The following is a 144,179-nucleotide window of genomic DNA, read 5'->3' as shown; positions in this document are numbered from 1 at the left end:
TATCGGTATGGGTAACATTAAATAACATCCCTATTGAATTAGTTGACCTTAAGTTACTCATTCAAACTAGGGAATCCTTAGGAGGTCATAAAGGTTTTGAACCTCATCATAATGGATCCAACTCAGTAAATCTCTTGGTTAATCTCAAACCAAGCCTTTATCAACAAAATGGTATCAAAATTATTACCAATAGATCTATATATAGTGTCAATTACTCAATTTATAAAGGAAAAATCAAACATATCTTACTCCTTAAAGATAAGAAGAAGGTAGCAATTGATTCCTTAGGCTTTGAAGAAACAAAGTTGGAAACTAATACAGAGGAACGATATCCAGAAATAGTAGCTCAACCACAAAACTATTTCCACAAAAGGAAGGAGGCCAGTCAATTGCACAACACAACAAGAGTTTGAAGCTCTATTACTGCCACAAACAAGGATGCATTGGAAGAAGGGGAAATAATAGAGCTAGAAATCCTATAGAATGTTCTTGAGAGTATGAATAAGAGGCCCAAAATTACAGTAGAGGAAGATCTAAACCAAATCACGCAACTAAGATTTAAAGAAGGTATTGAATTAATTAATATCTTGGAGAAACAAGCCTTACTCTTGAAGGAAGGAAATGTGAAAATAAATGAAGAAATAATGGAAATTATGGATAAAATTTCTAGCATTAAAGTACTCAATGAGGAAATTACACTTAAGATCAATGATACTATTGATCAAATGGTATTAGCTCAACAAAAATTTCAAGAAAAGGAGGGGAAAGGAGATCTAAGGAAGATTATCAACCAGTAAATAGAAACCATCAGAAAAGGATACATAAGAAGAATAAGAAGGGTAAAAAAAAGAAGATAGAAAGAACCCACCAAGAAGAGGTATGCAATCAAAAACAATAGGCCAAGCTAACAAAGAAAATTACTAACAATTTGGAAATACCCCTCACTATAGAGGAGATAGAGAATGCTCGGTTACTTTTAGCAGTAGACCTAGTAAACAATGGGAAAAAGGCCTCTAATAGAGGCCAAATTAAGGAAGCACAATACAAAAACATCAATTTTGGAAATAAGAGACAAATTGGAACCAATAGACAAGACTAAAAAGCTAACAAAATTCTAGCAAATAGCATAGCAAAGAAAAGTGGAGGCAAGAGAACTAAATATAGTAAGGATCACTCAATAGGAAATTGAACAACTAGAGGAAAAGGTAAAGGATCATCTACAGGAAGATGAGATATCAAAGGAAGCAAAAGAAAAAATAGACTACTTAGAAAAATTGACAAAAGAAATCAATGATACATTCAACTAAGAAGCAGTTCAGGAAGGAGTGGATGAACATAGAGCTGAACTAGTCCAAAAATTATTGGAACTTGGAGGAAACAACTACACCTTTGAAGACCTAAGAAGAGATGTTGAATCTTTTGATCAGGAAACAAAGATGAGGTATAGAACAGTCAGATCAAGCCTTAATTACTCCAAATGTAACAAAGATACATAAAAAAAGAGGCAGAAAATCTCACAAGGAATTAAGAAGCAGAATTGCCACAGCAAAAGGGCAAACAAAGCTTACAAATTTTTATGATGCAATGAAGGGGAAGAACCTTCCCAAAAAGGTATGAAAATATTATCATGGGATGTTAGGGGCCTCAACACCCCTAGCAAGCAACAACTCTTAAAAAATTGTATTAATAAATATAAACCTGACATTTTATTAATTCAAGAAAAAAAGTAAAGTAACTTAGAATTAGAAAAGTTTAGGGAAAAAAATGGGATGTAGGAAGATCATAGGAGTACCTTTAGAAGGAGCGTCAGGCAGTCTAGCAATCATTTGGAATCCAAAAACTTACCAAGTCAAACCCTTAAGGAAGGAAAAAATTGGTTAAATGTGAAAGTACTTGATTTGAGTAATTCTTTAACCTTTAATTTGATTAATGTCTACCAACCAATAACCAACTCTGACAAAAAAGTAGTATGGGCAGACATCAATCTTCATACTCGGCAAGAAAAGATTTTCTCTTATATTGGGGGAGATTTCAATGCTATAACAACTCTAAAAGAGAAATTGGGAGGAGCATCTAAATTACCACAAGCAACAATTGACTAAAATAATTGTATCCAAATAGCTGAATTAAATGAGATCCCCTCCAAAGATAATTCCTTCACCTAGAATAATAGAAGATAGGGCATCTGCCAAGTTGCAGAAAAACTAGATGGTTTTTTTTACTTTTGGCCCCCTGCCAAGAGTAGTATCCTGGATTACTTCTAAAACTATTCCTTACTCTGGCTCTGACCACTTCCCTATTTGTCTAACAATAGAGATGGAAACCACCCCGAAGAGGAATCCATTTAGAGTCGAGCAAATGTGGTTCAAAGATAAAAACCTTTTGGACTTGCTAGAATAATGGTGGACCATAATTAAAGTGGAAGGCTCAAAGACATATAGAGTAGTATAGAAACTTAAACTTATTAAAATTAACTTAATAAAATGGAACAAACACCATTTTGGTAACATCTTCGACCTAAAAAGAGAAACTAAAGAAGCCTTAACAAATATCAATCAAACAGTAATGAACAAGGGTATGGATGAGAATTTATATACTCAAGAAAAAACCTAAGATTGAAGCTGGAAGACATTTTGGCAACAGAAGATATCTACTGGAGACAGAAATCCAGAAAGCATGGCTAAAAGAAGGGGACAAGAATACCAAATTCTTTCATAATTTTACCAAGGCCAAAAGATTGATCAATTGCATAACTAAAATTCACTCACAAGAGGGACAAATTCTAGAAGCAAAAGAGGAAATATCCAAGGAAGCCCTTGAATATTTTGAAACTATCCTAAATGAAGACTCATCTTGTTTAGATCAATCGAAGTTTCTAAAAACTATCCCTAAGATTATTAATGATAAGGAAAAAAAGATCCTACTTAACAAACTCTCAAAGGAAGAAATAATGAAGGTTTTTTTTAAATGAACCCGGATAAAGCCCCAGGGCTAGATGGCTTCCCAACTTTATTTTTTCAAAAATGTTGGCATTTCATGGGTGATGAAATTACAGAAGCCCTTGAGAGTATGAGAAACTCTAGGAGTATCCTAATAGAGATTAACCACACTTTCTTAGTGCTCATCCCTAAAACTAACCAATGTATAGGTTTTAAAGAGTTTAGACCTATAACCCTTTGTAATACTCTCTATAAACTCTTAGCCAAAACTTTGGCATCGTGGCTCCAACAGTTTCTTCCCCTTTTAATTAGTGAAGAACAATCTTGATTTTTCCAAGAAAGATCAATCTATGATGGTATTATTACTGCTCAAGAAACAATGCATTTATTGTAATTAAGTAATAATCTAGGGATGCTAATTAAACTAGATATTAGTAAGACCTACGTCAAAGTAAATTTGAGATTCTTGTGTAAATGCTTGTAAGCTTTTGGCTTTGCAAAAGCTTGGATTAATTTAATTTTTGAATGTATATCTACACCAAAATTCTTCATACTAATTAATGGTACTTAGGAAGGATTCTTTTCCCCCTCTAGAGGGATTAGGCAAGGATACCCTATCTACCCCTTCCTTTTTATTTTGCTCTTAGAAGTTTTGGACAAACACCTCAAACAACAAAAGATAGAATCATCCCTTAAAGGTCTCAAGATCTCCAATAACAGTAAACCTAAGACCCACCAACAATTTGTAGATGATACCTTACTCTATGGAGAAGCTAGTGTAAAGGAAGCTAATATACTTAATACCACACTTATAGACTATATGAAGGTATCTAGACAATAAATTAATAGAGGAATATCAAAAAAATTCTTCTTCAACACAGAGGAAGAAACTCAAAAGAGGATTAGCCTGACCCTTGACATTATCATTGGATCCCTACCTTGCAGGCATTTAGGATTCCAATCAAATGACTTCTCTAAACTAGGAAAACTCTAGGAACCACTATTAGGAAAAAATCAAGAAGAAAATCTAGTCATGGAAAGGAAAATGACTCTCTTTAGCAAGGAGAAAGACTATGCTTAAATCAATCTTAACTAGTATGCCTATCTACCAACTATCAATGCAAAAAACCCTAACCAATATAGAAAACTCACTGAATAAAATCCTTAAAGATTTTTTCTGGCAAGGAGCTGATAACAAAAAGAAATTCAACCTAATGGATTGGAATAAAATATCCCAAACTAATTAGGAGGAAGGCAATTTTGGTATTAGAAATATAAAGCTCCAAGCTCAAGCCCTAGGAGCAAAATTGATATGGAGAATGATTCATAATCCAAAACTATCTTGGGTTAGGACTCTTGTAGATAAATATCTGACCTCCATGGACCCCCTTAGCATCCTTAGAACCAAATCCCCTCCTCAAGGTTCAAATGGTCTAGAATTTCATGTTAAAATGCCAACATATTATATTCAACAAAGTAGCATGGCAAGTAGCAAATGGTAAGGAAGTTAGATTTTGGAAAAATTCTTGGGAATGATTCCCACCCCTATGTAAAATCTATAGGTTATCCAAGGCTATGAGTATTTCAATTCAATCATTAGGAACATTGTTAGTAGATTATTGGGAAGATGATGCATCTACAGCTAAAAGATGGAGATGGAAAAGCCTTAGAAATTTTGACAATCCCACAGAAGAACTATCTATCTTAGAATCAACCCTAGCCTCTTGATCCTTCACCCTCTCTTTGTCTAGGGACAAACTTGTATGGACTAGATCTCAAACTAGAGAACATAATTCTAAAGATAGTTATAGTTACTTATCCAGTCTTAAGTCACATACTTTGAAACTACTACCTACTAATTTTTGCTAGCACTCATTATGCCTACCAAAAGTAGGAACCTTCTCTTGGATGGCCATACAAATAGAATTATAACTACAAATAAATTCAAAAGAATGGGATATGAAGGCCCATCAAGATGCCCCTTGTGCAAGGAGGCAGAAGAAAACCAAAACCATATCCTTTTACATTGCAATTTCGCCCACACAATTTGGATTGGGTTTTATAAAAGGATGGGCATTTCCATGGTTTCACATGACCCAGTTTTAAAACACCTCTTAGCCTGGCCAAGATTCCACTACAACAATATTTTCAAAGGACTACGAATTATCTCACCATCAATCATCATATGGGAAATATGGAAGGAAATAAATAGACATATCTTTAAGAGTCAAGAAATGCCTACTAATCAAGTTATCCTTAAAGTAATAGCATCAATAATTGAAACCCTAAATAGAAAATTAAATTAGACTAATGATAAAATGACTTCTTGGGATGGTTCTATGAGAAATAGATGGATTGGACTTAGAATTCTTCCCTTCATTGGTAAAGGAGAAAGCTCAAGTCAATCCTTGAGGAAAAATTGTGTCTAGACCCCTCTGAAAGCCAGATGGGTCAAGCTCAATTTTGATGGAGCTTCAAAAGGCAACCTAGGCCCAACAGGGATTGGTTGTTGCATTAAAGACAATTTAAGAAAATTATTAGTAGAAATATCGATGCAAATTGAGCCAACCACAAACAATGTTGCAGAATTCAAAGCCTTGGTGGAAGGTCTTTGGCTACACATCCAATTCAATTTCAAAAAAATTTGCCATAGAAGGAGATTCTTCTATCAGCATCAACGCCTTAAGGAATAAAACTACCCCTAATTGGAAATTGACTAGTTTCCTTAATCATGCCCTTGACCTTAATAGGAAACTTAGAAATGTAACCTTCAACCACATTTATAAGGAATGAAATACCCTACATGATCAACTAGCTAACAAAGGTGTCAATGGTCTTGAAGTACTGCAAAGATTTTGCTAGAATCATAGAAATCTCCCTTGATCTGACTTGACAAGTTTTTCACATCCTTTCACTGCCATTGCCTTCTACTCTGTCCCAACACAAATACATTTTCAGATCTATTAGATTATTCCTCTTACAACCTCTTGAGTGAGTGATTCTCATGTGAGTTTGTAGTCTAATCAAGTAATTTGTTGACCAACAACACCCAAGAGTGATTAACCCACAGACCAAGGCCTTTTTTTTGCAAAAACTTCTCCAAGATTAGTAAGCGATAGATACCCTTATTAAACTATGTTGTAATTCAAGGCTGATGGCCTTTGATGAACCAATCAAGGTGGAGTGGGTAAGGTTGATGCTGAATAAAAACAATAAGGTTGTAATAAGAGTGGTCATGAGGGTTCTAGGTGATCAATACATCAATTGACCAAACTGATGGAGATCGAACTGTGACATAGTGATAATGTTTGCAGCCATAGCTCTCCATGTTTACAGTGATTTAGTTTTAAACTATTTATTAATAAATAAAATAATCAATATAAATTTTTTTATTAAATAAAAAACTAAAATTAAAATAAACAATAAGATATCAACATTTCTAGAATAATAAATAGAATAGTTTTTTATTAATAAAAATATTTGTGTTAATTGAAAAAATACATTTTCAATTTTAATTTTTACAATATAACAAAAAAATCTTATCAAATTTAGAATAATTAAATTGATTGATATAAATTATCTATTTTATTAAAAAATATTAAAATTGGAATAAATAATAATAAGATTACTAAATCTCAAAATTAATAAAGAAATAAATAAATAAATAAATTATTTATTGAGTATTTTAATGATGCCCAAAAAACAATGCATAAATCTTCTTATGTGTTGAACTTTTGTCTATAAATATAGGGTAAGACTATTTCAAAGAACCACAAATTTGAAGAGACTCACATACTGAAAGATATTTGATATATTCATATGAATGAGGTTTAAGTTGAATTTTAATTGTCTTTATTTTTTTAGTTGTCTATTTTGTACAATGTTAAGTGTTAATTATTCATTTAATATACTAACTACTATATTTCTTGACTTTTCTATAACAAGGGTTTCCTTTATTGTTTCAAAGTAAAGGAGATACATACACAAAGATGTCTTTTTCATTCAACCTTTAGAGAAAATATTTATTCTATCATCATGTTATTTCAATGACGCCCTCTATGTGTTATGGAATATTTACGTGTTTGTTATCCAATTCGCTCTAATTTCTCTTTGTTCATCTCTTATTTGTGTATTCCTTTTGATATTCTAATATTTCCAACTAAGTTCTTCAATATTTTTGTTGGTGTTAGAAAAGTATTTGACATTCCTTAATTGGTACTCTTAGACTAGAAATCCCTATTTTCAAGGTATAATGTACATTTGTTGCTTTACCCACTATCTTTTACCTTCATGTTATGGAAAACAATTAACTACCTCAGTCAATTGTAGACATTTCAAGCAATGACTCTGACAAGAATGTCCCAACACTAACTAAAAAATGTCAACATCTATGAATTAGAGGGGACATGACCAAAACAATATTATGATTTTGTCAAAAAACCTTTTAGCAACTTGTGCTACTATATATGTGACAATATCATTCAAGTTATTGAGAATGTAAATCATATACAAGATGTTAATATTATCACTATCAACACGACTAACATCAATAATCACTAAAGTTAATACAGTTGATTTCATTGATGAAAGCAACTACATCCTAAATGAGATTCATACTCTGTATAAAGCTTCCATGACTTAATATTTCAATGTATTCAACTATCTTTAAAGTGTTTTTCGGTTAGAATATAAGTTGTACTTTGGGCCATGTCATGCATCAAACATTTTTTTCCTCCGCAACAGGGTTCCAAGGTCCCTTCAAAATTTGTTGTCTACTTTTTAAAATAGCATTTTTTATATTATTATTGCAATGTGATTTATGATATATATTATTTTAGATATAAAATTTCAATTTAGGATTTATATCTTTTATACACCAAACTGTGATTGCTCTTTTCTCAAATTCGTTAATGTACAAAATAGGCTTACAATATGATAGAGTTGATTCATTACAATCTGGAAGGAGGAAACTTAGTTGTAGGGACTAACCTTGGAGGGACATGGAATTAGAAAGCGGGAATTTTGATAGGTTTTGCAAGGTCTAATGGATCCCTAGAAGAAAAAGACAAACTGTCAAGATCCTGCTCCACAAGATGTGGGGACAGGAATATTCTTTCTGTTCCCCTACTCGACTATCACGTGCTCAAAAGGGACCCATTGCAAGAAAGGAATTTTTTGGAGAATGTGGATAAGGATAAAAATGAGGACTAGATGAAGGAGAAGTTGGCAGGTGATCAACGAAAGTGGTATGCTTTGTTTGGGAGAAGACCTAGAGGAAAATCATCTTTTTGTCTAGTTACACCGAAATCCTACTGGGAGAAAGGTGAGTTTCAAATCTTTATTCTAGGTTTGATTGTTGATTTTTCTGTCTCGACTATGGATTTTACTCTAGTTGGAAAATTCCTAGGGGCTAGGCCTGATATTGATGCTTTGAGAAATATGATCAAAAGAAAATGGGTTGTTTGTGGTCAAATAGACATCTCACCTATGATGAATGGTTTCTTTTCCTTTGTTTTTACCTATAAGGAAGATTTAAACATGGTGTTGTGTGGTGGACCTTGGTGATTTGGTACTCTCATGATTAAAAAATGGGAGCCAAATATGGATCTATCTAATGCCTTCTTCCTTACCACTCTGGTTTGGGTAAGACTTCCTAGTTTACCCTTGGAGTTTTGGCATGAAGATATCTTCAAAGGAATAGCTGGATCTTTTGGTGAGCTTGTTGCTATTGATAATGTCATGGCTTCAAAATCAAAACTTCAGTGTGCTAGAATCTATGTGAAAGTTTCTCATTTGAAGAACCTTCCCCGGAAGGTGGAATTGAATTCAAAACTTGGTAAAAGGATGTAAAAAATAGGGCCATTGGGCGAAAAACTACCCTTTGAAAAGTTAAAATCAGCCTAAGTTGGCTAATGTGGAGAAAAAGAAAGAATCTAAGATCCAAAAAAGGGTATGGAAACCTAAAGCAATGCATGAGGAGGTGATTGAGGATAAAGATATCCTTGATAATCAAGATTCAAGTAAGTAGATGGAACTAGAAGAGATTTCTAGTGTGCAGGTTAAAGAGAATATTGTAGATCCAATGAATCGGTTCGTTATCTATCAAAAAAATAAGTTAGAATGGGAAGATTTACAAGATTTAGAAGAGACAGAGGAAGGAGAAATTCTTGAGGAAAGGAGTCGTACTCTGGCTTTAGAGAATAAACAGGTTGATGAACCTTAGTTTCAAGAGCCTCCCCTTTGTCAAGAGATTATTTCCTTTGAGAATGCCCTTGAATCCAAAGGAGTGGATGTGAGTTCAAATAAGAAGGAACCTAAATAGAAACAGACTCAAAGAAACAAAACAAAGAAGAAAGGTAACACTTTATCTAAAGGAGTGGAGACTCGAAGTAGTAAATTGGAAATGTGTTTTCCAAAACTGAAACCAAATGTTGATACTCCAGAGAAACTTGGAAGGAAAACATCTAAAAAAATAGAGAAAATGAAAGTTTACAAAATATTGTTGATGGGAAACAGGAAACTATTATGGATTTTACCCCTAAAAATTTATGATGAATATAATTACTTGGAATATTATGGGGTTGAATAGTATTCATAAATTAGATATTGTTCAAAATTTTGTTATAGAGCACAGACTGGATATTTTAGTGCTCCAAGAAACCAAAATGGATAAAGAGAAAGTTGAAAAGCTTAAATCTTTTAATAATTATTGTATTATGGCTAGTGGCTCAGAAGGAGCCTCAAGGGGAATAGTGATTATGTGGAAGCTATCATTGTTCTCAAGTACCTTGTTGAATGCTAATAAACATTTTATGGTGGTCAAGATAAAGAGTATTGCCCCAAATAATGAATGGTATATTGTTAATGTGTATGTACCTAACATCAAGAGTGCAAGAAAAAAGTTGTGGGCTACTCTTTCTAACATTAAGAGTAATGATCAATATGGTTGATGGATTTTTTTGGGGGATTTTAATGTTCCACTTTATGAGCATAAAAAGGTGGGGGGGAATGTTAGTCAGTTGGATGGTAGACTAGATTTTATGGATTTTATAAATAAGTAAGGTTTAATGAATGTTGATCTTCTTGGGATTGATTTCACTTGGAGTAACAAAAGGGTTGGTGATGAATGTATCCAAGCTTTCTTGGATAGAGTTCTTATATCTCTAGATTGGACTAAAGATTTTGTGTGTAATCTTAAGGTTATCTAGAAGATTGGTTCGAACCATTTTCTTTTTATTTTTATAGTTGAGACTATCCATAATAGAAAGAATTTTCCTTTTAGATTTGAGAAAATGTGGTTGCAGCATCCATAGTTTGAAGATCGGTTGGCTGAATGGTGGAACATAAATATTGAAGGAACAACACTATTTTGTGTGGCTTCAAAACTCATAAATGTTAAAAAGAAAGTTAAAGTTTGGAATAAAAGATGTTTTGGAAACATTTTTTTATAACAAATCTAAATTAAAGAGGATTTGCAAATGATCCAAGATAGAATTCAGTGGGAAGGGTACTCTATGGATTTAGTGATGGAAGAAAATGAGAAGATGGTGGAGTACCATGATATTGTTATTAAAGAAGAGATTTATTGGAGGCAAAGATCTAGATCTATTTGGCTAGAGGAATGTGACATGAATAAAAAAAAAAAATCATTTATCTACTTTAAAACATAGAGCCAAAACTCAAATTTCTAGTCTTAATAAAGGAAGTACAAAGTTAACTAAGGAAAAGGAAATTTTGAAGGAAATGATCTCCTTTTTATCTTCTTTGATATCCTCATATCCTAGAATTGATTTGACTCATCAAGCTGAGTTGTTGGATGTTATTCCTTCTTTGGTTACTAAAGATCAGAATAGAATATTGTGTGCTATTCCTAAGGAAGGGGAAATTTATAAAGTTGTTTGCTTGTTAGGAGGGGATAAGTCACCAGGGTCGGATGGTTTTCCTATGTTGTTTTTTTAAAAAGAATGGAATATGGTTGGGAAAGATGTGTGTGATGTTGTTAAAGAATTATTTGGGGCTAAAAGGATGTTGAAGGAAATTAGTCAACTTTCCTTTGCCTTATTCTAAAGATGCTTGGTGCAGATTCTCTGGATCAATTCAAACCAATTAGTCTCTGCAATTTATTTTATAATTTATTTTGAAAGTCCTAACTTTGAGGTTGTTGCTTCTTCTTTCTTCTCTTATTTTTTAGCAATAGAATGGTTTTATTCCTAGTAGACAAATCCTTAATTCTATTATCTCTATGCACGAGAATATCCATTCTTTATCTCTTTCTAATAATCAGGGCTTTATAATGAAAGTTGATATTGCTAAAGCCTATGATAGAGTAGAATGGTCCTTTCTTCATAAGATCTTTTGGTTTTAGTGTCAATGTGGTTAAGTTAATTATGTAGATAATCTCTACTACTACGGTTGTTGTTCTGGTTAATGGGTGTTCCTCTAATTTCTTTAAACCATCTAGGGAGTTGAGACAGGGAGATCCTTTATCTCCTATCATCTTCACTATTATGGCCGATTGCTTGGGTTGATATATTGGGAAATTGGTTTCTTTGGGGGATATCAAAGGTTTGCAGCCCTCTTCTCATCTTATTATCTGTTCCCAGGAACAATTTGTGGACAATACAATTTTCTTGGGAAAAGTTGAGGTCAGGGAAGCGAGGAACCTCAAAAAGACTCTTAAATTATATTCTTCTGCTTCAAGTCAATTGATTAACTAGAATAAGAGTTCATTATATTTTATCAATACCCTTGTTTTGAGATAGAATAAGATTGCTGGCAGAATAAGATTGTTAATATTCTTGGTTGCTCTATAGGGTCTTTTCCTTGTATTTATTTAGGACTCCCTCTAGGCCCAAATCCTTCGAATTCTTTTTGGGAAGATCTTATTAAGAAATTCAACAAGAAATTGGTAGATTGGAAAGGTAATTTATTGAGTCAAGGTAGAAAAATTACTCTTCTTAAGGCTTGTCTCCAAAGTATTCCTACGTATGCTTTGAGTCTCTTTAGGATTCTAGCTAAATATGTTGATACTATTGAAAAAATTGAAAGGAACTTCCTCTAGTCTAGTTCTGAGGATAAGAAGAGAATGGATTTAATTGCTTCGGATCAAATTTGTAAGCCTAGGCTAGATGGTAGTTTGGAGATCACGTCTATCAAGAGTATGAATAAAGCTCTTCTTGCTAAGTAGGGTTGGAGAGTTTATCATGACAATAAGGAGTGGAGTTCTATCTGGAAACATAAATACCTCTTTGATGCTCCTTCTTTGGCTGTTTTTCTTTCTTATTCTAATGTTTTATCTCCCTCTGCTATTTGGGGAGTTGTTTAGGGAGCTAAAAATATTTTAATCAAAGGTTGTATATGGAAAGTGGGTAATGGGTAGAACATTAGGTTTTGCAATGGTCTGTGGCTTCCGAATCATCCTCTGATTGAGGAATTTGAGGATAGAACTCTTGTTGATAGATGTAAACAAACTTTTGGTATTTTTGTGGAGAATTACTAGATTAATAATGAATGGGTTAATCTAGCTAAAAGTAATATGACTTTTTATAGTATCCAGTTAATCTTGAATGCTTTTAGCCTATATCCTCATATTGAAGATAAAATGGTTTGGGGATTTGAACCAAGAGATTGTTTTAAAGTCTCTTATATTTCTATAACTGAGGAAAATGGAATTAGACCTTTATGGACTAAAGGCTAGATTAAAGTTCTTATTCCTAAAATTAACATTTTTTCTAGGTCTTGCTTCAAAACAAAATTTTAACCTTGGACAATTTGCAAAAAAGAGGGATTTATGTGGTTAATAGATGTTGCCTATGTAAAAGGTATTCTGAAGATAGGAATCATCTTTTCTTAAATTGCAATTATAGTAAAAAAAGTGTGGATTTATATCCTTATCTATTGGAATTTATATTGGGTTTAGTAGAATAATATTGATCAATGCTTCCAGAGTTGGACATGTCCTTCTAAGGAGGTTAATATTGGTTTTCTGTGGAAAATTACTCTACCCAATCTCTGGTGGGGAATCTAGAAAGAAAGAAATAATAGAATTTTTAGAGACAAAGAAATTCCTAAGTGGGTTCTTGGTCATAGTATAATTAGAGCTATCAAGGAAAACTTCAATTCTCACAGAAAACTAAGTGATGATATCCAAATCAATAACCCTATGCAAACTAAAGGCTATTAAATCAAAATTGATGATCAGAGGCAGAATGTAAAATGGGAATATCCTCTTATGGGTTGAATTAAAGGTAACTTCAATGGTTTTGCTAAAGGAAATCTTGGCAAAGCTAGTTGTGGAGGGATTTTGAGGGACCGTACTAGTAGAATTATTGATGCTATTGTCATCCCTACTGGGATTTCTACTAGCCATAAAGCTAAAGCTACAACAACGTGGTATACTATGAGACTAGTAGTGGATTCTACTTATCAAAATATTTGGATGGAAGGAGATTCACTTAACATTATTAACATGCTTAATAACAAGAGTCTGGTTACTTGGACTATTGAGGGAAGTATAATGGAAATCAAAACCTTATTAATAAATTTGATAATGTTATATTCTCTCATATTTTTTGGGAGGGTAATTCAGTTGTTGATTAGGTTGCCAACCAAGCGTCTATAGGGAAAGCAAGTTGAGGTGGCAAGCTAACCTATGCAAGGATGTGGAGTTGACAATGATAGTTAATTATGACAGGGCACATCCTAGAGAAGGAAATATTTCCTAAGATTGGAAAATTTATGAAGAGAAGTGATGGGTTTATGGAGGATAGTTTGAGATCCCCTGGGAAGTACCTTTGCACTATTATGACTTGTGTTTGGCACATAAGTAAGGTTAATAGCTCCTTGATAATCTTTAACACTTTATTACTTTTTTTGGTTTTCGCTACTCTGGAAATTTACAAGGGAAAACAAGTTTTCGAGATGGGAAGGGAACCTAGAAAGCAAGAGCCGAGAAATTGCAGGGTTTGGAAGGCAAAGGCCTCTGTGTGGGCAATTTTGTAGAAAGGAAAAGTGACGACCTACATTGAGAGACTCCATGGGTATAAACCTCACATTATAGACACCTGCTTTAAAAACTAGTTTGAAGATAGGGTCACTTTGCATGGAGTCATGGTGAAATTGACTAAGAATTTGTTGCTAAAATTACGGGGCTTCCTATGGAAGGGATTAAATTTAGCAAGGAGACTAGTACCTCCAATGCAACTTTTAAGAAATTTCCAAAGATGAAAGATAAAGAGAAGAATTTGGAGAAAAATGGCAACTTTTATGAACTGAATCAAATAAAGGTTATCTGGAGGGATGTGTTCTCATGTATCCGCAAGTATTTTATTCTAGATGGTAGGGCTAAGAGAGTCCATAAATTTCTCTTTGTTTTCCTAAATCATTTTAGGCACAAAGATAGGATTTCATTTCCGTTTTTTCTTAAATACTATCTACTTCAAAGCCTTTATGCTCATAGGAAGATAGAGTATCATCTTGTGCTTCATAAAGGTTTAATATTACTTATTAAAAACTTTTATAAAAGTAAGGTTATAAAGCCCTCTCTAGTTCTGGACAAGAGGAAAGGGTTTGGTAATGATCTCCACTCTAAGAGAATAAAGATTGGAGAAGGGACTAGTGATAGCAAGAAGGTTTTCAAACAGGAGATGACTAAGAAAAATGTTGAGGAAATCACAGAATGATGAGATAATGGAAATGGGGGATCATAGTTCTAACTTGGACAGTTACTCTAGGAGAAAAGGGGTGTTGACTGGTAAAGATAATAGAGTGAACACCCTTCTCACATGAAGAGTAATGCCAGTGAGGAGAAAATGGAGGAGGAAATTGGTAAGGAAATTGATAAAGGCCCTACTAGTACGGACAACAACCAGAGTAAAGAAGAAAAGGATGGAGAAGTTGGATATCAATACTGATACCTTTATCAATATTGTAACTACCGTGATTGATTATGTGCCTAGGGTTGTGGTTGACAGGAGGGATGACTCTCAGGATGTTAAACTTTCCTTTCTTCACACTGCTAAGCTTAAAGTGGAGACTTCCCTTCAAGGTGATTCTTGGTTGTATAATGAAATAATGATTCTCAAGAAGAAAATGGGGGTTATGCAGAAAGAGTTGGACATTGAATGAACTAAGAGAGCTTAGATGGAAGTGCAAATTGGTAGCATACCTAAAAAGCTTAAAGAATATGAGTACAAGCTTCATTACTTAATTAAAGAAAGTGGTAAAAAATTGGAACAAGTCACTTCTAGTCTTTGTGCTGTGGTGACCAGTCTGGGTAAGAAGAGTAATGAGGAGATAATGTCCCCTGGTAATGTAGGGATGGGAAGTCCAGGAGGACCTAGTAAGAGAACTAGGTAGAGCATGCTAAAAAAGGTTGTTGAAGCTCTTGAGGCTCCTATTCCTACTCTGGCTGACATAATCCAGAGTACTACAGAAGCAGGTAAAGAGGTGGTGAACATTATCAAAGAGATGTTGTAGGTGTTGGTTGTGGATTAGGTGTATTGGTTGCTAGTTTGGGTAGTTTTTTTAATTTTTACTTTTTGCTTTCCAGCTTGCTTAAACTCTAGGTTCTAGGTCCTTGTAAAACCCAGTTGTTTTTTATGGTTTAAACTTTTGGTTTCAGGCCCTTGTAAAACTTGGTTTCGATGTTTAAAACTTTAGGTTTTAGGTCCTTGTCAGACCTAGTGGTACTTTAATGCTTATCTTTAGTTTTTTGTAAAGGTTTTCGGGTCCCTTCAAAACTTATTTTTACCTTAATCTAAAACAAATATCATAAATCAATAAACTAGTAGTCCTAAAGAAACAAGTTCACGAACACAAATAATTGAAAATGACAACACAATTCACAACATAACAATCTACAAGTCAAGTTCAACTTTATAAAGACAACAATTTTTTTAAGAAAAATTATTGAGGCACTATTAAAGTTAGAAACATGTAGCATATGTAATGAACACTACCCTGGTATGCAAATGCTTGTTCAACAAATAATACTACTACTTATAGAAGATGCATTTATGAAAAAGGAATACATTGATTATCCACAACTAAGAATATGAACTCATTTAAACAACCATTAGTGTTACAAAACCTTAGTCAAGTAGAAGAGATGCTCATTTCTCATGTCAATATGATATTACAAGTTACCCATACTTATGGAGATCAATACAAATATAGTAGTCACACAAATAGTTTCCTTCGAGATATCAAGACAATAACAAAAACTCTTCCAAGAAGAGTTGAAGATATTGATGTAGTAATAGTTCAAAGGATAAATATAGATGGAAAATATTATTATTGTTACATTTGTAGAAGTTTCTTTGAAAATGCACTAGCGTACAATATAATAAATGACCCCTACTATGAGGATGTCAAACTCAACATTGATGCTTTATTACCATTGCCTAACTCTAATACAAACATTGCATAAATGCTTCATATAGTTAAAAGTGATACCGAGCAACCTATGACAATAAATTGTGACATTGATAATAGGTAAGGTGAAGAGGATGCTGAAATATAGTACTCATGTCTTTTATGGAAAGAGTACCCAAAAAAAGATGTGAACTACAAATTATTAAAGAATCTCTACAAATAAAAAATGAGATTGACCTCATTATTGATTGGCCAACAAATATGCTCCACCCTCATTAATGAAGACACTACTAAGGGCACATTTGATATGGTATTTCTCACTCTCTTTCTAGATGGAACTACCATTGCAAGCTAGACTTGGGGAAGTACAACTTCATAAATATACATTGCACCTTATGTGCTTCTATGACAATAGATTTAGTCAACATCTACATTTCTGATACTTGATTCTTAATCTTATGATCCACCACCATAGGCCAATTTTGGAAGTAATCTTCCTCAAAAAAAAGTTAGACAAAAAAATACCAACAATTATTGAAGACCTGTGAACACACTTAAAAAATCTATCAGACACTCGATTAACAGAGGAACTAATGCACTTTGGGAGTGCATTATGAGGAACAAGATCACATTGGAATAAATGTCACTATTATTTGACAACTACAATCGACCAAATTGGTTTCCCAACATTGTTCTTCACTTCTAGTACAATAGACACAAAATGGCCTGAACTGCATAAGTTCTTTTAAAGAAACACTACACCAACAATGTTAAGTAACAACTAACATATTGATGAAAAGGGACCTGGTAAGAAGGATATCTTTCAGTAAAACTTTTTGCTGCGAAGCTTCTATTTCGGATGGAGCTTCAATAATGATTCTTGGATTATCCTTAACCTGTATTCCCCCAATACCAAGAAAGAAAGGAATTGCTTCTGGACTAAGCTCCTTGGCATCTTATCTAATTATAACTTGAATAAAGGGATTATAATGGGGGACTTCAACTTGCCTCTAACTGATGTAGACAAAAGGGGGGGTCAGGCCCCGGATCAGGATAGCAAACGCGACCTTGCTTCTTTCATTTAGAATCTTGCTTTCCTGGATTTGGACCTTCAAGGTGGCAGCTTCACTTGGTCTAATAGAAGAATTGGGGTGATAGTATCTAGGTTCATCTTGATAGAGCCCTCATTTCCCCCGACTGGCTCCTCTCCCATTCCTATAGATTATCCCTCCTCCCTAGGGTGGGCTCTGATCAATCCCCAATTTCCCTTTCTGCCTCCCCCCTTTCCAGCAACAAGGCCTTCCCTTTCCGCTTTGAGAAAATGTGGCTCTCACACCCTGCGCTGGAAGACAATATTTCCCATTGGTGGAGCATTGAGGTTGAAGGCACTGCTATGTACAGAGTTGCCCAGAAGCTGAAAAATGTGAAAAGAAACATCACATCATGGAATAGAACTGACTTTGGCCACATTTTACAGGAGAAAGATGAGGTTCCTGATCAACTCTCTTCTATTCAGGACGAAATCCAACATTCAGGATACAATGTACATAATAGCCATCAAGAAAAGGCCATCCTTTCGGATCTGCACAACATCATATCTAAGGAAGAGCTTTTCTGGAAACAGAGATCAAGAGTCAATTGGTTGAAGGAAGGAGATCGCAATACCAGATTTTTTCACCTGACCACCCTCAAGCACCGGGCTAATAATAGAATATCCAACATTGTAAAGGGCCAGGCTCAGATTACCAAAGAGGATGAAATTGAGAAGGAAGTTGTCTGCTACTTCTCATCTCTCCTCTCTGTTGATCCTTCCCTCTCTGCGTCTAAACAAGAGGAAATCCTTGTGACCATTCCCCCAATTCTTCAAGACTACCATAACTCCATGCTGAAAGCTATCCCCTCCTTGGAGGAAATCCATCAGGCCCTTTTCTCTCTCCCGGGGGATAAAGCTCCTGGCCTAGATGGCTTCCCTACTTTCTTCTTTCAAATCTTTTGGAATGTTGTGAAATTGGATGTGGTTAAAGTAGTTTAGGAGTTCTTTGGAGCCAGGAATTTGCTTAAAGAACTTAATGCTACCTTTCTGGTTCTCATCCCTAAAATCTCGGGTGCTGATTCTCTAGATAAATTCAGGCCCATTAGCCTCTGCAATTCCTTCTATAAGATCATTGCCAAGGTTCTCACTTCCAGGCTCCTAAGAGTTCTCCCTTTGATTATCTCTCCTTAGCAAACCAGCTTTGTTCCAGGCAGGTAGATCCTTCATTCAATTGTTTTGGTTCATGAGGTCATCCACTCTCTTGAGGCGAGAAAAAAGGAAGGATTCCTTCTTAAGCTGGACCTATCAAAAGCTTATGATAGGGTTGACTGGAAGTTTCTCTTTGTTTTTCTTCGCGCCTTTGGCCTCGATGATTAGGTTTGCAAACTCATATCTTAGCTTGTGTCTTCTCCCTCTTTTTCGGTTCTGGTCAATGGCCACCCCTCTCCTTTTTTCTCCCCCTCTAGGGGTCTAAGGCAAGGAGACCCCATCTCTCTAGTCCTATTTGTTATCATGGCAGAATGCCTTGGTAGACTCATTCAGAAGAAGATCAGGGACAGGTGTTTAGTGGGTTTGAGGCCTTCTTCGGGTCCTTCCTCTTTCACTCATCAACAATTTGTGGATGACACTATTTTGGGGGGAGAAGCTTCAATTTGGGAGGCCAGAACCTTCAAAATCATCCTTAATTCTGGCCAACCTATTAACTTAGACAAAAGCTCTATCTTTTTCCTCAACACTCCTCTGGAGAGGCAGAGGAAAATTGCTCGAATTTTGGGTTGTGGCATTGGGTCCCTATCGGCGACTTATCTTGGGCTTCCTCTAGGCTCCAAACCCCCGCAATCCTTTTGGACTAGCATTATTGACAACTTCAACAAGAAACTTGCTGACTGGAAAGGGGCCACCCTCAGTTAAGCAAGTAAATGCACCCTGGTTAACTCGATTCTCCAAAACCTTCCCACCTATGCCCTCAGTCTCTTTGGAATTTTGGCTAAGTTCGCGGACAAAATGGAGAGGATTCAGAGGGACTTTCTCTGGACTGGAACTAATGACCACAAGAGATATCACCTGGTAGCCTGGGACCAGGTTTGCTTGCCCAAAAGCTAGGGAGGTCTTGGAATCAGGAAAATTTCTCACCTCAATCAATCCCTCTTAGCTAAACTCCCTTGGCACATCTTCCAAGGCATAGGGGTCTGGAGGGACATCTTGGCTGAGAAATACCTGCGAGGCCTGTCTCTCTCCTCCATTTTCCAAGGGGCCGAGCTGCCGTTGGGTTCTTAGATTTGGAAAGGTATTCTGAAGGCCCTTCCCCTTACCAAATCCAGGGCCAAATGGAAAGCTGGAATGGGAGACAAAATCCTTTTCTGGCAGGACAGCTGGGTTTTTCAGGAACCTCTCATTAACCATCCTTCATTTGGCAGATGGGCTAATCAGGCAATAGGAAGATATGGCTTGCTGGTTAGGAACTACATAAATGGGAATGATTGGCACAATCTGGCAGAATTTTTGTAGGATCTCGAGCCTTTGGTGGCCTCTTTGAATTCTATTAACATCAACCAGATAGGCGACGCCTTAGTCTGGGGAGACTCTTCTGGATGCCATTATATTGTTGCTTCAGGCTATCTTTCCCTTGTGGGAACAGGGGAGAAACCTATTTGGGCCAAGGCTTGGACCCCTGGATTAATGCCCAAAATCAACATTTTCTTTTGGCTCCTCTTACAAGACAAGATCCTTACCTTGGATAATTTAGCCAAAAGAGGCCAAATTATTCCCAACAGATGTTGCCTCTGTAAAAATGACCTGGAAATGGTTAATCACATTTTCATTCACTGCCCCTTCTCCTCTAGAGTGTGGAGTCTTCTAACTTCCAATATGAACTCCTACTGGTGCCTCCTAGCTAGCATCCAGAATTTCTTCATTCAGTGGAGAAGCAACCTCAAAGGCCTGGAATCCCAAATTTTGAGTTCTTGGATTATCCCACACTTTTGCTGGGGAATCTGGAAGGAGCGCAACAACAGGATTTTCAGAGACAAAGAAGCTCCTGAGGGTATAATAGCAAAGAAAATTGATAGCCTCATGAAAGAGAACTATGCCACAACTAGAGATGGAAACATAAAGGACAGAGGGAAAATTAAGACCAGGAAAGAAGACAAGATCAAAAGAAGATAGCAGGCTTCTTGGTCCTTCCCCCCCCCCCCCCCCCCGAAAATTGGCATAAAGCCAATTTAGATGGAGCAGCTAAGGGGAACCCAGGCCCCGCTGGATGCGGTGGAATCATAAGAAACAGCTTGGGAGGGGGCATTGCTGCTATTTCCTCCCCTATTGGTCACCAAACCAACCATATGGCTGAAGCCAGTGCGGCCAGACTCACTGTTAAGCTGGCCCTGGACTCAAGAATCGAACAATTGTGGCTTGAAGGTGACTCCTTAAATATAATTAATTGTATTTTAGGAGTTACCAAACCATCATGGACCATTGAAAGCATAATTGAGGACCTAAAAATGGACTTGAGCAAATTTAAAAATTACCATGTTAGCCATGTCTATCGTGAAGCTAATGTGGTTGCTGATTGGTTCGCCAACTCAGTGGTTACTTTAAACTCGGTAATGACGTGGGGCAACAATACTCATTTTTCGACGACGGCTATTGAGCTCATCCAAAAGGACAAAATTCAAGGTACCAACTCAAAATATTTTTATGATGATGACACATGCTAAATCATGTTTTAAAAAGGGAATTAATAGGAGTTATGCGGAACCCCCACCGCTTCATAATAATGTGTACGGATTACACGAGTAGAAGAAAGCCAGAGTTAAACCCAAAAACATGCGCATTAATGCTCTCGTCCTTAGCGATTTGTCCATCTTTGAGCTCTGCAATTTTGTACAGGGTTTAGGGTTAGAACGGCATAATTTTGCTATGGTGGGAGAAAGGATTCGAAGAGAGCCATGGGGAGAAATGGAGAGCTGGAAAGAAAAAGGGAAGGTTTGGAAAAAACTCCAAAAGGGCAGCATAACCAGCTTCATGGAGAGGCTTCGTGGTTTCGACGTGGGGGTTACCAAGATTATGGTTGAAACCTAGCACAACGAAAAGGTCATAATAGATGGCGTCTCCCACCAAATCACAGAGGGTATCATTGCGAAAGTGACAGGCTTCTCCGAGGAAGGCATTAGCTTCTTCAGGGATAAGAAGATGTCTGCCAATGCTGTCAACGCTTTCGTCAAGAACGATAAGGAGAAAAGCAAACTAGTGAAGATTGACACCTTTTATGACATAGAGTCCATCAAGAAGTTCTGGGGGCTTGTTCTGAGGATCATCATAGAGTATGTCACTTTGGAGCCCAGGTTTGATCGAGTCAGAACCCATCATTTTGTTCTGCTTAATCATTTTAGACATAAAGTGAAAATCTCCTTTCCTTTCTATATTTTTACTTCTATGACTAAGAATATAGAGAGTTATAAAAAATGTCCTGTCAAGAATCCCACCCTTCATGAAGATCTTCTACTCCTCATTTTTGAATTTCTAAAAACCCAAACAAGAGTCAAGCCCATTGGGGCTTCGGGTGGCTCCTCGGAGGACACTGCTAACTCTGAATCAGGGGAAGTGCGCGTTGTGAAATCTGTCAAGTCTAAAACCCCAAAAGCCAAACCCTCTCCCTGCTTCCCTAGCAGGAAGAGCCCCAGGTGCCCTCCCCCTAACCCCCCTACCCCTCTTCCTAAGGAGTCTAGTGAGGAGTCGGAGGAAGCGAATTCGGTGGCAGAGAAGGAAAGTGAGTTGGAAGACGATAAGGAAAAAGATAATGACAAGGAGGTGACCCCCTTGGTAACCCAGGATAACCCCAAAAAAAGAAAATTGGACCAAACCTCTACCCATGATCATCTCAGCGATAACGTTGATTTGCCCCCCAGCCCCACTGCACCCACCTCCCCCTTGGAGATCCCCATTTCGCCCCTAGAAGAGATGATAGAAATTATGGTTGAAAAGGGAGGAGAGGCCATCAGGAAAAATAAGATAAGAGCTTGGCAAAATTTCAATATGGATAGTGTTAGTATGGGCATTGTTAGAGAACCTGCTAAAATCATGGTGTTGGGGGATCTCGATAGTAGCACCCACTATGATGAGCTCCTTGACCCGACTCTTTTGGTTCTCTCTAACAATGCTTGTGAAATAGGTTTCAACTTCCTTAACAATGCAAAGAACAACTTGATTGATAATTTTCGCTCCATCAAGTGGCTTTTTCAGGAAATTGAGACTCTGAAGGACAGGTCTAACTAGACCAACAACAGGAGGGAATTCAAGGATCATGAGGCCAGAGGAAGTAAAGACCAGGTGGGCAGCCAGGAAAAAGACAGAAGCAAGGACCCCAGTGACAATCAGGAGGATAGAATCACTCGGCTTGAGCAGAAGGTCCAAAGGCTGGACTTCGTCCACCAGGTTGTGACTAAACAGATTATGGATACCCTCCACACATTGAATGAAAACATTGTCAATCTGGGGGACTATCTGACCAATACCGATCTCCTGGGGAATGTGGAGCAGAGCACAGAGAACGAAACTAGCTGGGAGGATCCTCAGAAAGAGTCTGGATTCCAGGAAAGCCAAGGGGATCAGTTGCATTTCTCCCCTGCGAACCAGGAGGAGGAGGCCATCCAAAAGGAAAGCGACGCTGCAGAAATCCTGCAGGCAATGGAGAAGAAGGGACACTAGTCTGCCCACTAGGCTCGTTTTCTGGCCTTTGTTTCCCTGGCTTCAGGCCTTTTTTATTCTAGCCTTTTGGGGCTGTTTATGTTTTTTCTGACTTTTTATGCTTTAAAGTTGTTTAATGCTGTAAAACTTTGGGTTTCAGGATCCCTGTAAAACCTGTTTTCCAAATCAAAAACAACCAACATATTGATAATGTAATGAAAAACATACACCACAACACTCTACCTACATAAATATTTTGCAATATTCCATGAAGACATAATTGAGAAACACTTACATGTAATAAATTATTGGTATTGCTTTTAATGGAAACATCAAGGATTTGAACATATACATAGATTCACTTGGCTACCTAATGCACTGACATGGATGCACTCAATTGGGGAAATAGAGCCAAAGTTATCAAAGTAAAAGGATTTATTTGAAAAGTATGTTACTGCCTGGAAACCCTATTTAAAAATATCAAGAGAAAATATGATACATAGATCTCCTATAGATGACCCGTGCCTACTCAACACATTTAAAATATTTACAATAGACCCCAACGATGATTATGAGGAGTTAGTAAATCATATCCAAAGATACAGAAAATGCACATAATGAAGTTGCCTCTGCAAAAAAAGGAACCAAGTAGAATGTTTCTATAAAGCTCCAAGGAAAGAATGCATGGAAACTGCTAGAATGGGGTTGTCGTTGCACCAAAAGACTAATATATCAATACTTGACACAACCACTCAACTTATAGTACACAAGAGGTGATTAAGCCCTTATCATGACTCCTGAGGGGAGCACTGAACAAATTTCTAATAATTTCCCCCTTAGTGTTACCCAAGGGTCTGAGGATTCAAACCAGTGACCAAGTTCTAATACCAATTGTTAGAGTGGGGTTTTTTTTGCACCAAAATACCAATGTTTCAATGTTTGATACAACCACTTAACTTATAGTACACAAGAGGCGGTTAAGACCTTGTCGTGAATCTTGAGGGGAGCACTGAACAAATTTCCAACACGAATCCACCTTAACATGTGATGAATTAGGATGAAAAGCATACAAACCACCAAGAGATGATGATAGGCTCAATATCTATAATCATGAGATGCTCTTAATATGGAGAGCTAACATAGATTATAAACCAATAATATTGCACCATATTGTTCTTAATACATTGCCAAGTACACATCAAAAAAGGAAAGAGAATAGAGACCCCCATTAATATGTTGACAAGGATTTTCTCACATGAAACATTACAACACCCATTCCTTAAAGCATTCCAAAATTTCATGGTAGGGATTGTTTCAAAGAGAGATATAGGAGCAGGAGAAATGTGTCATATACTTCAAAACTTACCATTTGTGATATGCAATGAAAAAAAATTATCACTAGATGTAGGTAAAAAGGTTCTCCAACACCTAAAGAAAAATAATTATGGAAGTTATATACAATCAAACTTTACCCAATCCTGCATGCAATGACTCAATCAACTAAAAAGGGTAACACTAATTGACTCAACAAGATCTTACATATATCTTCCTTCTTACAAAGAATGCAAACAAAAGAAAATAAATGAACATGTGGTAGTACCAGTGTTTCCACAATTTTATACCACTCCAAAAGAAGACTCAAAACATTTTGAGACATTTTGTTGGATTGAGTTACTATTGTAAAAGCTTTTCTAAATAATTGATGAAAGAAAAGAATAAATTATAAAAAATTGGAAGAAAATGAAAGCACAAAAATACATTGCATAGCATGTTCATAGAATAGATGGAACTAAAGTTGATATAGATGATAATACCTCATCTGATAAAGAAATGAACAATCAAGATGGTGTACAAATGAATGAATGGGCACTACTATCTCAAATGAGACTTGCTAGTAGTTTCAACTTAAATGATCTTGCAATTCTAGGTCGACATGATTTTGACAAAAACAACAATTGGGAAAACCACAATGTCCCACTACCCTTGCGTGAAACTACACCTATCTTTGTAAGCACAAACACTACCTACAAACAACCATAGATGTGCAAATTCAGAACAACACTTTGTCTTTAGCAAAAGAAGTTGCACTTACTATCATTAGAAATCATTTTTTGGCTATCTCTTCCAATCGACCATTATATATGGTCATACAAGGAACAAGGGGAACAGGGACATCCTATCTCATCAGCTACATAAGATACATACTACAAAGACAAAGACAACAAGAAGTAAACCCACTCCTTGTTCTTTATCCAACAAGAATAGTTGAATTAATATACAAGCCTCAACAATACATGCAACCCTAAAGATTCCAATCAAAGACATGCAACCTCTCCAAGCACAATCATTAACATCTCTGCAAGAAGAGATAAAAAACATAAGATACATTCTCACCAATGAGATAAGCTTCATTGGGATAAGGATGGTTCTAAAAATTGCTAACAGGCTCCATGAAACAATACCCCAAAATCAACATATTTGCTTCAAGGGCATTAGTATCATACTTGTAGGTAACTTTGCACAACTACTACCTATGATGGAAAAACCTATCTATACATCTCATACAACTACAAAAAATGTATGGTACAAATTCAATATAGTTGTAACATTGCAAAAAAAAGTTACAGATAAGAGGGTGACAATCAAATGCAAGTACAATTTTGAGAAACCTTACAAAATATGTGTAGTGCAAAACCAAAACAACAAGATTGATAATTATTAATGATACACACCAATAGAACCTAACAAAAAATAAACAAGAAGGATTTGACCTATCCATACACTTATTCCCAACAAATGAACTTGTAACAATACACAACAGAAAAAGGTTGCAACAATTAAATGTACATATTACACTAAGCCTTACAGTAAACACTTAACGTAAATAAGTTAATACTAATAATGATGAGTAACTAACCCCAAAAAGTATTACTAAGAAAATTACAAGGTATAATTCTAATGACAACTATATGGATCCATGTTGGCCTTGTAAATGGGTCACTTAGAGAAGTCAAAGACATTGTCTACTACGCATGATCAAATCCACTAGAATTACCAACATATGTGACTGTAACATTTGATAACTATTATGGTCCACCATAGGATGGAAAATCTCCACACACCACCCCCCCCCCCAACAAAAAAAAAACCAATAACATGAAAAATTCCTCTATTAATGACATGGGTTGTCACTGTACACAAATCAGAAGGCTTGCCACTCAAGAAGGCAATGATTGATATTGGTAAAGTCAAATGCCAAGGCCTCACCTTTATTGTAGTATCTTAAGTGAAAAACATACAAGGGCTTCAAATATAACCACATTCTCTTTTGCTCGCTATTCCAAAATGAAAAAGAATAATACAATTACTAAAACAAATTATTTTGATAAGTTGACAGTTATCAAAATCATCACCTCAGAAGTTACCTATGGGCTATTCTCTTGCACCTCCTATGGCATAAGTGCTAGTCATATTCCAACCTTTATACCTTTATATTACTTGTAAGAAGATTTATTTTCTATAATTTAGCCGATGGGCTACTTGTGGGAACTTTGTTCTCGGAAATTGAATTTTTGACAAAAAAGTTGTTAGTTTGACCGAAAATTTGTAAATATTTCTTATTATTATTTACCGGCTAGTTTTTATCTCACTCTACTTTTAACTCTTGTTTTGATATTTATTAGTTGGTATCACCACTTTTAACTATTGTTTTTCTTTTTCTATTTATTTAAAAATAATTACTTGTGATCTCCACATTAGTTCATACTGTGATGTCTATTTATTTAATTTTAATTTTTTTTAATTGATTTAGATTTTAGTTTTAAAATTATTTTAAATTTTTTAATATTAGAGTTTAGTTTTTCCTTTAAATATATTTTTTAGTTTCTATAATTTATTTAGTGAATAGAATATTTGTTACAGACTTTTTTTTCTTTTTTTTTGTATTTCTCTTATTAAATTTTCATAATAGATTTTTTGATGAGGTTTTTTTAAACGATCTTTTTTTTCATGTTTGATAAATTGAATTTAAATAAATAATATTTATTAATCTATTTAAAAGATTTTAGTAAATATTATGTTATTTAAATTGAAAATTATTAATAATCTAATGTATTCACATAAGATTATATTTTAAATCTCCACTTTTAAATATTGTTTTTATTTTCCCATATATTTTAAAAAATAATTACTTACGATCTAGCTCATGTGAATTTATTTATTTAACTTTTGATTTTTAAAATTGATTTAGTTTTTTTGTATTAAGTATAAGGAGTTCAAAAATACAACAAAACCGCGAAGTATCAAAGCATCAGAGGACAAGCCTCACACCAAAAGAAAGGAGTTACATATAATTCGAGAGGAAGAGAGAGAGAAGGAGCATAAAATAGTAGTTAGTGAGAGAGAAGGAGCATAAAATAGCAGTTAGTGTAGCACATCTTCAACAGTGTCCACCCATGTTGTCCAACCCATAGAACCTTCCATCCAAACCAAGTTCTTTTGATCTTGAGTTTTCTTTGGCATGCAGATCATATCGTCGGTAAAGCTATGAGGGGTCCTCTTGATTTCCTTGTTGATGAGCTTGAGAGTTTGATTGAAAGTGTGGATATTGTCCAAATGCAGCCTCCAGAAGTACTCATTCTTCACCTCATTAGCAAAGAAAGTGGCATGACCATCTTTAAGTAGCCTTTTGAACTTAGACTTGTTAGTTTTCATGGTGAATTGAACCTGCGAAAAGATTTTTGAAAAGGTGAGACTTTGAAAAGACTCAGTAAGCAACCTAGGGATATTTTGAAACCTTTCTTTGTTTTTGCACTTCCAAATTTGCCACAAAATGTTGCTAAGAGAATGTCCCAAAACATGTTAACATCTTTCTTTGCATTACAAATAAAACTAGTAATAATTTCAAAAATATTGAAGTTAGAGGGGATAGATATACCAAACATTAAACAAACCTCTTTAGCAAAACTGCATTTAAAAAAATATGCCTTTCCGTTTCCAGGGTTTTGCAAATGCTGTAATAATTAATATTAGAGAGAGTGCTTCTAATAGGGAGCTGGTTGAGAATAAAACGATTAATTTTAGGATCAATAGAACTTTTCCAAAGATAATTAAAAAGCTTATTCCAGGTAGGAACATCCAGATCAATATTCCAAGTACTATTAATATGACTAATAATCTCTTCACTGTGATTGATAACAGTGTAAATATTCTTAGCTTTAAGTTTGGAGAAGATAATTCCACCAGGCCATTTACTTTTCAGATAGCTGTTAGAATCAATATGGCATAAAGTAGGGATATCCTTAATAGCCTTGGCTATCATACGATAAGTCTTCTTGTGAGAGTCAGGAAGATTAAATTTATTTTGATCCCATAGTTGGCCCAAAACTTAGCAGAGTAGCCTTGGGTAAGAGCAAGGGGTTTATTACCCAGCTTAAGGTTCCCCCAAATGGATCTTTCACCATGGAGGGTCTTATCATCAAAGAAATTCTTGTTTTTGATGAAATGTCTAACATGGTTCCAGGCTTTCCAAATGGACTTAAAAACAATAGAGTCTTGAATAATGATAGGAAAATCACCACAAATGAGATCAGTGAGAGGAAGATTCTTCCAAAATTTGGCACTTTTAGGATATCCTCTCTCAATATTATTACAAATCAGGCCTTTCTAGGGATCATCTCCCTCCAAACCATGAAAGATCCATTTAGAGGCCAGGGCAAGACCACTAAGTTTTAGGTCCTTACGCCTCAAGCCCCCAAGGAGCTTATCAAAATGGCACCAATTCCACTTGATAGAGTGAGTCTTGTTATTCCCTTTACCATTCAACCAGAGATAATTTCTGATGACTTTCTGTATTTCTAGCACTTGGTAATCATTAAACATCCAAGAAGAGGCATAGTATATATTGTAAGAAGAGAGAATTTTCTGACACACTTGGATTCTACTAGCAAGAGACAGAGATCTATTATGCCATTTGTTAAGTTTATTATGGATCTTATCCTTGATCCAGCTCCACATCTCTTTCAAAGAGGGCTCAATAGAGAAGGGGATACCGAGATATTTAACAACTTTAGAGGGGCCACCCCATTAGAAGCCAAACTTCTCAAACCAATCAGGGGGTTGATTTTTCCATCCAAGACAAATAGATTTAGAATGAGATAACTGAGCTCCTGATATTTTACAAAAAAAGTTCAGTTTATTGATCATGGCTTCAAAATTAGCTTCAGAGGCTTCATGATAAAGAGAAGTGTCATCAACAAACTGACAATTGATAATTTCCTTATTATCAAGAATGGCGATACCTTTAACCGCAGGGGAAAGAGTGTTGTCCCTAAGAATATAGAAGAGAGCTTCAGAGGCAATAACAAAAGGGTTGGGGCAAGCATGCAACCTTGTCTAATTGATCTTCCCAAGGGGAAAGGGGCTGAAAGAGATCCATTAATATCGACTTGAGCAAAAGCATCTTTGAGGAGCATTTTAACAATGTTACAAAAGAAAGAGGGGAACACAAAAGCATCAAGTATCATATTGATAAAGTTCCACTCAATTCTATCATAAGCCTTTTCAAAGTCCAGAAAAAACATAGACACATTTTGACTAGTATGCTTAGCCTAGTTAAGAGCCTCCCATCCAGTGATCAGATTCTCTAAGATATATCTACCTTTAACAATTTGGATAGGACAAATGACTTTAGGAAGGATGGTTTCCAGCCTACGAGACATAATCTTAGCGACGATTTTATAAGAGACATTTAATAGAGTTATGGGTCTCCAATTTTTAATAAGGGATTTATCACCCTCCTTGGGGATGAGTTTGATAGTTCCAGAGTTAATATCTTTACCCAAAGTCCTAGTATTAATGGCTTCATTGTAAATATTAAGTAAATCTTAACAAATCCATTTTCTATTGACTTTGTAGAACTCCACAGGCAAACCACCAAGGCCAGGGACTTTATCATTATTAAAGGAGTTAATGGACTTTTCAATTCTCCAAAGTTATAAGTTGTTCAAGGAAGGAGGCATCATTATCTGAGATTCTCTTCGGGATAAGATTCTTGCATTGGTCTCTAAGAGCCTTAGCATCCTGAGAATCCTCAGAAGTGAAAAGATCCTCATAAAACTTAACAAACTCTTTTTTAATGATTTCCATATCCATAATCAGCTGGTTGTTAATGAACAGCTTATCAATAGTTTCCTTAGCCTACTTTGGTTTAATAAGATTGAAGAAAAATTTACTACCTCTGTCCCCAGACTATAACCAATGAGCTCTTGATCAAATTTTAGCTCCCAGAGCTATATAATGTTGATGCTTCCTAAGAGCATTCTTAGCATGAGCAAGTTGATGACAAAGATGTGTTGGAAATAGAGATGGAGTAACTGAGAGGGGAGGGGTGAATCAGTTACCACAAAAATAAATCCACAGATCCTTGGATGTCTTAAAATAAAGTTGTTGTTGACACTCAGTAACCACACAAATAAATGTTGAAACTTGATAGATGTTCTATTAACTTATTAAGCATTTAAAGTGGTTAACATGCATGCATAAAGAAATAATCGTGAACACAAGAGACACCAGATTTAACGTGGAAACCCAATTTGGGAAAAACCACCAAGTAACTAGTTACCAATTTTCACTCTTCTAAAGTGAGCCCTGTTAGGAGCCAACCCTTTTAAAGGTTACAAAACACACTGTTAGGTGTGACCCTGTTAGAGGATTTAATCACCCTGTTAGAAGTGGCCTTGTCAGAGGTCTTTAAAACAATTCAACTGAATTGTCACCTTGTTAGAGGATTTACAAAATGGCTGTCAAACCAACTCTGTTAAGAGGTTTTGAATCACTATTACAATGATTAGAAAGCAACAATGAAGTGATCTGAAATATATGCAACTTATCTTTGCTGAATATAGATACCTGTTCTGCTTCGCTAGATCCTTATTGATCGAACACAACTTTGCAGCTTCATAAGGATATCTAATCTTTCCTCAACATTCGCTCATATATCCGCTCATTCATAAATTCGCACTCTTATGCATCCATACTCTTACATCTTATGAATTCACAACTTGACCTTTCATATATACCTTTTAGATTGTCAAGTCAGCTCAATTACAAGTTACAAAAATTGAAAAACATTAAATCAGTCAGCTCCACAAGACAATTAAACTTAATTCTTTAGAACAATAAAATTCTTTGCTGCCCGACCCAGCTCGGTGACCATTGCTCCAAAATGGTATCCCCAGTGTTAACCAAGTGAAGCTCAGTAAATATTGCAAACCTTGCAACTTTCTTCGGAGACCGAGTTAACTCGATAAACACTAACCTTCCTTCATTTACCGAGTGAGCTTAGTAAAAGCTAACCTTCCTTCGCTTACCAAGTGAGCTTGATAAAAGCTAACTTTCTCTTTGATGACCGAGTGAACTCGGTAGACATTGAACTCGGTAAACATTGACTTTCTCTTTGTTAACCTTGGGAGCTCGATTAACATTAACTTTCTGCTACAAGATCCTTTGATGCCCGAGTGAACTCGGTAAGAGCTAACTTACTGTGTAATGTACAGGAATGTTCGGTAGACACTGTAAATTGCTTTGCCGACCGTTTGAGCTCAACAGACTCTGTCTGATGGCTGATATGACATTTGTGTAACATCAAAGACAATACACAATTAACAATTGTATCCAACAATCTCCCTCTTTGGCATTGATGGCAACGCAACATGTCATAGCAGAAATGAAATTTGAAAACAAGTCTTTCTCTTATATGGAAACACAACATGTCATCATAACAATTCTCCCTCTAAGATAGAAAACTCTCCTTATAGTAATCTCCCTCTATGAAGGAATTACATAACAAATTCTTTATATTTTGAACAAATTTCAGAGAGATATGACAGTAAAACTCTCCCTCTTTGACAACACATGCCAAAGACAACTCAACTCAAATGAATTTTAGTGTACCTTTAGTACTGATTCATATGCAGTATTTTCTGGTTATGCTGCATCAACTGATAGATCTTCAATCTGGTATGAGTTGATGCATCACTAAAACTTTATTTTAGTGAACTTTAGATAGGGGAGTGACCCCTAACTTACCTCTTAGATACAGGAATGCATCCTTGGGTAATGGTTTAGTGAATATGTCAGCAATTTGTTCCTTTGTATGAACATATTCCAATCTGATCTTTTTATCTTGCACCAATTCTCTGACAAAATGATATTTTATTGCAATGTGCTTGATTTTGGAATGCATCATTGGATTCTTAGATATGTTGATTGCACTTGTATTATCACATAACATAACAACTGGTTCTTTGATTTCTATCTTCATGCCTTCCAACAACTGTTTAAACCAAACAATATTAGAACAGTTTACTGCTGCAGCAACATACTCTGCCTCTGCTGTAGATTGAGATGTACAATTCTGCTTTTTGCTTGTCCAAGAAACCAACCTCTTTCCAAGAAAGAATGCACCTCCACTTGTACTTTTTCTGTCATCAAGGTTTCCTGCCCAATCAGCACTAGTAAATACTTTCAAATCCAAATTTCCTCCAAACTTATACCATAAACCATACTCTTCAGATCCTTTCAAATATCTCATTATTCTTTTGATCACCATCATGTGATTTTCTCTTGGTTTTGCTAAAAATCTTACTACAATACCAACTGCAAGGGCAATATCTGGCCTAGTATGAACTACATACTGCAACTTTCCAATCATAGATCTATACACTGTTTGATCTACTTCTTTTGATTCATCTTCCTTGGTAAGTTTTAATCCGGTACACATAGGAGTCACGACTGGTTTACAATCTTCCATTCCAAAAAATTTCAATATCTCTTTGATGTATTTTGATTGAGTAATGTAGATACCATTTATATTCTATTGAATTTGAAGACCAACAAAAAATTTGATCTCACCAAACATAGACATTTCAAATTCCTTGTTCATTTGTTCTAAAAATTCTTTGCACAGATCATCATTCCCTATGAAAACAATATCATCTACAAATATTTTTGCCAAGATAATCTTATTATCTGGTCCTTCCTTAATATACAAGCTACTATTATCATTTGTTCTTTGAAAACCAATCTGAATAAGATAGTTATGCAATCTTTCATACCATGCTCTAGGGGCTTGTTTCTGACCGTACAATGCCTTGTGTAATTTGTAGACCATGTTCTTCTTATCTAGATCAACAAAACCTTCAGGTTGTTTAATGTAAACCTCTTCATCCAGTATACCATTGAGGAATGCTGACTTGACATCCATCTAATAAAATTTGAATCCTTTTTGAGCAGCATATGCTAGTAAGGTTCTGACTCCTTCCAATCTTGCAACAGGAGCAAAAGTTTCTCCATAGTCTATTTCTTCTTCTTGAGCATATCCTTTGCATACTAGTTTAGCTTTGTTTCTTGATACCTTACCATCTTCATCCAACTTATTTCTGAATAGCCACTTAGTTCCAATCACATTTTTGTCTTTAGGTCTTGTATGTTTTGGCTCGGTAGATATTTGCTCGGGTTCTTCAGACTTGATAGACACTTGCTCGGTTTGTTGTGGCTCGGTTTGAACTTCTTGTAACTTGGTTACAGATGACTCAGGAGTAGACGATTCCTGATTCTCTGATGTAACTGGTACTGTATCAGGTTCACTGAAGGCAAACCTTTTATAATCTTCTGGTTCCCTTTTGCTTTCTTCTTCAATCCTTTCTGCAAACTCATCAACTTTCACATGTGCACTTTCTATAACTTTGTGAGTAGACAAGTTCAAACACCTATATGCCTTACTTTTGCATGAGTATCCAAAGAATATACCTTCATCACCTTTCACATCAAATTTACCTTTTCTAGATTCTTTCAAAATGTAACATTTACTTCCAAATACTTTAAGGTAACTTACATTAGGTTTATAGCCATACAATAACTCATAGGGGGTTTTGAATGAGTCTTTCTTCAGTTGTACTCGGTTCAAGGTATAAATTGCAGTGCTGATAGCTTCCTTCCAGTATTTGATAACAATGCTCTTTTCAATCATTAAAGTTATTGCACAATCCATGATGGATCTGTTTCTTCTTTTAGCTATTCCATTTTGTTGGGGTGTTCCAGGGGCTGATACCTGTCTTTTGATTCCTCTTTCAATGCAAAAGTTATTAAAATCATGTGAAATGAATTCTCCACCTTTGTCTGACCTCAAGCATTTTAATCTTTTCCCTGTTTCCTTTTCTACTCTGGCCAAATACCATTTGAACTTTTCAAATGCTTCTGATTTGTTTCTTAGATACATGACTATCATCATTCTTGAGTAATCATCAACAAAAAGAATGAAGAACTTTTCTCTAGTATAGCTTTCAATTCCAATGGGTCCACATAAATCAGTATGCACAATTTCTAATATATCTTCAAACTGATAGTTTTTACTTTTAAAACTAGTCTTTCCCATCTTTCCTATCTGACAATTTTTGCATAGACCGACCTCAGATTTCTTTATGTTAGGAATGCCTCTTACTTTCTTGAATTTGCTTATCTTTACCAGATTATCAAAGTTTACATGACACAACCTTTTATGCCATAACCAAATTTCTTCAACTTGAGCAATGAAACATGAACATTCACCTAGTTCAAGATGGAACAAGTTACCTTTAGTTTGAATACCTGATCCAATCAGCTTTCCTTTGCCATCCAACAGTCTTGCTTTACCATGCATGAATTCTACTTTGAATCCATTATTGAGTAGTTGTGCCACACTTAACAAATTATGCTTTAGTCCTTTTACCCAATAGACATTATCACATATAAGTTCCTTGGTTAGAGAGATTCTTTCTCTCCCTTTTATACAACAAGGTTCATTGTTACCAAATCTTACACTACCACCATCGTAGTCTTCAAAGTATTCAAACTTAGTTTTGTCACCATTCATGTGATGAGAATAACCACTATCTATGATCCATGTATCATTTTTGCTCATATGAGAAATGAGTGCCATTTCCTCATCATTATCAGATTCATCTTTCATAGTAATGTAGACAATTTCATCTTCTTCTTCATCATTAGAATCATTAGAATCTTTAGCCATAAAACATGTTTTCTTACCTTTATCCTTGAATGATTTGAAATCTTTCTTGCCATTCCATTTGTGATCTTTCTCTTCATCTTTATTCTACTTGTTTGGACACCTAGCAGCAATATGACCAACTTCTTCACATGAAAAATAGATTAGGGGTACTTTACTTTTGTATTTTCCTCTACCTCTAGAATATTTCCTTGCTAGAAGGGCTTCAATTACTTCAAGATCACTGTCTGAACTTTGGTTTGATTCATCTTCACTTTTTGACTAAGATTTCTTTTTGTCTTTCTCCTTGAGTGAAAGTTTGGCTTCAAATGTTGATTCAATGTTCTTGGAAGCTGGAACATAGTTATCAAAGTTGTCCAGTTCAAATGTAGTCAATCTTCCAACTATAGCCTCTAGATTTATCTTGTGATTTGCTTCACGTCTTTTTTCTTGAATTGCAGAAACTCTGATTGCATAAATGGGAAGTAGAGTTCTGAGAACTTTACTTATAACTGTCTCTTCACTGATATCTCCTCCAGAAGCTTTGATTGCACTGACACATGCTTTAACTCTTACAACATATTTTGCAATCTTTTCATCCTCTCTCATCCTCATTTGATCAAATTGTCCTCTCAGACTTTCTGCTTTGGCTCTTCTAACATTATCATCTCCTCCATAGATCTCTTTCAGTTTTTCCCACATTTCAAAGGCAGATTTGCAGTCCTTAATATCATCGAATTCTTCATAACTCAGAGTAGATGCTATATCTATCATCATAATGTTGTGAGTCTTCTTTTTAGCAATATCATTGACAGATAGTGTACCAGCTGGTTCTGCATATTTTTCATCAAGGTATTTTAGTCCTGTATCTCCAATAGAAGCTAGATGAAGTCTCATCAACCCTTGCCATGCTGAGAAGTTATTCCTGTTAAGCCTTGGAATTTCCCTCTTGTAAGACATCCTGATCTTTGGCTTAGATCCTTGAAATCTTTCCTGCAAGCACCAAAAGCTCTGATACCAATTGTTGGAAATAGAGATGGAGTAACTGAGAGGGGAGGGGTGAATCAGTTACCACAAAAATAAATCCACAGATCCTTGGATGTCTTAAAATAAAGTTGTTGCTGACACTCAGTAACCACACAAATAAATGTTGAAACTTAATAGATGTTCTGTTAACTTATTAAGCATTTAAAGTGGTTAACATGCATGCATAAAGAAATAATCATAAACACACGAAACACCAGATTTAACGTGGAAATTCAATTTGGGAAAAACCACCAAGTAACTAGTTACCAACTTTCACTCTTCTGAAGTGAGCCCTATTAGGAGCCAACCCTGTTAAAGGTTACAAAACACACTGTTAGGTGTGACCCTGTTAGAGGATTTAATCACCCTATTAGAAGTGGCCTTGTCAGAGGTATTTAAAACAATTCAACTGAATTGTCACCTTGTTAGAGGATTTACAAAATGGTTGTCAAACCAACTCTATTAAGAGGTTTTGAATCATTGTTACAATAATTAGAAAGCAACAATGAAGTGATCTGAAATATATGCAACTTATCTTTGCTAAATACAAATCTCTGTTCTGCTTCACTAGATCCTTACTGATCGAACACAACTTTGCAGCTTCATAAGGGTATCTAATCCTTCCTCAACATTCGCTCATATATCCGCTCATTCATACATTCGCACTCTTATGCATCCATACTCTTACATCTTATGAATTCACAACTTGACCTTTCATATATACCTTTCAAATTATCAAGTCGGCTCAATTACAAGTTACAACAACTGAAAAACATTAAATCAGTCAGCTCCACAAGACAATTAAACTTAACTCTTTAGAACAATAAAATTCTTTGTTGCCCGACCCAGCTCGGTGACCATTGCTCCAGAATGGTATCCCCAGTGTTAACCAAGTGAAGCTCAGTAAATATTGCAAACCTTGCAACTTTCTTCCGAGATCGAGTTAACTCGGTAAACACTGACCTTCCTTCATTTACCAAGTGAGCTCGGTAAAAGCTAACCTTCCTTCACTTACCGAGCGAGCTCAATAAAAGCTACCTTTCTCTTTGATGACCGAGTGAACTCAGTAGACATTGAACTCGGTAAACATTGACTTTCTCTTTGTTAACCTTGGGAGCTCGGTTAACATTAACTTTCTGCTACAAGATCCTTTGATGCCCGAGTGAGCTCGGTAAGAGCTAACTTACTGTGTAATGTATAGGAATGTTTGGTAGACATTGTAAATTAATTTGCCGACCGTCTGAGCTCAGTAGACTCTGTCTGATGGCTGATATGACATTTGTGTAACATCAAAGACAATATACAATTAACAATTGTATCCAACAAGATGAGGGTCATCAGAATTGTTTTGGATAGCCGCTTCAACATTGTAAAGGTTATTGTTAAGCCAAGATTCCTTATATCTATAGTCCTTGGCCTTTTTTTGACCAATAGTCTTAAGTAAATTCTGCCAAGCAGAGATATTCAAGTTCCATTTGCTAATGTAAGATAAGGAGGGACAATGAGTCTTATAATAGAGATAACAGTAAGGATATCCAGAAGACTAGTATTAAGGATGAATTTGTGGTTGTTTTGATTGCTCAAGATAGGGGAACAACCTAAATTAACAAAGATAGAAATGGGGTGGTGATTTGAGAGAGTGGTAGGGGAGATAATCACCATGTTATTATGAATGTTCAGAATCATAAAGAAGAAATTGATATTGAGATAGAAGCGATCGAGCCTGGAATAGATTCTAGACTGACCTTTCTGAAAATTACACCAAGTATACCAGAGCCCAGGGTTACTATTTTTGTTCCCACTTAATGGGTCAAAAAGAGACTTAGTAGTTTTAAACTTATTCCAAGCAAGTTTTTCCTAATCTTTCTAGGAAAAGAGAAGACCTCCCACTTTATATTCTTGGTCTTCAATCATATTAAAATCACCTTCAAACGTCCAAGGGATATTTGGAAGTAAACTAAGCCAAGACCAAATCATAATCCTTTCAGCATAGTCATTGGCAACATAAATAGAACATATACCAAATTCAAAATCATTATAATTTAAAATCAACCAAATAGCTCTATTGCAAGGAGAGAAACCAAAACTCTTAATCCTAGGACCCCACTTGGGGCTAAGAAGGATAGCCACACCTCCCCATCCCTGAGGGTAATTAGTGTAAAATCTAATATCATCTTTCCAAATAAAATTAAAATTGGATTCCAAAATGAATCCAGTAGACTTAATCTCTTGCAACATGATCAGATCGATATTCTTCCTAGAGCTAAGAAAGCTTTTAACCACAAAATTTCTATCAGGACATTCAAGTCCTCTAATATTCCATGAAACACAATTCATTGAGACATAATTTTAGAGTTAGGCGCTTCAGGATCCACAATATCCTCCATAAGAGAGACATCGCTAGAGACTATGAGGGTTTGATTTTTATTGTTCTTATTTTTGTTTTTGGAACCAAGAGGTCTCCCTTTCCTTTTTGAAGTGAGAATATCCTCACTATCAGACAGGGAGTGAGAGGAACTATCCAACATCGAAGGCTGGTTATTAGCATTTGATGAGATCGTAGGTACGACTTCAAAAATAGAATCATCAGAGATTTCTTAGAAATTTTTAACAGGGGGCTTCGAATTTTTGAAGTGGAAGAGGTGGGGATAGAAGACTTATTAGAATCCTGAGCAATGACAATCGAATTAACAACTAGGGGAAGGGGAAAGTTTGGTACATTTGGGGCCAAAATATTTTTATTTGATCGATTTTTCTTCTTTTTGGTAACAACTTGGAAATCGTCAGCATCCACGATGCTTATAATGGAAGCATTACGAGGGGATTGTGTCTGTAGAGAGGAGGGAAAAGATTGCAAGGAGGCAAAAAGTGGAGGCGAAGGAATGGTTTTAGTAGAGGGGGAAGAATTCAACTGGGTAGAAGAAGGGGTAGGGTTTTTGGGAGTTTTATTTTTTATAATAAGACAATCTTTCTTGAGATGCCCTTCTTTCTTGCATAAAAAACACACATTTAGCCCTCCTAGGGTTTTGACAAGGCAAGAAAGGTTCTCATTATCAGTGGTGATTGTGAGTTCTTTTGGTAAATCATGGCCAAGTTTCAAAGCAAGAAGAACCCTAGCATCAAGATGAGGGATCAGCCGGGCAAAATTGTCCATGCGTAGGAATTTACCAAGGGGTTCAACAAGTTGAGGGATAAATTTCCACAAGAAGGGAGGAATGTGCTTAATAAGGACCCATTTGGGGGCCGAGAGAGCAACAATATCATCTAAATTAGCCTCAACATTCCATGCCAGCCCTCAGAAAGTTGTGTTCCCAACAATCCAATATTCTTTTTTAAGGACAACTAGCTGCAACTCATTATTGTTAAAGAAAACAAAAAACAAACCTTTCTGTATTTGCCTACAAAAGGAAATTTGGTAGCCAAGTTTCAAATTCCAATAATTATAAAACCAATCATCTAAGAATTTTCTTGCAAGAACCTTATCAATTTCAATTGCAGAGAAGAAAATGGCGGTGTTCCTTAACCTTTCCTTTTCTTTTATGATCTTAGCTAACATTTCAGAATTAGGAGTAACATGAAATGCAGAAGGATCCCCAGATTGCTTACCTTGGGCTGGGTTTTCATTGTGTGAGGGTGTGGTGAAGCGAGCACTAGAGACAATTATAGGAGCCAAATTTGCGACTACCTCCAAAAAGGATCTCGGCTTGCCACTAGCATTACCATTAGCTCTGGTAGCATTGCTACCAGTATTAAGCATGACATTGGGTTTGGACATGGGTGGATTAATGTTACATGGTACAGAGCCAGCCGAAAGATTAAATGGCATATTAAATTCAAGGTTAAGGGGAAAGGATAGATCGCACCTGGGGGAGTTCTTATCTGCCAAGCCATGAACGGTATTACCTTTAACTCTCTCCACCTTTCTATTGCCTTGGAAGTCAAAGTTGTTAGTGATGCCAACAACATCTGCCAGCGGATTGTGGTCAAACATGGAGAAATCAAGTGGATTTGCCAACCTTCATGCAAGATCCACTAAAAAAGATCACTAAAATTCATTGGAAAAGTTCGCTAAGAAACACAAAGTAAAGTGTTTCCTCTTTTTGGAAAATAAATTGATTTAGTTTTTAGTTTTTAAATTATTTTTTATATTAGTTTAGTTTTTGCTTTAAATAGTGTTTTTTAGTTTATATAATTTATTTAGTCAATAGAATATTTGTTAGAGACGTCGTTTTTTCATATTATTTTTTGGTATTTCTCTTATTAATTTTTCATAATAGAATTTTTGATGAAATTTTTTAAAATGATTTTTTATATATATTTGATAAATTGAATTTAAGTAAATAATATTTATTAATCTATTTAAAAGATTTTAGTAAATATTATGTTATTTAAATTGAAAATTACTAGTAATCTAATTTGTTCACATAAGATTGTATTTTTAAAAATAATTTTATTATCGAGATCCTATCCGCTTATCATTGCAAGCACAAAAGTGTGTCTAGTCTTACTTAATTTCTATAATCTCTTATTGTACTTGCATTCACTTGCACCAATAAGCTAATTAATTACCACCAATCATGATGCTTTATTTTTTTGTTTAAAAATAAGCATAATTTTTGTAAAGTTAAATTTCTATTTTTTTAAAATTTCAATAAAAAATACCATTTATTTGTAATCTCATCCTTTCAAAATAATTTGCTAATATTTACATCCTTTTTTAAAATTAAATTTAAATTAAAAATTAAAAATTAAAACAAGAATAATTACATTTTTTTCATTTTATTAAAGATATCTTTATAATTTTAAACATTTTTATTTACATTCTAATTATTATTCTTCATATGGACAAATAAAATTGTGATATTTAAATATAAAGATTTGATATAAGATTATAATTTTATTTTAATAAACTAATTTTTAAATTTATTTTTGATCAGTAAACGACCAAGGCCATAATAATTGATTATTAAAATACAATTAAAAGCAATATGTTCCACCGTTCAAACGGGCACTAGTAGGAAATAACGGGGAAAGAAAACCTCCAGTCTAGCCTAGGACCATGGTCCTTTATTATTACAACATAAAAGGGGCATACCCCAGTCAAAATATCTTTATTTCAAATTACAATGTAAAGATCTGATTTGAATGAAAATATTTAAGTACATAGCTCTTTGACGCTACCAAAGACCTCTTGGCGAGGATTCAATACTTCTCTTTCCATTCATGCATAGAGGCCAAATGCGATCATCCTTGTCTAGCTATCTTTTAATCAAATTGGTTAATAATAGAATTACATATCTAAAGACAAAGGACAGACTAACACATAATTAATATTTTTAGAACCTTTATAATTAGTATGTCTATAGGAGAATCCAAGAGATGAATGAACACTCTCCTCAACTTAGCAAAGATTAAAAATTAGGCCTGAAGTGAACAACACATTAAAGAGGAATATGAAAACCTACCTATATTGCCCCACATAGAAATAAAAAATGATGCTAAAACTAAATACATATTTAAAACTCAACACCTAAATTCCAACAAGAACAACTGAAGCTACTAACAAAATCAGTCAATCATAATAACTGATAAACTACCCCAACAAAAAGGCACCAAAAACCAAAAAAGGGAGGCTCATATCCACCACCCATTTACAAATTTCCAGACTCAGACCATCGAAATGAAATTGAATACTAACCTAAAGCTATCTAGCACAGAACGAGGCTTAACCGAATACATTAAATATAGTACATTATAAGCTAAGAGTTTATGCAGGATTTGTCAAAAAAAATAGAAGATAAAATTAGTCCATAGAGCCTAATAAAGATCATAAACCATATCACGAAGACTAAAATATATCTATTGAATACCATTTTAAAAGGGGGCAATTCTACAACTTCCCTCAAACTAAAACCATCTGCCAAATAAAAGGAATGTCAAAAACCAGATAGGGAGAGATTCGCAGCTACCCACACTGTTAACTTCCAGAACACAGACCAAGTGTAAATAATATCATACAAAACAAAGTACCCACCTCTAACCATAAGCGGAGGAACAACCTACAAACTGCCATAGAATTCCAATTAATTAATGATTATAAATAATAAAATCTAAGACATAGGACCAAGAGACGGGCTAAAAGAACAAAACAACCATCAACCAAACACTAAACAAAGAATAAAGGAAAGCAAATAACCATAAAGCACAATTTGAGATTTCAAACAGAGCCCCATTAATAATAGAAAAATTGGGTGCCCAAATCATATGAGAGCATTCCTCAAACTAGATGATAATCATGAATTAAATCCAAAAATAGGCTTCCATGATGCCAGTATTAAGTATATCTCTACAAAGATAAATCAAACATGCATAATAAACACAAGCCACGAAGATCTTCAGAATCGAATCCACCAAATGGGAATGTAATAACATCATATATTACCATATACAAATTAAAGGAGTTATCAAAATTCTCCATACGAAAGTGTCAAAGTATTGCAAACAAAACTAGAGCACAATCTAATTGCTATAGTCAACAAAAATTATATAGTTTTAAGTCCAATACAAAAACCCATTACAGGGTTACTTAATTACCAATTTGGAAAGCAAAAACCAAATACATACCGGTCTAACTGATTACCAGAAACAGGATAGATTATCTAGTTGAGCACTTGAGAAAACCTTATTTCCAATATACCATAATGACTTCAGAGATGTCATTTGGGTTTTCCACATGAAAATTTGGAGGAAATTCAAAATCAAACTTAACCCTACTAGTCTTCTCCGAATTTGGAGTATATAACTTTAGGGCATCCAGATTGTCAAAGGCTACCTTGGGCTGTATATATGGATTAAAAGCATTGAGATAATTTGTTAGCCATACTCTATTCTCCTCCTTCAAAATACCCCTCCATCTGAGAAGGAATTCGATACTAGCCTCCATCTTAGCCATTCCCTATAGAAGGCAAGGTTTTCACGAATGATCAAAGAGGGGTGGTGATAGGAAACCTCCAAATTTGGAGACCCCAGCAAAAGATCTATATATTTCTCTGGCATAGGAATGCGTAGCTCATCATCAATGTTCTTGACCGCTTGCTCGAGACCCTTCCTCTAGGTTGGGTTAAATACGTTGTAGCAAAGTCGGATGATGGCCCAAGGCTCCACCCTAGCTCTTGCCATACATCCAATAAAGAGGCCTATTATGTCACTATTCATCCTCCACATATATTTTTAATTGAAGACTCCTTCTCCAATTTCTCTACTCATAGCAATCCTAGTCATATTGTCCACCAATTTCAGAATTCTGCTCCAATGCTCCCTTTTGATATTGCCGCGAAATGCCATGGTACAGGATTTTGTTGTATGGAAGACATAGATGTTGGAATCCATTGCAGAGAATAACAAACCAAATAGTGGGCAAAGAAAATGACATTACAGAATAAAACAAAACCAATCGAAGAGTCTACAGGCCCCGTCTGGCATGACCTCATGTAATGATGACACTCATAGAACGAAACACAAGCATGTCATAAAAGGTTATAATGAGAAAGCAAAAAACAAAATCATGATAACAAGGCCAAAGATAGACAAAAATGGAAATGGTGTCACCTATCACAATGATTAGCGAAAGTGGAGGGCAATTAAAAAAAAACCATATGCGAAAACTTATAATAATAATACCAACACAATTGGCAGACAATAACATAAATAAAGACAACTCTCTGAGAGATGAACGATCAAAATAGCAATAAACTAAAAGGATAGAAAGAAAATCCTAAAAAGAAAAAAAAACTAAATAGAATTAAAGGGAGGAATATTAATGACAAGAACCTAGGAATATGATAATGACTAAGAAAAATGTATAAACTATACATCATAGAAGACCTAGAAATTAACACCATCAACTCCTTTATTCGCTAAAATGCCTTCCGATTGCCTTCTTGGAATATATGATATATTTGACTATCAACGAACTGATCAAGAAGATCGAGAACTTCTCCTAGCTTAGAATTGAGAACCCAATTAGGGGTAACACATTTCCTAACTGCATTTAAGATGATTTGAGAGTCACCTTCTATGATAACTCTTGTCAACCCTAATTCATGACATAGAAGTAGACCTTTTTCCAAAGCCTCCAATTTAGCCAAATTGTTGGAGGTAAGCTGAATTGACATGGCTTTTTTAGCTATCCATTTTCTTGTATCGTCATTAATGATACAACCAATTCCTGTCGTACTTGGATTGCCTCTAGCTACACCGTCAAAATTGAGTTTATACCATCCATTCAGGGGGGGAGTCCATTTACAACTTTCCCTAGCCTCCTTGCTTTTCTTAAAGTATACTAGAGGAGGATTAATCAAGTTGATCCTATTCTTCTTCATGAGACTATCCCACATAGAGAAAGATCCTTCTTCTTTCCTGGAATTTTTGAGGTGAGAATTAGTTACTTCCACTATGCTAGTCTCAATTTTTAATAATAACTCTTCTAGTTTCAATTCAAAGTCTTGGAAAATGTGTTTGTTTATCTCCTTCCAGATTTCCCATGATACAATTGATGGACATATGTTCCAGAGTTTATTGTAAATACCCTTAACCATGTTTGTGGACCATCCTTTGAGGAGATCAAGAAAAGATTTCGGCAGAGGAGTTGACCACCCTAACCTGAGTCTAAGCCATTCCCAACAAGCTTGGGAAAATGGATAGTTATATAATAGGTGATCTGAATCCTCAATGTTGTGTTTACATAACACACACCTGGATGGACCTTGAAAGCCAAGTTTATATAACCTGTCTATTGTCGATATTCTATTCTAGAAAGTCAACCATAAAAAGAATCCTGCCTTAGGTAGACAAGCAACATCCTAACAAAGATTGAGTGGAATTTCTACTTTATCCCATCTTTGTGAGTGTAATAGAGTATTTTATCCATTTCTTACATTGTACTTTCTATCATTCGAAGCTGCCCAAACAAGTACATCTTTCCTCTCAGTTTGTTTAATTTTCCTATCTAACAAATTTTTTTCGTAAGCCTTTCTAGCCAAAGAGTCTACTCCCACCCCATCCAAAGATTTCCAAATCCATCCAAAAGTTCCTTCTAATTTTTTTTTTTATCTTATAGTTACTAACTTTGACTCCCCAAAGAGAGACTAATTTATCTTTGAGATCCTTAGCGAAGGACCCAAAGTTAATTGGAGGGTGTCCATCCCAGGAGTCTTCCCAAACTAAGGCCTCATCACCCAAATCGACATCCCAGGTTAGAAACTTGCAGATTAAATAACGACACTTTACCATGAAATTCCAACTTTCAAACCCTCTGGGAAGGTTCTTCATTCTAAAAATTGACAGAGGATCATCCACATTGAGATATTTATTGTATAATATCTTAGCCCACTTTTGGTCTCTTTCTTTAAAAATACACCAAATTAGTTTTGCACCCAAGGCTTTGTTTTTCCACTGTAAATTCTTAATCCCAAGTTCGCCCGTGTCCTTAGGTTTACAAATATTCTTCCATTTGATAAGCGCCAATTTTTTTTATCTTCTTCACAATCCTTCCAAAGAAAATTCCTAAGTTTGTCTTTGAACTTATGGAGAGAACTCTTAGATAGAGGAAGACAAAAAAGAGGAAAAGTAGGAATGGCTGATAAAATAGATCTTATTTTTGTACTTTTTCCAACCTTTGAGAGCCATTTATCTTTTCGACTCTTGATCTTAGCGTCCAATTTTTCAAAGGTGTTATACCAAACCTTGCTGGACTTCAATCCCTTCTCTAAGGCAATGCCCAAATATTTACAAGGAAACTGACCTTTTTTGTAACCCATGATCTTACAAATATGATTTTCCACTTCTTTTTTCATATTTAAGAAATAAATCTCAGATTTGAGCTCATTTACTTTTTGATCGGATGCAACCATATAAGATTTAATGATGGCTTTTAGACCCAATGCCTCTGTAATTGTACTTTTTCCAGGCAAAATAGTATCATTTGCATATTGTTGATGCATGATATTGGGCATGTTTCTAGTAAAAAAGCACAAACCTGTGTCACCTTTTATAAAGAAAAGTGATATCAGAATGTGACAATTCAACATTAATGACAAAAAAAATGGTATTTGCGTTTAAAATATGAAGATGATGTAAACTGATGAAATGTGTAGAATTGTATGAATTTTATGCCTACAATTTTTATTATTTTTTTGACTAAGAATTTATTCATTTTATTTTATTTGAAGTCCCTTTTTTAACTGTAAAAAATATAGGATGTAGTTCCCGTCAAACAAGTATGTGCAAATCATCTTTTTTTGTTATGATTTGAAAATATTTTATAGATGACATGTATAGCTAGTGCACAAAAAAAGAAATAATTATTTTTTATGTATATTTTCTTTGTTATAAGTACTCAAGTTCGACCTTGTCAGAATCCAACAGTTTTTTCCTCCCGTCAAAACTTCCCTATCAAATCTATACCTTCTTGAAAAAAAATTACATATTCATGAAGAGGATTCTCTCCTCTAGTGATAAATATTTATTTTTTATTTTTTTGATATGATTTACTATTTTTTTTCATTTTTTGATAGAGCATCTTCTGAAATGTTGAAATATCGACTTATAATATTTTTAGATTATAACATATTATAACTAATCAAAACACTCAAAAATTTATATAATGATGATATTGAATCTGAAATCTATAAAAGGGTATTTTTAGTTTTTTTTTAAAATTGAGTTTTGATAGAGAAATGAGATTTGACCAAAACAGGTTTTTGTATCGCAAACGGTGACACAGATCTATGCTTTTACAGATAGTAACCGTTATACTAGAGATTTTCTGATTGTTGTAGGCATTCGACACAACTCTCCGAAAGGCCTTTGCCATAAAAATATAGAGGGAAGGAGATATGGATCTCCTTGTTTGATGCCCCTTGATATTTCAAAAAAGCCTTCTAGCGTCCCATTGATAAGTACTAAAATTTTGGGAGTAGAAATGAATTTAAAAATGAGATTAATCCATTAATGAGAGGATCCAAAATCTTCAAGAACCTTACAAAGGAACTACCAATCAACCATGTCATAAGCTTTTTGAATGTCTAGTTTCATGAACATGCATGGCTCTTTGCTCTTGCAAGCAGAGTGAATAGTTTCTTGAATAGTAAGAATGCCATCGAGAATGGATCTACCTGGGACAAAACCTGTTTGTTCCTTAGAGATTAACTTTGAGAGGAAACCCTTAAGTCTATTTGCTAAAATCTTGGAAAAAATATGATAGATCGTGTTGTAGAGAGCGATAGGTCAGAAATCCCTACCAGTCTCCGGTTCAGTCTTTTTGGGGATCAAAGTAAGAAAGGAGTGATTGATTTCTGATAACAGAGCTCCACCATTCCTCGAGGCTTCAATGGCTTTCCAAAGGTCTTCTCCAATAATATCCCAACATTTCTAAAAAAAGAAGGCTTGAAAACCATCAAGACCTGTGGATTTATTAGAATTCATATTAAAAACTACCGTTTTAACCTCTTCCAAAGTAATAGGTTTATTTAAAACCTTATTATCCTCGGGTGTAATTAATTTAGGGATAAATTTGAGTAATTTAGTTTGCTCCTCTCTATTATAACCTTCGTAATTATTTAATATTTCCTGGAAGTGTGCTACAAAGGTCTCCGCAATATCACTTGGATTCTCAGTCAGGATACCCAAGTGGTTTTTGATACTGGTTATTTTGCTCTTTGATCTATTGTATAGGGTGGAATTGTGGAAGAATTTTGTATTTTGATCCCCTTCATCTAACCACTTCTCTCTTGATTTCTATCTCCAAAAAATTTCCTCTTTGGATAATATATCCTCCTATTTAGCAAGTAGTTCTTTTTCTAACAGATAACAATCATTGTTCACACCTTTCTTAATTACTTCTAAATTTAGGTCCCTTAATTTCTCTTCAATATCTATTTTTTCTTTAAAAATATTGTTGAAGTGTTATTTATTCCTTCTGAGAATCTGTTCTTTCAGCATCTTCATTTTAGAAACAAAAATAAACATCTTGGAGCCTTCAAAATTAGCTTGCATCCACCATTCTTTTATATTTTTGATAAAATTAGGGTCTAGGAACCACATTTTTTCACATTTAAATGGATTCCTAGCAGGTTTTGTTGGCTTTACAAATTCTAATCGAACTGGGTAATAATTAGACCCAGTGATTGGCAAAATGGAAGAATGAATATTAAAATTGTTTACATCCAAATCAACTTTAATGAAAAACCTATCTAATTTTTCAGCAATGTACACAAAATCTTTCCTCCTATTATTCCATGTGAAATTCCTATTATTGATTGGAATATCAATCATGTTATGGTTATCACACCATACTTTAAAATCCAAAGACGATTGCAAGAGATGTCGAATGCCACCTACTTTTTCAGATAGATTTAAAACAGTATCAAAATCACCACCTACTAAGAAAGGATTATCCTTAAAATTATTCATAAAAGTGCTAATTTCTTCCCAAACAAATTTTTTCCCTAAATAACTAATCGGACCATATACATTAATTAACATGAACTGAAGATTTGATTTCAGACTCTAAACACTAACACTAATCCAATTATTACTACATTTAAGATAATCTATGGAGACTTTCCTAGAGTTCCAAAAAATTCCTAGACCCCCTGAAGCACCTATTGACTCCTAAAAGATGGAACCCCATAGTCCTAGCATCTTATTTAATTTCATTCCTTCTGCCTTATTCAACTTTGTTTCCTGTACTAAAATGATTTTCGACTCAAATGATTTAAGGTTATGTTTTAATAACCTTTTTTTTTCTAGGGGCATTTAAGCCCCTAGGATTCCAAGTAGTAATCTTCATGACTCCTTGGGAAGGCACTTCCCCTTCCCAAAGTTAAGTAAATGATCTATCTTTTGTTGTTCTCTGCTAAGACCATCTGCTTCCCTAAGTTTGTTGAAAGATCTTCTACCTCTTTTGCCTTTCACTTTGTCGTATTTGGGTGAGCTCAAACCTTTGTAATTCATCTAAATCCCTAGATGCTCTATGTCTTTTTCAAAATTCTAAGCATCAATAATCTTATTGTAGACCTTTCCTTTTGTATTATCAGTTTCAAGTTCTCTTATGGTCTAATTTATTATGCTTGGTTGGTCTCCATATTCTGAATCTAAACCTTCTGTGTTATCCTTACCAACCCTTTTATCTTTTTGCTCTATGACCATTGCATATTCACTTGTCTGAATCTGACTCTTGTTATTATCCTTAGCCTTAATGTTCTATAGATCTCATCTTAGGTCTTCACATGTGTAGTTGTTACCACCTAATTTAAGAATTTTCTGAATCAAATCTTCCTTTTGAGTTTCTACGTTGTTATCAATATTCTCAACGCAGAATACATGAACTAATTCATCAATTAATTGATCAAGACACTCATCTTCTGATTTTTGAATTACCAATTCTATATCCATAACAATATCCTTATTTTAAAAATTCTAAAACTCTTTTACCAAGGAACTTTCTGCTCTCTCCGCATTGCAATCCACATCTTTTTGATTGCCAACTAGAGTAAATGGTGAACTACCGGAAGCTGTTGGAGTCTACCAAAACTTGGATAATCTATTAGGGATGTCTTTGATAGGTGTTATATTTCTGTCCTTTGAAACCTGCAACTGACATTGCTCCATTTTAATCACTTCCTCTGAAGTTTTGTGTTTTTCTCCTCTATTTGAATTTGATTCAAATAATAAGGAATTCTCTATATCTTCTATATTCTCTTTTACAATATCCCATGAAGCCTTGGTTTGTTGAGATGTGATATCATTCTGTCTAGGGCTTCCTCACCTATAAGATTTAAATTTTTATCCATAGAAACTCTGCTAAGAGGAATATTTGATTCTTGTTGTTTATTGTCAATGGAACTTGATAAATTCACTCCCCTTTCACAGGATGCCAACTGATCTTGAGCATGTTGTGGATTAATCACATTGGTTTCTATGTCTTTACCTTCTTATGATGACTTACTCTGCCCTGAAATGCTCTTTGAAACATCTTGCTTTCCTTTAGATCTCTATTTTACTATTGAATTACTTCTTTGTGTCATTTCTGGGCTCTTCTTATGATCAGCCACTATGATTGATTCGAGCCTTACTTTAGCTTCTGAAACATTCTTACTCTTTTCAATGTCATTCCTTTCAGTATGCAGAAGATCTGTTTGTATCTCATTCTTTTGATAAAACGGTGTAGAAGTATTCTAATTTGAGGTCCTTTGTCTCACTCTCTTTTTCTGAATTCTTATCCAAGGGAACTTGTTGTGAGAGTCTGAAGTGAGCAACAAGGTTTTGAATCCGATTTTCTTGTTATCATCTAAATTTATAATTTTTGATATTTTCCCCTCAAATGTTTGAAGATTTAAATCATAAGACGCTCTGTTTGTTATCACTTTCCTATGCATTTGAAATGGTTGATTAAACTTGGTTCTAATGAGCAATTTTACATTATTGCATCACTAAAAGGGGGAATTAGTACTTATGAGTTCTCCCAAAGCAGACCCTAACAACCTAAGAATCTCTATTTGGATTAGCTTTGGCGGTAAAGATTGAATACTAAACCAAGTTGGACACATAATATCTAACCCTTCTACTCTAAAATTCGGGAGCCATTCTACAAAATTAACAGCATGATCATAGAAAAAGCATTTAGATACAAAAATAAACTCTTTTTTAATAGATTCATCCATACAATGCAAATATAGGATTCTATCTGAAAAGTGAGAAATACTTACCTGTTCTTCGCAGTTGTCTTCTAACCAATTTGAAAGGTGAAATAAATCTTTCTTAGGGCCACTCTATACCACAAAGATTCCAACTTTTTAACAAGCACACCACAATTCTTTGATTTCCTTATTGGAGATAAAGATGGAATTATCTTCAATATTTGGAGATACCTAAGAGCCTAGATGACCCCTGGGGTTTGGTGGATCCACAGGAACCTCAACCGTGGGTCGACGATGTGGGGGAATATATAAGTACAAATATGAATTAGCAGGGGATGCATTAGATCTTAGCCTAATGGAGTGCAAAGGAGTGGGAGGTGCTGACATATCATACCCTACTATAAATGGGGGAGGCTTACACAAGTTGGGGTGAGAGCATACTTAGTTAGGTTAAAAACCCTAAATTAATTATCCAAACTATCAATGGTGAAAATTAGCTGAGGTTGTAGGTTACCTATCATTCCTGAGACATTGTGAGTGGATTCAATTTGGGGCAATTCTAACTGTCCATTTGACGCTTTCTACTAGGAAATTGCCTCATGATGGTTATGTTGATTCTGCCTTTCCTTCTCCTCCAAATTCTCCAAGATAGAAAATATATTCGTCATCTTGATTGCATAGTCATGATTCCTCAAATCTTGATTGGCCGAAGGCAATGATTTGATTCGATTCTTTGAGTTAATCTTTGGCTTTCTACCTTCCCCCTATAATGTCCTAGGGTTTTTGTTTATGTGATCAAATGATTGCTCTGCCTTTTTCCCATTATTGCCGAAGTTTGCCAATTTTTCCAAATTTGATATATTTTAATAAACTAAATTATTTTATAAATTTAGTAATATATTATTTTAACTAATATACAATTATAATTAATTGAAATAATTTAGCCAATAGGCTATATGTGGGAACTTTGTTCCCGTAAAATTACTTTTTTGGCTGAAAAATTGTTAGCCTTCGATCAAAAAACTTTCAGCCCTTTAATTATTTTGAGACCAATTTTATCTCACTCGAAATTTAACTCTTATTTTTTTCCTATTCATTTAATTTAATTAGCTATTATTTACACTGTTAACTCTTTTTTTTTCTTATTTATTTATTTATCTCCATTTTTAACTCTTGTATTTAATTTATAAATTAATTTATCTATACTTTTACTCTTGTTTTTTTATATTTATTTAGAAAATTAATTAGTTGTTATCTCCACTTTTAATTCATGTTTTGCTTTATTTTTATTTAATTTTAATTTTTAAAATTGATTGAAATTTTAGTTTTTCAATTATTTCAATTGGTTTAGTTTTTTACTTTAAATATTAATTATTAGTTTAGCCAATAGGATATTTGTGGGAGGAGTTCCTATTTTTTTATGATATTTTTTAATATTTCTCATATTAATTTTTGAAGATTTTTTTTAAATAATTGTTTTGTTAAGCCGAGTGGCTTTTTAAGCTGGAAGCATTCATCAATGTAAACTTTTTCTACTTTTTAAAAAAATTGACATCCATTTAAGTGTCATATATTTTATAATTATTTTTACATCTGTTCATTGCAAATGTAACTGATAATAATGCATGCAATCAAAATGTAATAGCAAAGATTAAAGAGTTACCTGCTGCAAACAATAACCCCCATGCTTTAAGAATTTTTATTAATATTTAATGAGAATGGAGGAGAGTGGATGGAGTAGTAGATTAAGTTTATTCATAACGAGAAAAGATGACTAGAGAGTATTATTCAGCTCTGCAATAGATTTTATTACATATTTTGGGCAAAGATATCCTTCTCAAGGCACCTATTGTCATGAATTATATCAGTACAACAACGCTTGAGAAGGATATCTCTCTCAGCTTAACATACATACATATAAGCTAGTTCATATATTTAAGCGAATAGACTTTAAATTAGTTAGGTTTTCTATTTTTATAATTATTTTAAAAAGATTTAGTTTTTAATTTATCTTTTAAATTAGTTTAGTGTTTCACTTTAAATATTGATTTTTAGTTTAGCCAATATGATATTTGTGGAAGTTGCTATTTTTTTAATATATTTTTTATATTTCTCATATTAATTTTCATAATAGGTTTTTTTTTATGGAGATTGTTTTTAAATGATTTTTTTTATTCATATATTTGAGTTGGTAGATTTTAAATTAGTATAGTTTTTAATTTTTTAAAATGATTTTATTCATATATTTAAGCTAATAGACATTAAATTAATAAGTAGGAGATATTTTTCCACAAGTTAAATTGTGATATTGTTATCAGGGTTTAACTATGTAGTTTTTGAGTCTAACTGATTGACTCGTGTTTAATGAGTAGCAATTTACAAGAATCCATATCTCATGATAATAAATATAACACTTAGCAATCATTAGATCTAGGTGATGCTCACAAAGGTGAAGCACTGAGATTCCCTTAGTTTAGGTTTTAGTTTTTATAATTATTTTAGTTTATATTTTTTGCTTCACTTTATACATGTTATTTTTTCATATTATTTTCTTATTAGTTTTTCATAATAGATTTTTATGGGAATATTTTTTAGATGATAATTTATTAGTATATAATAAATTAAATAAATAAATATTATTTATTTGATTTATTACAAAATTAAATTAAATTTTACTTAAAGTAAACACTTATTAGCTCATTGTTGCAAGCACAAAAGCTTGCGACTGCTAGTTTATTATTATTTTAACTTAAATGCATTAGTATATTTACTTAAATTGTGTAAGAACTATTTTTATTACAGTTCATTAAAATACAAGTACACCCACTACATAGAATTTGTTTCAATATTTCCAACGATAGAATATGTTGAAAAAAGGTGTAAAAAATTATTCAATCAAATTCAAAGTACAGAGCAAAGGCCAGAGGCCCACACCAACACTACATATTCTTGTCTCCCAGTAACAGGTGCTCAACAATCCCACAATACTCAGAAGGTAACTCATCCCTTCCACTAATATCCCAACCATCCACGTTCTCTGAAGCCCACATTGTTCCATTCTCTAGGGATATGACAAAAGGAGACAGAGTCTAAGGAACGACAAAGACTTAAAGTTTGTTTGATCAAAGAGGCCAATTGCCAACTAACATCCTCCAAACTTTGCTTATTCAACATATCCACAACAATATGAGAATTAGACTCACAAATGATCCTCTTCTAACCCAAAGAACGTCCTCTCTCAACAACATTCCTAATAGCAAGGTCTCCATCAGATTATTAGAGTGTTGGCCTTTGTAAATAGAGAAGAGAAAAACCACACCACCACCATTGCCTCTACCTATACCCCCAATACTAGCATGAGCAGGGTTCCCACGAGAAGAACCATCTATATTAATCTTCAAGGTCCCAGTCGAGGGAGGAGTCCACCTCCCATCCTGACAAATTCGTTGCTTGACATGGCAAGGTCCTTTTCCAAGGGTGCATCCTCATCTACTATCACCCAGGTTCAAATTCCTCACAATAGCATGATCACCAGGATTAATACTTTCAAACATATCACACTTAGCAAAAACAATCTCTTGAAGTCTACTAAGAATCATCTTCCACAATTGAAAACTTCCAAATTTGGAGTCACAAAATTTTTTGTAGTTCCTCTCCAACCAAAGGTTCCTAAGAATGAGAGTCAGCTTGACCATCTAGGCTACTCGTACGAAAGAAGTCTTCGTTGGAGGTCTGCCCGAACTCTCCCAAAAATCAATTAGAGAGGTAGCATGAATACAACCATGTCGCTAAGCCTCCCACCAGTTGTGCCATATCTCTCTCAAAAAAGGGCAGAGAAAAAACAAGTGAGAGGTACATTCCTCATTGTTCGAATAGAGAAAACAAACAGAAGGTCCCTGAAAACTTCATTTGTGAAGATTCTCCCAAGTGAGGCATTTTTCCTGAGCTAGCAACCATAATAAGAAATTACATTTGGGCCAAGAAAAATTAATCCAAACCTTCTTCCACTAGTGCACCTTAGTTGGAACATGTAGGTTCCTATCAAGTATAGCATAGCCTTATGCCACAGTAAATTTTCCTTTTGGGCTAGGACTCCAAGCCAAAGCATCTTGTTCATTAAGGGAGCATCAAAACCTACTTTTGAAAGCTTTAGTAAGAACAACACAATCCTCATCAAAGCCAACCAAGGGCCAGTCCTAAGGGTCCTTCTAGCAAGTCACTTCCACTTGACCCATACACTTAACCATCTTAAAATGCTCCACCTTAAACCATTAAGCATTAGTAAATGTATGGCAAAGAGGCTGAAGCTGAGGGAAGCTAGAAAGAATGAGAGGGTGGTTGTCCCAAGAGTCCTACCAAAACAAGGCATCAGAGCCTCTGTTACAAATCCATAAGAGACCCTCCTTAATAAGTTGAGCTCCCTTCTTAAGAGTGTCCCAAATATAAGAACCTTTACCCACCAGAGTAAGTTGTGGCACATCAAGGCATTCAGCATTAGAAATATGCTTCAACCTACACACAAACTCCCACTTGACAAGGCTCCACTTCGAGGATAGAAGGCTGCCAGACCAAAGGAATTGTCGAGATAAAGCATCAAAATCCCTCACAAAGTTGGAAGGGGGAACCTGAACACAACACCTATAAATGGGGAGATTGCACCACAGTCTTTAGGAGAATCACTCTCCCAATAGAAGGTAACCATTTGTAAGTCCAATGACTGACCTTACTCTAGAATTTATCCAAAATCCCCTACTGGTAGTCTCTACGCTAAGATCCCAAGGCCAAAGGAACCCCAAGGTACATCAAAGGAAGGGAGCCGATTTGAAATCTAAGAATCCTTGCAATCCTGCTTTGAATAAGTCGAGGAGTGTTAAAGAAAAAAATGGAAGACTTATCATCATTAATCTTCTGACCTAAGGCTTTCAAATAGATATCAAAAGCTGGCCTGAAATTCACTATCTCATTGATTCTAGCCATGCCCAATAACCTAGTGTCATCCACAAACTAAAGATGAGGGTAGGAAGGAAGATTTTTTTTCTAGCCCAACCTCATATAAGACCCTACCTCACTTGAGCTTTTATAAATCTGCCAAGACCCTCTACCATGATAATGAATAAATAAGGAGATAAAGGATCCCCTTGCCGAAGTCCCCGAGAAGCACCAAACAATTCTAAAGGTTCCCCATTAATGATAACTGAGAAGGAGGATGAGGTCACATAGCTAAGAACCCAATCCACCTGGTCCTCATCAAAACCAAAAGCCAAAAGAATTTTCTATAAGAATTCCCAACTCAGCCGATCATAAGCTTTAGCCATGTTGAGTTTAATGAACACAACTTTCTCCTTCACTCCATTGCTATCACAACCCCATCCAGAATCTATCTTCCTTCAACAAAGCCACTCTGTTCAGCAGAGTTCAAAGAACCAAGGAGTGGTTTGAGTCTCTCAGTAATCAATTTGGTGATGATCTTATAGACAACATTACATAACGCTATAGGCCTAAATTGATCCAACCGATTAGCCTCATCCTTCTTAGGTATGAGAGCCAAGAAGGTAGAATTCAAAGACTTCAATATCTGCTTGTTTCTATGAGATTCCTGAACCACTTCTAGGAGATCAAACATTATTATTTCCCATGATTCTTGAAAAAATTCAATCAAAAATCCATTTGGGCCAGGAGCCTTACCTTTTTTCATATTAAACACAACTTTCTCCAATTCAGGTAATAAGATAGGACTTAAGAGGGCCCCATTCATCTCAATAGGGACTAGGTGGGGAATATAGTCCAAGATGGCTTGCTCCTTGGTCCCAGTAGGAAGATCCTCCCTGGTAAAAAGATTATAAAAGTAATTGATAGCTTCCCTAGAAATTTCTTCACAAGAAGAGATCTAATCTCCATCAGTTGAGACAAGAGAGGAGATAGAATTCCCCTTTCTCCAAGCCTTAACGAAGTTATGGAAGAAAGCAATGTTCCTTTCACCCTCCTATAGCTAATCAACACGAGATTTCTACTTCCAAAAAATCTCCTCCCGAAGCTCCCATTCTTCCAGTCCATTAAGAGCCGAGGACTCAACTTTACTCAGATCAAAGGTCAACCCTTGGTCTCGAATTTGACATGTAATATTATCAAACTTGGTTTGAGCAACAATCTTCTGAAATGTAGATTCCCAAAATACTATTTATTCCATCTCTTAAGCCTGTACTTCACATGTTGAAGCCTCTTACTGAAAGTAAACATGGCCGTTCCATGGGTAGGCATCCCCTCATACCACCAATCTAACATAAGATCTAGTAGATACAGTTTCTTAACCACATCAACTAAAATTTGAAAGAGGGATTTTTGATGACTCTATAAGAGGTGATGGAGAGCTTAATAGGCCAGTGGTCAAAGCCCCTCCAATCAAGAATTTCATAACTGGTGATCCACCTATTGTTCATCCAATAGCAGGAAACCAAAAATCTGTCAAGTCTTTCTGAGATAGCCTCATCACCACATCTCCAATTATTCCATGTAAAGACACCATTGGTTGGCTTCACATTATTGAGATTCAAGGAGCTAATCATATCCCTAAGCAGATTTGAAGACGGGTCCAATCTAGCTAGCCCTCCTCATTTTTCATCCAAACTAGTAACAACATTAAAATCTTCAACCATAATCCATGGGAGAAATGGGTCCAAGGACCAGATGAATCTGATATGAGCCCATAAATGGGATTTACCTGAAAATCAGCAGAAGCATAAATATTGGATAAAAGACACCTTTATCTAGTCTCAAAACTAGAGGCAACCAACGAAATGGAGGACTGACTAGAAATCCATCATAAGGGGGAAACTTTCCTTGGGTTCCAGAAGCAAGCCACCCCCCCCGAACTATTCAAAGCCCCCACCCCCTGCCAAGAGCCCTGGGGCCAGATCCGCGAAGCACAGTTAGCCAAACCATCCATTGTAAGCTTAGTTTCCTGAATAAAGACCACATTAGGAGACTGAGACTCAATTAATCTGTGAACAACCTTTTGTTTAGGGATGCTATTCAACTCCCTTACGTTCCATGACAAAACAATCATTTATGGGGGTGGGATAAATGAGAATCAATGGGTCTCACAGATCCAGACTCAACCAAATTTTCACCCATTATCTTCACCTTCTCTTGATTAGTCTTCCTACAACTCTTTGACGGTTTATCTAAAGGCCCCTTTTTGAAGGATTTCTGCTATATGCTCAAGACAGGAGGATCCTTATTACACTTTACAAAAATTGAGGTCCCCTTTGGCATAAGGGGATTAGGAGCCACCAAGACTGAGCCCTTCAAACCTTGTGACCCTTGAAGGTCTCCAATATCTTGAATAAGAGGAGGCAAATAAATATCCAACTATCCAGCCTATTGGTCCCTTAGAGATAGAATCTGATCCTCCTTCTGCATATCTTCAACTTGAATCTCATGCTGACCTTTGGCCCTAGAAGAGAGCTCAATTGGAGTACCTTCCTCTTGGACCAAGTCCCCAAGAGCATTAAACTTGTTAAAGGTGCCATTAGTCCGCCTGTCCATCTAGGTTCTCTTCTTACCTTTGCCTTTGTTACGAGACTTAACCTGAATAAATCCCTCGCTATCAACAGGTCCATTAGATAAAGGAGCCTTCCCCTTGTCCTCCCTATAGGGATCGGGGTAGCTAGGGGTGGGGGGGACTTATTCTTGGGACATCTGCGATGTAAATGAACATATTCATGGCAAATTTTGCATCTAAATGGAAGGGTCTTGTAATCCAACTATTGGATCTAGGAAGATGATCCCATGCAAATCTCCATAGAATCTGGCAACAAATTATTTAAATCAACTTCTACACAAATACAGGCAAAAGAAATTACCTTACGATCTTGAGTCTGTATAGCCGAACCCACAAGTTTTCCAAGAAGCAATGAGATTGAGTGAAGAATATCTTCCCTCCAGAATTCCAAAGGAAGCCTTGGCAAGCAAACCCACACCAAAACTCATGAGGGGATCTCCTTATCAGAGTTGAAACCCATGTGCCAAGGCTTGATGAAGAGCCCCACTTGGTTAAAGAAATAAGGGCCTCCTTCCAATGCCTTATTCCTGTCTGTCATGCTTGAAAAGATAAAAATAAAATAGTTATTAGCCGCTAACAAAATCTCCATATCTCCTTCTGGGTTCCACATCCGGTGTGCCCAAGATTCCAGCATAGGCAAAGAAAGGCGAAGGCCTAGAAATTTTCAAATAAGAGCATGATTGCTCCAGTATTTGACATCCTCCAAAACTTGCTCAAGTTGAATAACCAAAACTGGCCAGTCCTCGGATCTTTGCAAACATCCGTTTACTTTTCTTAATCGAATCGTCCCTTTTGGAGAGGAATCACCTTCCCCTGATTGAGGTTTACCATTCATTTCCTTATCATTGACATGCAGTAAAGAAGACGACTCACCCATCTCCATATCTCTGACAGAAAGCTGTGTAGAGGCTATACTTCGGTCCCCCATTCAACAATGAATTGGGACGCAACAAGAAAGAGAGAAAGGTGGGCCAGGAGCCCTACAATCTCATAGCACCGCAACCCCCCATCGAGAACGCACCCAAGGCGGTGTTCGATCCGAAAATGCCCACCCACAGGTTGGAAAGAGGCCAGGCCACCCACCCAACCAGCACACACCCTAGATAGAAGATCATTGACCCCCAAAGTAGTAGAGAAGCTCGCCCAAGAGCCCAAAAAACTCATCGCAGGTCGGGCTAGGGCACGCAGGCCCTAGCATAGAATAGACTTTCGCTTGCCATCCTACAAAACTTAGTCTTTTATCCGTTTCATCCGCAAACAAATATTCAAATAAAGTTCATATCTATAAATTTTGGCTCAACACTAGAATATGGAATCACAATTTATAACTTAATTTTTTTGCCAAAATAAATAGGAGAACCTCAAGTTACAATGATAAAAAGTGAAAAGATAAAAGAGGATGTAAGAGTAGATACAATCATTTATATGAAGACTAATTAATTTTATACACTACGTGATAAATATTCCCTTTTAAGCATTCATAAGGGATTTGCATGATTTTAAAATTTGTACAAGGTGCATTAGGTTTAATTCCCCCGCAAAAGTTCCCTTCTTAAAAAAAATGAAAAACACAAAAATCATGCTTTCTAAGCTTTTATCCCGGTCCATAATTAAGGCGACAAAACCACTGCCAAATTCCCCGATATATTAAGTGCATGCAATCTTCAAAACATCAACGACGCAGATTCGTCTATTTAAATATAGAGGTGTTGGATGCTGTAATGAAATTAAGCGGATCCAATACCCCGTGCATATTTGCTCGGAAATTAAGCTGGGCTTAATATTCGCCACAAAGTTAACAAGATGCCAAATACGCTGTTCACTGTCTTCGATATTTTAACTATTTTAGTTTCAGTCAACTGACAGTCGCGCCAAGGGTTTCATCAACTCAAGGGTTTTTGGCGGAATCGCCAGAGTATTGAGGATCTGTGTGTTTTTCGGCTGAATTTACAGGTTAGTAAAATTCTCTGTATATTGTGAGCTCATGTCTGTACGTCCCAAGAAATTTTAAGTTTGCTCGAATGAATTTTTAGGCGCCAAAATTTTGTGCCATTTAAAAAAAATGCTAATAGGGATGAATTTCTGAAGGTATACAGAAACACTTGGTAGATTTATGGATAAATTTTGCAGTATTGTAGGTAAACTTTGTACGTTTACAATCAATTTTTCGTAGGTGTCTGGACACAATTTTCGTAGGGTTTTTTATTCATGTTGAGCGCGTGGTGCGCTGTTCCGATCGCCTGTAGGTTTCAGTTGAACGCAGAGAATTAAGAAGATAGATTTGATTTAGGGACCAGTTTCTAATTCGGGAAGTGCGGCTGTAGAGCTGGAATCTTTTGCAATATACACCTGGTATTTTCGGGTGCTTTAATTGATCACGAGAATTGGGGAGGGGCCGAGGCAGATTTGTGTACACAGCATTATTTAATTACGACTATTTCCGACTTTAAAACTTGAAGAGTAAAATGAGGGGTACGTAAGAACCTAAGAAGAATTTGAGCTGAAATTTGAAATTTGAATTTTGAATTTTGAAGTTTAAGATTAAGATTTTTGTTTATTTGTGCATAACATGGACGTATGGAATTCAATAAATAGAGTAATACCTGAAGGGAGAAATCTTCACGCCAATACTGTCAAAATTTTATTCTATTGGTATCTGTCATTTTGAAAATTGAAGGTGAGAAGTCAGTGAGGAAGACTAAATACTAAATAGACATGTTTATAGTCAATTATAACAAGTAGACTTTTAAATAGTGAAGTGTAAATGCAAAATATTTCAGAGAATATATGAGTTGAAATCTGGGTTTAGAAGTTTTATTATAATTTTCATAATTCCTCATTTGAGTAGGATGTGTGGAGAAGAACATGAAGAAGACAATTTTGACATCCCGAGGTTAAGCACATCCTATCGAACAGCCTGCTTCATCAAGCTGATTTTAGTAAATAAATTTGTTTCTTAAGCAAGTTGAGTTGATGATGAGTGCCCCCAACTTCTCAAGGTACTCCTTGCTAAATAAGTTATTTCATGAGTTAGTGGATAAGATAGTCTCAATTTCTCCGTGCTGCCCTTGTGGGCATCACACTTTACAATAAAATGCATTTCACTTTCCAATTTCTTGGAATTGCAAAAAATGCAAACTCTCTCTACCCAAGCCTTTTTTGGGATTTTTGTCATTGGTAGAAATTGTGTATCAGCCGATGGGTCCTTTCGGAAAGGTTCTTGTAATGTAGCCGATGGGTCCTTTCGGAAAGGTTTTTGTTATGTAGCGACATGTTGTATGTGGCCGACGAACTCCGTCTGGAAAGTTCTTTGGAAAGTATTTATAACCCCTTCGGGAAGCATTGTATTGATCTTATCATGGAAGCATAATGTAATGTTCTGGCATATGTGAATAATAATAAGAAGAGTTCTGTTGTTCGTGTTCACTATCTGTGTGTGTTTCTTAATTAATCTATGTGGTAAACATTTTCATCCCCCCCAAAAAGAAAAGTCGTCTCCTGAGGACTATTACAAAATCTCTGAGACAAATCAACAACCAAAATACATTGACTGACTAACTGGTTTTCAACACTGTCACCTTAGCCAATCTGACATCTGACCCTGATAGCCACCTGTGCCGCTTTCTGCATTCCAATTCCGAGTACACTGAACCAAGTGTCGCTGTACTGCCTTCAACTGGATGATCAACTCCTCCTGAGCTCTCCCTGCATCTACTAAGACAGCTTCACGGCCAACACCTACTCCAAGTGTAACACCCCTCTCAAAATGCTTGTTCCATAGATCTTTTCACCTTTGGCACACTATGCCTGCAACAGCTCCAAGTCTTCTCGACTGGTCAGGCTCCCACGACTGATATCCGCAACGACTGGGGGTCCAAGGGGCAACGCCCCCGGCGGGGTCGAGGGGCAGCGCCCTCGCAGGGTCCTGGGGTAGCTCGCAGTACAGGGCGGGGTTGAGGGGCAGTGCCCCTCGCCGCCAAGACCAAATTAGCACTCTGGAACCCACACAAAACTGCACGGAACACACCATTTTTGTCATTTCCTGCCGATTCTGCACTCTTTTTGGCAATCGCCGATGCTTCCCTTCCCTTTGGTATCCTCCGTCACTCATTCTAAGCATGCTTGATTTGTTGGCTTTTTTTTTTCTTTTTTTATAGAAAACCTCCTGTCACTCTTTTGTGCTACCAATGTACAGCTACACCATACATCCTGCCATTGTATCGACTCCTTCCTTATGCAATATTATGTAATGTCTTCCAAAGTCTGAATGCAATAATAGGTAAAAGCCGTATGCCAAAACCTATAGAATCAATTCGCCACATTATGCAAAAACCGTACGCAACTGGAAGCTTTAAATTTGTAAATTCATATTGAAGCACACAAGGAGCTTATCCATTGAAATGCGTACTGTAGCAATATCCTTCTTCATCCCCAACTCTGTGAAAATCCGTACTATAACTACATGAAAGAAGCCGTACTCTGCTTGCTAAAATTCATGTGCTGGCCACTCGTTTAAAAATTCGTACATTACATTCCAAACTGCAATTTCCGTACGCTGCCTTTACTTCCAACTTCCTCCAAATTCCATATGCCGTACGGACAAAGTCCGTACCGTGCCAGTGGCTCTCCTAAAAAATCCGTATAGCACATGTAGAAATCCGTACTAATCAAACCCCCAAAAAATCCGTACAATCACTATACTAAAAATCCATACCATAACTTTTGTTGAAAATCCGTACTGGGATACCGTACGGTGATTTCAATAAAGTTCGTACGATGCATGGATAAAATAGCTTAAAAAATCGTACATTCATGTGTGAAGGAAACAGTACAATTTTATGCTAATTCCAGACTTAATATAAAATTCCGTACACTCTTGCCAAACTGAAAAATCTGTATGGCAACCTTTACTTAAAAAATCGTACACAGCATCATCATTTTAAAATCCGTACGGTACATATCAGACTTGATGCTTTTCCGTACACTGCTCAAAACCTCCAAAAAATCCGTAACAAGATGCAAAACCTGGCGAAATCCGTACGGCACAAAAATCCGTACACTGGGCTGGAAAATCTGTACACTTCCTTCAAAACTGTACGGTGCTTTGTTTCCAAAAATTCGTATAGTAGCTTTTTCATCACTTTTTTTTTTTTTGAACAACTATGTACAATATTTACATATATATAGCACTTACAGTCTTCTTCTCTCAGTTTTCTGTCCACGGAGGTGCGTTACTTCTTTCATGGCAGACATTCAACTTTGACCTATTCCCTACATCGAACACTTCCCTTCCGTCTAGCATTCATTGTTTTACTGCTCCGTTAACACCCACTTCCCGAATTTGATATGGTCCAACCCACTTAACTTTGAACTTTCCTGGCGTGATCTCATTCTGGCCATCATACTTTAACACCCATTTCCCCGTCTGAAACCTGTTCCGTTTCAAGTGCTTATCGTGCCATGCTCTACACCTGTTCTGTGTCACCTCAATAGCCCACTCCTGCAACTGTTGCTCATCAAGTTTATTTAAGGTACACGATCTCTCCATTCGATTTTCCATATCGCCTGGTTTGTTCCCGAAGCTCCGTACCATGGACTCCATTAGTTGCCCCTTCTGGCCATCAATAACACGTCCACTCCGTACTGCTGCAACTTTTATGAAACCCTTCCACTTTGTTTCCTGTGCAGACCGTATCGTGTGTCTTCCTTGCTGCTGGCACCTTTCTACTATATTTGTGGTTCGACGTAATACTTTCTTCTTGCGCGGTCATATAGTGGAATCTTTCCTCCTTTCGGGTTCGTACTGTATGTTCTTTCCTTCAGCTTCAGTCATATCCGCGTTCCCTTCTTCGGCTTCTCTGTGTTGTTTCGAACATTCATTTCCTCCTTCGGCTTCTCCATATTCCTTCGAACATTCATTTCCTTCTGCGGCTTCTCTGTGTTCCTTCGGACCTTTGTCGATGCTTAGCATATTACAACTTGAAAAGAGCTCGTAATCCTCTATTTGCCAGTGGTAAAGACCATTTACTGAATCCAGATTGTCATCTGCTTCCATTCGTAGGACTCCCTTTTGATCGGGTTCCATACTCTGCCTCCTCTCATCCTCTTCTCCTTCGGAATCCGACGATACAGCTTCGTCTCCAACCATTTGAGTGTGTAGATCGATGACATACTTTCGGCCTTTGCTTTCAAGTGATAAAGTATTTTTCTTCCAATCGTGTTTTGCCTTGGCTTGTATCAACCACCCCCGGCCCAGAATGGCATCATATCCTCTCCACTTCAGTGGGATCACGACAAAGTCCAACAGGAATGGTTGTGTTCCAATCGTCACTGGTTGCGCTGTGAGTACTCCCAATGGCTTGACTCCATGTTGATCGGTTGTTAACAACTGGAAGGTAGGTGGCCACAATGTTGGTTGTCCCAACTTTTTCCAAGTATCCTCTGGCAGCACATTGACACTGGACCCTCCGTCCACGATCGTGTCCGTTAGCATAGTCCCGAGAATGCCCATTTCAACAACCGCCGGATAGCATCTGGATGAAAGAGCTAATAGCATCGGATCTTCTGCACTTGCGCCACTTTCCTTCTCCTTGTTGTCCACTGTACTTGCTCCACTTTCCTGCTTCCTTCCATGTTCTCCTGGTAGTTGAGCAGCGGGAAGGATCTTTGTGAGTGCCGATCGGAGCTGAGGCATAGTGAGCAACAGATCACTTATCCTGATGGGTATCTCGGCTTGCAATATTTGCCGTACAATATTCTGTTCTGCGCAGTTCCATATGGAGGTACTCGGCGTGTCCTTCAAGTGTGTCGTTTCTATCTGCGTTGCTCTCTGGATCTCTGCCCGTGCTTCCTCCAGTCTCTTCTTTTCCTTCGTCGGATCGGGGTATAGCTTTGCTTGCTTCCGAGTGATTGCCAGAACTTCTTCCTCATCCATCCCGACAGTAATCAAGTTTACTCCAGACTTCGGGCACTTAGCATCGTCATGATCACTAGGTCCACACCATCGGCATAGCAACTTAGGTGTGTTCGCCGTTGTGCACTCTTGGGCAAAGTGACCCCACAGATTGCATGTGTGGCATTGAACTATCGGCCGGCCATTGGCATCATACTGGATTCGACTCCTCTCGCCATTATTGTTGTTGTTTTGACCGCGCTAATTGTTACTATATCCTCCCGATGTGGCACCTTCCGTACTGGTATTCCCGTTCCCTCCTGACGGGGATGCCTCCTGTGTCAGGAACACTTGTTGCGGTGTTCTTGCTTTCAAATTGAAAGGGCATTCCTTTACCGAGTGTCCCATAATCTGGCAAATCTCACAAAATTGATCTTTCGGGCAGGATCCCTTCGTATAGCCTTCTTTCTTGCACTCTGTGCACCATAGGTCATTGCCCTTAGTCTCCTTGTTCACGTCCTTGAACTCCTTCATCATTCGAATCATGTCCTTTTGGAGGGCACGGACCTTCTTGTTGCTTCCCTCGTCATCGTTGCTATCTTCTCCTGAAGATGCATTGTCATCTAAATCGGACGAGCTATTCTTCTTCTTCTTTTTTGTTTTCTAGTCACTTTCGAGGTTCATTGCCCGATCGTATGCTTCAGTATATGTTGATGGTGGCACGATCTTCATCTTTTTCCACAGTTTCGGGTGAAGGCCTTCAATGAACCATCTTTTCTAGAGCCCATCTGTCGGCTTATTCTCCATTTTACTGATTAAGTCCTTCAACGTCTTGGCGAAGACCCGTACTGTTTCATTCTTCTTTTGTTTGGTATTGAATATCTCCGCTAAAATTTCATTATCGTCGCGCAGAAGTTGAAATTCTGCGATGAACTCCTTAATGTTATCCCAACTGTTTAACTTTTGTGGATCAGTATCAGTAAACCAATCAATCGCAACACCCCGTAGGGTAGTGAGAAATTGTCGGATCCATTCGTTTGTATCTGTTATGCCATTTGCCCTCCAGATTGTTTCACATGTTTTACAATGTCGAATGGGATCAGTTGCTTCATCACCATCAAATTTAGGCAACTTTTCTGTCGGACCTGCCATTATCACTGTATGTTGGGGGTTTTATTGTGTACCTGCACTGTTTTGCACTTCCGCGCTGTTTTGAGCACCCGCGCTATTTTGAGATCCCGCGTTGTTTTGAACACCCGCGCTATTCTGCACACCCACGCTGTTTCCAACACTCGCGCTGTTGTGGACACTCGCGCTGTTCTGCACACCCGTGGTGTTCCGCACACCCGTGCTGTTTTCGGTTTCTGCACTATTTTCAACACCTGTGTTGTTTGCAACACCCGCGCTGTTTTCGACTTTCGCATTGTTTTCAACACCCGCACTGTTTTCAACTTCCGCGTTGTTTGGTGAAGAAAAGAGTTCGTCAACTGAAGCTGTTCGTTCCGGAAGTATATCTCGGACGAAGAGGTCACTCCACGCTTGTGCTCCTTCAGCACTTCGAGCCGTGCGAGTCGATCTCCTTCCGTCAGGATTCTCTTCCCATGGCGTATGCAAGTTTAGAAACTCCTCCCTCGCTTCTTCCACCAAAACGAGCCATTGTCGAGTCTCCTTCAACAATCCTTCCGCGCTCTTGTTTCCGTCGACAATCTTCTGAAATCTCATTCGACGCTCTGTCTGCTAAGCCAAAATTAAATTTTCGCGCGCAATGCGAATGTCATCCTTTTCTTTCAACTTATTCTTATTCTTGTTCAACTGATTCGACATTTAATTCATATCCGCCTGCCTGCATACTAAGTCCATCGGGCAACGTCGCCAAATGTTTACCACATAAATTAATTAAGAAACGCACACAGATAGTGAACACAAACATGAACAGCAGAACTCTTCTTATTATTATTCGCATATGTCAGAACATTACATTATGCTTCCATGATAAGATCAATACAATGCTTCCCGAAGGGGTTATAAATACTTTCCGAAGAACTTTCTCGAAGGAGTCCGTTGGCCACATACAACATGTCGCTACATAACAAAAACCTTTACGAAGGGACCCGTCGACTACATAACAAGAACCTTTCCGAAGGAACCCGTCGGCTGATACACAATTTCCTTTTCCGAAAGGACCCGTCGGCTGATACACAATTTCTACCGATGACATTTTTAATGCCTGGTTTCACATCTGAGTTGGTGAGAGTTCTTTACTAAACCGAGCAATAATAATTTTAGCTCTCCATGAGATATTGTCTCTGTGTAATCTTTTTGAATTTGATCAGATGTGGGATTGAACTCGTTGATATATTATTTTTTCTTCCTTCCTAGCCTAATACCCCAATTACTCTTTTAGAACTTATCTATAGCAAAAACCTTTATTTAATTGTTATTTGTGGGGCACATATTGAAATGAACATTCCTTTACTCATCCATTTGATGTTTTTCCACATCAAGGTCTTTTTCCTTTTGCTCAATATATCTCTGAATACAACCTTAGGCCATCTACTTACTTCCATTTGTTCCATTCTTTTTAGATAGCTTATGAGACGTACCATAGCAATTGCTTCAATAGGGGCAGCTCTCATATCTCCTAACATGATATCACATGGAACTGTAGTCTTAAATATGAACTTGCTTGTAATCAAACATTTTTGGATTCCCTTGTTTTGCTTTCATTGTGAGATTAGTCGTACTGGTCCATAATTCACACCCATAGAGAACAATCGGCAAAACTAAAAGACGTGTCTGAATAGTTTTCCAACCCCAAACCTTTGCCTACACCTATTTTGAAGAGCATAAATTGCCTTCCAACCCTAAAGTTATTTACTTTCTGCAGCCTTCCAAGTTTAGTTTTCTGTTGAATTCAATGCTGAGATATTTGTAATCTGTAACCTTCTGAAGAATATTGCTTAAAAAATAAAACTTGTGCTGGTTTTGTTTTCTACTATTAGTGAAATTCATGACTTCAGCTGATATTAACTTGCATCCCCACTGTACTAAAAAAATGCTCAAGAGAAAATAAATGTTCTTGCAAACCAAGGAAGAATTTGAGAATCAAAATGGGATCATTTGCATAAATGAGCAAACTTATAACAAATTCTCCCAATTGGATACTCTTGCCATTTTACATGTTTAACCACTCTTCAAGGTTGTTGATATATAAGCCAAACAAGGTAGGTGATAAGGGGCACCCTTTCTTGACTCCAGTATCACTCCTAAACATTCTAAAATGCTGGTTGAAGTTCTGATTTCTGACTTTGACCTCTTCATACATCTGATGGACAGTAGCCTCTTAGATGCATAGGAATCCCAAGTTCTTCCATTTTGTCCCAGAGCCTGTTCTTGGGATTATGTCAAAAGCCTGTTTAAAATCAACAAAGCAACAAAAAGCTTCACCCTTTTTCTCTCAACTGTTTTCAATAATGTCTCAAAGTAATATCATGGTTAATTGTCGAATGCTTAGGTGTGAAACTAACTTGCCCTTCTGCACATTTTTTTCTTCTATCAATTTGCTGATTCTATTTTCTTTATGTTGTAAAATAATTTTGCAAACAAAGGATTTATCATTACATCCTGTAATTAGAGGGGTTATTGACATCACTCCTTTTTAAAAGAGGTATTGCTAGACAGTTTGTCCAATCTTTAGGGAACTCTTGTTGGATGATTTTATTGAAGATTTTTGTAATGTGAGGTGCAAGGGTTTTTATGTTCCACTCAAGATACTCTGTATGAAGCTTAACCTATTCTTTTGCTTTACCAACACCCAACTTCTTAATGCTCATCTAAATCCCTTGCACGATGAAAATATTTGTTGTATTGTTAACCAAGGATGGTAGGTCAATGTCACAATTTTTTTTGTTTTGCTCAGTAAATATTTTTAGTTTAATCATGTGATAAAGTATACATATCTATAATCAAAGTAAACCACCTGCCCTTATTAAGTGGTAGCCACATATGCCCATTTTCAATTAGTACATTAAAATTTCCATATCTACTATCCCCTTATCCCTATACACCAATTGGCCTTCCACCATTATAGTCCCATTTACATTTATCAGAGTATCATGTATATCAATACAAAATAGGGCATTCAAATGTCAACCCTTTAAATAGAACATGGACATATGTGTCTATATCAAAAAATTTAACATTGGGCACAACAACTGGAAATTGGAAAATAAAATTCCAAACCCGAAGGAACACCACCACCCAGTCTTAACTCTATATTTCTTCTTGGCCTCTCATGGCCTCACATAGCGTTGCCCTGCCCATGATAGATGATGGCAGACTAGGTACTCATTTAGACATCTTCTATCAGAGTGGCTACTATTATTCTCACTTTCCATCTGATCTGGGTATTCAAGTTTGAGGCAGAAAAATAAAAGATTTTTAGAACAGTTGGAGCTATTAAAGTTCATTTGATGTGCTATTGGTTTCATAAATGCATGTTTGCAATAATAGGATTAGTAAATTTACTAAATTATCATCTTACATGTTGATATCAAGTTGCTTGTAATTTTTGTTCCTTGGTAGCTATACATTATGTTTCTGGGGCATGGTTAACAGATTTGTGATCTCTGCCATTAACAGGTATGGAAAATTTATGTCTCTTTGTTGAAGGTGAACACCAGGCTGTGGCAGTTGCACTGATATCCTTTAATTATAGCTTTTTATCATTTATAACTAAATGCGTTTCATAAATATCAATCTCTTTTATTTTGCATTAAAATTATCCTTTCTGAGTGCAAGAATTGGTATTTGTGCAGACACTGAAGTGAATCTAGGCTATATAAGAGTCATTTTTGAAGGATCACATGAGCTGGAATGTTACAAGTTTGGCCTATGGTTGTCATATGGGCTGTAAAAATAGCTGGGATCAAGCTATAAGGATGCAAGAAGGGAACAGATGATTTTGCAGCCTTGCATGAAACTTTTAGCTCTGTTATTACATCATAAGATAAATTTTAGACTCATGTTGTAAGAGGATGACAGGAATAATTACCAGGTCTCACAGGGTAAATCATGCTACATGGAAACATGTGCCGAAAGAAAGGTCTTGCTGCAATGTTGTTAGGCATCTAAATTCTGCAACAAATTTGCATAAACAATCTGCCAAATCCTGTACAGGGGGTGTATACAATGAAAAAGAAACAAAATCCTCGGGAAGTAAAAAGAAGGGATTTCGTCAAGAACTAGACAAAAAGACAGTTTCGAAGGCAAAACATGTGCAAACTTCTGTCAGTTTAGAGAATGAAGATTCAAGAGAAAGGCCAGCAGTATCTGTTTACAGCAGGATCACCAGAGCTAAGAGCAAGTTTATATCAGGAACAGAAATGGCTACCAATGACAGTAGGGGTGATTTTGCATGCAGAGATGCAGAAAATACCATAGAGCAAGAAAAGAGTAAGATGGGGTCGAAAGGCCATAAAATACGTACACAGGAAAATATTCCTCGGACTGATGCCGAGTTTGTTGAGCAAACACAATATAGAATGATAGAAGGGCGAATGACCAGGTCAAAAAATAACACACTTCGTCAAATCCAGGCTGACAAAGTCGAAGGAGCTGGGTACCCAAATGACCACACGAATGAAGAAAATTGCATTGGCAAACCTGGCAAGAACCCAATTTTAACATATGATCATACGCTGCAAAGGAAAAGGAAGAGGATGTCTGCAGTGATGTATGGTGAAGAACTTGATTATTCATATGGCTTTACAGGAAATAATCTTGCTTCTGAGCCCCTAACAAAGAAAGACTTACCAGTTGGTGTTACTACTCGAAGTGCTATACATAAGCAAAATGCTTCCACTACTGTAAATAATGAGATAACCAACAGACAATCAAATGGTGAATTTCAAGATGAATGTAAAAAGGCTGATGTTACAGAACAAGAGCAGCTAGAGTTTGCAGATCATCTGGAGTCACAAGAAAAATCTAAGTCATGCAAATGGAAAGATATTAAAAGAAATGTGAGCAGTTCTGAAGCATTAATAAAACCGTATGAAAGTAGTGAGCAAAAGGATGGAACCCTCTTATGTACCAAGCATTCACAATTGAGTAGAAACTTGAGAAATACAAGAAGCACTGTTGGCAGGGGCATAGTAGATTCTGTTCAGATCAGTGAGCCTTCTCCACAGAAAAATCCTGGAGAAAAGGTTCTGGTGCATGGTATAAAAGGTTCAAGAAAAGACAAGGTGATTGCTATGGCATCCATTCCAAAAAGAACGACAAGGAGTATGCAGAAGGATTCATCGAACTTGGAACTGGTGCAGATAAATGAGAAGACTTTCATCAGCCACAAGCGAAAGCGCTCAGAAGGAGGTCAGTCCCTAGTAGCAAGAAAACATCTCAGGATAAAAAAGCAACCAAGTTCTTTCACTTTGGCTTGCACAGAAGAAACACAGTCAAGGGATGAGCAATGTGTAAAAAATGATAATAAGGTTAAAATGAAATCAGAGGAACCTGAATTGAATAGTTGTGGAAAATTAGAGGATAAAGATCAATGCAAAAGTGGTTCAAATTATGCTTCAGGTTTTCCGCTTCTTTCCTGATTATTTTTGCTGATTATTTGAGGTCATTTCTGATTTTTTTTATAGTTGGAGTAAGGAATTTAAGTTTGATTAGCTCATTTTTGGTTCTGCTTCTCTTGGCAAAAGAGACGGGGATTCTTTTCCCAAGTATGTGTTGGAATTTTGGAATGACCTAATCATAGTTTCTGATATAGGCACAAAAAAATGTTGGGTGTTTTGTTTTGCAATGGTAAATTTATAATAGGTGCATGCTGGAGGATACAATTTTTGAAGGTAATATATAGTTTAAAAAAAAAAGTGTAATTCAGATGCAAGTATAGAAACAAAGCTTTAACAATGATTACAATTAAATATACACTTGTAGGAATTCATTTTAAGATGAACTATATCAATGTACAGGCTTTTCAGGATTGATTGTCACTCTTTTGGTGCCTGGTTTCAGTTTATCTTGTCACTGAGGGCATGTTCTATGCAATCTTTCAACCAAGCTGCAAAGATTACTGAGAGCATCTGTTACCATATGAAAATTACTTGCTTCAGTTTCTTTATTTGCATGCATTTGTTGAGATGTCTATATATGCACATGTCTATAAATAGGTTGTAAAAAAATAATTTGAAAACATAGTTGATATTGAAAAGATAATTGACAATTCAATGGAAAATGTCAAATGATAACAAAATACAATTAGTAATTATCATCTTGCTCGTTATAGGGAATATCAAAGCAATCACTTGGTTTGTTTGAATCACAAGCAACTATATTGCTACTCCCACTAACTTCATTTTGAATATGTGTAGCATTCTTTGAAGATATTGTGGCAAGTTGTGCCACATATACATCTATGTCAGCACACTCGGGAGTTACACTCCAATTCTTAATTGCTCATTGTAGTTGACTTGCTTGTTTGATAGAAGGCACTAGTTCGAGTTAACATAGATTGACTTTTGCATTTTTTGTGGCCAATTGGTTGCTTTTAACTAAGTAAATAAAAGAGTTTGTAGTCTAGTTTAGATTAGTTGAAGAGCAACTTGAAACTTGTTGAAATTAGAACCCAAGTCGAAACAATATTGTAATTCTAAAACATATTATAAAATTGTGAAGATTTTATAAAAAAAAGTACAAAGCTTAATTCTGATAGAACTTTAATTACAAGAAGTTGTAGGTCAATGAAACCAAGCATAAGGAGGTAAGACCATGTATGATTTGCATTTGTCTCAAAGATAGCTTAGACTAGGATTCTAAGTTATGAAGCTATGAAACTCATCCACAATATTATTCTTTATTATTTAAATTTGAGAGGTTCTCAATGTAGCATTGCACCTATTGACAACGTATGTCCCTCTATGGTCCCCTCGCTTGAGCAAATAATGTATCCAACAAATGTAATGTTTGTGAGACAAAATGAACTGAAGCAAGTGAAAGGCTGTGGTTATATTTTTCCAACAATTGATGATAATTCTTTGCATCCTATTGTACAATGCTTTGTGGGATCATTCTTTTTGGTTGCTATTGTATGTGTTTTTGTTTTCAATCGAGGGATCTATGCCGTCCTATATTTTTCCCAAACATAGATGATTTGTATCAACAAAACCTAATGATACTCATGTTAAGCTCAATGAAACTCAAGAAATAATATGCGCGAACTCACTAATAATCATTTTGAATCAATGATTAGACCTTTTGGTCTCTCTTTGAAATTGGTTGCCATTGCACATTCCAATAAACTTGGTTTATAGAGCTTGGGCAAAAGTCAAGAATTGATCCTTGAAAGGATTTTGATATTTCATTATGAAATAATTGTTGAATGGTCAAATTGACATCATCCTTCTTTCACCACATAAACTTGCAACATATATAGAGCTGATGCTGTTTCTATTCTTGTGTGTGACATTACGCATAGAAAATGGATTGAGATGACTTTGATTGTGATCATTGAAATGGCGAAGGAAAATCAAGGAAAAATATACCATATCGTAGATTTCTTATATCGTCTATCAATGTTTAAAAACAGTAATTAAAGTGCATTGATAAATAAAACACAAATCATGCCACACATTTAGATGCAAAAACAATGAACTTAGGAACATGAAATAAAGAAAGGAAAATGTTAATTGGTCTTTAGCATAATCTTTCTTAATGAATGCTAAAGCTAGGGAAAATTCTCTAAGACAACTCTTGGAAATCAAGGATAATCTGTTTGGGCTCATCCTACAAATGAATTTGTGAAGATGATTCGATATGTGAAATGGTTAATCTCTTGCCAACACAATCTCTTAATGCCACCCTTAAGTGCTAATGTTAGTGTTTGGCATGGGCACTAGGATGATCAATACCAATATGGATCAATCCTTTCTATTTATTTCGTAAATGAGTGTTGAATTGCACGGAGTTAGATATTCTTGCCTACGTCTTGTACTATCACATGCAATCCCAATAAAGGACTTTTTGAAAGTTTATATTACCATCTTAGACCAATTACAAGCTAATACAAATTTCTTTTGTTTCTTATTAGAGTGTCTTAAGAGATGTGCTTGCTTATCATTGGCTCCTACTTTCTCACTATTTCATTTTTTCACAATCTACAATACACACAGGGAAATGACCTTCCTTCAAAATTTAGGCATTATTTGATTTTTTACATAATACCATGTTGATATTATTAATAGAGATTTTGAAATAAATGTTTTGATATCATTTTTGTATGCCTATGTTACACTGATTTGTGTTTTCTGTCACTAGGGTACTTGTTTCCGTCCCCAAAACATTTTGAGGACAGTGGGATGTAAAAGAAACATCTCCCATTCGTTGTTGATTTCAAAAAACAATAGGAAACCGTAGGAAACGTCCCTTGGCATTTGGGGATGGCAATCCTTCCCAAAACACCTAGGGGACACCCAAAACAATCCTGAAATAAAAAAGCATTCCCGAAGTATTCGGATAATTTCTGGTGTTCAAAATTAAATAAAAACACTTTTAAAAAGTTTCTTTTTGCCAAATAAACAATTTGGGTGGTCCACGAGGTTTGAAATTGTGTTTGTGGATGATAGAATTTGTGATTAAATATGTTTAAATTTTTATATATTAAATCATAATATTTAATTTAGGTTTTTTAATAAGCATCATAATAAAGTTTAAACATATGTTAAAAATAATTATATTAAATAAAAATATATTATAATTATAAATATAATTTGATAGCTTTGAAAATTTAATTATGAGGATAAAAATCAATTCAAGTTTTATTGTTTAAATTTATATGTTGATAGATCATGATTTTGATGTTTGAGACTATTGTTATAATGCTGTTATACTGATTTAAGCTGCTGCTATTATCGTTTACATTGTTATACTATTGTAACTCGTGAAACAATTCAAGTTCTATTGTTTAAATTTATATGTTGATAGATCATGATTTTGATGTTTGAGACTATTGTTATAATGCTGTTATACTGATTTAAGCTGCTGCTATTATCATTTATGTTGTTGTACTATTGTAACTCGTGAATCAATGATTTATTTGCATATTGTCTTGTTAAAAATCAATCACTGACAGTTCTCTCTGCTTTCCCAATCTCTATCAATACTATTTTAATATATTTTGAACATTCACACACAGACACACGCACACACACACATATAAGCCACACGGGCTGTTCCATCTGATTCCTCTATGTGGCATGCATGTTCCACTTCATCCAAGGTTCAGTAAGGATCATCATGGTCAAATAGGAATTCTTACTGCTCCATATCATCAAAATTATCTTCATTCTTACTCATTAAGATGGATTCTTGGTTAACAGTGTCTTTTTATGATTCCAGCATGGACATTCTCTCTTCATCATTGCTAACCTAACAAGGAGGCTCATCAAATAAGGGCAACAATTCATTTTCTTCTTGCTTAGTGTCTTCTTGTTGCAGATGACTATGCTTTTCTTATTGCATCAGGTTTATTTTTTTTATTCTCCATGACATGTGAAGGCTCGTAAACAACAGACTGCTTCATCTTCCTCTTTTACTTATCAAACCATTCAGCTTGCCAAGCAAAAAGTCCACCCATGAAGAGTGATTTACTTTCAGGACAAGAGAGATAATCAGGCGCAGGTTTTTGTAAGGGAGTTTTTCATCATTGGATTTTTTGAAGAAGGCAAGGCTTCTGAGAGCGCTGCTGTTGTGGAATACCAGAATGTGTTTGCGTAGGTATATGTTCTTGTAAGGGATGAGGACAGCTGAAGCTAGGAATCTTGGAGCGAAGTCTGGGAGGGATTGGTTAAGTGTCTTGCATAATTTGCTTCTCTTTGGCTGCTAATTGTTGGATTTGTCTATTCTTAATGACAATCTTCCATTTGAAGAGTACACTAAAATCTTCCAGGGGATGATGTAAAGCTCATGAAACTTGTACACATTTTGCATGTACTGTGTTTGACTTGGCGCACCAAAAATTATTCTCACATGAAATCGCACTGTATCGGAGCTAAACATTACAGTGAGATAATCTGCAGAATCAAAGAATCATGCGGTGTCAATCCTCCCCAAAAGAGAAGCACAAACTAATCACTTACCCCACTTCTTCAATACTTGCCCTTATATCTCTAGTTGGATAGCTATTATAGATGTCATTCTTGGCACAATCAACTCGATCAATTCTGATTTACCTAAAGATGCTGCTGGATCAACTAATTGATCTCAAGGTGTGGGATTGGCGAATGAAGTCAGATCTCTCGAGAAGGCTGATTTCCTTTCTAGACTTAGTTCAAAAGGTGTTGGTCTGGCCCAACACTGAGAATACTACAACAAATCTTATTCTATTGATCTATAGAGGGAAAATGAGAGAGAGGTAAGAATTCAAGGGGTGGTGATGTGGCAGGAATAGAGATGTTTCTTTGTGCTTATATTTTTACAGAGAATCAACAAAATTGCTAAGAACATTCACATTTCTATTTTTTTCAGCTTTCATGAATAAACATGCAGGTTAGGGCCTTGAAATACCAAAAGAGGTAGATACAGAGTGAACACTTACAACAATTTAACACAACAGACAATCCATAAAAGATGATAAATGTTTGTGCAACTACATGTACAGAGGTGTCCAGAACTACACAAGATACAAGCACAAAGACGGCCTAAAAATATAGATTTCAATAATATGCTGAAATAGAAGCAAGTTTTACAGTTGCAGACATGCAAAATGCATGTCTGCCAAAGAGAACAAGGGAAGAACCTTCGACAATGAGGACTGACAACCTTTTATTCATCTATTGGCTGTAGGGAGGAGAGAGGGCAAGTAACAAGGCAGGAAAACTTTGCTTGGACCCTACCAATGAGATGCCAACATCTGTCCACAAAACAATGATCTGGAGGCTTGAGAAAATATTTCTGACACCTTAGCCATGCCTTAATATGATGAATAAAAAGTAAGAAAATTCACACAAAATTGATTGTTGAAATGGCAATGAAGGAGGGCCTCATGATAAAAGGGGGTTCACAATCCAATAAATGAAGTGTGAGTGTCATTTTTCTGCCTTGGTATCTCTGAGAAATAAGTTTAAATCCTTTCCTGAGATCCATTGATCGATATCTGGTATCTGTAGGAGTTTTACGTTTAATGGCTTTTTTTTGGTGGATGGATGAAAAAACCTGACAGGTGGCCGGGAGTTGTGAGGTGGAAGGAACTTAGAACTTGGAACTTGTTTCGATGTTGTTGTCCGGCCTCGAGATCAGGTTGGAACCAAGGGAAGTAAGATTCCCAAGATAATCATTTATGAGATTTTTTCAAATGGTTATTTGGTTGAGGTTTGGGGAAGGAAAACCACAACTACTAGATGTATATTTGAGTGTGGTTATCCCATTTAGATTTCTTTGATTGGCTATAATTGCGGGGAGGCATGGGGTGACATCAAGAATCAACAGACTAATTGACACAATTCTTTTGAAATTTTAGGGCTTCGTGCCAATAGCTGCATTAAAAAGAAATACAAACAGGAAAAAGAGTAACTGATTATAAATAAGAAAGACAAACAATTTGATAATATATCTTGTGTTACTATAAAATAATATATGAATCAGAAAGCTAACTAAATAATACCTTATGGAAGAAGTTTTACGGATGATATTGGTCCCTTATCAACTTTGTAAGTCATTTTCTATGAGAGTTTAAGCTGGATTGTTAATTTATATAGTATTGCAACTTTTTTCTTTTTGATCGATAATAGACCGGGGCCTTTTTTATAGTTTTTATTGATAAAATTAGTGTTACTCCCTGTTCAATTGTGGGCAACATTAGAAAAGAACGGGGGGAAGAAAAACCCACGGTATTGCCTGGGACCAGAGGTCCTGATCCTGCAAATAATAAAGATATAAAGTCTGAATAGTTATGCGGATATTACAACTGAGGAGACAGGGCCTTCCATACATCTGAATGAGATTAAAATAGATCATCAAAACCCTTTTATATTTTTTGGTTTGATATTCCAACATTTCACCCCTTTGGTGGACAACAGTTTGGGTGATCTATACATAAAACTCTGTACTTACTCCTGTAAACGCCATTTCACTCAGATCAACATTTTATTTGCCCTGTGATCATTTGTTTCAATGGGCATTCTTTGATCTTTTTGGGCACCAATCTATTGTCTTGGAAGATTCTTATCTCTGTTTGTATCCTTAATGAAAACTTCCCTGCCTTTCAACTTTAAGATCATCTGTTAGTCTTCTCATGAGAATAAAGAAAATACTTTATATACATGAAACTTTTCAAAACAAAGCAATTGATTACAATTCCTCTAAGTAACAATAAACAGATTGAATTTACTTGCTTTCTTTGTGCCTGCCTTAAATATAACTTTTCCCATTGATCATTCCTTTATATCCTCCTCTGTATTCTGTAGGTAAAAGAGACTCATATAATACCCATCCATCTCTGAGACAAGTCTAAACCAAGAGAGATGAGATCCAATATTTCATGTACTGTGTTTGACAGGACATTCAGAATTCGAGTGATCATAAGGGTGATAGAGGCCTATATAAATATGCACACACATACAAACACATATATACATATTAAGTCCATATTAGTTTAACAGAATTGCTAATGTAGAATAACCCAAAGTTCTAAAGTTCAGTAATACAACTGAATTGCATAATTAGGTACTGTCCCATTAAACAACAAGATCACTACTTATATGTATACATTTATTGATATACAAACATAAGTTGATATACTTCGAGAGTGTCTAAATATGCACTCATTTACCTACACAATCAGAGATTTATGAAAAGCAAGTTTTAGTTTAAAGCCCGGTCTACACTCTTGTTTGAGGAAAACAACAGAATCCATCGCGGGATATCATGCCTTACTAATGACCTATCCTGTAATAATTACCAACCTGCCCATTTAAGGGCTTTCCATTAAACGGTGAATGAATTTGCCAGTATGTGAAAAGTCCATCACAATTGTCTCCCACTATAGCTCCATACCCCTGTTAATATTCCATTTCATGTTCAGCTTGCCCCTGTTTATGAATTCTAAGAATATGAGGCATCATTAATTATTACATCTTATTCCTTTTTTCTTTTCTAATTAATGTCTTCTGGTGGTTTTGAGTGGCTTCTGGGTCCTCCTGAAAGCATTTGCATATTTATTAGCATTATCCTCAGGTAATGCCGTGTCTCTGTAATGTCTTGAATTCCCTCTTAGTGATTTTAGTACTGTTGTTTTCTGCAACTTTCATGGCGACCAGCATTCAAGTATTCCATTCAATTGAGAGTAGGACAATGGCCTTTGGAGGGGAGGAACTTTATTATTAGATTTATAACTTTATTTAGGTAGGTAGTTTTTCAAAAAATAAAAAACCTGTGTTAATTATTAAATTCGTTAATTTTTTTGGTTTTGAAGTGGGTTTGAATTCGCTTTGGGTTTGTCAGGACTCTGTACAAAATCATTATATCTATGCATATGCGCATGCATATGTATGCAGGGGCAAATAAGTTAATACACCACTGCGCTACTAGTAAGGCAACATAGCAAAATACACCACCATATATATTATATTATATATTAATGCTTTAGTCCAAATGACATGTTTTACCTTTTTGGCCTTTTTAGTGGTCGATTTTAGGGTTGGAGGTTGGATTGATTGGAATTGACCAAAACCAACTTAAAAAAAAGTAAAAGAAAATCCATTTTTTACCAAATTCGTCTTAGTTCCTGTTGTAGATATGTAAATTCACTATTTGGGCAGATTTGTCTGACAGAATTTGGGCAGTCTTTTGCAAGAATATGATAAGGGACTTTTGGAAGAACCAGACCAGACTTCGGGGTTGTCAAGGAAGAATTTGATAACATAGTTTCTATTAAATCCATCAAATTCATTTTGATACAAATTAAAATATTCCATGGACATTAAGAAAGTAATTTATTCAGCAATAGAAGATATGCCCAATAAGGCAAGTAATAGTTTATTTCAATATGCTAAGATTCCCAAAGAAAGCTAGGCATCCAAACTTCACTTAACCATAGATAAATCAATAAACTTTACTGAAAACCCGTATAGAACAAATTAAAACTAATCATATCCAAAATGAGCCTCTCAATGTTCTTTAATAGCACATCCTTGTGACTCTTCACTTTCCCTCAGCATGGCTTTTGATATTCCTTTTTCTCTATCTCTTAATAATCCCCCTCTTTTAATTTGAAAGTAGGGAAATAATCTCAAAATGACTTTATAAATTTCTAACTAAATTCATTTTGATACTTTATTAAATAATTAAATTAAGTTGTTAAATTTGATATAATTTGACAACTTAAAACTTAATTATTTAATCAACTTTTATTGTACTAAAAGGAAGCATTTAAATCAAGTCTAGTCCAAGTTGGGTACATTACATTGCAACATTTCTTGGATAAAATATGTTGCCCATTCTTTCAATGTGTTGATTGAGAAAATTGATAGATATAAAGAGTAGTTGAAAGAAACGTATATCGAAGACAAGGAGATTCGAATGTTTAGAGCAAACTATTATGTGTCACAAACCATCTTTCAAGTCTTCTTCAAGTTGGAGCCATTGAAGGTAAGCCTATGAAATTTCTTTTTCGTTTCAAAATTTACCTTAAGCTTTGAATGAAGTTTTAATATAATGACAATTTAAAAATAATAATTTAATTTTCATATTACATCACTGTTAGGTTGCGAAGTGCCAATTTGGATCTAACACAATCGTACTTAGACGATTTGTGAAGGTCTTGGAGGTATTGGGCACCCTTACTAACAACCTTTGGACTGTGATTGAGGCAGTCGAATTCAAAGGGGCCCAAATAGGTCAAATCATTGATTCTAGACAATGATTGATTCTCTCAAGTGGATTATATTTTGAATTTCATCAAGCCTATCATGAGTACAAGGAGATTTGTTAATACAGATTGACTATATTTGAGATAAACATATGCTGACATGGACTCCAAGACTGAAGAAATAAAGGCCACAAAGCAACCAATTAGATTGTTCTCACATAAGCATTTTTGAAAAGGGTGTAAAGATCATTCACCACATTGGAAAAAGATGGGCATATCTTTGCATCTCTTTGCATTTGCATTTTTAAAAAATTTTGCAAGACATATAAGTTTTGTTTGTATAGCAATGTGGCATCTTTAAAACTGTAGAAGTTGCTGATGCTTACAAGGTTGCATTGAAAAGGATTTTCTCTAATTGAGATGTGGAGGATTCTATTTTTAGTTTAGTAGCTTTATAACTCTACAGAAATTATTGTCTTGGAGCTGTTTGAGACAAGTACAAGGAGGACACTAATATATGGTTATACCTCCATATATACCGACAACTTCCAGTCAAAATTATATCATAGGTAAGCTTTTATAAATATTTGGATGCTCTTTTCCTTTTCAGCTATCACTTATGTTTAATGATTATGAATGTGGTATTGATTTTGTTTTCAACTAGGTTTTGGATTCTTCATTAGTTCAGCAAAACTGAATTGCATGCATCACTTATTTAAGCACAAGCTGTTTATCACAAAAAAGATTAATGAGTTGTTTTACGTGCATTCCAACTTGTGGTTCCCATAGTTGGAAAACTCTCACTCGGCTACAACTCGCCAAGCCCCCAAAAAAAATTGGGAAAAACTTGGGGAAAATCTCGGGAACCTAAAAAACTGCTTATATTTAATTAGAAATTTCAAATTTCCCTTTTTTGTGCAAAATTCAATGAGAAGATGCATGTAATGAGCTAATTAAAGAGAACACAAAATAAACAAGCAGAGTTTAGATATATATAAATGCATAGTGGGTACAAAATCGCATTCTCATGCGGAATGCTGATGGTGGGAAGCAAAATAATAAATAGTTTGTCTCAAATTAGAAGTAAACACATAATTATAATCACATCTTCCTCTTCCCAGCTCTACTATTATACCTTAATGCCCTATTTTATATATTATGTATAGGCTTATTGCCTTTTGTTATTAACAATATTTTTTTAAAAATAAAAAAGAAAAGAAAAAAGAAAGAGTTATTCTGAAAAACTTGGCGATTACTCGACGAGTTTAACTCTGCGATTTTTTCCTTTGCTGAGTTGTGAGATTTTCTAGGAAAAACTCACTGAGCACAAAAACTTGGCGAGTTTTCCAACTATGGTGGTTCCTATCACAGAAGTGGGTCAACTACAAGGGAGGTGTGAACAAGAGTTTGGATGTAACCCGAGTGTGTAAGCTTAGATGCCTTGCTGTGTGGCTTGCCTCAATTTCTTTAGAGGATGAAGATGCTACTACGTGGGATCTTGTATTTATGTATGCATAGATGTACGTGTGTGTACATATGTACATGTGTATGTGAGTACGTATGTATGTATAGATAGATTGATACGCACAAGTGGGCACACAGATGCACACATGTTTATATATACATGTGTGTACTATGTGCATGTGCAGAACCTGGGGGAAATTTTGCCATTCTGGTTTTAATTTTAAATGTACCCCAATTTGGCAATGTTTGTTGTCATTTGGTTCCTGCAATGTTGTCATGTACTGACTTAAGGAACAATTGTTTCATGAAGAGTTATCATGTACTCAATCAAAATCCACAAAAGAGGAAACTTACTTGATCAAAATCCACAAAAGTGAAAAGTAAAAATTACTTTCGGGGAAGTGGCACGTGCACAAGTAGGCTGATATAGGAGGAGCATAGGAATAATTAAAGTGGAACATTGATCCCAAATTGCTCTTCCATTTGAATAAATTATATCATTTACTCACTGTTTGTTATCTACAACAATCTGTTAGTATCCAAATTCTGTTGCAATTTCTCTGTTAACAACGGTAACAATTTGATCTTTGATTATAAAATTGCTCTGGGAACTCATTCACTTCTACAGTAGACTAACTCAGTACATACAAACTTTAACAATCTGATTTATGCTGGTAATGTTGGTTTGCAGTTTTAATCTTGTTAACTTGCCCAGAAGTGCATGTTATTGGGGGGTTATTCTATCCAATAGTTGTGCAATGTAAATGTATTCCTTTTCATTTTTTTCCTTCAAGCATATATCTCATGAATTTTTTATATTATGCTTGTCCCATAGTAGAAATGAAGATACTATGGCTAAAATCACAAGTTGCATGCACTCATCTTAGCGATCAAATCCAAGGCTTGCATTCAAGCTGTTGTACCCTTGCACGTAGGATGATATCGAGGTGATGCATTTTGGGGAATGAAGCAGATGCCACAAATTATTTGTTATTCATAGCTCTATGTTGTGCAGGGACATCGGATAAGGGGAGTGATGTTGTCCATGCTGGTCACGTGTGCTCTTGGCCCATTTCTTTTAGATTGACATAATTCCTCCATGATACTCTTTCAATAACATCCAGAATCTAAAATTAAATTAATAAGTATAATGAGTGAATACCAATAACTGTTGCTATTAGATATATTAATGATGAGATAAACTGTCCATGAAAATAGTTGCATGGGTGTTTTTTGTTGTTTACTATGAGCTCATTATTTATGCTGAACAGAGTAGGGACATATCACTATTGTGGGTTATGGGAAAATCATTATTACCGATGGAGGAGCCTCACTCTTAGAGATCTGCAACAGTGAAGTGTATACAAGGCTACCCCATTATTAAAAATATAAAATTGTGAGATAAGATAGAGCATTGAAATGTTGAGAAAATATTTGTAATTTTATAATATATTTTAGTTAAAAATATAACTGTTCTTGCAGCTGACTATGTATAATAATATTAGTCAATTTATAGTCTTCTATACATTTTTCATCATTTGGTGTTTAAATGGGTCATTTTTTAAAGTTTGGAGCACGGCAATGCACGAACAATAATACAATGAATCCTTAATATTAATGTTTTTTCTTTAATTTTTAATTTGGATTTTTCTGTTTTAATTTTCATCTTTGTTGAGTTGTAGTCCACTTCAATAGAAATAAGTTTGTTGTGGTGTTCCTGACAAAATAAATGTTTCTGCAATGTTTCAGGAAAGTTAAATCGTTCTGGATCTGTTAAGGGAATTGTAGATACCAAAGGGAAGAGACCTCGTTACTTGATATCTAAGAGGAACAAAAAAAAGAAGTTTGATGTGCGAAGAAAAGAATACTTGACAAGGTCTAAAGGCAAGGAAGAGCATTCATCATTGAAAGCAGAAGGATCAATCTCACCTTTCTATAAGAATAAGTTAAATTCCATTATTGAAGCACATGGAGATGACGTTGTTTCATCTCCAACTGACGAGCCAGATGTTATGCCACCCACTAAATCAGGTACAGCAGAAACATCTGTCAGACAGTTTCCTACAGATACTGATATTGAGGTCCACCTATGTCTAAAAGGTGAAGGAGAAGCAAAGTCATTTCTGCAGAATCCTCCTGGCAAACAGCCACAAAATCTGTCTTATGAGCAAATTTATAAGGATATTATTCCCAAGACAACTGGATATGAAAATCTTTTCTGCAATGGTTCTAGGAAGTTAAATCATCATGAAACTATCACAGGAAGGGAAGATTCGCCAGGGAATGGTCATCTGTACAGGATACCTAAAAGGAAAGAAAAACAAAAGTATGATATACGACGAAAAGAGTACTTGACGAGGTCTAAGCATGTAGAGAGTAATTTTCAAGAAGATGAAAATAAATGCTCATCATCCAAAGCAGAACTACTAATCACATCTTGTCACACCAATGAGCTGAATTCCAATACCAAAGAGCCCAGAGAAGGTGAGGTTTCAACTATGACCAATGAGCTGGTTGTTCTACCACCTGTTGAGTCAGAAAAAGTGGATACATCAGTTGGGAAGTATTTTATGGGTAAGGATTGTACAGACCATCTGAATCTGAAATTGCAAGGACAGACAAAGTCATCTCAAAAATTTACTTCCGGTCTGAAACTTTTGGAAAACTATCATGTTGACAGTCGGCCATCTCTTCTATGTTATGAGCAAATCTGTAATAACAATAGTTCTAAGACAATGGGACACTCTAATGCAGTAGGTGAATTTCAGTTGGGAACACCATTGGTTGTTAGCAACATAGATCAGTTGGATGCAAAATCTGGAGACCTTGCAGATTCCAATAATGGTCCTCTAAAAGGAAGTGCATGCCATGTAAAATCTTCTCATAGTTTTGATGTAAACTCTTGCCCAGTGTCAAAAAAGAAAACTTGTGAAAACGTACCCACATCTGGGATAAATATTGACTGTGTCAGAAAGTCTGATGAGAGTGGTGTAGATGAACATGATTGTGTCCAACATGATGAGTTTATGGGTGATGTCAACAGAAAATGTTTTAAGATTGTAAATAATCCAAATGACTTGGGTGGGAGGCAGATGCGACCGCGTCCTTTGGACCCGCTGCAACCACTTCCTATTTTTATTGAAGGCCGTGACCAGGTGAAGCAATAATTAGTTTTCAACTTTAATGTTAACATATTAAAAATTTCTACATTCTAGAAGTTCCATAAAGATAATTCATAACACCTATTGAATTGGTAAGGGACATTGATTAATCTGAAATTCTATTGAAATAGGATAACTTTTAATGACACTTCCAATTATGAATTTTGAAGACTTATTCAGAATCAATATGTTGTCTATGTGCAGGAGTTTCATGACTTAAATTCAACTTCCTTGCAGTGGCAATCTAGGCATCATGGAGAGGAAAAGAACATTGTGGTGGCAAGCAAGTCTGAGCGCATGTTGATGCCTCTCAAATTGAAGAAACAGGAGATTAAAATACCATCTTTTAGAACAGTTCCTGATTATGATGAAGTAAGGAGAAGCCTGAATGGAGGAAGATCAGTCTACACTGTTCCAGGACCATATATAAGGCATACTATGTCAGATAAGGATCAGATTACTGCAGTGAGTTTTTAATCCTCAAAAGACTGATGAATGTCATGCATTTGTGATTAATGTTATTCTTTTCTTGAGTGGTGAAATGCAGGTTGTCAGAAAGGACCCCCATCCCTAATTCATGCATTTTTCAAAATTAGCAAGGAAAATCACCCATTTAACATGGAAACACATAAGTCTTCTACGGTATTCTGTTGCTGTATTGATTTGAACAACAGTGACCAACTATGGAATCTATGTACATAATCTCCACCATACACCAAGCAATCACTAGGTTGAAATGTAGAAAAAAATGATTTTATTTGGTCTATCATAATACAGAGACAGATTTATGGCTAAGCTGCCCATTACAAAAGAACAAAAAAAAAAGAATAAACTATAAATAAACTGCATAGAGCGACTTATCCAAAGTACTTCTTCCAGGTGTTTGGTTTCTGGCCTTGACCTTGCTGCTCTTGCTCCTATTCCACCTGCAAAGTTGCCATAAACCATTGACCTGAACTTCTTCTTGGATGATTCACCAACTGATTTCTAATCTGGAATATTTCCACTATCTTTTCAACTTCTGCATTTAGAAGGAGATAAGAGAGAATTTTGGGCTTTATCTTAAATTTTTTGTGGTTGATGTCTTTTATATCAGGAAATTGTCTTTTAAAGGCCTCATCTGTTGCATCTTTTAAGGCTTTTTCCTCATGGAACCTTGGCAATTATTTGGCAATCTGCACAATTTCATTATCGACCCTAAGGTGGATTTTCTCTTGCTCAAAATAATATTATGGTCTATAATGAATTTGTGCAGATTGTGAAATAATTGCTTGACAGTTTCTGGTTTACCATTTTTTAGAGTTCGTATTAAGCATGGCTGGTTTCCCTTAAGGGTTTGTTCTGGACTGAGATTTTATTGCACAAGAAGACTATTGTTGCAATTTTTTTGACATTGCACACTCTGCCAATCATCCATTCATATACAGATTTTCTACAACACAGTTTGTGCTAATTATTAATGAAAGAGCTTGGGATGGATGTTGTGGTCTGTTTCTCATTTGTTTTCTTTTGCCAAACCAGAAGGCTTGATATTGGGGTGATGGAGATGCTGTCTTGTGGTACACATCCCTTAAGCTTAGTTGGGCCACATGGTAAATGAATTGTATTGGGTAATGAGTTTGCTAGTGTTGGGTCTAGTGCATAGATGGACTACTGGCAGAGTACTCTCTGAGTTGCAAAAACTGGCAGAGTTTTCTTGCTTGGTGAGTCTTTACGACTTTTACTGGTTCCAAAAACTTACAGAATTTTTGGCAAGAACTTGTCGAGTACTTGCTTAGCTTTTGTTAAAAACTGGTTGTAGTTTTGTAACAGCAGTATAGGCAAAAAAGGGCCCAAATCAGTTTCATTTCTCATTTCTTCACTTGTATTTTGCTGAGAGGGGAAAAGTCTTCCAAACACTTGCAAACTGATTTCAATCGAGTTGAAGCGGACTTGAGGTAGGTTTGAAGCACATTTGCAGCGGGTTTGGAGTGGAGTTTTTGAAGAGGATGACATCGATGACTGATCAGAAGCTATAATATGATCAAACACTTTGACATAAGCTATAATATGATTAAACAGAAGCTGTGATTTTCAGCAATTATGAAAGAAGTATTTTTGCTGTTAGATCATAAATTGGATGGTACCTGAGAACCCCTTATTTCATCTGATAATCCTCCCACCTAGAACCCCCCTTATTTCACCCACAAATCTTCTCCTGGCGGCTAGCTCAAGTCCCTCTACACACACAACCACGTGACATACCCAGATAGAAAAACAAGGCTAAAATGAAACTCAAACAATTACTTCTAATAAACAGATTGGCATGTTTTGTCCACATGAAGATCTGGATGAACATAAATGAATTTTTCCAATGTTTTGAAGTTTGCCAAATTTTGAATTTTATGGTTGAAATTCGATGTATCCTTGACTCAATTTTCAAAGCAGGTCATAGTTTATGTCTCCATCAGTCGCTAGCTCCTGGAATCCTTAAGCATGAGAGAGCAGTTTGAATGCATAACATTAATAATCAGTATCACTATGCATCTGATGCATATCCTGTTTCACATGGCACTGGGTTTATTTTTGAGTAAATGGATCGCATTTTCCGCTAATAGCAACTCATCTGGTACAAGTTCAGCAATACATTGCAGCATTTTAAATTATTTTTTGAGAAGATAAATTTTGATATTTCAGTGGATGGTGAGGAAATTGATAAACTTTCCTATTGCCTAATTGTCTGTAATATTGACAGTGTTCCTTTTTTTCTATTTTGTCGCTATCAAAGAAATTAGGTAGACTTTGCCATGTGTTTTTGTGTTTCGGAGTCATTCGAGGTTGAATGGTGGAATGAAATATTACATATTGAACCATACACAATGGAGTAAACAGTAATAAGAAGTGAGTTGCATTCTTCATTATTTGTATTGCAACAAAAACCTAAGTTGCCAATTCGGGTTCGGGGACGGATTTGGGTTTGTGGGTTTGGGCAAATCTTTTTTTCCCATTTGGATTCATGGGTGGGTTCATGAGTATGTGTGTGTAAAAGAGAAATTTGCATAATTGTAAAACTAAGTCATTTCATGGTATGAATATATTAATGTTACTTGATCATTGATTAATGCCAAATGCTAAAGATAAACATTAAATACTCGCTCATTAATCTATGTTCATGATTGTAAAGAAAATCATACACTGAATTACTAAGTTACAAAATGAAATTTCAAACATAAACTAGTTCATCAGATTGACAGATAATAAAGTTTGAAACATAATGATAAATGACAAATATTAAATAGTTTATCAATGATCATAGACTCATAGTATGAAAAATGCAAATGCCCTTCAAGGGTCAAATGGGTCATCAAAAAATGAGGGATCAATGGCTTCATCCCCAACTATATCCACATCCTCATTATTGGAACCTAAACTGGTTCCACTAGCCCCAAATGGTGTCACATCCTCTTGCTTGTCCTCCTCAACATCTAGCAAGGAAATTCTAGCTAGATCTTGGATGGTTATATCCAAGTCAGCAGTCTTGAGTAATACATCCTATAACTTCATTGGCCCTTGCTTTCTCGCAACCCAACTAGTTACGCTTCACAAAGTGGATAAAAGGAGTATGTACTCCAATTCTGTTAAGCAACAGAAGAGCTCACAACCTAGAGAGACAACCAACAAAAAAAAAAAAATAGAAATTGTAAATTATAATACAATAGGAATTTAAGAGTGCTAATTTTACATGCTAAGTAGCCATAAAAAGGAGAAAAAAAAGAAACTTAAATACTTGTGATAGGATCTTAATGGCAAGTGGTTGGAGGTACATGTAACCTTGCCATGTAAGTATCACCATTCAATGGCATCCATTCTACTTTGGTCATTGATTTTATCAGGGTCTGCATTTTTTTCCGAGATGAAGTCTGCAAACTCTCTTCTAACATTCAATTCCACCTTAGGATCGCTAAAGAGCCTAGTAAATGCCTTCTTATAACCATTAACAGCCTCAACATCTCTGTATGGTGCTACTTTGCCAGGAATAGAAAGTATCTCACTGCTATAATGCCTAGGAGAAAGTATTACGATAATAGATAGTTTCTATTTTCTCTGTTTAGTATCTAATGGTTATCTATTGTAATCTTTTGTAAATATTAGAATGTTTCTAATATTTAGTTTTTTGTTTCTAGAATAAAATGTTTTTATTCTTTACGATTGTTTCTTAAGAAAACGTCATTCAGTCTTGTATAAATTGATCTCTTGATCACTGTTAATAACAAGCAAATATTTTCCAATTACTTCATATTTTAAAGTGTGTATACTAGGAGGTATAAAGGTGTAGTCATCTTGTTCCAGCGATGTAGATCAATTTTCTCCACCTTTTTGTAGAAGGTTTCCTCAAGATCTTGATCTCTCCTCTGAATGACCTAGGATGTCAAATGATGTTCATGTAAGTTATCTTGATATAGTGTTAATCAGAATTAAAAATCAAAATCTCTCAATAAACAAGGATAAAGTATTGTATAAAAATTTAAACTTACTATTTTCACTCTCTCTAGCATGGAGTCCGTGGCATCATATATGTCCCCCAACCAAGGCTCATCAGTGTTGGCAAACCGAAGTGTAGACATGATGGGCTCAATGAATTTTAATACATATTCCACTTTATTCCAAAAATTATCACTCAAGATCATATCCTTTATATTTTTAGCCCTTGTTGTATCCTCTTGCTTCCATCCACCCGATTGGTTGCTAATAACCATTTGGGACAATGCTTCTTTCACCCTCACAAGTCGTCTAAGGACGATTGTGTGTGAGGCAAACTGAGTTTAAACAACCTATTACCATGTTAATTCAAATTGTAAGTTAACACATTTCAAATATGTAAACAACACAAAAAACTTTTTATTTAATTATATAATGTATGACACAAAATGATAAATGAAACTAAATAAAGTTTAAAGTTTATCTTCAATAATTCCAAGCGGGGGAAAGTTTTGAAAATTGCTTGTGACATATGGTGGTTTGTCACAAACATTTGGATCTCCTCACTCTGATACACCTGTTTCACCCATTCAATTTGTGTGCCAATTGCTTTCATTATCAAGTTGAAGGAGTGGACATTGCATGGTGTCCAAAAGATATGATCATATTGTGCTTCTACCAAAGTACCTACAGCCCTACAAACTTTAGCACTGTTGTTATTAGCATTGTCATAAACTCCCATGAACTCCATGGATTCAATGAGGAATCGGGCAATAAAATCAGCATCCTTTATCCGCCCTTCACGATCAAATGCCCTCAAAAACATTGTCCCCTTGGGGGAGACATCAATCACATTTATTAATGGATGGTTTCTGCAATCTGTCCATCTATCAGAGATGATGCTCACCCCCGTTTGGATTCAAGAATCTCTTAGTGGTTTGAGGAGGGTTTCTACATTCTTTCTCTCACTATGCAATATGGTGGTTCTCAACTTTTCATATCCAAGGCCTCAGTAACCACGAGGTGCTTCATTTATTGGTTGCACCATCTCTCTCCAATAAGATGATCTCACTAGATTGAATGGAACATCATTTGTAAAGAGGCAATGCCCAACCTTTATGTCAGCAATTTCTTTCAATTCATTTTGAAATGCCTTATCTAATGGGCCTCTCTTGCAGGATGGTGGTGTTTCTATTTCTTCTTCATCTGTAGAATAGGTAGGAAAGGATGTTGTCTAGTGGCTGTTTGAAGAGGGTGGTGTTGGTGGTTTTTGCTTTGTTCTATGATTTTTCCCCTTCGACACTAACCTATCAGCCTCTTGTTGTTCTTTTAACATGTCTGCTATTTGAGAACCCGACAACCCCTTCCTACCTCCATCTGGGGGCCCCTCATACATACTAATCCCTTGACCCACAGGGCCTATGAAATGATGTTTAACTTGGTAATATGAGCTTCTTATCGGGTTTGACAAAAAATGCATTTCTATATATACTCTCCCCCTCCAACACATTGTTCAATTCTTGTTGTTTACTTCCACAAAGGACAACTTTTATAAATTTTAAATCTTTGGGATCCCTCCCCAACCACTGGACTTTGACTACTTATTCTTGGAATCTATTACAAAAAAAAACAAAATACTTCATATACAAAAACTTGATAAAATTTAGAACAATAAAAAAACTAAAAACAAACTATCAAAGAAGCAAGGAGAAGGATCAAATGCATACCTGGAGCATTCAACACTCATTATTGGAAAGATTTGAGACTCCACAAACAATCTTTACAACTTTCTCTTCAAACTTGCAAAATGGCCACACCAAAATGAGAAAGCAAAGGAGAGATTAGATGAATGAAATGTTTCTTATTAGGCTTCTTTTAGGTTTGCAAACAAAAAATATATTAAAAAATGGATTGTTTAATGTTTTTTAGCTCTCTTTTTTGGCCCCACAGACCATGGGTCCATGTGGGTCCGCCTAGATTCGCCTAGGTCCACTGTGGGTCTGCACAGGGTCCCTGTTGAGGACTATGGGTTCGCCCAGGTCTGCACTTGCCCGAGTGGACCCACAGTCCCCAATAGGGACCCTGCTCGGACCTGCAATGGACCCGGCCTCGAATCCAAACCCTAATGAATCCATACCCAAACCTGAGCTCCAGGGTCCGAACCCAGCTTCCCAGACAAAAACTAAATGGAATTTATTCACACAAGAGCGAACAAATAACACAGATATCATCTGTTATTCCATTTTTATCATTCATTTGTGAGTTCTGCAGCAGTGTTGTACGACAGTAAAATTAAACAAAAATGTGGACACTTAGATTTTTTTTTCAAAAGAGGGGTAAATGCTTTGCCCTAGAGCTATGAACTGGTGAGGTCACAAATGGGGACCTCATCCTCAATGTGATTGGAACCTTGATGGTAAGACTATTAACAACAACACAACAACATTACCATCACAACATGCCACTGTTGGTACGTGGATACTTCGATTTGATGAAGCTGTGTATTACAATATTTCCTTTAATTATTTGTTCTGAAATTTATGCCAAGTAGTAAATCATTGATATCACGAGTCTTTCAATAAGCCTTTTCTTCACAGTAACATCTTTTATTCTTTCTAGAAGTCCTCAAATATAAATATCTGTTAAGTGTTGGATTTACCAGCAAAATAGCTAGAGAAAGGATCTTCCATTATTATCATTTTGGGTTGCATAATAATTTTTCACTATTCTTCTCCACTTTTTCATGCCACCTTATAAGTGCAGCTTATATTTTTGTGGCTTTAATTCCATAATGGCAGTCGGAGTATGACCTTGAAGAAGATGATGAAGAATGGCTGAGGAGTTTTAATGAGGCTAATGCTGAAAGAAACATTTCATTACAATTGACTGAAGATAAGTTTGAGGAGTTGATAGAATATTTTGAAATGGAATCTTCCAAAGTGTTAGCACAGATGGGTAGTAATGGTCCTGTGGTGGATTCTTTGAGAGATTCCACAAATAAATGCAACCCAATTGGCGATGCTAGAAAGGAAGAGTCCATACTTCCTGGGGGAAATGATAGTTCCATGCATTCCAATGTGCCTCAAACGTCAGATTGTTGTATATGCAATGGTGGTGAGGATTCAATTTCAAATTCCGTGAGTACTTATCTCTTTCATTTTTTCTCTTATAATTGCTTTGTTTGAACTTTATAGCATGAAACATGTATTTGATTATGGATTCCTGAAATGAAAACTTATATTAGAAATCTGGACTTGATTGCATTGATGTTTATAGCAGGTTTACAGATGCAAGAGCTGTGGAATTTATGTTCATCATTCCTGTTATGGGATTCATGGTCAGCAGAATGCTGATCAAGCAGACAAGTTAAAAATATCTGATTGGCTTTGCAGAAAATGTGAAGTTTTGGGTGGTGCAAACGTTCATATATGGTAATGAATGTTTTACATTGAACCATGTTGTCTTACATAGTAATAGTGTTTATGCACTTTTTAACTTACTCTAGAAAACAAGGTAGAAATTGCTGTTACATTCAATTGTGGTACAAAGATCAGGTGATGTTATGAAACAACGTACTTTTAAGTAAAGTTTTTTACTCCTCTTGACAAACATATTTGTGCAATCTGAATACGAGGACTTGACTTTACTCTATCTAGGGTGCTTATCTTCATTATCCTCTATGTTGTTATGGTAAATAGATGTATTAAACAAAGGAGACAAATGCTTCTTAAATAGCTTTACAAAGATGATGTTTCTAAATGAAATAATCATGAACTAAAGACAGAAAAGGAATTTTCCTAAAGCAACTAAGATTGACAATTAAAGAGACATTACAATATTTTAATCCCCTCCCTTAATGGTCATCATTCTAACAACCCTACAGAAAACAATCTGCAGGTGTTTGAGTCACAAATGTATAGAAAAGACATTACAATATTTTAATCCCCTCCCTTAATGGTCATCATTCTAACAACCCTATAGAAAACAATCTGCAGGTGTTTTAGTCACAAATGCATAGAAAAGGCTGCCCCCTTTTTGTTAGAGTGCTCTGCAATATGAGCTTACTGCTGAGACCCTCCTTGAAACTTCAAAACTTCTGGAAATGACCAATATAACCAAAACCCATCCAAAGTGATGTTGGGAAACAAAAGTGTCCCTCCATGTAGTGAGAGACACCAAGAACAACTTCTCAAACTGAAACCATAATTTTTGAGGAAAAATTGGCAAACCCTTGTGCAGATTGTTATCCCAGCAGCAATAGGTGCATTCCAGATCAGCTGGAAGAAACCACAGCTTTTGTGCGAAAAATCGCCAAACCCTTAAATGATTTTTCTTTGCAAAAAATAAAAAATCCCCAATACCAGCAACACCAATGGCTGCCACAGTGAGAAAAATGCACAAGTAACAACAGAGATGTGTGGCCTGAAAAGACAAAAAAATGAGAAATTGTGGGTTTGAGATAAGCTGTCAACTTAAACAAAGACACAAATGACAACAAAAGTAGAAGTAGAACAAACTGAAGCATGCACGGGCCCTGGAATAAATGGCCTTTGGCTCAAAGCAAAATGCATCCAAAACTCCAACCTAAATGCATTCATTCCAGTGGCTTGGAATCCACGATCTGAGCCTCTCTTCTATATCATCGATCTTGAAGCACAAAACAGCTACTGCATAGAGGAAATAGAGGTCGAAACTCTAGTGCCATGGGTTGTCTTACACAAAAAACATAAAGCCAAAAAACCCATGAATTGGAAACACAGATAAATTTGTAGAGAAAAAACACGAACGGCACATTTAAACACAAGCTCTCAAAATAAAAAAGAAGCCGAAAAACCCTCAAATTGGAAAACATAGGTACAAATAAAGGCAATAGGCCTGAGACACACAAATATAGCTCACCAAAACTCAAGCTCCTGTGAACACTTGAGCTGCTGCACAAAAATCTGGGAGATACCAACGATTTTAGAAAGCAACTCTTGGTTTTACAAAAAAAATACTTTCAAGTCTGCAGACAAAAACAGGCTTAAAAACCCACAAATTTCAAAAAAACAAACCTTGTGATTTTTGCTTTTAAAAATTAGCCAAAAAACAAGAGGCCACAATTTTTTATTTCAATTTTTTTGCCAAATTTTGAAAAACCTCATCAACCTGCTTTGATATCATTCTAGGGTAAATTGATGTATTAAACAAAGGAAATGAAGGTCTTTAAATAGATTTACAAAGACAATGTTTTTAAATGTAACAATCATGAACTGAAGACAGGAAAGGAAACTTCCTAATGCAAATAAGATGACTATTAAAGAAACATTACAATATTTTAATATATGTTTATTTGTTTTTAGCATGTCTTATTTATCTAGTTGTTAGAGATACTCAGAAAAATGAACAAGAGAGGAATGGTTAAACATAGTATTAAAAAAGAAAAAAGAAAAAAGATGTAGGAAAAAGTAAAGATATATCCAGTTGCATTTTATTATTGTCACAGCATAATCCATCCACTGGCTTCATTAGTCTTCTTTATTATGGCTTTATCTATTTTATTAACAGCATTAGGACTTTTACAATTTTGATTGTGATGGCATCTCAGACTCATGGATTATTATTAGTTTTTTTAGTAATGTCTTGTGTATTCTCCCGTCTTCTTAAAATGATGGAAATGCTTTTTAATTCCAGCTGTGCAATTTGTTGTAAAAATGGTGGTGCACTCAAACCAACAACAAATCTGGGAAAGTGGGCTCATGTTGTTTGTGCATTGTATACAAATGAAACTTTTTTCCTGGACAGCGATTCCATGGAGCCAATTGATGGTGTTACCACTGTGGAAGTGCGTTCAAGGAGACAAAAGCGTTTATGCTATTTATGTGATTCAAGGGTTGGTTCGTGTGAACGTTGTTCAGTATATGGTTGTGGATCTGTGTTTCACATTTCATGTGGTGTCAACCATGGAGCCTACTTTGAGGTAGGCATCTTCTTACCTTTATATCTTATTTCATGGCAGGAAAATGGTGCTTTACTAATGGGAATCTGGATTCTCATACTTCTTTCATAGGAAATATGATTGCATTGTGCAAAGCACCTGTGAAATGATGATGTTTATTTTTTAGTTTTCATTTTTGATATATATTAAACCTTAATTTTGTGATACATTCCAATTGCTTCCCAGATAATCAATACTAAATTGTTTCAATGTTTGTCTTTAAAACAATAAGATCGATTATGAGCTCAAGTATTATGAGTGGAAAATATGTTCTGGTGATTTAGATCCTTTAAGATTCCAGTGTCGAACAGGGGAAAATGCTTTTGTTTCTAAGGCATATGATTGATTATAAATTGTTAATAGCCAGTGGTTTCCCTTGCCCAAATGTTTAAAAATTATAGATGCACTTTGTCTACAAGTTGTTAACTGTCTGATCTGGGAATCAAACTTTATCAAAAGTTAGTAGTTTCACTTGAAATACTATTTTTTCTGATTTTAAGGAAACCTATTGCAATATTTATGGCTTGATTAGATGTTTTGTCTCACAGCAATGATGGTTTGATTTGTGACATTAAAAAGCAAGAACCGGGAAATACAAATGGAAGTATAATCGGTATCAAAGTTCCTAGACTCAGACTCGGCTAGGACACGACAAGGCTGACTATACTCGTGACTCAGCAAAGACTATAAAAAACTTGGCAAAGTGAAAAACCCAATAAATTTTTAGTTTTTAAAGGATATAAAACTTGGGCACTGGCTAATCTCCAGACAAAATGCACCAAAGACAAAAAAATGTCAAACATGATTCTTTTTCATATTCACGAAAACACAGCGAAATTTTCTCAAAAAATTTATTGTTTTCGATCACAAAATATATAGATCATGAAGATCAAATGCTGAAAATTTCAAAAAAATTCATTGTGTTTTCCTTTTTTTGAAATTTAGTCAATGGTGCAATTTGTAGGGAGGATAGCTGCGCCCTAAAACTTGTTAGATGCACTTTTTAGTGTTTAACGCTTAAAGACACAATAACATCATCAAGTAGAAGCTAATTTGATCATATACATAAATATACATAGACAACATAAGTGCAAATTGTAGCTGAAGGAAATAGTAAACATACTTAGTATAATAATAATAATCAAATAAATTTTTTGTTAAATGTATGTAAAACTCATGTAATATGAAATCCATAATATGAAAACAAAAACAAGTCTGTGGTGAGATATCTTTGAATGCAAAATGAGTGCTCTACCAAAAACTTCCAAATATGAATAAGGTTTAACTGATTTATTAAAATTATAAAAACTACCTACATATTTAAAAAAATACTAATATAAATAATAAAATAATAAAACTGTAAAATACTTAAATATAAGAATAATTAAAATAAAATTATAAAATTGAAATAATGTTATGGTTTTGAAAAATATTGTTTCAGCAGCTTCCAAAATCTGTAGAAAAGGAAAGGTTCACAGCTAATTTGAAATCTAAAATTTAAAAAAAAAATACATAGAATTGAATGAGATCAAATTAAAACAAAAGCTTGCATATACCTCACACAATTGCATACACGTGAGATTCTGTTAAACTGTTCATTAAACTGATCTGATGGCTCCTTTTATAATAATATCATGTCGCTTCAACTAGCAAGCTGATTGGTTTCATCCACCACTGGAAAACTTATCAGTTACATCCACCATGTTGACAGTTATATTTGGTTTTTTTATTGGAAAACCTGGCAAGTCTGCTGGTCGATTCCCGTCATCAAGACTTGGCGAGATGACCTTCAATGGCTCGGCAGAATCGGAGTCAGAGTCCCTGTGGCTTGGCAGGGGTGACTTGAATCGCGATTCACCAGTACCACACTCCACGAGACATCATGAGTCTGGGAACTCTGACTGATATCAGTAGACTTCTAATTGATGTTGGGAAGACAAGTTACACTTCAATACTCGCAGATGATGGCTCCAGGATTTAAAGTATCAATAACTAACCTAATTGCCGAAAGGGAAGATTATTTCAGTTATTTGCAGACCTGCAATTTATAATCTTCAGCATCCAGATCGTTCATGTGGTGCAATTTCAGTAATGATAATATAGTTGCGATTCCTTCTTGAAAGATTGAATTTTGAAAACATGCCTTGTAATTTTGAAACCTCTCAAACTTACTGCTACCCAAAACAGGATTGGAAACTGAACCCAATACTTGCTGTAGCCACTTCTATATTGTACAGCTGAATGAAAAAGCACGAGATATGCCTGGTGTTGTGTCCAAGCATGCACCTTTCAAGGGTTCCATCCTGCATAATGAGATTCTTGCATTGAAGACTCATAACAAATATTGATTGATGATCCTAATTCTTCAAACCTAGCAATGCCTTTGTAAATAAGTTTTCACCCAAAAAAGCATCAGACCTTTTCTGTGTTTCTTGCCTATAGACTCATGCATTCAATAGTATTTCTTTTTAATAATTAAGTGGCCACCCTGTCAAACACTCTAGGAAAAGTTAGTCATAACCTAAGTGGGGCTCCTAATCTAATCTAAGTGAATAATTATCACAACTTAAGCTTTTTGCTCCGTTTATTTAATTAACACTTACCTTCTTTATTAACTTATTGATTTACCCTATGTGGAGAATAGATAATAGGTTAAAACTATTGTGTACTTATTGATTGTTATTCAAAGCAAAAAAGGGACATTATACAGCTCTGTAAAGGAAGATGCTGTTGATGTTCATAAGGTATTATTATCACATGGAAAAATTCAAAAATATCAAATTTGGATGCTTTTCAATTGACTATCTATCAAAATTGGATGCATTTCCATAGACCATCTATAAATATTGAAGAAATCCCAGGGATCCTATAGAAAAGTTAAAATCTTTTATTATGTATCCCTGTGCAATTTCGTGCCCACTTAATGCATCTTCATTTGCTATTATCTTTACAATACCTTGTGTTCTATTTCTGTTTGTTCCATACACATTGAATAATATGTTACTGTCAAAATATTCTGCTCCTCTTTTCTCACATTCATACAAAGATTATTTTTCGACTTAATATTAAAAGAGAGGTAAGTTTGGGCTTATTTGGGATTTGTATTCCTCCCGTTGTTAGAGAGGAAACTTTTGTTTTGTAAGAGTAAGAAATCCTGATAAACTTTTGAAAATGATAAGTGATTGTGATGACGTAGGAGAGGATTGCTCCTTTTATAAGGGATTACAGAGGATCTTTCCATAATGGATATGATGGAGAATATAAGATAGAATAGAAAGATATTCCAAAGCTAACTAAATAAATAGAAAGTTACTAAAAACTAACTAGATGCTTGAATGACCAGTATAAGCTAAATATAATAGTATTTACTTTAATACCCTCCCTTAATGGTTATTTAACTAAATACACTAAGTTTGTTCCAAAATTTTACGATTTTGTGCCAAAGAGTACTGATAGATGAACTCTTTGCAGCCAATGCAAGATCTTGAGACACGAAAATGGTGAGCAGGTGCTCTTTCCAGTGGCCATGGGTGTTGGGCAACGAAGCTATTCCTCCTCTATATACAGACAGGGAAAACAAGATAAAAATCAGCTTCTGGATATCCACTATTTGTTTTAGAAAATCATGCAAAAATCCTGAATGCGCATTATTTTCTGGGAAAACATTGCTCTAAACCTTTTTTAAAAATTGCCAAATAAAAGGTCAAAAACCCTTCCACTGTTTTGGAGTTAAAATAGCAACACCCATGATTTCGAAGGAAATCTGCAACTTGCAAGTATAATTGCCATAATTTGTGTCAAACAAATCGTTCAAAAACTTTCCAGGTAAAAACCATATCTCTAGTAGAAAAAACCTACCATTTTTTGAATCAATAAAAAAATACCTACAATTTTTATTATAAAAAGGCTGATAGAAAACATCTAGTAATTGCGACGAAATTTCGAGGTAAATTTTCCACAAGTTTTATTTAAAAATTTCTGCAAAAAGTAGAAATCCTCAATTTTTTTAATAAAAATGTGATTAAAATTTTTCTTAGTCAAATGCTCAATTCTATAGATGGAACTCCTGATTTTGTGTTTGAAAAAATCAGGCAAAAAAATTCTAAAAGTTTACTTGACATAGGCAAAAAACTTCTAAAAGTTTACTTGACATTTCCACAAATTTTATTTATTAAAAATATTTGCTAAAAAGAAGCTATGCCTGTATATCCTGAAATGATTGTCATGTCCCTTTAAGAATGCGCCCTAGTTAAGATTCTACAAATACAGTTGCAAGAGCTAGGGTTAGAAAGTTATCTTACAAGGAGGAAATCGCTTTCATATGTATGCATACACGACTAACTACTTTCTTAGTATCTTGTAAGTAAATAAAAAGATATGCAAATCTATCCCAAAGATAGATAACAACATAATTATAAGATACTTAGGCATATGGTAAGAAAACATTAAATAGCATCTCAACTTTTATGGGCCATAACTATATTGAGGACTGAATAAGAAGACATGACAAGGAGCCCTTTCTGTCACTGCTGTATTGCTCAAGGGTGGATACTCTGACCCCCTTGGCCCCATACCTTATGGGGTTCGTGCACCTAGTGGAATCATTGTGCTGTTCTCTTTCATCATTCTATCTTATTCCCTTCACATGGCTAAGGTCCTCTAGAGAACTATTGAATAAGCTCTATGTTATCCTAGGTTTTTGGGAGGAGGGGACGGGGGGGTGGGGAAACAGGTTTCCAAGATGGTTTTTTATTTCTTGGAGCAGGGAACAGCAGTGAGAACGGCTATATAAAAACTAGGGAAAATTTAAAATATTTATGGGAATTTTAAATATTCACATAAAAACATGAATAAAGCATGCTTACATAAATTATAGAACCTTTAAATATAATGTTTGTGTTAAATAATTTAACTTCAGAGTTCAGATGAGATTGGAAATCAGACAAATTATCGAAACTGAAACTTTAATTTTATGGGACAGCCAAGGGAAAGGTTTCTGGAAGTTTCCGAGTTTCCAGTATGTCCTAGAAACAGGGTTGGGTCAAATTTTGCCAGAAACATGTCCCTGGGTAACACAAAATAAGCTCTACCATATGGGTTGGGGGAAATATTACAATAGGGTGTCCCGACTCAACCCCAGGCTCGAGCGGAATCTCTTGTTCCTCATGGCCTTATGAGGTGGTGTATGTAGTGAAGCCTCACTGCTCTTCCATATTGCCTTTTCCTTCCATCCCATAAGGTTGATTATTTTCATTGGATTATGTTTGTTTGGTACATATACTTTCACATCATACAAGTATGGGTTACAGATATACTCTTTAATTAAGATTGACCTGATTGCAGTCTGTGAATAATATGGTCTTACTGTATTTCATGAATACTCATATAAAATACAAATTCCTCTTCTTATGTTTGTCTATTTCTCTTCTAAATAAATAAATAAATAAATAAATAAATAAATAAATAAATAAATTGTGCAGACACATGCGCAATGTACAGACACATACAAGCACACCAATCCACCCACCAATTCATGCCCGTGCTCATGCCTGTGTGCATGGCCTCCCGCCCACCCGAAATCTTACACACACATATAGGCACATTCAGAGACGCACATGCACACACGTATCTGCCTACTCCCCCGGGTGTGTGTACATGCACACACTGACGCGCACATGCTTTTATTACATAACCCCTGCATTATAGATGCTCTCACAAAGTGGGTCCAAGTGATGTGATTAGTTTCAAAAAGATAATTCAAAATTTCCTCTTTATGTGGCATGTCCATATTTACATGGCGACACTTTTCAAACATCTGTCAAAGGTGTGAAACATGTTTGTAACAATAACCCACTTGTGTGGTTTGCAATATTATAAAGGTGCAAGCCAACTTCTATGCATAAACTTCCCAAACAACCCACTTTAATCTTTATTGGATAGGCCTTTTTATAAACAGCCCATGTTCTTTCTGATTTGGCAATGTTATGTTGTATATTTTCTGCTTTTGTATTGCAATGATTCTCATTAATAAACCAAAATTGTCATTCGTAAATTAGAAACAGTTGATAACATAGATTTCTTTGTATAATAGATTGCTGTATAGCAGATTATAGAGATAGATTACTATAAAATTCTGACCTGGTCTTAATGAACAGAAGGATCACCTTTTGAATAAGCTGGAAACAATATTCAATGCTGATATTTCAATTGAAACAAACAGCCACCAATACAAGACCCTTGCCTGATTTATGTGCCTAGGGCCAGACTTGATAACCAAAGCTCCCAACTCCTATAAACATTCTTCTAAGTTACCTATGATAGCTTATTGCCTGGAAAACCTTGATGTTTGTGCTCCAGAAAAGATCAATATCTGAAATGCCTGTAATCTGCTTCACGTCAGTTATGACTGGGTCCTCACAGAAATTAAAATCGAATCACACAGAAATGAATTTTAAATACAGAAGTCATGATCCTAAACTTATTGGTTTTACAAACTAAGATTGGGAAGGTTCCATTAGATAGAAAATCAATATTTGGGTATGTTTTCAGTTTGAGATTTGGTGCAGTCACGGACTAGCAAGAAGTAACAGACAATGGCTCTTTCTTTGACAAAAGCTGCGTATCTAGTAACAGTTAAGGCAACTTCTGGGGTGGTTTGGCTTCGAAGAATGCTTTCAAACTTTGCTGATGCCTCAAGCAAGTCCTATTCCCCTTTACTGTGACTGTTAAGGGGTGCTCAAACTGGCCAAAAATCTTGTTGTCCACGAGAGAACCAAGCATGTTGACCTTCATTGTCATTTATTTTTGCAGCAGGTTGATGATACAGCAATTCAGTTGCTGTATGTTCCAACTGCAGATCAAGTGATATTATCACCAAGTCTTTGAGCCATCAAGGGAGAGTATTAGAATTGTTAAGTAACATGGATCGTTTTCTGCAAATGTAATGACATTGCCAATGTGATTGATGTCTTCCAAATGCAGATTTGAAGACTCGTAAATATGAGAGGAGACATGTCCCATGAAGAGACATGTCTCTATAGTTAATCATCATTAGTTAATAAATAACCATATGTATAACTCATCTTTAAGCATATATGTAATGTTAATATATTAACCATACATGTAATATATTATTATATTATTATATAATAATGTATAATGTGTGTATATATATATAAAAGATATTAATCTTAAAGATAATTTACCATCAACAAGGTATCTCATAATAAAATCAATCCGATAGAAGCTACAACCTTAACAACAAAGTCATGTAGGCCACATAGGGTCATGTCTCGACGTGGACATAACTGATCACCATCGTTGTATAAGCGAATACAATTAGTTTGATTCTCAATTGACACTCATGCAGTGGTAAAACAATTACATTCATGAACCCGATAACATAATAGTTTCTTCTGATTATAAGAGCTTGATTAGTTAAGTCATTTATAAATAAATAGACACACACACACACACACATATTTATATAATTCTTATCACTAATATAAGACATAAAACAATGTTCATATAAATCATGAATACAAATACTCAATGTAACGAGTATATCACTTCGACTGATGCTATACTTCAACAAGAATAATATTTGGTAATATCTTTTTTATTCTTTATATATGGTCAATATTGTCGATATTGTATATATTAGAAACTTTGTAATTGTTTCTTGTTAGAGGCATTGTCTCTTTGTAATCTATAAAAGATAGCTTTAATCATTTATAAATTTATTTATTTTATTAACAATTAGTTTTGTAATATTTAGTGTTATAATACTCATTGAGCACGAAAAACAGTAAGAGGCATATGATATTTCTAGAGTCTATGACTCGATTACACTTATCTATTGATGTTGCACTAGAATATGTATAAGCTCTATTAGATATAATAATAATGTGGATAGCAAAATTACAACCTCTATTAGATATAATATCGATAGCAAATTTACAAGCTCTGTTAGACATTATATGGGTAGCAGAACTACAAGTACTATATGCAGCCATGCACCCTCTTACGATGTAACCAAAAGTTGTATTTTTGATTTACAAGACACATTAACCTTATCAATCAAAATAATCTTAAAATTTTGTTTATTAAAACATGCACATAAAGGTATAGTTTATGGGCTTGCCCTTGTGATTTTGGACTTGTGACCACTATGAGCAAGAGTGACACCTAAAAGTCAATCTGATTCAGTGTCATGGGGCCTAAAATTTAAATCTGATTCAGCATTAAAGGGCTGAAATTTTAGCCCAATTCAGCATCAGCCATTCAAAAAATTAAAATCTAAACACTAAAAGTGGTAAGCCCTTATTTTCATGAATTCATATGAGGGTGAACAAACTCAAAATTTTAAAATTTCTTTGAAGTTTGCTGAATTTCAAATTTTATAAATGAAATTTGTTTATCTCTCTGACTTATGATACAACTAACCTATGCAACCTCTAGACTGGAAATTCAAATAGCTTACATCAACTAACAAACCCTTCTCTCCTCAATGCCTATCCTCCTATCTTTGTTTGCTTCCCTTTAGCTATGACAAGCAGACCATGCAAACCTTGGAATTAACAAACAACAATCTTATCGTTCATGCTATGTTCATAAAAGTTTTAGTGCAGTTCTAAAATATGTTAATCGTGCAGTACATTTTTTGAATTACAACCTCCTTTTTTCTATTCTTTATTGCAGGATGATTCTTCCGAAAATGGAAAACATTCCTAAACATATACTATCTATTTTTTCTTTTTGGGGATTTTCTAAACTCTTCCTACGGAGTTTATTAAGAGTTTACTATTTTTTTTTGTTCTGTTACTTGGATTTTTTTTATATAGTAAACTAAAGTAACATTAACAATTATTCTGGTTATTCTAAAATGGTAAATTGTGTGTTACAGATGCAGCATAATAATCAAGAAGTAGTTAACGTGCGCTCCTTTTGTCCTCGACATGCAAATGATGCTCACCTTGGATTTGTTGAAGAAGGCTCAACTGTTAAGGACATGTGTGAAACACCAATCAAAGATGATGCTTCTGTTCCAAAAAGACAAAGACGGAGAATGTTAAGACATAGGATTAAGTCGGCGGTTAGATTGAACAAGTGCAAAACTGTCAGTGCAAACAAGATTCTGTCTGTTGATGATAACTTACACACTGACAAAAGTTCCACTAGTAGTTTTCTAAATCTAACAGGTACAAGTGAGCAACAAGTTCCAAGTTTGTCTGACAAACTGCAAAATAAGGGTGCCGATACAGGCCTCATTGAAGGGAGTGTTTTGAGTAAATTGAGTGCAAATAGTAGCAAGAGAAATCAATTTATTAAACTCAAAGAGGTATTGAAAGCAAACATTGGACCATCTTTCCTCGTGCGTGAAGTTTATTCTTACTGGCTCCATAAGCGTGCTCAGAAGAAAGGGCCCCTTTTACAGAAACTTCAACAGGTATGGCTTGGTGCCCGAATGCACTAAAAATATCTTACCTTTTGTTGAGGTATAGCAGTAATGTCAATTATCTTGATTTCATTGGCACTTGTGTGCTTGTTTTCTCGCATCAGAATATATAAATTTTTTCTTTTTCTTTTGTGATATGCTATGAAGTGAAAGTCAAGTTTTGTTGTTTTACATATGAAATACTTTGATGAACTTTATAAAACAATATGTCACTGTGTGCTTCACATAAAAATTGCACAGCCAAGCACAGAAAAACATGCATGAAATGGTTGACATAATTTTTCATGCATATTGCAGAAGTCCATTTAATAGATTGGCTGTTTTCTGGATACAGACATAATATTGTAAAATGCAATTATATTGAACATATTTATCAGCTACATGTTAGTTTTGGTCAGATAGTTGCAGTTACACATACTTGCAATTATCTATCTGTAGCAAATATTTGTGTTGACAACCTGTAGGGCCATACATGGATTATGATAGAATGGATGGTAAGAAACAGTCACGAGAATCTCTACCAACAAATAGGGCACAGGTTCATGATTCTACTTATACACCATTTTTGGCTAATGTAAAGGCATGATTAATTTGGGTTGAAGGCATGTGACTTTTGACTGGTGGGGGTTGGAGTAGGATAAGGGTAATGGATATATAAGCTTTGATGGAGGGTTTTACATCAAAGCCAAATCATTTTTCACAATCTGATTCAGGAGCACAAGCCTACATTGATATCTTTTCAGCAAAGGGCCATGGGTTGAAGTGTATCCATTCCACTAAAGCTGCCTGGGCACCTATTCCACTCTCATTCCTTTTGATGTTGGGGGCCTTGCACTCAATATGACTTGAGCCTGATGGGAACATTCAGAGACATTTATCTTCGCTGGTAGAGAAAGGGCGCTTTGTTGGGGGTAATGAATAGTGGATGCATAATTGTGTAAGTTTGATTGACATTAAATTGGTGATGAGTTCTAGGTGGTGGATTTGGTAATTGGATGGAGTTAATATAAGTTTGGGGCTGTAGAAAGGTTTTTTTGGAATTCTTTCCATTTATCCCTATTTACGACTTTTTGTGGAATATAGTCTGGGAAACAAAGAGTGCAATTTTTGTCTTGAAAAGTTTATTAATGAAATATGTGAAGTCCTTGCGTGTAGGTTTTGGCAGTAATGTTTCTGTGACTAACAATCCCTTATAGGGTTGGTATTTCACTATTTTGTAATAACATTTCTTAGATTTCATTGCTCCTGTAATGTTTTGTAGTTTCTTATCCGTTTCATATGGTTTAAGCTTTTTCTGTATTGATATACCAAAGTGCTCAGTTGAAATGAAACCTTGGTTGTCCAAATTTTTGAGAATTGTTTTTCATATTGCTAGCAAGCTTTTATTTCCGATTCTTCTGCTAATTATTTGTGTTACATACTTGTTGGTAAACAGATTTGTCTTCACCCAATGAACCATCAAAATAACTCTTATTTGCCCAACAATGACGACGCAAAAAGATGCCAACAATTGGGTCGCTTTGCCATTGAATTATGCAAGCACGGTCTGAATTTTATAGGGTACAGCTCCCTGATTAGATTTAAGAAAGCTTTTAACCTGAAAGCGAAGGCTACTCATACTATTCTTGGATAGGGGGCAAATTATTACAACTGAAATAGAAATAAAGGACTCAGCATACAGCAGCGGAAGCATACAATCTTCCCATCCATATATGCACTCGGAAAGAAAAAAAAAGATTAAACAAACAGTAAATCGCCCCTACAATAAATGAATACAGTAGTATAAATCGATTCCATTATTCAGTCCCGATTCACACATAAACCAAGACTGAGAACAATCTGAAGCACAGAGTCTTCAAAATGATGAAATCCTCATTCAACTCAAAAATACTACTACTTCTGAATACTACTGCTGATCAAATTATTTTCAGAAAACTAGAAAAGAAAACTAAAATAAAAACAGGCATCTTTGATTACAAACAAAAACTGCCCCCTTCATACAATCAAAATTCCTCCTATCATGCAGCACACAGTCTGCCCCAACAGTGGAACTCTGGAACACAACAAATCAGAAAAATCAGAAAAATGGCTCTCTCTTCTCTAGCACAAAGTCTCAGGAAAGAAAGGATCTGAAAGTTGGAACCTCAATTCTATCTTCAGCTGGCATATTTATCTTTTCCCTTGTCGGTTTCAGTTCAGGCAACTGATTCTTGGAAATATTCATAAATTAAATCTCCTTTCCTTTGATCACTGTTCACACTTTCCTCTATCCATTTCCTTCTATAACATAAAGTCTTTATAAACATTATAATTAAGACTTTATGGATATCATTTTATAATGTTTATAAGAATACTTTGACATGTAGTATTTATCGGTGATGAAATGCTGTCATCTTTTCATAATTGTCATGACAGTTTTGACAGTTCACGGAAATGATCATAACTTTTGATCTGTAATAGATCTGACAAAACCGTTTGGAGAGGATTCAGATAATTAGGTCAGTCAAAACATATCCAAAATTCAGACAAATCCAATGGTTAGAATAAAAGTTATGACCCCCGAAGAATGACTGATATTCTGTGATTTGCATATTGTGACTATTAGTGCTGATTTTGACAGTGCCGCACTCAAAAACTCATAACTATTGATCCATAACGAATCTGATAAAAATCTTTGGAGGAGATTTAGAGAAATAGGTTTTTCAAGACATCTGAAATTCAGCGCGATCCAATGGTCGGATTGAGAAATATAGTCCCCGAAATATGATTGATATTCTGTAATTTGCATTTTGTGACTGTTAGTGCTGATTCGACAATGCTGTGAACAGTCGTATGTATTTCACAAATTAGGACACATTTTGAAAATTGCTCTTGTTTGAATTTAGAAAATTATGTTTACTCACACATATCCAAAGCTGAGCACGATCCAACGGTGGGTTTGAAAGTTATGACCCCTGTACTGAGACCTAATTTTCAGTTTTCAGTTTTTAGAAAATCTGTTATAATTGTTAAAACTAAATCTTTGAACTGCTGAAACTCTTGAACCACTAAATTACACCCATAATCATGTCTTTGAGCTGAACTCTGAATTTGAAGTTGAACTTTAAACTAGGATATCTGAATCTTCATATCAAAGTCTAACTTGGATCTGCATTTGAACTTTGAACTGTTGAGCCATATCAAATCAATGAATCCATTTGAAAAGCATATTGAACCTTCGTACCCTTTGAACCATTTGAACCTGTTGAAAGCTGACCAGTGAATTTGTGTCTGAGACTCTGAATTCACATTCCAAGTCTGAAAATGGTGTACATCTGAAAATGAAGTTGGAATTTGGGCTCTGCAAACTCAAACTCTGAACCATTGACTCACTTAAACCTGTTCAACAGGTACAAGAGGTTCAGAACTGCTTTGTACCATCTGAAACTGTTTCTCAATCTCAAGTTTTGGCATATGTGTTACTAGATTTGTTGTTATAACAATCAATCTGAACATTGCCTTCTTGAAACAAGACTCCATAAAGCATTTTTCAACACGGATTAGGGGAGACTGAGAGGCAAAATATGAAAAAGTTATCAAGGGGGCCAAGTTATCAAGTTTTAAAATTGGGGTTAAAACACCAATTAATAGTACTGTAGTAAAAAATCTTGATCATCATTGACATACAGTAGGAACGGTAAGAAGATTATAGTGGGGTCCTCAATTCATGCAATCTAAGCCCAAGAGTGGGTTTGTCCCTCTTATCCTTGGTGGCAAGGCTTTGACATCCACCAATGTGGCCTACTTAAATGGTAGCCTTCTATGCTTACCTACATCTCCTACAATTAGTTGGCTCATTGTAGTAGGAATGGTAGGAAGATCATAGTGGGGTCCTCTACTTTTCCAATCTAAACCCAAGAACAGGACTTTGACCCTGTTGGCCTTGGTGGCAGGACTTTGACATACACCAAGGTGGCCTATTTAGATGGCAGTCTTATGCCCTCTTACCTACATCTCCTATAGTTTAATTAGCTCATCATTAGTATGAAGAGTAGGAAGATCATAGTGGGGTACTCAACTCACCCAATCTAAGCCCAACAGTGGAACTTTGACCCTATTGACCTTGGTGGCAAGAGTCTGACATCCACCAAGGTGGCCTACTTAGATGGCAGCTGTATACCCTCTGAACTAAACCTCCTCCATCCATGATGAGATTTAACAATAGCGTACTACTGAAATATATTAAGTATAATCATACTAATTAGCAATGTTGTGATCATTCTTAAAATTCAGGTAATGGGATCCCTCAGATGTATGATCATTCACAAATTTCAATTGATCAGACTACTATGTCTATTTGTGTTACGACATTGATTATCATATTAAGAATGCCTTCTTCTTTCATTGTTGTTTTGTTGTTGACATGATCTCTCCTTCAAGCCTTGTCATTTTTGACCTTGCCATTGCATTTGCACCTTCATTTTGATTTCCAGATTTGAGCCTTTTGCTTCTATGTTGACCTTCGTCTTGTAATGATCCTTTTATATGAATGGTCCAGTTCCACACCATCCTGTTTGCTTGTTAACTTCATTTTGAAAGCCACCTTCATCTCACCTTGCAAAACAAGAAAAATGTTGGTGTTAAGTTTATAAAATGACAGAGTACAAACAAAATCAAGATATCCTGAGAATTAAATATCCCATGAATTTTGACTTTATGTGAAGTTGAATTGACACTAACCAATTTCCAACTTCTGATTTTGACATGTGATTTTCAATTTTCTGAGTTCCGAGATTCAACTTTCTCAGGTACTCTGATTTTCATGTATTATCATCACAAAAGTGGTTGTGATCCATGCTTGGTCCAAACGCAAAAGAACTTCTAAGTTCATTAAAATCTGCAAGTCTTGATTCTCACACTCCTTGACTTGCTGGTTTCCATTTGATGCCCGAGTGATTCAGATTAAAATGAAGTTCGAACAACTCTTATATAGGCATTTAGGGCCAAGAGTCATATGTATATAGGAGAAGCTGACCTCTTTTTGTTCACTTGCATGGCAATTTTCATGATTTGAAATAATTAACAATTGCTACCAATGGTTCTTCATGGCTGACTTGTAATCTGAAGTTTAAGGCAAGAATTACAAAGGGGAATCGAAATGTTTTATGGATGCTCATAATGGAGCCCAAGTGAAGTTGGAATTTCAACCTGCCTTGGGCTTCATGAGCCCCAAGGAGGTCGAAATCCCAACCTTCCTTGTGTTCTGTCCTTGAAATAGTTCCTAAATTCACACTAAACTCCATTCAAATGTTTTGATTTCCCTGTTTCTTTACAAGGTTGCACAGGGATGGGGGTACTTGGGGTACTTAGGGTATGGGTACGGGAATTTTTCATAATAGGGGACGGGGGTACTTGGGTAGGTCAAACTTTATTTTTAATTATACTTTTATAATTATAGAAAATCTGAAATTATGAATCATGACAATGGTTTTTCAAAAACAAGAATAATGATTAAGTTTGCAAATGTAATGTATTCTTTTCAGTTTCAGATTTTCTATATGTTTGTAATAATAATATATTTTAAATGTTTAGATGCATAACAGAGAAGGCAGACTTTAAACATGAACAAGAAGATCATAAATCATATGACAATGACATATTGCAAATGATAAACTTCTGACTTGAACAGTGATAAAGTTTATTGTTAATCATAATTTTATCAAAGTTTCAAACTGATTAGGTATTGAATTAAGCTTGATAGATAACAAGCTGATACACAAACAAAAAACCAAAAAAGAAAAATCAGAAATGTTAATCAAGGTCCTAAGCTATGATGCTTTCCACAGAGTACCCAGTACTTGGGTATGTGGGTACGAGCACCAACGGTGTGGGTACGAGTACCCATGCAACCTTGTTTCTTTATAATGCCCCGCCAAGAAACCCTGAGAAGTCAACTATGCACTAAACAATTTTTTTTGAAACACAAGATATGACATCAAGAACATAAGTGCAACCATAACCATAATGTATAAGCAAAAATGTAAAACATACCAGGATCGTCACACTGATCGTGCACAAGCAGAAGAACCAAATGCACTCCCAAGGGTTTCATGGCAACCCCAAACCACAATCGTAGTACACATGTTCATGAGTTTGCCCTGCAAGAACTTGGACAACAACCAACAAGTCTGAAGGGTTAAGTTGGCAATAACCCACGACTATACATATAGAAGACTAAATTATCATTGCCATGTAATTGTTACTAATTTCTACTAATGTGGAAATTTAGTAGTTTTAAACAATGCAAAAGATTTCATTCAGTTATTCTTTTTGCAAATCATTTCTAGTGTAAACTTGAGAATTAAGCTGAAATGTCCTTTTGTATTCATTATCAAAAAATGCGTTCAACTGATATATACATATGATGAAAATGCAAATAACATGCTGAATGTACATGTACCTCTCACACAAGGCTGTGAGAGTAGTCTCTACTGCTAAGATATTACCTATTCTATACAAACGTAATCAACATAGAAGAAAGAAATAGAATAGGTATGCAAAGGTCATGTGTAATCAGTGATTGCCTGTGGTGAATGATTGGTTGTGCATCCTCTTGTTTGCTTCTTCTTGTTGGCTTCCTCATGTCATGCATCGAAAGCTCCAGTTATGCCCTGCAAGAGAAAGAGAATGATTTAGATCAAAAGATCTACTTATCCTATCTTAAGTGCCATCTTGTACATTTGCATAGAAAAGGAGGGATATATGAACAGGAGATTATAAATCACATGCTTATATCAAAAGCTAAGTCAAAAGGTTTGAATTCAAATTCAAGTTTGTTGATCATAAAATTCGAATGATTTTTAACAAGGGTAAAAATTTAGCAAAAAAATTTGACATTAAATCTCAGTTGTATATATTTATGTATTTTTAAATATTAGTAATATATCCACAAAATTGTCAAAATAGTTAAACATTGCTAAATAATTTAACTAAATAACTAGATATTAGTTTAATAGGTTAGGACCAATGGAGTCCTATAGGGTCTTGTAAAACTCACATGGAAACCATCATACCTAGGAGCCTTGTCATCTACCATGGAAAAGATAGCTTATTTGAGGTCACTAATGGTGAGCGCAATCCTTCAAAGCTTGGTCCCTGGTAGTTGAATTTCCCTGCACCGTGAACACCTTCTCATAATGTCAGACAAAAGCTTGAAGAATTCCAGGAAGTTCAAAGAGAATTTGTCCACCTTTAGTGATTCTATTCACTGCCCCAGAAGTATGACGAGTTGTAAGAGCATGAAAAAATTCTTTGGAAGCTTGATCTCCAACTTCAAACCTTTAAAGGCAAGCCTTGATCAAAGCTCCCTCGACAACATAATTGTTTGTATCTTGCTCCTAATGGTGGAGATGGGCAAGCCGAAGTTGCAGGTCTGTATCAAACAGATTCATGGCCAAGGCCTTGGAAGCAGTACAAAGATCTTTGGTAGTTGCGTCATATGAATGTCGATAGTACATGGCAAGTTGTCTATCGTAAATGAGAAGAAACCTTGCCATACGGGTGATGGCATCATTCCACCATTGAATCCAACCAGAGTGGTTGTGGGGCCAAGGTTCCAAATTCGAGAAATGCAAGATATTAGCCATAGTGGGTTCATAACGGAGAAGTAACATGTTGAGAAAAACTGCATTTTGGGAGGATGTCGCTTAGCTGTTTGCTAGATATTAGTAAATAAGATGGAATAGTGGTTTGACAAAGTCATATCAGATAAAGGAATGATAGGTAATTCCCTAGCTTTAGAAAAAAGAAAAGAAAGATTGAGTAGTGATCATGACACAATCAAGCCGCTTGAAAATCTTGTCAGATCCGACGCTGAAATCAGACCAAGTATGCCAAACCCCACCAGACCAATGGTGATTAGCAAGTGGATCAAAAAATCCCAATTTATTATGCATGTAGTACTGAGCCTCTCTTTCCCTAATTGTCCATCTAAAAGGCAAAATCCCATCTTTGTCAAAGGCCAGTTCAACCATATTGAAATCCCCACACATGACCCAAGTGGCTGGTGGTAGATGATCTACCATCCAGTGCCACAGTTGTGACCTTTCAACAACATCATTGGGAGCATAAACATTAACTATACAAAAAGAATGATTATGGAATGACAATAAAAACCAAACAATCCTTTGCATGGGGTCAGAACCATGCAAAATAACAGAAGAAATTAAGTGAGGGGAAAGAAGAGTTCCAAGACCACCTCAAGCAGCTTCATGTTGTGAAGAAAATACAATCCTGTCTGGGCAAATAACACGACAAGCTGATTTGAGCATAAAACTAGAAATTTAAACCCCTTGGAGATAGAATATCCAGGGTATCAGGCCTGCGTTCGGTATCACAAACAAAATATTTTTTGGGGAGGTCTATGAGACCTCGAACATTCCAAGAGAGAAAAATTATGATGAAAACTCTTGCATGTCATCCTCATCCCCAATAGAGGAGAAGCTATTGTGCAAGAAAGCTGAGGTGGACTTGAAGCTGGTAGAAGAATCCCCGCTAGAGATGATTCTCCGCTTCTCAGAACTGCCATTTGGTTCTTCAACATGACCATCTAGGTTGTGGAATCGTTGCAACGATTGTGACACAATCATGGAAGTTGCTTGCGGAGTGCGGACCTAGTCGGGCCGAGAAACACTTGCAGACTCCTCCTTTCTACTTTACAACAGGGTTCGAAACAGGTGTTAGCGGAATAGACACCATTAGAGTAATTAGAGTCAGTGGCAACCATCAGGACAAGCTTACAAGATGGTGTTCGAAACAGGTGTTAGCGGAATAGACACCATTAGAGTAATTAGAATCATAGTGGCAACCATCAGGACAAGCTTACAAGATGGTTGAGCCAAAGCTAAAGTGGCTTGCTTGGGTGCCGAGGAAGTTTTACCCTTGCGCACCACAATAATCCATTCATCTGTTTTTTTAGGCTTGATAGGTTTAGCCAGATGCCTCCTTAGGAGGAGCGAGGCACGACCAACGGGCAATCCTTGATTTTATGCTCGATTGATTGATGCCTATAATATCAACCTGGATATTAACAGTTTCTTTGAGGTCGTGTGAAAGGTTGACCTCTACACAAACCATCTTTTGAAGATGAGCATTAAAAAACTTATCATGCTCCATGCACACCACCTTACCAAGGGTTTGTGCAATGGCTTGAGTAAACAACCAACAATGGAAGGGGAGACGCTAGAACTTGACCCAGATGGAGACTTTTAATTTTTTGTTGTCTGAGACAGTAAAGTCTCGAGACCCCCATTGGAAAGCAAGCAGTGAAGACCTAACTGTCCAGTGCCCGTGAGTGAAAATTGCATCAGCTTGGGAAGGGTTTCCGAACTTAAATTAAAAAAAACATTTGGTGAGGCTTTGAACGCCATCGAGTAGAACCCCATGAGGAGTCAGGCCTTGGCAACACATTCCCTTGAGCATGCTTTCAGGGGGAGTTCTACCCACAACAGTGAAATAGTAATTACTCTGCTGTGAGTTACTTGTGAATCAGTTTAACTTACAAGGATTTGTGAGTAACTGGTGTGTTTTACAACAATATTATTACGCTGATAGGCATTCCACATGGGCAGCTAGGCCTGGGGCCATATCTTGTGATTGTGTACATAATAACTAAAACATATACATGATGTATGAAAAACGAAACGTAAAACTATAAAATAACTATATATAAATTGACTCTTAAATAAATAAAAATTTTCAATTATGCTTGTCTGTAGGGGTGGGAGAGTTCTTTTCTTTGTAACTAGGGTAATAGATGTTAAACCGACTTCCCCCAAAGGAGGAGTGGCATAAACTAAATTTGGTTGGGGCTTCAAAGAGAAACCCAGGTCTGTGAGTTGTAGGATGCATAAGAAGAGACCACAATGGAATGATGGCTGGGGCAGCAATCAGAGAACTTCTGGAGGGAACCGATTAAGAAGCTGAGGCACAAGCAAATCTTCTTGGTCTTCATATCTGCAAAAATCTTCGGTTAAGTAAAATCCAAACTGAGGGGAATTCTCAAATAACAGTCAATGCTACAAGGAGAAAATGTACTGAGAATCAGGAACTTAGTGACATGTTGGCTTAGTTTCTCGAATTGATCAAAACCATCTGGGAGGTTTTTATTCGAGATGTTTTATTTGAGGCCAATGGTGTGGTGGATATGGCAGCCATTGTGGCGATTAACATATCAGGATTTTTATTATGATAGACCATCACATGCTTGGCAACATTTAGTTTCCTATATTTCATCCTTGACAGATTAAATGACTCAAAAAAATCATAATAGAAAAATATCAGTATTGGTTCCTAATCTTTTTTTCGGTACTAGACAAGTTGTTATGAACAAAGAAAATGCTTAATCATTTGGCTGTGTAGGATAATTAAAATGCCTTCGTTTTTTAGTCCATTGCAGAGAAGGTGGACTCCACAGTGCGTCTTAAGGCCAAGAAAAGGCAGATTTTGTTAATGGCAGAGGTGACGAATAATTAGTTAACTTTAAAAACAAAATTGATGGTACTGTTGCACATGTTAAGATGGTTTTGGATGACACTTTTTTGTCATCAACTCATCGATATAGAGTTAATAATAAATATAGATGCATCCTGTATGTTCTTGGTGATTATGTTTGATCTTGACGAATTGGAGGAGGACAGTTGTGGAATCATTGATCAAGCATAGATGATGCTGTCGAATGAGACAAACTTTGGATGCTGCAATCTTCAGGTTGAGGTTTCATCCTAGGTCTGTTGCTTAGTCATTAATCAATCTATCATACACAAGTTCTGTGGTTGCACTATAATATCAGAGTTGTTGGGGAAGATTATAAAGCTCTTAAGCTTTGCGCCAAATGGGAAATTGGGTTCTTGAAAGTAATGATAGTGATGATCTTGTGACGAGTGTGGACTTCTCTTTTGTTGGAGGTACAGAAACAGGAGTTAAAGGCATCGTTGCTAAAGAATAGTTAGGCATTCTAGAAATTATAGTAATTTTTTCTAGTAACACTAGCTGTTGGCATCATTTTGAAAAATATTGAATTTTATGTGAGCCTGGATCTCCCTTGGAGCAGCCATTAAACTAGATTTATTCTGGACTGCGTTATACATGGGCATAGCTCCTTTAAGCTGATTTTATCAATAGAAAAAGCTGTTCAACTTAAAAATAAAGTAAACAACTTAAAGAAAATAAAATAATTCTTGAACAGTTGTAAAAACAAAAAAAAGTAAAAAGTAAAATAACTATTTAACATAAAATATTTTTCAGGTATATAAGTTAACTCAAGACAGATATGAGAGATTTTGTAGATTGTTGGTGTTGGATTAAAAATTTCCCAATTGAGTGTTTTTTCATTTTTATTTCATTTATTCCCAATATCTTTTTACTCAAATGGTGTTCAGTATGGATACTCACATAACACTAAAGTAAGAAATACAGAAATTCAGTTGACAGTTGACTTTTAGAAATGGTCAAAAGTACTTTACTCCAGGATCCATAACTGCTTTATAGAAAATTATGAATTACACAAAGACATGGCCCAGAGTTATGTCAAACAAAACCTTTTGACAAATTGCAGAAAATTTTAAATTACACAAAGACATGGCCCAGAGTTATGTCAAACAAAACCTTATGACAAATTGCAGAAAATTTTAAATTACACAAATATGAAATCAGTTATATTCTGTGTGATACATGGGATGAATTCATGGTCCTTAAACCCTTGTCCTTACCCACAATGGTGTTTTGGACGTGGTGCGATGGCAGATGTTTCCATAGTTGCCCTCAAAATTCTTCAAATCTCTGAAATGTTTCCAAAATGTTTTGCAGAGATAGGAAACACGTCGGGGACGTTTTGCCACCCCTGAGATGTCTGGAGACATCTGAGATGCCCCTCAACTATCCTAGTTATGGCCAGATGGTCCCCAACAGCAAAGCAATTTTGTATAATATTTCAAAAAAGAAGTCCTCATAACTTAAAGAAAAGACTATTAAATATATCATGATAACATTATAATAGCAGTTTGACATGAAAGCAACATAACAACAGCAACAAATATATCTAGGCAGCAGTCCAACAGAAACTAAAATATTCATGACAGGAGTGACAAGCAATGGCAGTAGTATTCAGCAATAAAATATCATGATTTAGAATTATGATGAATGATATGACAGGTAATGTTAACAGCAATAATTTGGATTTCTCAAATTTCAAAACACTTGATATGGGAGTCACGTCTTTATTTACAGTTGCAAAAGAGACCAAAGGTCCATTGGCCATTGTCTCTTACGGTGTGTTATTTATGATTGATTGAGAAGTGCAGACAAACAACCTTTTTTTTGAATGTGGTTGGCATGCAGGCTTCTTCAGACATCATTTTAACTTTCTCATGTTAGAACTGTACTGCAAAATTGGCTCTTAGACTGCCATCCTGCTGCCACTGTTCCAGAAGTGGCGTGCAACTTGGATTATGCTGATACGCTAGGGGTACATGCTCTGTACCAGGCTTTGTGTACAACATCATGAATTATCTTTTGCACTCCAATTTTTAAAGTTTTCCATTGCAAATGTTGACAGGGAATCATAAACCCAAGGAAAAAGTGTATTTATTGTTAGTGAGGGAAACAGTATCAGGAAATGGCAGCAATTGTATCTATGGTGAATTGGAAAAACAAGAAGGAACAGGAAGCAAACTTAAATGAAAATCTTTAGTTTTTGTGTATGTTTGGGGAGGGGTTCATCTGGGATAGCAAAACATTTCCATATTTTGGGGGATAGCAAATAAAGACATAATATTAACTTAATCAAATTTTCTCCTGTTAATTTTTAATTTTATAATTTTGATAAAAAGGCCTGTCTTGGTCAAAGGAAGTACTAATGTCTTTGAAAGAGATTGAGATGCAGGGGCATGCCAACATTTTGATACAGACTTGGGGTTGGGAAGGCAAGTGGTGTAGGGGAACCATATAGACATATGCTGGATTTGGAAGGTTCATTGTGTGTCAGGAGTTGCTTTGGATGTAATAAGGTCTTAAGGACCAATTGTAGTCTGTTTGTAATGGTTTGGACCCATTTGGAAGGCCATTGGCCCTGCAAGGCATCTATAAGCCTACTTGGTCAAACTTGGTCAACAGGTCAGTAGGAGTCTAGGAATGTGTTGAATTGGTGTCCTATGATGTTTTGGATCATAAATGATCTATTGGACATCTTTAAGTTGATGGGGTGACAAATGTCAAAAGTTGACATGTGGAGCAAAAAGTTGTCAATGTTGCTTGACAAATTATACAACTTTTGCAACTTGCCTTCCAGAAGCCACTTATGGTTTGAATTTCGGTTGGGATGGTTGGAGAATGTTGTAAGATATCTATTTAGGCCTCTGGTGGTTGAGACAAAGTAAGTGGTTGTTTGTAATCCTTGAAGTGCCTGAAGGTTGTGGGTTATGGTGAGACACCTAGTTTCCCTTATGACTCTGCATCAGCAAGAGGATGTTTTGTCTCCATCTGCAGGATATTTTGGACATTAGATTCGAGACCTGTGGATGTCTCCTGGAAGCTGAAAATTTGGGATGTCAACTGGACAGTATAACAAACAAACAATATTTGAGACTGGCTGCCATACCAATGAAACATTTAGCCAATTAGATATGTTGGCAGTGCACATATGCTTTATTATATCATATTGCAAAGCTAACAATTAGGGTTTGACTAGAGAATTTGATTGTGTCATATAGCATCAGCAACATGGGAGTGATTCCACACATAAGAACACTTCACATGTCTCTAGTGTCTCACTCTGGCAGGTTAAGCAGTTCACACATTCTCCAAAATGAGCTTCTATTTCTCTTGTGACTATTTGTTTTAACCAGTAGTGTTCTGTGGAAATCAGCATCTCTTTTACAGATCACATTCACTGTGCACATACCAAACTGGGCATGATGAGGTGGCTTGTTTGAACGGGCCTTACAAAGGCATGTCTATTATGTCCACCTCCCATACGTGGTATCGACTCTGCATAATGCCATCCTAAAATACCTGCATAAGGTGTGCTTAAGGCCTAATTTTAAAAAAATGTCGTAACATCCATACTTAACCTAAATTGGGCTGAAGGTACCATTTTGAGAATTACTTATTTGTTCACTTTGCCAGGGTTTATCCCCTCCCAATGTGGTGGAATAAGTCGGTATGGAGCTTGCTGAAAATGGTTGAAAATGTCAAGTAGTTTTTTTTAAGAAAACTTAACACAGACATGCTCTGCAATCCATATTTTTCTCGCTATTGATAAGGGTGTGAGTGGAGTTATTCTTCATAGAGTTGTTTGGCAACACACCGCAAATATGATGCCTTGCACTTGAAGTGTATGCTGTCATTGAAGTCTTATCCATAAATGCCATGTTTATGAAGCATATGTGTTTCATGAGTCTCCAAACCTATCTTACTGTTCGTTTTGAGGTTGTACCAAGGAGCATTATTTGAGATTTCTTGTCATTGCAATCTGTGCAGGGCTAGTTGAGGGTGAAATAAATGTTTAGCCTCCCGCCATTTTTCAATTTTTTTGTCAATGTTTGTTTGACCTCCTCCCTATACTTCCATGATTCCCCATCTAGGTTTACTTCCATTCATCTTCATCTTTTGCAATATTTAGGTTTACTTGCTTCTGTGCTCCTTTTTGGAAGTTGGACTCCCCATTTAAACAAAAGATTTTACTTGGATGATGCACTCAGAGGAATTGATATTCATTATTCTTCTGATTAACTACTTTTACGTCCACTCTTAAACTGAAATAAGATCTGTACTGTTCAAATGATAAAGATAGCATCCACTATCCTAACATTCTAAAGAACTGAGGAGGAAATTTACAATCTTTGACCAAGTAGGAATTCACATATCATTCTTTTTTATGCCTTCAATACTATTAAATTATTAATGTAAATTACAAATACTATTAATGGTCTACACAATAGTGCCAGTGATGTTATGTCCATACTATTAGTTTTCAGATATCTCTTTGGGGTTTATTTCAGGGTCAGCTGTCTTCTTTAGGAGATTAGAAGTACAGCAACAAAATTACACCAACAATCTCTGTTGCATAGCTTCTTTTTGTATTGTAAGCTTGCGTAGGATCTAAAATTGTATGTTTGGTCATTATAAATGGTTTGCCTTCTTGACCTTTTTGGTTTCTTTGTTGCATCTTTTTGTCTTGATTTTTTTGGTTGTCATTTTGTATTTTGTGATGCCTTGTTAAATTAATAGTCTGAAAGGCTTTGACAAGTTTTTAATTGGAAAAATGACAAAACCTTATATCCTTCAAAGTTAAATCCCCTGTTTGAGATGTTGAAGTCCAGCAACAACCGGTATGTCTGATTTGTCCCATCAGCTACCAAATGATTTCCCAGGATTTTTGTGTTGAGGCATGATTCTGGATGCATACTTTACTTGTAGGAAGTAAAAGTTTGATAGATTATCACTTGATTTCCTTATTTGAACCAAAATTTTTTTAGGGTTGCCCATTTGCAAATCCATAAGCTTCAACTGCTAGCCCATTTTAATTGGTTATTGCATAAGGCTTGTTGACATGATAAGCATCATGAATAGTAAAGGCAAACTAAGTTGCTGGTCCACTCAGACCAGCCCCTGGATGTGGGTCTAGTTTGTACCTGGTTTGGGTATGTGACTTGGTCTGCTACGAATGCAGACAGGGTACTGCAGAGCCTTCCCAGGTTTGTATGTGGACCTGAGTGGACTTTCTGTAGCCCAGTGTGAATTGTACTAGACGCTGCATTGTATGTATATCAATTTTCTCTTCAATTAGGCAGTTTCTTAATAAAAGCAAATGGCACTTTTTTTGTGTTTTCTCTATAACGAGAACAAGCCATCAATAATTCAAAGTATATTTAGATTACACGAAATTGGATACTGAATGAGGTAAAGAATTATGTTCCTTGCACACTGAACAAAAGGAATGATTTTCCATCCAGAGCTTTCAAGTTTAGTCCAGATTAATCCAAATTGATTCATGGAATGCCCAATACCATATGCTCTTATGCTTTAGGATAGAAAATCTGAAAGTTTGTCATTGTACCTTCTACTTGTGAGATGAATTATGTTCAAATTAGTCATCAGTATGTCTGGCCACTTGCCAAAGTTTACAGCAGCTCTTTGAACTGAGACCACTGGCAATTGTTAATAGTTTATATTTTCTGAATGGTCTGGTATGTGTAGTAGACTGCTGTTAATTCTGCATTACTCCTGATTGAATGTCTGTATGTTGCTGTTAGATGAAATGCTTTTCCATTGAACCATACAGTGAAGCCTATGGACACATGAATGATTATGTTCAAATTAGTTATTTGTGTTTCTGGCTACGTGCCCAAGTTTAGAGCAGATCTTTCAACTGGGATTACTGCCAATTGTTTAGTCTTCATGGTTTATATTTACTGAATGATCTGGTATGTTTTATGGGCTGGTGTTAGATCTCCATGATTGATGATTCAATAACTATGTTCAATGATGAAATTTTTTGCTCGTTCTATCATCATTCATTTGTCAGTACAAAGTGTACAAGTTAGAGATCTGTGTCCACAGATTGCTGAATTCTGATTTGGAAATTTTTACAGGAAGAAACAGCAAAAATCCATGGCATCTTCAATCAAGATTCTGCTGATATCAGGGAATACTTCGGTTTGAGAGAAGATTTATTGGACGAGCTAGTTGGATGTAGTTCCACAGATTACAAAATGGTATGCCTCATTCTTCTGTCTAGTTTGTGCTTAAAGTTATAATTATTATTCTTGTTCAATCATATGGTAATTATCATTTGCCTGTTGAAAGTTAGGGACAGTTGATTCATTTGCTCAGTTATTTTACACTGCCTGTTCTTGTTGACCATATGGATAATTGCTTTTTTTGAATCAGGTACTTAAAAAATTGAAAGGGCTTCAAAGAGGTCTGAAATCAGTTCGTTCAATGGCAAAAGTTGTTATTGAACGAGAGAAATTGAAAGCTAACTTAGTTTCGGACTTTCCACTGCTTGCTCAAACAAAGCTTTTTGCATTGCAGAGGGAGTTAGGATTTATGTCTTGTTTCCTATGCAAGTCATCTGAGAGCTTATTACTTTGTGCACAATGCAAAAGAATATTCTGTTTTCAGTGCTATAAAAATTGGAAGGTTCAGGGTGTGAAAAGCTTCAGAATTTTAAGTTGCAAAAAGTGCTTTTGTATGGATTGTGAAGCCGTTTGTAAAGCTGATTCTGTAAATAGTCCAGTAGAGACATTCTCCATGAAATCCCCACAAACAGATGTTATTCAGAGTATCACAGAAGTTCCGAACTCTTTGAATCACTCATTGGATGCTACTGTCAGGCGAACTATGGGATCGGAAGTGGAGGATGCACCATTTTCAATGTCTATTACAAATGGAGTGTGTTCTGTATCAAGAACTGAAGTTGCCAAGGACACAGATTCGAAGGCTGATGTATCAGTTAATCCAAACAAGCAAGTGTTTAATGATACTTGTAATTTTTGTATAGATGGTCATCCCATGGATGCTAAATGGAGACAAGAAAGCCCTTGTAAGACTGTGTTGCTTTCTGACTTCACCGATGCTGTAAACCTTAATAATAGCTCATTAGGAAAAAGTCCATCAAATTATTGTGACAAAGATGTTCAGAAAATCAGTTCCAAAGGAAGAAAACCTGACTCTTGAGTCCATTCAAATTCTTGATTATGATGAGAGGATTACTTAAATCCCAGCTAGAGACAGAACTAGATATTTCTTTTAAATGATCTGCTCTGGCAAGGAAATTCATTGTACTGTATTCTTTTTCAGCCTTTCACTTTTTCTAAGATGAGTTGATGTTCTTTAAGCAGTCTCGTGCCTTGTTGGACTGTGGAGGATTGTAATATAAGTTCAGTTCTATTCAAGTTGTACTTTCACCAATCCTTGAATTGAGAGAATAATGATTAAGCCACCAAAGAGAATTGAAACAATGTCTAGATTCTGATATTGACGACAATCCTTTTGATAGGGCCAGACATGTAGCATAGTCAAGATCATTTGATTTCTTTGTGTACTAGAGTATTACAGACATTTTTTCAATATTGGTTAGAAAGATTGTATTCTTGACTAATTTACTTTTGTGAGAATTTCTTACTAATTTATTTTCTGAGATATATGGAGCTTGATTTCTGTAACGACCGACCTTAAAGAGGTTTCATTCACTTCTATCAGCAGAATGGTAGGTCTTGGTATCTGCATTGATTCTTTGGCTGATGGTGGGAGACTTGCCCATATGGTTTTAACGTTTAATGAGAAGTGTACTGATTCCTGAACTTGATCTTTTGTGAAATCTAACCTAGAGTTGTCAGTTGTACCAAGCTTTTGGGTACTATCTAACTGATTTGGTCTATTGTGACTGGATAGTTGTATATTTATTTTTGTATATCTCCCATTCTTTGATGCCTAATGTCATACATTTTGTGCCTGGACTATTTCCCATGTGTAGGAGTATCTTGTGAGGCTTTGTTAGAGGAGCTTAAGGATGCAACTGGTTGTATAAGCAATGTGCATGCGCCAAACCTAGTTTCATTGCCTATCAATTTGCATGTTTGATTGATGAACTTGCTTTTTCTAAAACATGTTTGTGAGATCTAGCTTAGGTGTAATCCAAGTGGAAGTATTTCTCCCAGCCCTTGGTACTCCTTGATGAGCACTATCAGATACTGCAGGAGCTTGATTGATGATGGTGCTAGTGATTTCATTTCTAGTCTAGATAGTTTTCCTTGATGTTCTTCCACTTTTCTTTGTGAATGCGCTTTTCTTTTTGGGGTTCCCCTTTCTTAGTCTTGTGTACCCATTTTCTTGACCACTTGTTTTGGTTGTCAGCTGCTGTTTTGTATCTTTATCTTTTGGGACTTTCAAGTCTTTGTTTTATACTACGGTTTTCGAGTTCTGCTGACCTACTTTGGTCATTTTCGGGGATAAATATAATTCCTTTCTTTCTTTCTTTCTGTCTTTATGGTAAACTTTTTCCCATGGTTTGAAGAAATGATTATATAATTCTGCTCTACAAAGGAAGAGCTGGAATCTTTTTTATGCTACACAATTGTAATATCCTGCTAAGGATTATGGGGAGCTGAATTTCTTTTAAAGGTGATTTGAGGGCCATGACCAGCAAGATCAATTCCCTTAATACATTGGTTTTGGCTTGATTAATGGCTTTCATCAAGATGACAATACATTCTATTGGGTTATATGTGTTGCTGTTGAGTCGATTAATAAATATATGTCTAAAATGGGTCCTGTAGAAGTATCACTCGAGTCAAATACTGCAAAAGCATCAAAGTACAAATATTGTCAGGCAGGGCTGCTGGATGTGTGTGAGGCAGTCTCGTGATTAGAAGGAATTTTGTCCGCACAATGTCAACAAACCCCAACTCTATACAATCCAATGATATAACATTCATGCAGTGTGGTTTGTTATATATGGTTTCCATGTTACCATTTAAGTTGTACCATTTAAATTGTTATATTTCCAAACAAACAGGAAATGAAGAACAATGCCTCTATAGGCAATATAATTGGACTTAATGTATCAGTTAAATCAATCATTTGTAGGAAAGGGGTTAACTTGAGTTTGGCTGTAAATAGCAAGACATCATTAATATTTGGTTCATTTAGGTTCTCTGCATATGATCCACTTCGTACTTTATTTTAGGATTACAACAAAGCGATCCCAGTGCAGTAAGGCTAGGGGAAACATTTATCATCATTTCTTTGTATACTGCCATAATCAAGTCATTCGTAGAGATACAATTCAGATGCGGACTATATCTGCTCTTGTAAGGATCATTGCCAGACTCTTTAATTTCTATTTTTGTACTTCATTTAATGCTAGTGAGGTTTATAAACAATATGTAATGTATACAGAACATGTCTGTGGAACCAGCCCAATGTTGAGAAAATTATCACTCTTCTAAAGCACAAAGTAGCCTTTATTACTATTTATTTGCATTAAGTACTCATGGAATCTGTTTTTAATAATGAGGAGCGTATTGTTGGAAACGTGTTTAAGAATTTGGTGGTCTAATTTTTGTTTAACATCTCAAATCTGCGTTGATAGTCAACAAGCTTAGCGTAGAGATTACTAAGTACTGATACTCAGAGGTGGTTTCACAAATTTACATCAACGTTAAGGCATGTGAAATGACTAATAAGACCACTGATTGCAATTTATAGCCATTTGTTCTATATGTTCTTTATATGCAGGTCGACTAGTGAATGTTTTCTTTCTAGTTGTGCACGTGGTATTGATGTACTTTGTAGTTGTCGATTTATAGGTTTTTCACGTCTCTTAATTTATTTAGTTCCTATTGACAGCAATAATGACTTTGTAAAAAATCTGATGTAGAAAGAATGCCAACAATGTTAAATAATTTCATGATAAACAATTTTCCAAAAAGAGTAATAATGAACACAGTGAACCTTTACAATAAAATACAATAAAATCTTTAGCATAAATTATCGTCAACAAAACCCATAAAACACTATTTAGGTGCATTTTGAAAATTAAAACACAGTTATGTTGGCCATACTTGTAGTACTGTGCATATACAGTGAATAATATATGAACACGTTTTTAAAGATGCCAAAACTATTTTGTTGTCACTATCAAAAAAGTGAGACATTTTATTTAGATAAGAGTTCTTTATAATTAATTTACAAATCACGTGTTCAATTTTTTTTCTTTTCTTACATGTAAAATATATACCATTGGTACTTTTATAAAAGGAGTGATCAACATTAAGTCATAATTTATTTAAATTAATAAAAGTGACAATTTAAATTTTGAAATGATGTAAATTAGTAGAATCTGTAGTTTTGAAAAATAAAAATTCTTCTTCAATGCATTTTTCAATTGGACACCAATTTAGCTGCTAATAAAATATTGAAAAATTAAATAATATGGTATGTTATTCTTTTTTTCTTGAAAATAATTTTTTTATTTTATTAATAAAGTGAATAAAGTTGAGTACATTGAAAATACTTCTGAGTTAACTTTCACAAGGATTTGATTTTAGATTTACATTGCAAACTCCTTTAGACCGAGCAAAAGAAACATAGTTCTGTTTTAACACTATATTTAGTACTTGTTTCCACGATAGACAAAAAACAAGTTTAATCACTAAATATTCCCTAGTTTTTAGTGCTGGAAGAAACAAATGCAGACAAAAACATTCACAGATATTGTTGGTGGTCTCCATTCACCGTAGCCATCAACAAGCTCTGTATGAATTTGAGCAAACCAAAAACCCTATTGTGTGCCCTTCCAAAAATATCCATACAAACTCTATTGTGGATTATAATTCTGACGCAAGGAGGGGTAAGGAAAACTAGGGCCAATGGCACACCCAACTCTTCAAACCACCTTGCAAGAGTTGAACATAATGGAAGCAAACACAAAGAACAACAACCAAAGGAGGAAGAAGAGTAAAATACTTTTATTGATTATTCAAATATTCAACATACATGCCCAGCTATAAGGCCTGCTGGGTTACAACCAAATACAAATACATTCAAATCCAAGATCCAACAACAAATTCAAACTTTCCAGTTTTGCTCTCAAATTATCTCCTAAAAACTCTGAACTGCCCTAGCTCCTAGCCTAAACACTCTATTTATACTAGCCAAGATGGCTTACAGATCATTCTAGAACATGGAGAAGCCACAAGTCGGCTCTCAGCAAATATTAAATGAAAATAAACCTAACATTAAATACACAAATTGGCCTGCATCAACAATTAACTGTCTAGAAATCGATGTCCGAGAAAAATTACGATATCTCCTAGCTTCAATTGAGTTAGAACTCATGCTTCAAACTATGGGTAGATATATAGGTCCTCTACAACCCCTTAAGTGCACAAACTCCGATTCATCAAGGAAAAGTGCACATCTAACTTGAAAGTCAAGCACACAAAATTGTTGCGCAGAACTGCCAGAAATCGATACTCTGGGAGAATTGCCATATCTCCCAACTCATAAGGAGTTAGAACTTGTGCCTTGGACCATAGATAATACTCTAGGTCCTCTTCAATCCTTGAAGTGTGCAACCTTTCATTCATTATGAAAAATTAGTTACACGGTTTGCAACAGGCATCCAAAAATGAGAAAACATAGTTTCAGCAGAGCATAGTTTTAGTAGCAAGATAAAAATTGAAAACATGCAGGATAACAGTGCAACCCAGGATGCTCTTGCATTAGACAACTAGGGTTGGAAGAAATGATTCTCTTGAATCATTGAGATGTCACAACTTGAGTTGAATCCAACTTAGATTGAGAAATCTATGAACCATCTTCTATAGGTCTATTCTTCCACTTCACCAGATATTCATAATAATCTTTTCCCCTTGTGCTCTTACCAACTCTGATTCAATATCTATTCAACTTCTTCAATCTGCTTCTTAGGATAGTCCTCTGATACAATAACTTCATCATCTGACTCATGATACTTGTATAAATCAACAACATTGAATATAAGAGATATATCCATGTCATTAGGTAACTCAATTTCATAGGCATTTCCACTGTAAACTTCTTCAAGATCTTACAAGGTCCAAACTTCTTCATCTTCAACTTATTGTATGTTCCAATTGGAAATCTTCCTTTCCTCAAATGAACCATCACCTCATCACCAACTTCAAAGATATGATGTCTTGTAGACTAATCAACATTCTCCTTATACTTTTGATTACTTTGTTCCAACTTCAACTTCACTTCTTTATGCAAAGACTCCATGAAATCAACAAATTCTTCCCCTGCATCACTTCTCTTCACCAGTAATATCTCTTAAATCTGATACTCCTTTAGGCTTCAATCCAGTAACAATCTCAAAAGGTGTCTTTCCTAGAATTCACAGAATTATTATATGCAAATTCAGCTTGTGCCAATGCCATCTCCCAATTACTTGGCTTATTCTCAACTAAACATCTCAAAAAATTACCCAAGCTTCTATTCACAACCTCTGTCTATCCATCTGTCTATGGATGTAATGTAGAACTAAACTTTAACTCAGTACCCATCTTCTTCCACAAAGTTTTCCAAAAGTAACCAACAAACCTACTGTCTTTTCAGAAATAATACTTCTTGGTAAGCCATGCAATCTCACAATTTCTTTAAAGAAAAGTTCAGCAACATGCTCGATATCTGATGTCTTCTTATATGGTATGAAATGAACCATCTTAGAAAATCTATCCACAACAACAAATATGGAATCATACCCCTTCACTATTTTAGGCAATCCAAGAACAAAATCCATACTAATGTCACTCCAAGGTTTCTTAGGAACATTAATAGGTGTATACAAACCAATATTTTGACTCACTCCTTTTGCAACTTGATAAACTCCACAACTCTTTACAGAAATCTGAACATCCTCATACATTTGTGGCCAATAATACTTCTCTTTCAGCAAACTCAATGTCTTATCAATTCCAAAATGTCCAAGCAATCCACCATTATACTTTTCCTTAATCAGATTCAATCTCATAGAACTTCTAGAGATACACAATTGAATACCTTTGAACAACATACCCTCTTGAATGAAATACTCATCATACTTATGCGATTGGTCAGATTTGGTGCTTTACACTAACTCCACACCTCAGAAAAATCAGGATCAACATCATACAAATATTTCATTTTATCAAAACCAAAAACTTCAACCTTCATTTCAGTCAACAAAAAACATCTTCTACTCAATGCATCAACAACTCTATTAGTAACTCCACTCTTATGCTTAATCATAAATGTAAAATTCTACAAATACTCAACCCACTTCATATGTCTCTGATTCAATTTGTGTTAACTTCCCAAGTATTGTAAAGCTCTATGATCAGTATACAACACAAACTCCTTAGGAATCAAATAATGTCTCCATTTCTTCAATGCTTGGACAATAGCATAAAATTCTTGATCACACACAAAATGCTTCCTTTTAGCATCATTCAACTTTTCACTAAAGAAAGCAACAGGTTTATCTTCTTGACTGAATATGGCTCTGATTGCACTACCACTTGCATCACACTCAACTTGAACTACCTTATTGAAATCAGGCAAAGCCAATATGGGTAATTCAACAACATTTTGTTTGAAAGTTCCAAAACTCTTATCAACTCCATGTGTCCACTTGAATTCCTTTTCATCTCCCCTCATTGTTTCAATCATAGCATTACAAACAACATTGAAATTCTTTATAAACTTCCTGTAAAAATTACCCAAACTATGAAATGATCTTACCTCACCTACATTCTTAGGTTTAGGCCATTCCAAAATTGCTTTAACCTTTTTCAGATCCATCCTTAAACCATTAGTTGAAATAGAAAATCCCAAATACACGATCTCCTCTTGCATGAAAGAACATTTTTTCAAATTAATCAACAACTTTTCCTATTTCAATCTCTATAATACTTGTCTAATATGCCCAAGATGTTCTTTCTTAGTCTTACTGAATATCAAAATATCATCCAAATAAACAATCACAAACTTACCCAAGAATCTTTTCAAAACTTCATTCATCAACCTCATGAAAGTACTAGGTGCGCTAGTCAAACCAAAAGGCATAACCAACCATTCGTACAAACCATTCTTTATTTTAAAAGTAGTCTTCCATTCATCACTTTCTCTAATTCTGATATGATGATAGGCACTCTTCAAATCAATCTTAGTAAAATACTTTTCTCCACTCAAACAATCCATTATGTCATCCATCCTGGGCATAGGAAACCTATATTTCACAGTGATCTTGTTAATAGCTTTAGAATCAGTACACATCCTCCATTCTCCATTTTATTTAGGTGCTAATAAACAAGTACAACACATGGACTCAAACTTTATCTGATTAATCCTTTTTGCAAAAACTCATGCACTTGTTTGTTAAGTTCTTTATTCTTTGTAGGTGTCAATCTATATGGTGCTTTGTTTGGAAAACTAACTCCAGGAATCAGATCCATACAATGAGTTATACTTCTTATTGGAGGTAAACCATCAAGAATATCATTAGCAACAATGTCTTTATACTCATTTAGCAATTCTACGATTTCTACTGTCACTTTGTCTTTACCAACTTCTGCTTCTTGGTCATTACTACCAACACTTGGTCCTCTAGGAAATATAGCAGAAAAAACTTGATTCTTCTTTACTTCTTTTTCAAATTGCTTTCCATTAACCATGCAAAATTTTATTATAGTACAATTGACCTCATCTGGACTTTCAATCAAAGACAACAATATTTGTTTCTTCCCATTTACCCAAAGAGTATATTGATTGAATCTTGTGTCATGCACAACATACCTATCACATTGCCAAGGTCTATCCAACAAAATATGACAACAATCCTTGGGCATAATATCACACAAAACTTCATCAAAGTAATGTCCAATCTTGAACTTCACAACACATTGCTCACTTACCAATATCTTATGCTCATCTATGATCCATGAAACATCATAAGGTTTGGGATGTTTTAGCCTCTACAACTGCAACTTTGTAACCAGCTCTTCTAATGCCAAATTTGTAAAACTTCCACTATCAATGATTACCTTACAAAATTTTCCAACCATCTTGCATCTGGTCTTGAAAAGACTTCTTCTAAGGATAAGTTCCTCATCACTTCCCTTATTACATAAGGTTCTTCTCACCATTAGATTTTCTCCAGCCTCAGGTCCACTCAATGAACTCTCAATGTCTCCTTGAATCACAACATTTCTATTATTCTGCCCACTTTTAGAAGATCTACATTCAAAAGATTTATGTCTTTCTTTACCACATTTGAAACAATTACCACGAAAACCACCTCTAGGATAAGAATTACTTGTTCCTCGGTAAGTTTCAGTACATCCTCGGTATGAATTACCACCTTTCCACTTGGTCTTGTCTTTGTCATCATTCTTGCATTCAAATTTGCCTTTCTCTTGCACAAAATTGTTAGATCTGCCACCTTCACCATAAGATCTACCTCCGCCTCTCTGGAATCTACCACCTTAAACTCTTTGTCTTTGAGTGTCATTTGATTTCCACAATCCATTAGCAATATCATTATCAGTTCTTCTGGAATTTGATTGTGTCTGAAGTTTTTTGCATCAACGTTTCGGATCACACATAGTGATCCATTATCAAGATGAAGAGCAAGAGAAATTTTTCTCTTGCTCTTCATCTTGATAATGGATCACTGTGTGTGATCCGAAACATTGATGCAAAAAACTTCAGACACAATCAAATTTCAGTAGAATTGATATTGATATTGCTCTTTGTCTTTGTTCATGCTTCTTTGTCAAGATTTCCTCAACTTTCAAGGCATATTGATATGCTTCTTCCACACTTTCCAACTTCACAAAACTTATTTCATCTTGAATTCCAGATCTCAATCCATTTATGTACCTTGCAATTTTTTCAACATCATCATCCACATGTCTAGATCTAATGTCCAATCTATAGAATTTTGCAGTATACTCTTTCACAATCATGTCCTTTTGTTTCAAATTTTGCATCTTTCTCAACAAGCTAACTTGGTAATCAATAGGAAGGAATTTGTTCTTTACCTTGTTCACCATCTTTAGCCAAGTTCTGATATTCTCCTTTCCTCTCCTTAGTCTATCAGTTTACAAATGTTCCCACCATAACGAAGCATTATCTTTCAGCCTAGTAATTGCAATCTTCACCTTCTTATTATCAGGAGTGTTTTTATACTCAAAGAACTTCTCCAGATCTAAGATCCAATCTAACACAACATTGGTATCCAATTTTCCATCATAGGGAACATCTTCTACAACATGTTTTGAATTTTTCCTAGATAATACTCTCAATAATATTTCCTCATCTTGATCTTCTTCAAGTTCTTGACTTAGGTTTGGTGCTATTTCTTTATCATCACTTACATATTTCTTTATCATCACTTACATCATCAAGATGTGCTCCTCTCCTCTGGGCTGTCTCTATAGCATCTAATCTGGCTGCAATTTGTCTCAATTGATCCAATATAGCATTATCAACATTTTCTCTACCATGAACCATCTTTACAAATCAGATTCTTGCAAGATTGTAACATTTTGCAAGTTATAGGTCAAATCCGCAGATCTACAACCCTATAACCAATATCCAAATAGGGTTCTACATGATCCAATTTCCACAAGGACAAATCTCAAGCTTTGATACCACCTGACGCAAGGAGGGATAGGGAAAACTAGGGCCAATAGCACACCCAACTCTTTGAACCACCCTACAAGAGTTAACACAATGAAAGTAAACATAAAGAACAACAACCAAAGGGGGCAGAAGAGTAAAATACTTTTATTGATTCTTCAAATATTCAACATACATGCCCAACTATAAGGCCTTCTGGGTTATGAGCAAATACAAATACATTCAAATCCAAGATCCAACATCAAATTCACACTTACTAGTTTTGCTCTCAAATTATCTCCTAAAAAATCTTAACTACCTGAGCTCCTAGCGTAAACACTCTATTTATACTAGCCAAAATAGCTTACAGATCATTTTAGAACATGGAGAAGCCACAAGTAAGCTCTTAGAAAATATTAAATGAAAATAAACCTAACATTAAATACACAAGTCGGCCTACATCAACAATTAACTATCTAGAAATTGATGTCCGAGAAAAATCGTGATATCTCCTAGCTCTGATTGAGTTAGAACTCACAATTCAAACCATGGATAGATATTTAGGTCCTATACAACTCTTTAAGTGTGTAGAGTTTTATTCATCAAGGAAAAGTGTGCATCCAACCTGAAAGTCAAGCACAAAAAACTATCGTGCAAAACTGCCAGAAATCTATACTCTGGGAGAATTTTCATATCTTGCAACTCATAAGGAGTTATAAATTGTTCCTTTGATCATAGATATTAATCTAGTCCCTCTTCAATCCTTGAAGTGCATATACTTTCATTCATTATGAAAAATTAGTTACACGGTCTACAACAGGAACCTAGAAACCAGAAAACATAGTTTCAACAGAACACAGTTTCGGTAGCAAGATAAAAATTGAAAACATGCAGGATGGCAGTACAACTTAGGATGCTCTTGCATCAAATTAATTTTAGTCATATAAAAAAATTGGGGGGGCATGAAAGCATTTTGAACCAAATTGATAAAAACCAAGAAATAAAAACATAAACATAAACCCAATTAAGGGCTAGCCAAGAACTTTTAGCATCACCTTAAGGTTGGAAGAATGAAGCCCAATTCTTTCATCAAAAAAAACATTTAGTTTGTATTCCAACCATGACTTGAATTCACTACTGGCTTGTCGATAATCAAGTTGAGCCTTCAAATGCGTCACCATGATAGGTTTATCCTCTGACGTCCAGTCAACCCATGCCTTAATGGCCTTAATGTCAAGGTCCAAGATGTGTTCCAGGACCAACAACTTAAGGGCATACTATCCTTGTCTGGCTTGTTTGAATCTTACATGCCTTTTAATTTCTATGAAGTGCCAAACAAAGGGTGTATTTTTCATGTTTTGGATTTTTTCAATCCCTCTTTCTTTCTCCCCTAAAAGCAAACCACACCTTGGAGTCGAAATTGCCAAGATTTCTCCCGTGCCAAGAAGGGCATGAGTGAGAACAATTTGTTGCATAATAAACCTTACTCTTTCTTTAGACTCCCCAATCGACAATACCCACACCATGATCATCAATAGACATCCGTGTTGGTCTTGTGTCTATTCTCCGTAAAAAAAACATTTCCCCTAGCAAGAGCACAATCACATTTGTAACCTGCCTGTGTTTAATCTCAAACATTTGGTCCATCCTTGCCTTCTTAGCCATTCCATGAAGAGGATGTTGTTGCCTATGACAAGTGAGACTAAAAGATGACTCATGTTGAACACCCTTCAATTCACTCAGAAAAACCTTGGTATGAGAGGAATTTTGGCTTGAAAAGATTTAAGATGTGTTGTAACTGCGAAAAACTAGTGCTAATGAAGACTCATCCCATCAAACCATTAATTACTGCATGTGACACAAACCACAACAAGAACATAACCACCCACACACACACACACACACACACACACACACACACACACACACTCTTAAGAGCATTTAGAATGTCACTCTTGTCAAAGTTATGTCTAAGGATTTGGTTCATGAACTGCATGTGTGATTACATCTTTGAAAATTTCAATAACAACTTCATTCATTTTCAAATTTAGTGCCTAGTTGGACATCCAATTTGCTACGGTGTTACCCATTCTTTTAATGTTCACAATTGTAAAATAATCTAACAAGGTAAACTCTTGAGATATGTTGGTGGTGTAGTTTGGAAAGGTGTCATGCTTCCATAGAGCCCTTCATAATAACATTGATGATGACAAGGGAGTTCCCTTCCACATGTAGTTTCGTCAGCCCAAATTTTTTAGAAGCTCTTATTGCCAACAAGGCAACTTCTAATTCTGCAACAATATTGGTGCCATCCTATAGTCTTTTGCCACCTAGTGCAATAAGATCCTCATTTCCATCTTTGGTAATAAACCCTGCACTTGGGGGACATATATTTCCTTTAGAGGCCCCATCAAAATTATATTTCCACAATTTAGCTTGTGATTTTTCCCAAGTAAAATGCATCCCAAGGCACAAGATTGAGATTAACATAAACATACCCATTCACGGATCATGTCATCTTATTCTTTATCAATGTAAGATTTTTCTACATTTTTTAATTAATAATTGAATTATTATATTTATTTATGTTTATTTTTTTAATTTATACATCTATAGAAGTGTATTTATATGTTTTGTTTTGTTAAATAATCACCAAATTTGTGCTACATATGTATTTAGTGAACACTTGAAAAGTTGTAGTCATATCTAGCTTAGTTGGAATTCATCCAATTAGATCATAATTTTGACAAAAATTAAGTTTTAATTAGAAATGCTTTGAATTCATCCGTGCTATTAAGTTGGAAAACATGACAACTTTGTGCTTGCACATTTAGGAAATATTATACTAATTTTTTTAAAAAAATCTTGCAAACTTTACTTTTTTTCATAAATATATATAAAGTAAATTCTTGTGTACTTTTAGTTATGATCAATTGATTCATATCGCATGCCTTTGTTTAGAGAACCCAATTGACATTAGAATAAGTTATCTATTTATACTAAAAATTAATATTCCAAAGTAATATAGAAATCTATGTGAGTTTAGAGCTATGAGATATGTGATTCTTATTAAATACTTTTCTATAGACTAATCCTAAATTTTATGCTGCAACTTACCTTTTGTGCCAAAACAACCATTTTCTCAGAGTCTGAAATACTTTAGATTGGCCAAGTTAGACTTCTATAAAATTGTTTACTTTGAGCATGTTTAACATTTCAAATACCAAAATAACTTGGAATGGTAGGAGTTTTGGGTGTCAATTTGGTTGTGGGGATTAACACTAGTTTTGTAGGGAATGTTTTAGGTAGGAATCTAGTTGCAGGGATTGCTAGGGGTTTTGTAGGGAATGTGGCTAGAGATACTGGTAATGGATCAAGTGGGAATTTGGAGCAGGAAGAAGACAAAGTCTTTCTAGGCTTTGGTTCAAGAGGGCATGAGGATTCTAACTCTTATCAATCTGATCCTCTGACTGCTATCCTTGCCCCTATAAGGGACCAACTTGAGAAAATTTTGAAAGGGGCCCCTTCCTTTGTGGTATGTAAGGATACCGCAGGATCACGCGATCATCTTTATTTGGGAGAAGACCAGGAGGCAAGTCATCCTTCCCTCCTATTACTTCTAAATCATGTTGGGGAAAAGGTGAGTTTCAAATTTTTGTCCCGGACCTAATAGTCAAATTTTCTATTTTTATATGGAGTTAACCCTAGTTGGGAAATTTCTGGGGGCTCATCCATATATTGAAACCTTAAGAAAAATGATTAAAAGGAAATGGGTCCTCTAAGGTTAGGTTGACATTGCTTTAATGTCTAACCATTTTTTCTCCTTTTTATTTACTTGTAAGGAGGATATGAATATGGTTTTATGTGGTGGACCATGGTTATTTGGCAATACTTCCTTAACAATAAAAAAATGGGAACCAAATACCGATCTCTCAGATGCGTTCTTTCTCACTACTCCTATGTATTGTGCATTTGATTTTTGGATTTGATTGTGTGAACAAATTTTTTACATCAACGTTTCGGATCACACTTCGTGATCCATCATCAGGATGCATGCAAGAGAAGAGAAGGAGAGGACAGAGTGTGATCTGAAATGTTGATGTAAAAAATCTGTTCACACAATCAAATCTAGAAATCAAATGCACAACACTGATGGATTGCAGAAATCTGATAGCTCTAATACTCCTATGTGGGTAAGACTCTCGGGTCTCCCACTTGAGTTTTGGCATGAAGATATTTTTAAGGGGATAGATGGATCCTTTGGAGAGCTCATTGCCATTGATAATATGATTGCTTCTAGATCTAAGCTTTTGTTGTTTGCTAGGATCTATGTCAAAGTAGTGCACTTGAAGGATCTTCCTTAGAAGGTGGAAATCAACTCAAAATTGGGAAAATGGACTCAAGAGGTTATTTTTGAAGACCTCTCTAATGTGTGTGTTGTTTGCAAAAAATGGGTCATTGGGCTAAAAATTGTCCTCTAAAACTTAAAAATAAGAAAAAGGTGGTGATTGTGGAAAAGGAGGTTCAAAAAAGGGTTTGGAAACCTAAATTTTTAATTGGAGAATCTATTTCGAAGGGTGAAAAAATTGAAGATATCCTTAGATCTCAGTCTAATGATAGGAAGGAGAAGTTGGAGGATGAAGGCAAGAAAACTTTGAATAATGAAGACATACGTTTATCCTCTACACAAGATATTGAGGAATTAGGAAGAATACAAAATCAGATGGTCATTTATCAGAATTATGTTGAGGATCTAGATGATATTGATGGGATAGGGGATTTTGAGAAAGGAGAAATCTTAGCGAATGGGATTGGAAAATTGGAAGATTTATTGAATAACTTTGTGGAGGATTCTTTGAATGGAGAAAATCTCCCTCTGTTGGAACCTCTTTTTGAAGAGATATCCTTGAATGTGCTCGAGCCTGCTTCTAACCAAATTGAACATAAAGTAGGTAAGGAAGAATTTAAAAAAAAATTGAGACAAAGAAAAAATGATGAAAAGAAAATGACACCTCTTATTATGCCTATTGGAGTAGCTACTTGAAGAAGTAAATTGGAAATAGGATCTCTAAAATTGAAATTGAATGTTGGGACCCCAAAGAAAACTAGTAGAAAGACATCAAAAAATAAGAGAGAAACATAAAGCTTGTAAAATATTGCTGATGGGAACTATTCTAGATTTTACCCCTAAAAAGAAATGAAAATCATTACCTGGAATGTAAGGGGGATGAATATCATCCATAAATTAGATATAGTTAGAAACATTGTTAGGGATCATAAACCTGACATTATGGTGATCTAGGAAACAAAGATGGAGAAAGGTAAAGTTGAAAGTTTGAAATCTTTTAATAACTATGGTCTTATGGTGAGTAGTTCTAAAGGAGCATCGGAAGGAACACTAATCATGTAGAAGAATTCTATATTTTCTAGAACCCTAATGGATGCTATAAATACTTTATTGCAGTCAAGATACATAATTTATCTTAGGGTAACTACTGGTATGTAGTAACCTATATGCTCCTAAATAAAAAAAATGCTAGAAAAAAGTTTTAGGAGTCTCTATCTAAGCTTAAGAGTTTAGACTATAATAGTAAATGGTTAATGTTGGGGGATTTTAATGTTTCTCTCTATGAACATGAAAAAAAAGGAGGGAATACTAGTCAATTGGAAGGTAGATTGGATCTCATGAATTTCATTAATAAAGAAGGTTTAATGGATATGAAATTCAAAGGTATTGACTTTACATGGAGCAATAAAAGAGTTGGAAATGGATGTATTCAAGCCCGCTTAGATAGAATCCTTATTTCTCCAAACTGGACTAATGATTGTGTTTGTTCACTTACTATTATTCAGAAGATTGCCTCTGAACACTTCTCGCTCCAATTTAAGGTAGAGCCTTTTCAAGCTAAGAAAATTTTTACTGTTTAGGTTTGATAAAATGTGGATGCAACATCCAAACTTTAACTCTTTACTGGAAAAATGGTGGAACATTAATATTGAAGGTACTGCTCTATTCCACGTTGCTTCCAAACTTAAGAAAAGTGTGAGAGAATGGAATAAGAAGTCTTTTGGGAATATCTTTGAGAGTAAATCAAATCTGAATGATGAACTACAAATTTTCCAAGATAGAATTCAAGTGGAAGGTTATTCAGAGGACCTAGTTAAAGAAGAAAATGAAAAAACTGGTAAAATACCATGATATTATTTCTAAAGAGGAAACCTTTTGGGGGCAAAGATCTAGGTCTATATGGCTTGAAGCAAGTGACATAAATACTAAATTTTTTCTTCTTACTACGATGAAACATAGAGCTAAGAATCATATTTCCAACCTTTCTAGGGGAAGGGATAAAATAACTAATGAAAATGAAATATCTAGAGAAATGGTTTCCTATTTCTCATCTCTTCTATCTTTAGACCCTAATGTTGATGGAACTAGACAAATGGAGCTTCTTGAAGCCATTCCTCAAGTGGTCACTAATGAGCAAAACAAAATGATGCTAACTATTCCTTCTAGGAATTAAATTTATAAAGCTGCCCGCTTCTTTGAAGGAGATAAATCTCTTTGTTTGGATGGTTTTCCAATGTTTTTCTTCTAGAAACTTTTGGAAGTGGTTGGTAAAGATGTTTGTGATGCATTGAAAGAATTTTTTTGAGAAAAACAAATGCTTAAGGAGATTAATTCTACTTTCCTTTGTCTTATTCCAAAGAAGTGTGGAGCCGACTCCCTTGAACATTTTAGACCCATTACCCTTTGTAATTCTATATACAAAATTTTCTCTAAAGTTCTTACTCTGTGGTTTTTTATTATCCTTCCTAACCTTATTTCTTATCAACATAATGGATTTATCCCTGGAAGAAAATTTTTGAACTCTATTATTTATGCACATGAAAATATTCATTCTTTATCTCTTTCTAATTCTCAAGGTTTTCTTATGAAAGTGGATATAGCTAAAGCTTATAATAGAGTTGAATCGAGTTTTCTTAAAAAGTTTTTACTTTCTTTTAGTTTTAGTGAACAAATTCTTAACGTTATGATGTAGCTTGTTTCTACCTCTTCTTGGTTGTCTTAGTAAATGGGAGTTCTTCTAATTTTTTTACACCTTCTGGTCTAAGAGAAGGTGATCCTATTTCTCCTATTCTTTTTACAATTATGGCTAATAGTCTTGGCAAGTATATTGGTAGGCTGATTTTGAGAGGGGAAATTCAAGGTGTGAGACCTTCTTCACATCCACTTCTCTGTTCTCATGAACAATTTGTGGTTGATACCATTTTTTTGGGAAAAGATGATGTTAGGGAGGCAAGAAGTCTTAAAAAGGCCTTGAATCTTTATTCTACTATTAATGGGCAATTTATTAATTGGGATAAGAGCTCTCTATTTTTTATTAATACTCCTATTCTTAGACAAAGGGAAATTGCTAACATTCAAGGGTGTTCTATAGGTTCCTTTTCGAGTACTTATCTTGGCCTCTCTTTGGAGCTTAGTCATTCTGGGTTGGAATGGTAATATGTTGAGTCAAGCTCATAAAGTCACTTACTTAAGGCTAGTCTCTAAAATCTCCCTACTTATGCACTTAGCTTAATCAAAATTCCAACAAAATTTGCAAATGCAATTGATAAAATTCAAAGGAATTTTCTGTGGTCTAGAAATGAAGATAAAAAATGAATGACTTTGATAGCTTGAGAAAAGGTTTGTAAACCAAAGATTGAAGGAGATTTGGGTATTAGATCTATTAGAAGTATGAATAAGGCTTTGTTGGCTAAACAAGGTTGGATAGTGTACCATGATGATAAAGAATGGAGCTCTATCTAGAGACATAAGTACCTATATAATACTCTTTCTATTTTTGACTTTCTGTCCCACCCTATTATCTCTGGGTTGTCTGCTATTTGGGGAGTTGTTCAAGGGTTTAAACATATTTTGAATAAAGGTTGTAAGTGGAAAGTTGGGGATGGATGAAAGATTGAATTTTGGGAAGATGAGTGGCTTTTGGATAATCCTTTGTTGGATGATTTTGATGGCATCTCTCCTATAGAAAGATGCAAACAAGTTTTTGCAGATTTTGTGGGGAACTACTGGACTATCAATGAATGGGTTAACATTGTTGAGTTTTGCCAAAGTTTGCCTAGTATTCAAACTTCCCTTAATTGATGTAGCTTTTATCCTAACAAGGAGGATACTATAGTGAGGGGGATTGAACCTTGTGGTTATTTCAAGGTTTCATTTGTGTTCGGTTAGTCCCCCTCTATGGGCTAGAGCTTGGATTAAGGGTCTTATACCAAAAATTAATATCTTCTTTTGGACTATGCTTCAAAATTAATTTTTAACTTTGGATAATTTTCAAAAAAGAGGCATTTATATAGTGAACAAATTTTCCCTATGTAAGATGAAAATTGACGACATGAATCAACTTTTTTTGAATTGTAAATACAACCAAAATGTTTGGGGATCCCTTCTTCAATATTGGAGTATTTGATGGGTTCATCCTAATAATATTGAAGAGTGTTTTTAGAATTGGAAATTTCCTATCAAAGGATCTAAAATTGGATTTCTTTGGAATATATCTCTCCCCCATCTTTTTTGGGGTCTTTGGAAAGAAAGAAACAATAAAATATTCAAAAATAAAGAAACTCTTGAATGAGTGGTGGGTCAAAATATTATCAGGACTATCAAAGAGAATTTTATATCTCAGAATAAAAATAGTGATGATGTGTGTATAAGAAATCCAATGAAAATTACAAGAACCAGTTTAAAAAATAATGATCATAGATAGGGTGTAATATGGAGATCCCCTCCTTTGGATTGGTTAAAAGCTAATTTCGATGGTTCTGCTAAAGGGAAGGGAACCCTTGAAGAGCTGGGTGTGGTGGAGTCCCAAGAGACCATAATAGTAGAGTAGTAGATACTATGGCTATCCCTAGTGGTCACTCGACTAGTCATAAAGCTAAGGCTATTGCTACTCTTTATATTGTTAGGATGGAAGTGGAAATTGGTTATAGGAACTTATGGCTAGAAGGGAATTCTTTAAACATAGTTAATATTTTGAATAATTAGAACATGATCACGTGGAATATTGATGGAAGTATTATGGAAATTAAAAAGTTGATAAAAAAGTTTGATAAAGTAATCATAACTCATAATTTTTGAGAAGGAAATAGAGTGGTTGACAAGGTAGCTAATAAAGCTATCTACAAGGATGGAAAGATGACATGGAGTGATTATTAACATATTAGTCAAGTTTTTTATTAGTGACACACACTTATTCAGATTTTGTATAGCTACTGAGCTCATTGACTAGTTTATAGTGTTTTCCATATAATTTAGTAGCCATCGAGTTCTACAGTTGCTACCGAGTCTTTTGGACTAATCCCAGTGGTTACTGAGCAGATTCAGTCAGTGTGAAGTCTAGCAATTTAAATTGTGCAATTTAGTATACACCAAGTTTATCAGTGGTTACTGAGCATTGTAGTGTCTACTGAGTTCACAGTTCATGTGATGCAAAGCCAGTGTTAACCAAGCTACTTTATGCTAACCAAGTGATTCAATGTTTGTCGAGTTGCACAATATCTACCGAGTCACCAGTGCAAACCAAATTCAAGACTACTTGAAAGTGATTAGTATGGACTGAGCTTCTATGTCTATTGAGTGCATGACAATGCCAAGCATTGACAATGGATGCTAAGTATCAAAACCTCACCGAGTCAGTCTTGAGAACTTGAGTATCTTCCTGTGGGTCGACTTTGTAATATTTGTGTTAACTTGTATCATGGCCAACTTTTCTATTTTATAATTTGGATTGGTATATATATGCAATGTATTGTACCATATCAGAGTGTGAGTGTATGCATTGTAATGTGAATGTGGATGTGAAAAGTTCAAGTTATGAATGCAACAAATAAAGAATTATAAAGGCCATAATAGTGTAAGGAGCAACAGAGACATATCTATCACATAAAGGTGATCAATACATTAAGAAATCTCTATCAGAAAACTCAGTTGCAAGTCAGAGATCTACCGCTTCATCCTAATAGGTGAACCAGTCAAAATCTTTTAACAAGGTAGACCTAATAGTCTTTCACAAATCTCTTTGCTGAGTGCATACTTCATTGTATGTTTGTAAATCCTCACACAAGGGGGACCTAGTAGTCCTATTCACTCCTAACAGGGGAGATCATCTGAAGTGATCAATGTAAGCCTTAACAGGCCAACTTTATGCTGTAGTACTAAAGTTTGTGGGTATCATCCCCACCCCAATTTTACTTTCTATTTGGAAGGTTTCTGGGTTACCATATCTTTGTGTTCAAGTGTTATGGATGCTTTCATGTTTTCAATTTCTCATGCATGCAATTAGATCAGATGTGATGAATTAAGTGCTAATTGATTCATTGGATTAAGAATTGAAATTGTTAAAGTTTTAGACGTTACTGATTCACCCCTTCCCTTTTAGTAACTTAGCATAGTCTTGAATATTTTTGACAATTGGTATCAGAGCTTTGTGGTTCTCAGGAGAAAGTTTAATAACTTGAGCAAAGATCAAGGATGTAGAGATATTCAAACTTCATAAAGCAATTGACAATGAAAAGTTGGATCTAGAAATGACCATTGTCCAAACTCAAGAAAGCTAAGGAGCAACTTTCCCAATCCCTGAAAAGAAGAAAGGAACTTGCAAATCAAATGAATGATCATCTTTACATTGAAGAAATAATTGAAGACTTTCACCCTTCAAGCAACTCACATGAAGAAAATGATGCATTCAAAGTACTCCTTGAGAAGAATGGTTCCCTACAAGAAGAAGTAAGAAAGCTAAAAAGAGAACAAGAAATTTAGTTAGTAAGGTTATGTGAAGTCTTGGAATAGAGAAACAAGATAAAAGAAGAGATGGATGGAAGGAACAATGAAATCTAGAACCAATCCCTTCAGTAAGAAAACCTTATTGATCAACTCTCCAATGCAAATGAGGAAATCATGAGCCTAAGATTTGAAAATGAAAGAATAAGAAATGATCTAAATTAAGAAAGGAAAATCAATGAAAGAATAAAAAATGATCTAAGATCTAAATAAAAAATCAATGAAAGATTGAGGAATGACCTGAACTCTGAGAAGCAAATCAATGAGAGAATAATGAAATCTCAAGCAGACATGGATCAACTGAATGAGCAAAACCTCTATAGGAAAAAAGGAAAAGAAGGAATTGGATACAAAGAAGAAGGTGAATGCTCCAAACAATGTGTTCAAAAGAATCAAAGACCTACTTGCAATCACTGTGGTAAGATAGGTCATACATCAAACAAATGTTGGAACAATGGAAAAGAAAAATTCAATGGAAAATGTTACAATTACAATTAGCATGGTCATAGGGCT

General features: G+C 35.5%; 1 protein-coding gene across 10 annotated transcripts; it reads left to right on the top strand.

Moving 5' to 3' along the window:
• The first annotated feature begins 59,975 nt into the window (after positions 1 to 59,975).
• On the top strand, positions 59,976 to 123,636 carry LOC149557177 (uncharacterized). 10 transcript variants are annotated; one of them, XM_089831890.1, is made up of 12 exons: positions 60,032 to 60,310; positions 60,604 to 60,829; positions 69,891 to 69,920; positions 70,067 to 71,834; positions 84,334 to 85,739; positions 85,950 to 86,210; positions 93,002 to 93,340; positions 93,483 to 93,634; positions 95,988 to 96,162; positions 105,086 to 105,628; positions 122,266 to 122,388; positions 122,564 to 123,636. In XM_089831890.1, exons 4-12 carry the CDS (start codon positions 70,286 to 70,288, stop codon positions 123,350 to 123,352), a joined length of 5,337 nt encoding a protein of 1,778 aa, XP_089688016.1. In that variant the 5' UTR covers positions 60,032 to 60,310; positions 60,604 to 60,829; positions 69,891 to 69,920; positions 70,067 to 70,285; the 3' UTR covers positions 123,353 to 123,636. The 10 variants fall into 10 exon arrangements, with proteins under 10 accessions (XP_089688012.1, XP_089688011.1, XP_089688016.1 ...); XM_089831888.1 differs by having other exon boundaries at positions 95,877 to 96,162; XM_089831889.1 differs by having other exon boundaries at positions 93,480 to 93,634.
• The last annotated feature ends 20,543 nt before the right edge of the window (positions 123,637 to 144,179 follow it).

Source organism: Cupressus sempervirens, chromosome 5, assembly GCF_028749045.1.
Source record: "Cupressus sempervirens isolate cs-2001-9-10 chromosome 5, ASM2874904v1, whole genome shotgun sequence".
NCBI classification, from domain to species: Eukaryota; Viridiplantae; Streptophyta; class Pinopsida; order Cupressales; family Cupressaceae; genus Cupressus; species Cupressus sempervirens.
This window is presented reverse-complemented; position numbering and strand designations above follow the sequence as displayed.

Bases quoted from the DNA above. Each gene is read 5' to 3' on its own strand.
- LOC149557177 (XM_089831886.1), top strand. From the start codon at position 70,286: ATGACAGGAATAATTACCAGGTCTCACAGGGTAAATCATGCTACATGG. The intron at 93,341-93,479 runs GTGAGTACTTAT...TGATGTTTATAG, and splicing joins AGGATTCAATTTCAAATTCC to CAGGTTTACAGATGCAAGAG. The intron at 96,163-105,085 runs GTAGGCATCTTC...TGTGTGTTACAG, and splicing joins ACCATGGAGCCTACTTTGAG to ATGCAGCATAATAATCAAGA.